The sequence below is a fragment of the Schistocerca serialis genome, chromosome 1 (genome assembly GCF_023864345.2).
Source record: "Schistocerca serialis cubense isolate TAMUIC-IGC-003099 chromosome 1, iqSchSeri2.2, whole genome shotgun sequence".
NCBI classification, from domain to species: domain Eukaryota; kingdom Metazoa; phylum Arthropoda; class Insecta; order Orthoptera; family Acrididae; genus Schistocerca; species Schistocerca serialis.
In genome coordinates, this window is record NC_064638.1 from 547,531,007 (window position 1) to 547,675,185 (window position 144,179).

At 42.0% G+C, this 144,179-nt stretch overlaps 1 protein-coding gene and 1 long non-coding RNA gene across 2 annotated transcripts; both read left to right on the forward strand.

Moving 5' to 3' along the window:
* The first annotated feature begins 33,895 nt into the window (after positions 1–33,895).
* LOC126413004 (uncharacterized) lies at positions 33,896–53,783 on the forward strand. Its single transcript, XM_050082932.1, has 3 exons — positions 33,896–33,943; positions 49,564–49,829; positions 53,580–53,783. Exons 2-3 carry the CDS (start codon positions 49,575–49,577, stop codon positions 53,781–53,783), a joined length of 459 nt encoding a protein of 152 aa, XP_049938889.1. The 5' UTR covers positions 33,896–33,943; positions 49,564–49,574.
* Positions 53,784–62,395: 8,612 nt separating this feature from the next.
* Positions 62,396–98,907, forward strand: LOC126459977 (uncharacterized). Its single transcript, XR_007585934.1, has 3 exons — positions 62,396–62,429; positions 94,033–94,132; positions 98,838–98,907. It is a non-coding gene; the product is annotated as an uncharacterized LOC126459977 (long non-coding RNA).
* Positions 98,908–144,179: the final 45,272 nt, after the last annotated feature.

Consider the following 144,179-nt stretch of genomic DNA (forward strand, 5'->3'; position numbering starts at 1 on the left):
CTCCAAACGACACCCAGAGCCATTGCTCAGACGCTGGCAGAGCATTTTGCACAAAGTACTGCCACTGCAAATCAGGATCCAGCGTTTCGTCGCTACCGTGCAACTGTCGAAAGAGCGACCTTGAACTTTCGGTCGAACAGTTCTGAGGCCTACAATTCCCCTTTCTCCATGTGGGAACTTGAATCGGCACTTACTGAGACTTCTGACACTGCACCAAGTTACGACCGCATCCGGTACTCCATGCTTCGACATCTGCCAGCGGCGTCAAAGGAAATCCTCCTCGAATGTTTTAATCTCATATGGCAGACAGGAGTGTTCCCCATCTCGTGGAGGGAGGCAATTCTCATCCCTCTCCTCAAACCAGGAAAGGACAGCAAATGTCCCGGTAGTTATCGTAGTATCGCCTTGACAAGCTGTATCGGAAAGACCCTGGAACGGATGGTTAACCGGCGTCTGGTCTGGCTGTTAGAGACCAGACAGCTCTTTAGCCGCTTTCAGTGTGGATTCCAAAAATTTGGGTCCACGGCCGACAGCCTGACCCTCCTAGAGGCGGATATTCAGCAGGCTTTCCTCCGTCAGCATCACTGTATCGGTATCTTCTTTGATATCAGTAAGGCATATGATACTACTTGGAGACACTGTATTCTTGCACAAATGCATCAATGGGGCTTTCGTGGCCGCCTCCAGATTTTCATTCGGTCTTTCCTGTCTCAGCGGTTTTTTCGGACCCGCGATGGTAACACACTGTCTGATAGTGCCCTTCACTCATTGCAACGTTTGTATCCGGCCGACAAAATAGTCCAGACCATCCAGGATGCCCTCCTCCGACTACAGCGACTGGGGAAGGTTGTAGCTTTCTGCTGGGTTCCGGGGCATGTTGGCATTGCTGGGAATGAAAGGGCAGATCTCGCAGCCAAGGAGGCGTGTCTCGCCCCACAAGTATCTCAGTGTGCTATCCCCTTGCACGCACTCACCTCGCTGTTGAGCTCACGGGTCATGCGTCAGTGGGAGGATGAGTGGCTGGAAGTGACTGACAATAAGCTCCGTATAGTCAAGCCCACAACGCGTGTGTGGTGTACTTCCTTTCAGCCCCATCGACGGGACGAGGTTCTCCTCACTCGGCTTCGAATAGGCCACAGCCCTATGACGCACGGCTTCCTGCTCCGGCGAGAGGACCCTCCAATTTGTGGTGCTTGCGGCGTCCAGGTCACTGTGCGCCACGTTTTATTGGATTGCGTTTTATTTTCTGACCAGCGGGTCGCGGATGACTTGCCAGCGGACATGCCATCTCTTTTAGGCAACACTCGGACGAATGTGGTTAAAGTTTTAAAGTTCTGTGCCCTGTCAAATGTTTTTACAAAGATTTTAGGGAGAGGATTTCAATTTGCTCGCTGTGTGACAACCTCACCCATATTTTATGTAAGTGGCCAGCCAATAACAATTTCCTGTGACATTCTTGTTTCTATGTTTCCCCGTTCCTTAGGTTTTACTTTCTTATGTAGCATTTTCCTTCTTTTACTGCTTTCTTTGAGTGTGTGCTTTAGTTTTCTTAGGTCTGTCCACATTCGTTCCTTTTAATGTGTGTCAGGGCGCTGATGACCTCGATGTTGAGCGCCCATAGACCCCAACACACCACCACCACCATCGTGTTTTCCAAACCCTGCCTTGTCCAGCAAGGTCTCCGAGTCTCTCCTCAACTGAGAACGTTTGAAGTACTATGGGTAGGGCCTACAACCAGCTGGAGATTTTTACTATCAGGCATGCCTGTTGGACAGAATTAGGCACGGCATGTCTCTGGAGGACGTCAAACAACAGTAACAATCTGTGCCAAGACCAATAACTGTTTGCATAAAGGCCAGAGGTGGAACAACGCGTTAGTGACTTGTCCAGGTTGTAAAGCTCTTTCTCTTCAATAATTCATCCAATATTCCTGAAATTGTAATCATTTGTCTGCATACATACATCATATCTACCGATTTCCAACCTATTCTGATAATTCGCTTGTGCTGGGTCTTTTTTTTGTGTGACTAATACAGCCATAAGAAACTTTTTGATAATACACTTGTAAAATGTTATTATTACTTCAGCAGAATCTACGCTTTGAAATTGAAGACAGCACACCGTCATATTGAAATCCGAAAAAGCCCTGGAAGAATTGTTTTTATATAGACAAATCATACTATAGCTATGATCGTTGAAGGTAGTAGAGAAAATTATAAAACACAGGATACAGTAGAGTTATAAGATGCACAGAAGATATTTGCTTTGCAGATAGGAAACAAGTTTGCTAGATATGACCATTCTGCATCTTTAGTGATAATCAACAACTATCGAAGACATGTTCCAGTGGGTTTTTATGCGTCCTTTCTGCACAGTGCATGGCGTTACACCTCAGCCATCGGCTGATGCAAACAAATGAAGATTTCAAATTTTGTTAGATATGCCCTTCCATCTTCCACTTCAGTTACAGTACGAACATAAAAGGCTGTTATCTTCTAGTCAAACGGGATTCAGAAGAATATGTGGAACCAAAAAGCACTGGTACAATTCATTAATGATACCCAGCTCTGTCTCACAACAATAAAGAGTTCATGAGAACAGTCTGTACAAATAATGAGAGCAGCTACAATGCATTTAACCTCTATATACTGACCAAGAAGATGAATTGGTATAACATTTTTTCTAATTTTATTGAAGACTGCTTTATCCTCTCAACGAGAGATTTGTATAATAGTTACAAAGTAGTAAACCTAGGGCTTTTAGGTACAAATAAGTGACAAAAAAGACAAAATATTCAGACGCAGAGACTGCTGAAAAGTCCCAATTGCAGATACAGAAACTCATTGTCAGAATCATATATGTGCCATTTAATTACAACCCATCCCCCAGCACCCCCCCCCCAAAAAAAAAGAACTCCCTCAGCCGGTGAAACATATAACTGAACACAATGACCTACTTCATTCACTAATTCAGAAAACTCTGGTCGCTAATAGTATTCAACTTTTCACTGGATGTGATCCATTTTTAGTGAGGCTGCATCTACGATTATTCAGAAAATAATTTTGAATAGAATAGTAACATTCTCAACCAGTAGGCGCAAGACGTGTCTGTTTTATTTTTTTATGGTAATAAAGATCGTTCCACGCTCGGGTTCCCGGGTTCAATTACCGGCGGGGTCAGGGATTTTCTCTGCCTCGTGATGACTGGGTGTTGAGTGATGTCCTTAGGTTAGTCAGGTTTAAGTAGTTCTAAGTTCTAGGGGACTGATGACCATAGATGTGAAGTCCCATAGTGCTCAGAGCCATTTGAACCACAAAGATCGTCGTTCGCCGCCACGTCATACACATCAGAGATTTTTGCTAAGCTTTGCTGGAGCTTACGTTTTCCAATATTTTCAAGCATATTCTTAACGAGTACTACAGGCAATGGGGTTTCTGTCGAACGGCTAAAAACTTTAATAACGAACCGTCCATATTGCTACGGCCAGACTTTGCACATCTGAGTTGCCCATATACAGGAACAGGGCTGCAGCGCGAAAAGCGTTGGAACGGGAGTTTATACATGGATCCATGAACGCACACGCACAAACAAACAAACAAACACACAAACAAACAAACAAACAAACAAACATAGCCACGCATACATTGTTCTTCTAATCAGAAACTAGTATTTTACTGCCCTTAAAAAAGAAGCAACCTATCACTATGTACCCTAGACCCGCCGTCTTGATTTCGTAGTTCGTTCTCTGTACCCCCATTTGACGCCAAAATCGTGAAAGTTCGATCATCGACCCACTGACAAAGGCTCGATGTATGCGGCAAAAGCAATACAGCGCATTAAAGAAATCAAAACCTCTATCTTTTATTTGTCAAAACAAGTAACGATTTGTTCTATATCACTGCAAAAGACGCATGGCTCACTTATTGGCACTACTGGTGTAACTTAAACTTGAAAGCACACTTGTGAAAAAACACTACATTAGTCCAATGATTCGGACCTAAATTAAAATAGAAATTTATAGAAATAAAAGATTTTGTCAAATTATGTAAAAATTTGCTTTACAACAGTATAAAACACATGCTCCTATATTAGTAGTACTATTGGTGAAAATTATGGGTTGAGGTAAACTTGTCGCAAGAGAGCGACTGGCGTTTGATCAATGGAACCACTTGGTGCAAGTCACAGTAGACCCTCAAATGCAACGACACTGTTTCACGTCTCACACACAGACAAACTGTCAATCATAATCTCCAAGACCAGAGACTACTTTAATGTCGTACATCACGTAAACTGTATCTTTTTGTAATAAGCAAATACACTCCTGGAAATTGAAATAAGAACACCGTGAATTCATTGTTCCAGGAAGGGGAAACTTTATTGACACATTCCTGGGGTCAGATACATCACATGATCACACTGACAGAACCACAGGCACATAGACACAGGCAACAGAGCATGCACAATGTCGGCACTAGTACAGTGTATATCCACCTTTCGCAGCAATGCAGGCTGCTATTCTCCCATGGAGACGATCGTAGAGATGCTGGATGTAGTCCTGTGGAACGGCTTGCCATGCCATTTCCACCTGGCGCCTCAGTTGGACCAGCGTTCGTGCTGGACGTGCAGCCCGCGTGAGACGACGCTTCATCCAGTCCCAAACATGCTCAATGGGGGACAGATCCGGAGATCTTGCTGACCAGGGTAGTTGACTTACACCTTCTAGAGCACGTTGGGTGGCACGGGATACATGCGGATGTGCATTGTCCTGTTGGAACAGCAAGTTCCCTTGCCGGTCTAGGAATGGTAGAACGATGGGTTCGATGACGGTTTGGATGTACCGTGCACTATTCAGTGTCCCCTCGACGATCACCAGTGGTGTACGGCCAGTGTAGGAGATCGCTCCTCACACCATGATGCCGGGTGTTGGCCCTGTGTGCCTCGGTCGTATGCAGTCCTGATTGTGGCGCTCACCTGCACGGCGCCAAACACGCATACGACCATCATTGGCACCAAGGCAGAAGCGACTCTCATTGCTGAAGACGACACGTTCCATGCGTCCCTCCATTCACGCCTGTCGCGACACCACTGGAGGCGGGCTGCACGATGTTGGGGCGTGAGCGGAAGACGGCCTAACGGTGTGCGGGACCGTAGCCCAGCTTCATGGAGACGGTTGCGAATGGTCCTCGCCGATACCCCAGGAGCAACAGTGTCCCTAATTTGCTGGGAAGTGGCGGTGCGGTCCCCTACGGCACTGCGTAGGATCCTACGGTCTTGGCGTGCATCCGTGCGTCGCTGCGGTCCGGTCCCAGGCCGACGGGCACGTGCACCTTCCGCCGACCACTGGCGACAACATCGATGTACTGTGGAGACCACACGCCCCACGTGTTGAGCAATTCGGCGGTACGTCCACCCGGCCTCCCGCATGCCCACTATACGCCCTCGCTCAAAGTCCGTCAACTGCACATACGGTTCACGTCCACGCTGTCGCGGCATGCTACCAGTGTTAAAGACTGCGATGGAGCTCCGTATGCCACGGCAAACTGGCTGACACTGACGGCGGCGGTGCACAAATGCTGCACAGCTAGCGCCATTCGACGGCCAACACCGCGGTTCCTGGTGTGTCCGCTGTGCCGTGCGTGTGATCATTGCTTGTACAGCCCTCTCGCAGTGTCCGGAGCAAGTATGGTGGGTCTGACACACCGGTGTCAATGTGTTCTTTTTTCCATTTCCAGGAGTGTATTCGATAACAAAAGCAATGCTTGCTCTTATCAACTGTAGCAGGAATTAAATTACGATAGGAGAAGAGCAGAGTGGATTCGGTGCAGATAATACATTTCCTGTAAAAGAGACAATTGAATAAAGAAGAGTCAGGGAAGAGACCCAAAGTCATATGATATTCACAGATCTACAACAAGCATGTGACACCATATCAATAAAGAATGTATAATTTTAGTCTGATAACTACATAAAAATGAGTTGTAAGTTGTTTCAATTTAAAAGGGTTACTTTTAATTGAAGACAATAATTAAAATTGAAAAAGTAATGTCCTGAGTAATACTACCAGTCAAAGGTATTAGACAAAGGTGCTGTATAACACCTATTCTGCTTAAATATTGTCTAAACGAAGTTCTTAAAGGATGAATTAAACAGTGTAGAGGAGTAGGTCTAGGCACAGATGAAGATAATCACTTGACTTTGCTATTTTCCAATAAGTAATGTTGACTGCAGATGTCTGATGTAGAGCACATGATGAAGAAAAGCTTCTAAACATACAATAATGTCAGACAAACAACAAACATTTCAAAAACAAAATATTTCTCGAAGTAATCAACATGACAGTGTCACAGATGGGAATACTATCGAGGTACGACAAAACTACAAATACCTGCAATTACAGTAATCGGACCAGGTTCCAGCATCAAGAAACACGGCAGGGATCAACATAGGCTACACGAGGTATGAAGAAGCTGAATTCCAACCTTTGATCCTACAAAATGAAGAAAAAACAGAAAAGGTTATATGAATAAATAATAAAAACGTATCTTCACTTAAAACTTCCGGGCTGATAGGCCGTAGTCGACGTATAAAACTCTCCCCTGACGTTTCGTCTTCGACTGCAGGAGACATCTTCCGAGGTAAAGCGGCGAACTGCAAAGAGAATTCGAGGAAGAGCTGTTAATAAAGGCAGTGCAGAGGGCGCCACTGTTCATTACGTGGCGTCGGCTATGAGACTGTCTCTGGTAGTGCCAACATTCTCAATTGAAAGTAATCGATCGCCACGCTTCCAGTGCAACGCAGACATCCAAATTTTATACAGTTTAACACCTTCGTCTTCCCTGTTAAAATTATTACGGTGTTTATCAATCTCGATAGTCTCTCTATACATGCGGGCATAATAATGCGAGGGTTTAGGTATGACGCTCGTCTCGCAGAACTTTATTTCATGATTACCTTCTTGGTAAACATGATCTGCTACGGCCGATTTATCCGTGTGTCCCAGTCGGCAATTCCTCTTACGTTCAACAAGACGGGTGTTAACACTTCTCTTTGTGGTACCGATATAAACCTGTCCTCAACTACAAGGAATTTCATATACCCCCGGTGTAGCAAAAGGATGTCGTACATCTTTTGAGATCTTAAATATTCTTTTATTTTCCTGGTGGGTCTGAAAATAGTTTCCACCCTATACTTGCTTAACACTTTCTCATTGCGATCTGTGGCCTTCCTAATGAACGGAAGAAAAACCTTGCCGTTGGGCGGCTGCTGTTCCTCGTTGTTCCTGATTCTCTATCTAGAGTGAAGTGCTTGATCTACCTCCTTGCTAGAATAGCCATTCTTTACGAAAGTCGACCGCAAATGTTCAGTCTCATCTTTTAAATAAACAGTTGCACAAATTTTGTACGGCCTATCAACCAAGGTCTTTACCACACGTCTTTTTTGTTTAGGTTAGTGGTTTGAATCTTTATGCAGATAACGATCAGTATGTGTGCCCTTTCTATACACATTATGGTCCAACTTTCCGTCTCGTCGTTTAATCATAGGCACATCCAGAAAATTCAGGCGCCCATTACTCTCCGTCTCCATAGTAAACTGAATTTTCGGATTAATGCTGATCCGATGTGTCAGGAAGGCATCCAACTTCTCTGCTTCGTGTGTCCATACCACGAGAGTGTCATCAACATATCGACACCATCTGCCTGGTCTCTTTTTGGCAGTCTTCAAAGCCTGTTGTTCAAGTCTCCATAAACAAGTTAGCCACAGCAGGACTAATGTGTTCATAAAAGTCACTATTGTATTGAAAATAGGTTATGGTGAGGCAGCCTCTGAATAATGCTACAATATCGGTAGGAAAAGTATCCACTATGCATAAGATAGACTTGTTTACCGGAATCATGGTAAATAACGATACAATATCAAAACTAACGAGGATATCATCCGGGCCCACGCTCATTTCCTTTAACTTGTCAATGAAATGAGCTGAATTTTTAATATGACTGCCAGTCCTACCAACATAAGTTTGCAGCAATGAGTTAAGGTGTCAAGCCTACAGTGCTGACAATTTGCCTCAAAGGAACCTCAGGTTTATGGGGAATCCATAGAGTGTAGATGGGTATGCTTCTGTTTTACAATGCAGCTTCTTATCGTCGGAGGAAAATGAAGACTCTTTCACCAGCCGATCGGTCATTTTTAAAATCTTCATAGTCCTTCTGAAGTTTTTTGTAATTGGAGGGAACCAAAATAGCATTGATATTTCCATGATAGTCCTTACTCTTCAATATAACGTTGACATTACCCTTATCTCCAGTAAGAACAATAATGTTTTTATCTGCGTTGATATCCCTGAGCACCTTTCTTTGTGCCTGCGACAAATTACTGTTACATGGCATACATGTACGTAAAATCCTACCTGTTTCCATCCTAATTATATCAGCGGGCTGCTGTGGAAATTGAGCGATACCTGCCTCAACATTTTCTTAATATCCTCCTTGGGTGCGTTTCGGAGCGTCACAGCAAAATTGCCTCCTTTGACTACTACAGAAATCTCAACATCTGATAAATTTTTATCAGACAGGTTAATAACAGTTTGAGAATAGTCCTCAACCTCCCGAAATGTTCTTCTGTAAGTTAGCGAAATTCTTCTTCTGTCCAATTACTGATATTTCTGCGCTAACTTCGGTAGTTTTGAATGTTAGACCGTCAATCTTATTCCAGTCACTACACTGTGTAGCATTACTAATAACCAGGTGGAGATGAAGAAGCTTACTGTTGGTTTGCGCCAGTTCTCGCCGCGTCTGATGAATCCTCTCCCGTAATACTGCAGATTCCCTATGGTTGTAAATACGATGAGCCTGAGCCGAGCGAAACATCCCCTTCACCTTAGAGATTTCGGAAGAGCAACTCGAAGGAGCCGTGGAGCTGTATGTGACGGGCTCCAGTAGAGTAGGGTTTTAATACAATAATTATTTTTGTTTTACATAGGTCTCCTCGAAGGAAATTTGGCACAGTCTTTTAAAAGACATATTCCAATTAATCGAATACAGCTTACACAAATCACTCTGAACCAACTATCAGTTGAAATTGAATACCGTATCAATGATCTTGGCCATTAAGGTTACAGCTTGAAATAATCAATTACAAATACGAACAGTGTTTTAAGACCAACAAAAATTATAAAGTAATCCACTGTGATCACAGTTGTAAATAGTTGCCGCGCAGAGTAGCCGTGCGGTCAGAGGTGGCATATCATGGACTGCGCGGCCCCTCGTGGCGGAGGTTCGAGTCCTCCCTTGGGCATGGGCGTTTGTGTTGTTCTTAGCATAAATTAGTTTAAGTAGTGTGTAAGTTTAGAGACCGATGACGTCAGCAGTTTGGTCCCTTAGGAACTCACACACATTTGGACATTTGTAAACAGTTGGTTACTAACAAGATTGATGAACAGACGGGTTTGAAACGAAATAGCAATTCATATTTACTTCCTCTGCAGCAGGGGCACCCAATGAGCTCACCAAATAAGCTAGGCTCTGTGCAGGTGGTGTGTGTGACTTGCAGGTTACGAATACGACTACCACCATTGGGCCACTTGAACTACAACATACAGAAAGGAAAGCTACACAGATGGCATGTATTTGAATACATAAGTAATGTAACCACTCAATGGGTACTGAAACATGAAATGCATACAGAGAATAATTACTCGTTAAGCTGTACTTGGTGGTACACTGGACTCAACAGTACCAATGTCTTCGGCTCATGTAACATCAATGCCTAGTTGGCTCGTATTTTACGTTAACAGACTTCTGGAAAATAACCAGAATGTGGACTGGTTTCACGACAAGAAAAGTCAATTAAAACAGTGTTCAAATGCAATATTTCAAATATTTCCAAAGTCCAGCCATGGACAGTACAATCAAAATCGGTTTCCACAGAATAAGACACCCTGGCTGAGTATAAAAAGTGAAACCCCGCCAGATCGAACACAGTCGTGCTGCACAGATCAGACGGCCATTAATCAGCAGTGAAAACGCCACAGCAACCTGAAGCCTAGTTGGATCCTAGCTTGGCAGAATTCTTCAATGCAAGTGATGCGGCACACTGCCGGACGAGACCGTTTGATAACACCATTCTCCAGAGTGCACCACAGCCCTACTAAAAAGTAGGAACAACCTTTTCCTATGTAACGCATGAGGCCTCTTCACTCTTCCACGTCAAGTGACATATATTAAAATAGCTCTAGCGCTAGACCTAGATAGCAACTTGTTACGTGCGAACTGTCACTAGGTTACAGTACGCTTGTTCGCCCACTGCTTGAATACTGCTCAGCAGTGTGGGATCCGTACCAGATAGGGTTGATATAGAGAAGATCCAACGGAGAGCAGCGCGCTTCGTTAAACGATCATTTAGTAATCGCGAAAGCGTTACGGAGATGATAGATAAACTCCAGTGGAAGACTCTGCAAGAGAGACGCTCAGTAGCTCTGTACGGGCTTTTGTTAAAGTTTCGAGAACATACCTTTACCAAAGAGTCAAGCAGTATATTGCTCCCTCCTACGTATATCTCGCGAAGAGACCATGAGGATAAAATAAGAGAGATCAGAGCCCACACAGAAGCATACCGACAATCCTTCTTTCCACGAACAATACGAGACTGGAATAGAAGGGAGAACCGATAGAGGTACTCAGGGTACCCGCCGCCACACACCTTCAGGTGGCTTGCGGAGTATGGATGTAGATGTAGACCTATTTGATAATGTAATGTGCATAGCCCAATAGTGCATTCCATTCTTTAACGCTGCACGAAATCTGCAATGTTCACTACTGCCAATGAATGTGCAGCCTTCGGTGGCCAGAGAAGTTAGCGACCATGCCTTCTGACGATCCGCCGTGTGAGAGCATAGACAGCTTGAGTGGGGTGACGTGTCGGCGCTGCCCTTCTCCCCCCACGGGGCTCGGTGGATGCAAGTCGTGATCACGACTCGCTGACCCGCGAGTTTTTCAGTCTCTCGGCGTCGCTCTCTTCCTGCATTTGTTTCGCTCAATGTCTTAGTCGGCGGTCCTCTCTCATTTGTCATTTGACGCATTTGAAACAAAATCACCAGTATGTTGACGGACAATCTAGGATATAACATAAAATTGACCATTTGGTATCATCTTGTGACAGTCAGCAAGCCACAGGGCGGTAGTTGGAGATTCCAATTGTTTTTCCATGGACTCAGACGCTGTCCCTGACGCCCCACAAGCGTCGCCACAGCGTATTGTGCTAACGTTATGTCGTGAATGGACAACCGATTTAGTTTCAGGCAGACATGTGGGCAACGCTCAACCTCATTCACTTGGGCAGGTAGAGGCTCTTGGGCTGCTCTGCAATGCACCTCCCTTTAGCGTGTGTCTTATGTTTAACTTTGAGTTGCAGAATTGGCAGGCACTTGACGTCATTTCCACTATTTCGCCTACCGAGTCAGCCAACTCTTTCGTGGTGATTTAGAAGCAGATTTTAAACAGACGTTTTCAATACGTATTGGCTGGGGGACGCGTGTCCCATTCCGTGTTATGTCAAGTTGTTGGAAAAGATGTTAGGGGGGCATTTTTCTCGCACATCTACATTTGCCATTGGAAGCCACTTCTGAGCGTTGCTTAGTGCTCAACACGTCCTTTGGACTCTTACACTTTAACTGCTTGCCTTTTGGAATTTTGTCTGCCCAGGAATTTACCAAAATTGTTTGGGACATTTTATTAAGGACACTCTCTGTGGTTTCAGCTATCGCGATGACATCTAGTTCAGGGGTTTCACATGAGAGGAGCATTAACGAAACCTGCAGGTGCTTTCACAACGCATTCTGAAAATGGCCTTCATTGCAAATATGAAAAATGAAGCTCTTTGCCACAAAAGTGCATTTTTCTGAGATGTGCTTAGCAAAGACGGCCTCATCCCAACGGAAGAATATGCCAAAGCCATTATCAACGCGTCAGTGTGCAAGAACCTAAAGAAACTCCAGTCTGTTTTGGGCAGTGTTTCTTATCACGCCAAATTTATTTACCAAGCTGTGCTCATCTGCCATCCTTCTAAACAGTATCACCAAAACGGTGTGGAATTCGTGTGGTCTGATAGCTGTCAACGAGATTTTCAGTCTTCCAAGCAGTGTTTGTTCCCTTTTTCGCTTATTTTATTCTGGGTAAATCATTAATTTGGCCACCAGCACGTCCCAGTATAGGACTGGTGCGGCCCTGTCTCATCGGAAACCAGATGACACTAAGCAAACCATTGCTTATGTATGGAAGATGATTTCAGTGGCACATAGCAACTATTCGCAGGTAGAAAAGGAGGCACTGGCTGTCAGTTTCGACATAAAAACTTCATGTCGGCAAGAAGCCACTGATTTCATAATTCAACTTTCATTCTTGGTTACTGGACAGTCGCAATGGTGGGCTTTCTGTTTCAGTAATTATTCTTATAACATTCGTTACCAGGCCTCGGGACAGCATGCTAATGCAGATGCGCCATCACGTTCGGGATTTCAATCGACAAGAGTCTCGTTTTCGCCTTGGATGCTACCTTGTTGCAGTCACTGGTGGGTTTCCTATCACAATGATGGAAATCACAGCTGCCATGGCCATCTACCCATTTTTACAGAAAATAATATCCAGAGTCCCACCAGCAAGGCCCGAGTGTGTTCCTTTGGGAGCGGCTTCACCGTGGTACATGCTTTTCGAGCAACGAATTCGACTCAGTGTTGTCCATGGGGCCTTCATGTCTGCCACGGTGCAGCTATGCTGTCGACTGGTCCCTCCAGCGTTGCATCCAAAAATACTCTAGGTGTCGCATGTGTTGCTCTGGAGTATTTCCTGAACGAAGGCTTTGGCATGGGAATACATCTACAGGCCGGTGATCGGTCGTGACAGTGGATGGTGGGTGCATTGTCCAATTTACCTATGTAATTCGATAGTCTGCAACGACGTTGACATCAACTATTTGTTTATTGTCAGTCGTTTTTGCTGTTAAGGGCTGCTCCCAGTGCCTTATGGAGTGATTTATGAGAACGAGACCCATCAGACTGTACACATATTTGGCATTGCATCAATCGTTGGGGACTATCTGAAAGTTATATTACCCCTGAAGAATCAAGTTTCCCAAGACCGCTAGCAATTCTTTATATTACAATGACCGTTGACGACAGATCTACGCTGTCGCCATCGGATGTTGTTAACATTATTGCACATAGTGAATTAACGCAACATCTGTATGTGACTTTCAATGTTGTAACAAGAGTGTACATCTAGTAATGTCAAGTGATTCGATGATGACAGTGTAGATCTGCCGAAACTGATCAATATAATAGAAATAATTTTCTAGAGATTTAGGGAAATTCGATTCTTCACGAATAACATTAAGTAGCTTGTGTCTGCCTTGTCCGGTGACGATGCACCCACTGGCGTTCTAATCATATACTGGGCAATGCTGGTTGACTTCTGCAGTCCAGTGGAACATTTGCATGTACGCCAGCCACGGAACCTGTTGGATTTGTTGCACCCAGAGTTACATGCTGCGGTATGTTGCAGCCAACCACATTTCTCTCACGTTTCAGCCAGCAGCACAGGTAGGTGCCACGTGCAGTGGTGAGCCACAAGTGTTGGCATTTGTTTGTGTTGGATGATGGTTGGAAGCTGGCATTCAAATCAGTTGCGCTGCGAGCCACTGGAGTCTGAAACACAGCCGTCTCCAAGCCAGTCACATCGTTTTCCCAGTATGAGGTTTCCAATTGCGACATCATGCAACCTGTCGTCACCCCTACTGTACTTTCGATTGTGCTACTTTCTATCATGGAATAGGGTGCTGTCAGAGATTGCTCCCACAACTCCTGATACTGAGCCTTTGGAGTTGGAACCTGCACCCTCCTTTCCCCACTTTGCCGCAGATGAGTTCTCCCCCTGTCAACCGCGTTGGACCAGCCACAAATGGAACTCCAGTTTGCGTCTTCTTATAGACTCGTTTAGCCAGTTTCTTTTCCAAGTGCCCCTGCACTTCATCACAATAGCTGGCATTATCAAGACAATGACGTCAATCTTTGGCATCGAAGATTTAGCTGAAGTTCTAGTTTCAGGCAATGGATCACAGTTCACAACGGCGAATTTTGAGAAATTTTGTGATTCCAATAGCATCAAACATGTTACGACTACATAGTTCCACCTGCAATCCAGTGGTGAGGCGGAGGACTCATTAGCAACTTTCAAGCAACAGATGAACAAGTTAAGCGATTCCCGCACAGTGGAGAATGTTTCAGTGATCTCTCTCTGACTCGTCCTACTTTTCCTAGCCACACAAAGGCAAATAACCAGCGGAACTCTTACATAGCCGCTGACACAGGATGCTGCTTCAGCTGCTGCATCATCCACTGTGGCCTGCCCTTCCTCGGTAACGCTATAAATTTAATGTGTATGATTTGTTATTTGACGCAGTTTTTGATAAACACTGGCGCTTGGAATGGGGCATTATCACCAATCATGGGGCACTCACTACAAGTTCACCAGAATCTTGGGCCACTCACTACAAGTAGTAGAGTGTCCCACCAGGTCACAAAAGAGCCATAGAAACCAACTTCGTTCATGTGAGCTGCCTGATTTTGTCACAGGCAAAGTCGACACCCACGAGGAATCTGCAGTCTCAGCCACCTTCACTTCCCTTGGGTTCAAAGCCGCCAGCTGCGTACATGGAGGCCACGACATCGACACAGCGCCGTTACCGTCGCCGCCACCGCAGCACCAGCAGCCCCAGCAGCAGTGGGTGGGCCCGCTCCGCAGTGTCACCTTCTGATGGGCCACCGTTGACCTTCTAGTCGCCGTTGCGCTTCAACCAGTGGGGAAAGATGCTCCTCTTCTGGGCGTGAATGGGCACCCTGTGGCTGGTTTTTCAGCCGGTGTTTCCAGCTGTTTGCAAGACGGCAGCACACAACGACGGCGAGGAGCTATGCGGGGAGGGGAGGGGGATGGGGGGAGGAGGAATGACATATCATTCGCCATCGATACCACGCCGAGCCAATGTAGATTCCAAAATTGTCAGCGACTATATGATTGCGCCGCCAGTCTGCGGCCGTCTCCAAAACACGCTCTCATCAGCTCGCGGCCAGCGCCGGCTCAAGGACGCCGCAAGTCGCTCGTCGCACCAACATAGTCCTGTCTCATGGTAGTGCCTCAACACTGACGTATGACAGAAACCTGACAGCGCTCACCAGCCAGCAGTTCAGGAACCCGAGCTACATCGAACTCCCCATGAGATGCTTCACATGTGGTACAACCCAGGAGGCACAGGAGGGTTATAGAACGCCAAGTATAACTGAAATTGGAAAATTAGATTATTTCTCATATTCTCCTGTGACAAACAAGGGTGAAACTGAACAGGAATAAAAAAAAAAAAAAAAAACGAGTCGACTCTGAGATTAAAGTTTGTTTTGCCAGAATTGAGAGCCTTACCTCATTCAGAGGGTAATCCGTAGTCAGGAGTTAAATTTATACTACCAACGCTATCATTAATTCATAAATTCCTCCACCCTTTTATTAAAAAAGAGAAACACATGCATTGTAGGGGCAGCAATGAACCTCGCAACACTTTTCACGCTTTCTTTTCTAGCTAGCGCTGTAACTGAAGGTAAATACAATGATGGGAATAAAACGCAACACCAAAAAGATAATTAACGTAGCGCAAAGAAATTTCGGGAATACATTTGTCTGGGTAATATATTTAAGTGATTAACATTACAAGATCACAAGTTAATGTAAGGGCGAGACAAGCCATTGCAAATCTGAAATGCTCCCACATTAATAACAGTGCAACCGCCAGAAAGTTGAACGCAAGCATGTAAACGTAAACAATTTATGGTGCACAGGAGTCGGATGTCAGTTTGTGGAATGTAGCTCCATGCGTGTTGCACCTGGTCCGTCAATACAGGGATGGTTAATGCTGTTTATGGATGACGCTGGAGTTTTCGTCTGATGACGTCTCATATGTGCTCGATTGGAGACAGATCTGGTGACCTAGCAGGACAAGTCAACATGACGACACTGTGTAGAGCATGTTGGGTTACAATAGGGCTATATGAACGAGCGTTATCCTGTTGTAAAACGGCCCTTTGAATGCTGTTCACGAATCACAGTTCAGATATAACAAGCAGCACAGACCATAACTTCGGGTATGGGTCTAGTGTATCTAGCACGCAGACAAGTTTGTTGCAGGCGCTCAACTGGCCTCCTTCTGACCAACTTACAGGCATGACTGGCACCGAGGCGTAACCGGCTTTCATCAAAAAACACAACCGGCCTCCACCGTGCCTTCCAATGAGCTCTCGCTTCACAACACTGAGGTCACAAATGCGGTTCTTTGGGATCACTGGAACGAGCGCTACTGGGTGTCCTTATAATAACCGATCTGAAACAATTATGTGTGCCACTGTGGTGCCACCTGCTGCTTAAATTCCTGCTTCAGATGCAGTACAATGCGAGAGATTCATACGCCGAACACGATGGACTCCGCTCTTGAGGAAGTTGATCTAGAAGAAGGTATTAGCGACCATAATGTCGTTGTGGCTTGTATGTCAGTGAAAAAAAAAAAAAAAAGCAGCGTACAGTTTTCTTGTTTGGGGAAGCGCGAATAAAAGTGTCATTAATGAATATCTTCATAGTCAGCTCCAAGCATTCACCGCGGGACACAAACATATTGAGTATCTTTGGTCAGAAATTGAAGGTATTGCCCACCTGCCCACCACGTGCCTAGCAGCCACATAGGGGAGGGAAAGGAACCACCTTGGTACAACAAACACATTAGAAGGTTGCTGAGAAAGCAGAGAATTTTGCACAGTCGTTATAAACGTAGTCACTGACAAACAGAAATTATGCGAAATGAAAGCAGCTGTCAGTGAGAGATTCTTTTAACGAATCTGAAAGTAATATTTAATCTGCAGATTCTAAAAATAGCCCCCCAAAATTTTGGTCGTACGTAAAATCTATGAACGCTACTAATAATTCAATACCTTCTCTAGCTGACAGTAAGGGTAATGTAACGGATGATGATAAACAGAAGGCCGAAATTCTAAACCTAGCTTTCAAAAACTCGTTTACGGTAGAGGACTGCAGCACCATTCCCCCTTCCATTTATCGAACAAACGCAAGGATGGCTGACATAGTGGCTAATGTACCTGGGATTGTAAAACAGGTAAGATCCTTAGACGCCAGGAAGGCATCTGGCCCAGACGGTATCCCCGTAAGATTATATGTTGACTATGCTACAAATACAGCACCACTCTTAACCATCATCTATCAGAGATCACTGGAACAGCGAAAAGTTCCACGGGACTGGAAGAAGGCCCAAGTCATAGCAATCTATAAAAAGGGGAGAAAATCGGATGCACGTAATTACCGACCAAATTCACTGATATCCATTTCTTGTAGAACCATGGAAAATATTTCGTCTTCAGACATAATGACCTTTCTAGACTCTGAGAAGCTCATCTGCAGAAACCAGCATGGTTGTAGGAAACAGATGCCATGCGACATACTCAGCTGTCCCCCTTTGTGCATGATTACAAGAGGCTCTAGATACCGGCTCCCAGGTTGATGTCATATTTCCCGACTTTGAAAGGCGTGCGACTCAGTTCTTCACTGTCGCCTGCTCCAAAAAGTGCTCGCTTACGGTCTATCTGATGACATATGCGGTCGGATAGAAAGTTTTCTAACAGACAGAGAACAGTATGTCGTCCTGAATGGTGTGACTTCAACAGAAATAAGCATAACTTCAGGTGTGCCCCAGGGCAGCGTAATAGGTCCGCTGCTTTTTACGATTTACATAAACGATCTGGTCGATGGTATTGAGAGCGGCATTGGACTGTTTGCCGATGATGCTGTAGTCTACAGGAAAGTAGTATCACACGAAAGTTGTGAACAAATCAGTGAGAATTTGCAGATAATAAATACGTGGTGTAATGACTGGTAGTTATCTCTCAATATTACTAAATGTAACCTACTGTGTATAATAAGGCGAAAATCCCCATTAATGTACGAGTACAAAATAAATGCCAGGTCTTCGGAAGCAGTAACATCCGTCAAGTATCTGGGTGTGACTATTCGAAATGATCTCAAATGGAATGATCAGATTACACAAGTAACGGGAATGGCGAACTCTAGATTGCGGTTTATTGGTAGAATCCTGAAGCGATGCAGTCCTTCAACAAAGGAAATTGCTTACAATACGTTAGTTCGTCCAGTCTTAGAGTATTGTTCGTCTGTATTATGGGACCCTTACCAGTCCCGCGAATGGAACAGAGGGGGAGGATATGACTTTGGCGAGAATTCTACCCTCCGCCACACACCGCTTGGTGGCTAGTGGAGTATTGATCTAAGTGTAGATGTAGCGCCATATGGCCGTCCGGAGCCCAGTCTATTCGCGACTGTGCACGCTCGTGACCACCGCTTCCCGTCAGTCACGTACAACGGCTACATTCTTGCGAAGTCTTCCGCAGTATCGCAGAAGGAACATCCAGCTACTCATAGCCCTCACTGAAACTCAATGAGGTGCTAATAACGACATCATTGTCGCCTTAAAATCATTCTTGACTAATATCAACTCACCAAACCCAATCTCAATGGCAACTAACGCTCACGACCGTTACAGTGTGTGTTTAAGGGAAACATGATTTGCAGCCTCATAGTGTCATCACTAGCGCCATTCTTATGCGACTTGAGTGAAACAGGAATTGACACCACCTTCCAGATGCAGAAACACGCCCATCAACTTTAGTTTATGTCGCTTAGCTCCTTCTTGGTGAGATTCCTTCCGTCAGTATATATTTTCTTATTCAATTTCAAAATGATAGCATTCACATTAGCTTGCTGCAGTCTGTTTCTGCACGTGCAAAAAATACTCCGGAAAAGTAAGGTCTCAGCAAATATGAGAAATTATTCGAAGGGACAACATAGTTCTGTATTTAGGAACAAATATTCTACTTAAATTTAAAAGCTTTATAATCAAGAAATTATTGAATTTAATAGTCTATGTGTTACGCTAGCATTCTGCTACTCATCAACAATCAGTAAGTGAAATGAAATCAAGAAGTGATGTCAAAAATCAGTTACAAGATTTATTAAAAAAACTCAGTTCATCTGAAAATATCACGTGTTCCGTGGTACAAGATTTTCTTCCGTTTCACGGTAGAAGATGGTGCATGAGTGACGAAGAACGGCGTAACTGTCTGCACATTATGTAACTAGTTTTGAAAACATACGGTATTTTACCCACCGTAAAATTCTGTAACTGAAGAATTATCGGTATCTCCAAATAGCTTTAATATCTTATACATCTGATCAATATGTAAAACTCGTAATATTTACAAATTCTGCATGAAACACAGCGTCATATCTCACAACAATAAAAACAGTAGAAAATGCCGGAAATTGCTTATTGTGGTTTTTAATGCGAACTCCCTCATGTCGTCCTAAAACAGGTCACTAGATTCACAAAACAACCAGAAATATCGCGTGTCCCTGGTACACCATCCCCTAGGTACAACACACTCCCGTATTCAACCACTAGATTCACAAAACAACCAGAAACATCGCGTGTCCCTGGTACACCATCCCCTAGGTACAACACACTCCCGTATTCAGAGAATAAAACACTATATGAATAAGGTTTAAAATGGTTCAAATGGCTCTGAGCACTATGGGACTTAACATCTATGGTCATCACTCCCCTAGAACTTAGAACTACTTAAACCTAACTAACCTAAGGACAGCACACAACACCTAGTCATCACGAGGCAGAGAAAATCCCTGACCCCGCCAGGAATCGAACCCGGGAACCCGGGCGTGGGAAGCAAGAACGCTACCGCACGACCACGAGCTGCGGACTATGAATAAGGCAAAAAAACAATTTGAATCATTCTAGAACAAACAAAAATAATGATAGAAATGAATTCGAGATCTCAGAAAATAGCTCTGGCAGAAATTGTGACAATATTAAGATATTGGTCACTGCCCTGGTGCAAACAATAACGTAATTCAGGTACGGTTCGTGTATTTATTATTATCAAAGTCATGTCGAGCACTCAAAATATTGATCTTGAGTACTGTTACAAAGGATACTCGTACAGTTTTAATTACAAAGAAAAGAAAGTTACGTAATTAATTTCTTGTTTGTTACTATTTACAACGTCTGCAGTCCTGATTCATACCCAAATCCAAGTCCCAAAGTAACATGGCGTGCTGCTGGCTGCAAATAAGCATAAAATAAATTACCTTACTTTACTTTTTGAGTGGAGAATTGAAATATCTTTATAATCACTCGTTATACGAACAGTGCTGCACAATGAATCTGATATAGACACACTGCTGATCCGGCCCGTGTTATTAAACATTTCATGTTTTCCTGCAGACCTTTTGTTTTAATTTTCTCGTATAGATAAAGGTCAAGAGGTTTTATGTCCGGTAAGTGTGCGGTTTTCCGAAAGACAGAGCCAAGAATCTCCAAACATTCTGTTGAAAACGTCTGTGTTTATGTATGTGGAATGGATGGGACATCCATCATAATAATTGGCACCACATAGTTTGCCTTATGTCCAGTGGGATGTCTTCCAATTATTGCAGCAATATTTCTGTTATGAACCGTGGAAAGTTGTGCCTATTCAGAGTCACATCACTGAAACAAGAGCTAAATTTATGCAATTTTTGACAGGTCTGAGTTGAAACCATATTAAATTGCATAGCTTCATAATTCTTCTTTGTTCTATTTATTGCGAATACACAATTGCTGCACAATAATTAGTTAACTGGTTTGCTTTATGTGTCTACTCAAGCTGCCACATTTAAATAATACTTGGGTATGGAGCAAGACGTCATGTAGACACAGATCGTATGGAAGTCCAAAGGAAGTAACGTCTCGCTTGAAGATTTAGGAACGCAGAAGTTAGTGGTACTTGTTTTATTAAGACAGACATTGGTCCTGAAGTTAGCATGCTAATTTGTAAGTCATTTGTATTAGAGTAGTGCAATTTTTATATCCTTCTTCCATGAGGTTCTTTTACACTACGGTAAACGCAAGAGAGAAATTAAATGTAAAAGACATTGTATTTATTACACTTTTTAAATCTGACCGTATTCAGGTAGTTTACAAATTCCACGCTTGTAGAAATAGATTGGTTCGGCACTAATGACGTCCTCAAGCCACGTTAGAAGTGCATTTTCATCCAGAAAGGAATTTTTGTGATAGCTTGTTCTGTGAAAGCAAACGTGTGCGGTGCAGTAGCAACAGTCGATGTAGTTTTCTTGATCGTTTTTCTTACTGCGCCACCAAAATTCTTAGTATTTGTTAGCAAAAAGTCGCAGCGGTGATCCACACGCCATTGGTGAGCAGTTAGTAGCACACACCTCCCATTTCGTGCCACCAGAAGCAAAATATTCTCTGTTCACCTCACCCCTGGCTCGAGGAAATACCTTTTGTTAGGGCTCAGCCGTTAATTTTCTTCTTAAGGGGAGCCGGAGGTGGTCAAATCCAAAAAATTAGGATTTTTTTGCTACCGAAAATTAATTGGAACATTCCTCTTTACTGTAAACTTTGAATTATTGTTCTACTCGCCCTAGAAGTGGAGTTATTACCATTTTCCCCCACGCCTGCAGAGGAAATGGGGGGCCGCTGAATGCATCTAACATCCTCTCGTGACTTCCTGGCGAACTGCTTGGGATTTTCTCGGCCTGTTACGCATACAGCGCCTTATGTTACGCATACAGTGAGTGTGCAAGGGTTGGCTACATTGTTTTCTGTGACAAATATTACCCGTATTTCCTTACAGCTTACTCTTATTTTCCTCATAATTTCGAACATCTTGCTCCATTTAATATTGTCATACACTTTTGTTCTGGTTACGATGCCACGTTTTAGTAACCGTGTATATAAGAAGAGGAAGAACGTAGGGAAAAGAAAATTAACACTAATACCAAGTTGCGATACTACAATGAATAAGATCGCGGAACATCGTCTCTTTGCTGTTTACCGTTTCGAATTAGTTCAGTGTTGCGCCTGTTGTTGGTAGTATTATACTTCTTGTGTAAAGCGGGTAATATGCAGTATGTACAAGAATCAGAAGGGAACAATAAAACCAATTTTTCATGACTTAACACAGCCAGAATTGTTACACAAATGTCTCCACGAAAAGACGCAGAATCCTAATGAGAGCGTAAACAATTTGATTTGGAAAGTGATTCCTAAAAGGGTGTTTGTAATCATAAAAACACTACACTTTGGCATTTATGATGCAATAGCAACCTACAACCAAGGGAACAGTGTGAAGTGTGAAGTTCTGAAGGCATTTGGATTTAAAGCTGGGGTGAACACTTTACGAGCACTAAGAAATATTGTCAGAGAAAGGATAAGAGGAGCAGAAAGAAGAGAAAGGCATATGACGTATGATGGAACAACAGGCCAGAAAAGAAGACAGAAGAGGAAGCTTTTGGAGGATGAAGAAGAAGACCCTGATAATCCATCCTATAGTGCAGGAATGTATTGAGAAACTTTGATAGCCATTTCCCGTAAATTAGAATTTTCCGAATATAAGAAACATTTTCTCAAAATCCACTCAAGCTAGAGAGATGAAATTTTTATACAGCACTCCTAGTGGTCAAACGTACATTGTAACACAACCATTTGGCAATATGATCAGTAGTTTCATTTCAGTTTAAGTATAAAGCAATTATTTGTAAAAAAAATTGGGTCATTAATAAAAAAAAATAAATGGAAGGAAACTAGAAAAGATACTCCAAAATCCCTCTATCATAACTGCAATAGTAAACCACTCTATATGTAAAAAAAAAATTCAAATTTTTCTATTTGGTAGATTATTCATAAATGTTCCTCAAACTTAGTGTTTTTAACATGGGCAGCATAAGCACCTCCGGCTCCCCTTAAGAAGTTAACAAAAATGAATTATTACACGTCACTAGTAACAATTTTAGATATAAATGCTACACGAACGAACTGAGGACTGTAAAATTCATGTACAGATACCTCTATGAAGATTTTTGCTTTGAATTTGAGCATGCGCTACTCCTGTCTTGACTTCTTAACTTCACACATCGAATAAAAATGTCGCGCGAAGGTTAACTGGCAGCAGTTAATCGCACTGATTAATTATTGGCACTTCCTGAATGTGGAACATCATTCATGCCAGAATGATCCTTCCCAAATCGAGAAAACCATTTTCTGACGTAGTTTCTCCGATTGCATCGGGCCCATACACGGCACAAATGTTTTGAGCAGCGTCTGATCCCTTCAATCCTCCATTAAACCCAAAACAAGCTATAAGTGGCACATATCATTGTGTAGACTCAGTTCTGTACTGCATAAACAACATTTTCAAGATCCAAATTTGCAACATACAGTACGCAAGGCAATATTAAAAATTCAACTAAAAAGCGAAAATTGATAGAAACGCTCACAGTAATTCATTAGCCAACACACCAAACACAAGCGTTTCGAACTCATATACAACATAATTTTGTTTTAGGTAACTTACACATTTTCGTATTCCTCAGCACGTATGCTGCGTGAATAATGACAGAACAAGTGTACTTCTGCACGATGGACTCTGGTCTTATCGAAGTTATTTCATGCGGAAAATGAAACAACAATAGTAAATAATTTGATATTACTGACGCATTACAGATTCAGACTCGCGTCTTTGCGCATACAGAGAGCGATGATTGGCACTAGACCACGAGCAGGTACAACACAATAACATTTCGAGTGCAAGGCCATTGGCATCTTGAAGTATTGCCATGTCCTGCAGGTACCCGGACTTTGATTTATGAGGAGCAGCTAGTTTTATTGGCGCCTTAAGTTAACGACTCTGGTTTAGCCACTACGACTGTTGGCCAACAGCAGGGTTTTGTGTCGAAGACTGTACATGTCTGACATACGACATTCTGGCTGAATATGTAAATTTCGTAATTCAATTCGTGTTGTAGCCCTTGAACTGCTTAATGTATCGCCGAAATACTTCGTGTAGCCGTTGACAATACCTACCATTGACATACTGATTATCTTTGTAGCTACACTCATGTAGGAGTAATTGAAGTTTTATTGAGTATTGTGGTAATATATATTGTTTGAACGTAACATGCAGCACTACTGCGGATTAATAATTACCAAAAATGGTTTAAACCTGCGCTGTGTAGTGTTACGCTCTAGGAGGATTTTTGAATTTGACAGTGTTTTACCTAACAGAAAGACGGTATAGAAAATGAAATTCGTAAGGGTGGCAGTTGTTAGACAACAGAAAGACTAAAATTTGGTAAGAAAGTACAGTGACAGATTTAATATAAATGAAATAATAAAACGGTTGCTGGCCTAATTAGGCATAATAGTTTGAAAACATTATTTTCAATGGATTTGTATATACTCTTGCCAAAGTGATTTTCGTAGATTCTTTCTCAGAAAAGTGCAATGAATACCCACAAGAACCAGTCGAAACTACAGAGCGGGTAGCAGTAGCACTCAATTGCAAACACTAGCATTCACAGAAAAAAATAGACTTTATCCCTGCTGACTACAATCACTACTCCAGTCTTTAAATAATTCAGCACAATAAATGTTTTCAAAGACTAAAACGAGACTAACTAGCATATGACCAGAGTTCAATTTAGGCTAAAACACTTATACATATCACAAATGAACTAAAATTCACAATACTCACGTCTCATATGCATTTCACTTTGTCAATGATTCAGGTTCATTTACAAAACCCTACTCTCATTTTGACGTATTCTATTATTAAATATTATAGTGGGATCCTACTAACTGACCACTCATTTATCCACAAATAAGCACACTTTACATAAAATCCTCGCATTATAATAAATGCTGAACTACAACTCCACTTAAGATTATTTAGCCCTCAAAGCTTGTAAACAATATACACTAGGAATATTTTTACCTGGATTGGTAAGTAAGTTCAAATTAACGCAAATATTCAAAAAGTTTCAAAATTTTCTGTCTCTTTCATCACTTCTGAAGCAAGTGATTTTAACCAGTCACATTTATATTCATTACTACTAACCACTTGGCACTTTCCTAATGAAATATATCATAGTAAATTAAAAACTTTTCATATGATAAATATTATGCGCCCCTTATATTACTGGTGAAGCGAGTAGTTTTCACTGACAATCTTAATGTTCCTACACATTGAACAATGACACTTGTAAATCAGAAGCTATTCAAAGTACATTGGAGCTTTTCATAAATTCAACGTAAAATAAAATAGATTAATATCAGTCTTTCAGAAACAGGATACTCGGACTTAAATACTTTAAGGAAAGGACCCTGCTTGGTTGACTGAAGGGGAAAATTTCATGGATCAAATGCCAGTTTTTGCAAGACTTGGATTGTTATTACAAAATTAAACACACACAAACACAATGGTTCATACTGATATACAGTTCTAACCTCCTGAAGTTTTTGGAGCAGTGGTGCAATAGCGGTGGCGAGCACGTGGCCGCTGCCTGGTCTCTCATCTGGCGGATTATTGCTCTATTACATTTCTTCTTGGCGACGTAAATATTAATTTTACAGCCATTCCCAATGCGAGATCACCCTTTTATAGCAGTAACCAAATCTGAGGCCGTTCCATCATAGAAGAGGAAACCGAACGCCTCACTCGACACCTGCGGTGTTGACTCTACAACTACTGGCTACTGACTGCCTATTGTGCTCTCTCGCTTCCCGCTCAGCCTGACCGCTACTTCCACCTTTTCTTAGCGCGCCAAACTATTTCCTCAGCGGAGGGGAATCACTATGTCTTTTATATCATACAATACAAAATCCCTAAGTATGCACCAGTTTTTACATTGCGGTTTCTCATACATAAACAAACATATTTAATAAAGTTCCATTATCTAATCACACAGTTATAATTCCACAAAACATATTTCGCTAAACTCCACTTACTTATAGTAATGCAAAGACATTAAGCAGAAAAGAGTATACACTTTACACTTCACATAATAAATTACTCACTATCGATTATGGTGTTACATACAGCCTTGCCAGTTATGATCTTACCTACCGTTGTGAAAAGTAACTTTGCAATTTCGATTTTACAGATGGTTGCGAAGTGTCGATCTGCTCGTCTCACTAATGCGAATAAAAATATGAGCTCGGATTTGTCTTTACGTTAATATATCATACATAACGTGATTCTCGCTGAGCACATTGACAATCCTTACACAAACTATACCACCAGTGATTGGAGTTACCAAAGAACTCGTTTATAGAATTCAGCCACCTCATTTCAGATAGCCCAGCTTGGCACGTTTATGTCCAACTCGGACTCGAGTAAGTGCCTTCGCTCGCACTTTGCCCTGCCTTTTGCAGCATGTGCATGATGGTTCTTCTTCCGGCATGACAAAAGTCTCGGTAGTTATTTTATGCCTATCTTGAACTGTCTCTTCATCTGCTGCCTCTGCCTGTTACGTCGGAAGGTTTCTACACATTTTTACTCTTTGACGTCCTATTCAGGGGCTCTCTCAACGCCAAAGAAAAATGTATGCACTGCACAGCTGAACTTAAGGCAGAGATAGAAGAAAACGTAACATATTTACCACTCTCTGGAGGGAAATGAAAGTGTGGCACCATGTTGCAAGAGGTCTTCCAGTTGTGCACAGGAAGTTGGACATCACGTGGCGTGAGATCACTGCGACTACAGAGCAAGACGGGGCTGACCCCCAGACATGGTGCGGCGTGTCTCAAACAGTGAGCAGGTACGCTGCACTGCGGTAGATTTCTTCATTACAGCGTGGCTCGGAAACATTTGGATGAGTTCACAAGGGCAAGAGTCATCGGGAAATTGGAAGAAGGACGCAGCGTAACGTGTAGCCAGCCGGCCGGTGTGGCCGAGCAGTTTTAGGCGCTACAGTTTGGAACCGCGCGACCGCTACGGTCGCAGGTTCGAATCCTGCCTCGGGCATGGATGTGTGTGATGTCCTTAGATTAGTTAGGTTTAAGTAGTTCTAAGTTCTAGGGGACTGATGACCTTAGAGGTTAAGTCCCATAGTGCTCAGAGCCATTTGAACCATTTTTTGTAGCCAGGAGTTCGGTTTCGCCGGCACTTGGACTCAAACTCGAATTTACCAGGCCTCCAAGAGCGATCCAAACTTTCACATGTCGTAGTAGCTACGTCCCACAGTGCTCGCATATCATTCGTGTCATTTCCGCATAGGAACAGACAATGCTTTTCTTGTCAGTTTGCCTTAGTTTGGCATGAAATACCGATAGCGGAGTATTGTATTTGACAATGTCTGTATAGTTCGGTGAATATGTGTCTGAAGGACATTTTCATCGAACTACACAGACACTGTCAAATACAGACACTGAACTAACTGTTCTGTATTTCAGTTTTTCCAATTCGCAAGGAAATGATCTTGGAGATATGTAAGCTTCGAGACACACATAATCAGGAAACTCGATCTAGAACATGGGTGCTATATTTCTATATTTCAAATCAACGGAAAAATACATGCACGTTCAAATGCCTTCCTACATCTCTGTGCTGTCGCTGATGAAAATTTTTTTGCATAAATTTTTTCACCCACCTCGGGTTACGTCATGCGTCATAATCCAAGCTACTTTGTCTTATGTGCAAAAAACAGATGTCTGTGATCCTCGAACCCTCAGAGACAACACAGACGTCCAACAATGTACTGCCTTACTGCTCTCTTTTAAGCGTCTGGGCTGGACACATAATATATTTTCTGTTCTCCTCTGAAACTAAGTACGGTACCTCGTGATTTGTTCCCAAGATCCGACCTATGCTTCAAAATCCCACGCACTTACATGAGCTGTTACAAATCTACCAACACTTTTTGTGGGAGTCTTTCATCGAAAGGAATATCGAAGGAAACTGTAACAAATTTATCCATTCGTTACCATTACTGCCCTGTTACGGCAACTTCTTACAGATTACTGCAGTGTAGCGGCAGCCGCCGAGCAGAGTGGACGCGCAGCTGCAGCAGCAGCACTTGTGTGATAAACTGTAAATTAAGTGAATTTAGTCTTTGTTCTTTGTTCACGTGCTTCTGCAGAGAAGTGAACTGTACGTGTGTATTTTATTGTGGGGGCTAGTGGTGGTTAGAAAATTAATTACAATTTTGTTTGCGCCTAAGTCTTCTGAATATCATTGTGTAGGGCGGCTACCTGGTGTAAATTTTCCCGTCGCCAGAAACTCCGTCACGCCACTAAGTTTTAATTTTGTGCTAGTAGACGGCACACAGCTTAGATCAGTGCATTCCACTTTGAATATTTCTCTCGTATAGTAACATATTGGCAAACAGGATTTCTAATAACGGGTATCTGTAAATAAATCAACTTCATAGAGAAATTTATTTATGTTTAATAGCTTGCGACCTCAGAGTACAGTGAGAAATCTGCACAGCAACTTTTAGTGTTTCTTTATTCTCCTTTGGTATATTTTCAAAGTCAGTAGCGCCATTTGAGACCTTATACCAATTTCATACACAGTATGATATGGCTAGGGACTGAGCTTATTGTGAGCGGATACAAGGAGAGTTGGCTGCTGTCCGTAAACAGCTGGACGCTGCGTTGGCTACCGTCGACAGGCTCCTAGCTAATGCTCAAAGTTACGGTGACGTCGGGGCGCCAGTGATGAGACCTACGACACCTTTGGTGCCACTGGAATCCCCTGGTGGCCTGGACGTCGCTGCGGCTTCTGATACGCAACATCTGACCGGTCCGTTCTCACTCCAGAGTGGGTGGCAGACAGTGGTGGGTTCGCAGGTCACTGGGCGGAAGGCGAAAGAGGGAGCAGGCCGTGCGGCTAGCTCCCTACGTCTTAGCAAAAGATACCACGTGCTACTCAGTGCTGACGATAGCTCTGAGCCAGCACGGGATGCCTCTCCTGTTGGGCCGTGATCGATTTTCCTGCCCAGTCAGGACAAGTACAGAGGGTGGGTCAGCTAATCATTGGGAACTTATTGTTAGGTGGGTGATGGAGCCCCTCAGGGAGAGAGGAGGCAAGGCGGGAAGTCTCATCCGTGATGTGAAGGAGGTCCTGCCGGCTGCTATCGAGCACACTGGGTACAAGCGGCCGCACGTAGTGTCACATGTCAGCACGAATGACGTGTGACGCTTGAATTCTAAGGCCATTCTCGGCTCCTTTCGGCGGCTGGCTGATTTGGTGAAGGCAACTAGCAACGCAGGCTAGGCTGTCTGTTTGTACCATCGTACCCAGGGTTGATCGCGGTCGTCTGATTTGGAACAGAGTGGAAGGTCTTAACCAGAGGCTCAGACTACTCTGCGACGGTATCGGATGCGAATTTCTCGACCTCCACTATGGGGTGCAGAATTGTAGGGTTCGCCTTAGGCCTGCACTACACGCAGGATGCGGTTGCTTTGGTAACAGAGTACGCGTGGCGTGCACATGGGGCTTTTTTAGATTAGTGAACCCCTCCCTTGGGAGCACAGACGATTTGCCTGTTAAATCAGCTACAGCGATCACAGAGAATCTTGGCCCTCACAGATCAGAGACAAAAAAAGATTAATACTGTACGATTTTAGTAAGCTACAGGAGCATCCAAGGAAAGGTCTCAGAATTACTGTCGCTTACTGAAGGTTATAATGCACAGATAATATTAGGAACAGAAATGTGTTTCAAATCAGACGTCAATGACAACGAAATCCTAGGTTCAGATTGGAATGTTTATCGTCAGGATAGGTTAGCCGCCAATGGTGGCGGCCTGTTTATTGCAGTAAAAATTTCGATAAAATCTACCGTGTCTGTCACTGATTCCGAATGTGAATTAATCTGGGTGAAATTGTGTATCAAAGAACTGTCAAAATTGGTGATCGGATGCTTTTATAGACCACCTGGGTGAGGATCTGTAGTTGTAGACCACCTCAGATAGAAATTGCAGAATATCATTAGTAATTTTCCTGATCATGCCGTTGTAATAGGGGGTGACTTCAACTTGCCAGGTAGAGACTGAGACTGTTATGCCACCAAAACTGGTGCCAGAGACAGGGAAACGTGTGGCAATGTTCTGGATATCTTGTCCGAAAGCTACCTTCAGCACATAGAGAACGAACCAAGGAAAGTATCAGTGATCATAAGGTTGTGACAGCATCTATGACGACGAGTAATACAAGGAACGTTAAGAAAGGTAGGAAGATATATTTGTTCAGCAAGGTTGACAGGAAACAAATTTCAGAATATCTCAGCAGTCGGCATCAAATATTCGGTGATGACGACGAAGATGTGGAGATCAAATGGAAAAAATTCAAAGTAATCGTTCAATTTGCCCTAGACAAGTATGTTCCGTTTACGATTTTAAGGAATGGGAAAGATCCACCATGGTTTAATAGCCGTGTTAGAACAGCGTTACGTAAACAAACAGCACTTCATCCCACATTCAAGAGGAGTAAGAATATAGCTGACAAACAAAAGCTGAAAGAAGCGAAAAGGAGCGTAAAGAGAACAATGAGAATAGCATTCAGTGATTTTGAATGTAAGACGTTGTCAACCGACCTGAGTAAAAACCCTAAGAAATTTTGGTCTTACGTAAAATCAGAAAGTGGGTCAAAATCATCTATCATTCTCTCAGCGGTCACACCGGCATCTAAACGGGGGATAACAGAGAGAAGTCCGAAGCACTGAATTCGTTCATCCGAAGTTGTTCCACCGCGGAAGATCGTAACACTGTCCCTCCTTTCAATCGTCGTACGAACATAGAAATGGCAGATATTGAGATAACCGATCGCTGAATTGAAAAGCAGCTAAAATCGCTTAGTGGTGGAATGGCATTAGTACGAGATGAGGTACCTGTAAGACTCTATAAAGATTATGCGAAATAACTTGCTGCCCTTCTAACACTAATTTATCGTAGATCACTTGAGCAACGAAAGGGGTACCTAACGACTGGAAAAAAATCGCGGGTCACTCGCGTTTTTAAGAAAGGCCGTAAGGCAAAAAAAAAAAAAAAAAAAAAAAGACTCTAAGCACTATGGGACTTAACATCTGAGGTCATCAGTCCCCTAGACTTAGAACTACTTAAACCTAACCAACCTTAAGACATCACACACATCCATGCCCCAGACAGGATTCGAACCTGCGACCATAGCAGTAGCGCGGCTCCGAACTGAAGCGCCTAGAACCGCTCGGTCACAGCGGCCGGCGTTAGAACCTTATGAATTACCTCAAGGAAAACATTCTTTCGACACGTAACATGGATTCATAAAATGTCGTTCTTGTACAACAAAATAGCTTCTTATTCTCATGACGTAATGAGTGCTTCCGACAAGAGATCTCAAATTGTTTCCTTATTTCCAGATTTCCAGAAGGTTTTTGATGCCTATCCTCACAAGCGGCTTCTAATCAAATTGCGTGTCTGTGGAATATGTTCTAAGTTGTGAGAAAGGTGACAGTTCGTAGTAATTGACGAAAAGGCATAGAGTAAAACGGAAACAATATATGACGTTTCCAGTGAAGTCTAATAGGAGACAACCGAAGCATTCCTTTTAGATCGTTTGCAAATGATGGCGTTATTTATCTTCTAATAAAACCTTCAGGAGACCTAATCCAATTGCAAAATACATCTATACTGTGTGAAAAGTGGAAGTTGACCTTAAATAATTAGAAGTGAAACTTCATCCAGATGTGTTTGAAATGGAATCCGTTAAACTTCGGTTATTCGGCAAATCACAAAAATCTAACAGCTGTCTGTTCAACTAAATCCCAAGGGATAACAAATACGAAGAACGTAAGCTGAAACTATCGTATAGATAACGTCGTGGGAAAGGCGAACCAAAGACGGCAGTTCATTGGCAGAACATCTAGGAGATGCAGCACACACACACTAAAGAGACTATCAACGCTACGCTTGTCCGTTCTCTCTTAGCAGTGTCTCCATGTCAGTGTGTCGCGAGATTTTTAATGCCTACTAATCTTCCGCTGATAAAATAACTGGAACATAAAAAGTTTATCGTGAAATCATTTTTGACAGCAATAAATTTATAAAATTTGCATCTTGCAGTCGTACAACAATTAAAAAACCGTAATGTATGTACTTCATGAGTATGTGTTTGCCTTTTGGCACCTAGTAAAAAAATCACATTTAGGGGTGTCGTGAAAGTTTGAAACGTTCTTTGATGTGCACAGAAGAAAAAATAAAGATTGCAATACACGCTGCTCGAGTTATGCAGTGCGGTATTGGACACTCACCTGGTACAATTCAAGGAGGACACCGGCGTTTTATGTTAACGCGAAATAGGCAGGAGAGAGTGTCACGTGTATGATACGCAAGATGGAGTACGAATCATTAAAACAAACGCGTTTTTCTTTGCCGCGAAATATTTCACAGAATTTCAGTCACCAACGTTCTCCTTCGACTGCGAAAACATTACATTGACACCCGTCTACATGAGGCGAAATGAGAGCTTCTACAGAAAGATTTGGGTGTTCATTTTTTTCACGTGTTATTCGAGAGAGAACTGTGGACAAACAGTCTGAAATTTATTCTATGTACAATCTGGCAAGCACTTAAGTGTGAACTACAGAATGGTGCTACAGATGTAGGTGAACGTTGTAAACATTAGAGTTCTTCTCCATTAAGTTTGCGGTCGCTGAGATGTAGAATCTCCATTAGTGTGAGAAACTTGCGTAACCAATTCCACAAGAAAGGGAACGCTACCGAAAATCTTGGAAGAAACAAATTGCCAGCGACAAACAGATCAATTTCTGGCGTCTCGTAATGACACACGTAGAGGTTCGACAGACCTCTAGGATTGCGGAGAGGACGTGGTATGTGGGCCCCACTATGCACCGTTGCAGCTCATTACTACGTTTCTAATCATTGAGTACTTTTCCTCGCAGGTTTCTGGGAACCTTCTAGCCCGATTCTTCCTGCAGACTTATGTTTTCTTTTTATAATTCTATAACGTGACTGCAAAAGTGTGGATGTGTGAAAAAGGTTTTTTTTTAAAATATATACTTGACGTGAACTGTGAAGCTGTTTTAAAATGGACTCCTCATTAACCTGATCCATTACGAACCATATAATTTATGAAATGACGGGAGCCAAATATTTTACATTGTTATTAACAATCATACATTCAAAGCTACTTTGTGGCGGGCGAAGTTCTTCTACCGCGTCATAAAATGGGGAATCTCACGCACCATCGAGAGATTTTATTTTGCACCGTGCCCTATGGTCGACATATCATTTGTCCTTTTTATATGAAATCCAATTTTATTTGAAGTATTTTTGCCGCTCTACAGCTCTTGGTTTTGTGGACACTGAAAAGAGCAAATTAAATGTTAATGAACGTACAGCTTGGACACTGGCACACGTCGGATTTGTTCTTCCCGAAGACAAGTAAACGTCGCATGTACGGTGAAGGCGTTGTGTTGGCTGCTGAGTTTTTTACGGACGGCCTTATTCTTGTTCGTTACCGAAGACCTCTCTGGCTAAGTGGCCTATCAACGACAATAACAGGCCACCTCACAAAACTAATATCGGCCTGCGTCTGAAATGCCTAATGTGTTCTCCATCGGACAACAGCGTATTATTAGGTGAATATTGCTCCGAAAGCGGGAAAGAGAAATGATGGCGATACTAGAGTTCTGTTTGCAGGTGCTGTACTAGTATGAATAATTGATTTGTCTCGGAAATTTTCCAGCAAGCGATACAGCTGCGGGAAAGCTGAGGGTATATTTGTCAGCCTCAAATGAAACATTTGCCTTTGCTCTAAAAGTGTACCGGTCGTTTCTTTGAATCACCTGCGGTCCACGTGACTGGGAACAACACCTTAAATAACGGAAGGGGCGGACAGTCTCTCTATAGCGGCGGCGTGTCAGGACCGGAGCCAGCCGACGCAGAAGCAGAAGGGTGCCCACCGAACAGCAGAGGTACGTCACGAGTCTGGGCGCCTCAGAGTCGCCGCTTTCTGACCGAACCGAACCGAACAGGTCCCTGGGAGGTGTAGCGTAAACTGCGCCGATCGTCGTTGCGGATTTAGCTTTAGTAAGGTACACGAGTAACGTTGGTGTCTTTCAATGTTGTAGCTACACTTACATTTCTGAGATCAAATGTCAGTTTCTATGTCCATTGCAGAGATATCTGAGGCCTAACCAGCCATACCTCACCGAATCAGCCACCGACAAAAGTAATGTTTGGTGCTATAAACTAAATTTTCATACATAAAGAGGAAACCAGTACTCGTGTTAAAAGGGATGGCAAATGTCTGTAACTATTATTTGCTTCTTGGGACCAATAAAGGTTCAGATCTCTACACTTAACAAAATTCGGCAACGTTCTTCATTGTTTTTTCAATTTTGCCATACACTAAAAATTCGGCAACGTTCTTCATTGATTGTTCTTTGAATTTTGCCATAGTCTAACTTTACTTTCGTATTCTTCCAACAGATAAAGAGCAGGAGTAAAGACTTGTGTACACTTCTCTGTTTATTGTTGATAAATTAAGCTTATTTTCGAAGTTGCTGTGGTGTCGGGGAGTAAGAAGTAGCAGCATATTTTCAGTCTTGAAATACTAGCTATAGGGTATTGGAATTTATTTAACCTTTCCCTATTTAGGTTTACATCATTTTCGTGGTATTAATCAAGGACCAAACAAAACCTGTAACTATCGGTGCTGTTTATGTTTGTACGTGTTCCATATTTCCTGTCAGTACAATTCGACTCGCAACAAGTACACGAGAGAATATTAATTTCTGATTGGTGCAAGAATTCTGCGAATATAGACATATTATTGCTGACATATTATAATTCAATAACGCAACTTACTAGAAAGCCTCATATGCTTGTTTCGCTGTTTTGTGTATGGATCTTATAATAGATTTTGTAGCCCATTACTTTGCTTAAAAGTGCAGTTGCAATGTTTAAAGGATGTTATAATTCTTCCGGTCGATTTAAGTGAGTACTTGCGATTTTCGCAACTAAGTGAAATTTGCGAATACATAATATCTCTTTTTCCAGCCTGATCTTGTTGGTCTCGAGAACCTATATCGAGTATTTGATTATCACAGTAACGAACAGGCTTCCCATTCCCGATGCGAATTGGTTCTTACTGGCAGTTTCCGGGAATACAATGAGTGCAGCCGTTGGTCGGAAAAGTTTTCGGGTACGTATTCGTCTTCGTTCGGCTCTTACTGGTCTATGCTACGGGAATCCTCAAAACGGCTTTCCCTAGTTGTACGAAATGGATCGTTGCATTGGAAGTAATGTTTAAAACAATTTAAATTGGATAATGAGCAATTTATATTTACACTAGCACAATTCTAAAAAATGTAGTTACGAATTGTTCCATCAAGTTTAAAAACAGATTATGACAACACAAGATGTCAAAATATTGAAATGAAGTCTTCATGAAATTACTGAAATGTTTAGTTTTCCATTTCGTTCAACAGTCTAATTTTCAAAAATTCTTTAACCAGTCTGTTAATTCTATTAATTTTACTACAAGAAATGTGAATAAAATTATACATTCGAAATTAACGTTAACTGCAATTTGAACATTTACAAATAACATTAAAGCTCAGGGATGTGGTAAGACTTGACAGGGGGAAGCGGCGGTGAGGGCGAGCCTGGCCATGAGTAACGAACACGAGCCATCACAAAGTACCCAGAAAAATTCGTCTACAATGAGACCTCTTATTTGCGGAAGCACACACACAAACGTATTTGCATAGCAGGAAACAAAAATTATTTGTTCCTTGAGATTTACTTTCATCTATTAAAGAGACTGCCTGCCTACACTTGTTCATCCTCTTTTGGAGTACTGCTGCGCGCTCTGGGATCCTTACCAGATAGGATTAACCGAGTATATTCAGAAAGTTGAAAGAAGAGCAGCACGTTTTCTATTATCGGGAGATGGGGAAGAAAGTGTCACTGACATGATAGAGGATTTGGGATGGACATCACTAAAGCAAAGGCGTTTTTCGTTGCAGCAGAATCTTCTCACAAAATTTCAATCACAAACTTTCTCTTCCGAATGCGAATATGTTTTGTTGATGCCCATTTACACAGAGAGAAACGATCATCATTATAAAATAAGGGAAATGAGAGATCGCACGGAAAGAAATAGGTGTTGGTTTGTTTTCTTCGCGCTGTTCGTGATTGGAATAGTAGAGAATTATTATGAAGGTGGTTCGATGAAACCACTTCCAGGCATTTAAGTGTGATTTTCAGAGTACGAGTGTGGACGTAGATGTAGACTGATGTTCATCTCATTATGTACATTTTCCGTAATGCACGGCTTTTGGGGACGCGTATAGTCGCTAATACAGGGTTGTTTGTAAATTATAGCCCTGTTTTGTAGATTGGTACGCGTACAACCACTCATCGTTAATCAATGGAACTGTTATTGCTTAAGCAGCCAACGAATGTAATTAAAGAAACTGGTGTTAACAGTCATTGGTAGCGCTCGCATATGCCTGTGCAAATTATGTGTTTTTAGTACTTAACTTTTTTGCAAGAAACTTTGTAACACGTACAGCCTGACTCGTAATATTATCCTTTTCTAAAAGAAGAGGAAGGTTTTTCATTATTTTTCGATCTCCTGAAAAACTTGTCGTGGGAGTTAATTCGTCAAATTTTCCGGACTGTAGTTTGCAACATTCTACAGCACTTACTTAAGAATCACTACCAAGAAATATATCTCATGCTATATGCATCCAAAACGATGTAGTGTGTATAATACATGTATAGAAACGTATTCTGCTTTTAATGCCAGAAATATAACTTATTAAGGATGCACATAATAATTGTATGGCTTATCCACGCATTCGGCTGAACCCGTAGATGATGTCTCTGTTGTATTTGGTCCCTTTTGGTACTCAGGAATACAGTTTACGATATCTTGGAGTTCTCATTTCTGTGCATCACCAGTCCACCAAACACACGAGTCGGTACCTTGTTAGTCCTGAACCTTCGAGAAAGAGTATGTTTGTTTATTAAGAGTTCATTTAATAAGTATACATCTTCAGTACATCACTGAAGCAAAAACACAAGAAGTAGCTTTCTCTGAGGTCTTTTACAACAAACATTAGTGCCATAAATCAAAACTACAATATGCATCGGCAAAATGGTTCAAAATGGCTCTGAGCACTATGCGACTTAACTTCTGAGGTCATCAGTCGCTTAGAACTTGGAACTAATTAAACCTAACTAACCTAAGGACATCACACACATCCATGCCCGAGGCAGGATTCGAACCAGCGACCGTAGCGGTCGCGCGGTTCCAGACTGTAGCGCCTAGAACCGCTCGGCCACTCCGGCCGGCACACTGCACAATTATTATGCATTTATGAGAATGATTGTCTCTGGTTTTACTATACTGGAATCCTGAAAAAGCATGACACCATCTAGGGATGTTTCAAAGTTTGCCAGAGCACATGTTTAGGCGAGTGCAAGGAGACTTCATTAAGGTCATGTACTCGTAGTTCTCTGCACTGAGAACTTCCAAAAATGTTTGCTCCCTATATCTCAAGAATGTCCGTTTTGTGGTGTTAGCTATATTGAAAATAAGCAAATACAGACATATAGCGTGTGATTCAATTCGAATATGACTTAGGGTCTCTTGGAACCATGCAGGTACTTAATATCTCATGTAAACAAAGGTATCTAAGTCGATTTTAAAACTTTTTGGAAACAACAAAAGTTAATTTACCAAGAACGCCTTTCAAAACCCTGCAGTCACACTAGCGTATTATCCTATGCTTGCAAGAATGTATCATTTTCCATTTAACACTAGCAAATAACTTTGAAACAATAGAAGTACTTTGATTGCCGGAAAGGTATGTGTAAACTGTGAAGGCGTTTGCGATCAGGATAAAATGACTTAAATTTCTAAGATTAGTCACCCTCATAAATTTACCAGACAGTACCTTTTATTTTAAGTAGGCTTTACGTCCTCATTCATGACTTTCTGTCTTACGGTAATTCTGTTATCTCTGAAGCATAGAATTTACCCGATAACTGTTTTACAAAGCATACCATTAGCATTTTACCATTTATAATTCCGCAAATGTTGTCGCACTGAGGAGTACCTTTTTTGTTAATGATTTTGATCATACTTCAGTACTATTTTCTCCTCTTTCACTTCTTCAGATTACTTTCTACAGGCCCACTACAGCAAATGGAAACGAGAGTACAGACAGCGTATACAGGGTGGTCCACTAATAGTGACCGGGTCAAATATCTCACGAAACAAGCATAAAACGAAAAAACTACAAAGAACGAAACTCGTATAGCTTGAAGGGGGAATCCAGATGGCGCTATGGTTGGCCCGCTGGATGGCGCTGCCATAGGTCAAACGGACATCAACTGCGTTTTTTTAAAAATAGGAACCCCCATTTTATTACACATTTCTGTAGTATGTAAAGAAATATGAATGTTTTAGTTGGACCACTTCTTTCGATTTGTGACAGATGGCACTGTAGTAGTTACAAAGGTATAAGTACGTGATATCACGTAAAATTCCGCCAGTGCGGACGGTATTTGTTTCGTGATACGTTACCCGTGTTAAAATGGACCGTTTACCAATTGCGGAAAAGGTCGATATCGTGTTGATGTATGGCTAGTGTGATCAAAATGCCCAATGGACGTGTGCTACGGATGCTGCTCGGTAACCTGGACGACATCATCCAAGTGTCCGGGCCGTTCGCCGGCTAGTTACTTTAAGGAAACAGGAAGTGTTCAGCCACATGTGAAGCGTCAACCACGACCTACAACAAATGATGATGCCCAAGTAGGTGTTTTAGCTGCTGTCGCGGCTAATTCGCACATCAGTAGCAGACAAATTGCGTGAGAATCGGGAATCTCAAAAACGTCGGTGTTGAGAATGCTACATCAGCATCGATTGCACCCGTACCATATTCTATGCACCAGGAATTGCATGACGACGACTTTGAACGTCGTGTACAGTTCTGTCACTGGGCACAAGAGAATTTACGGGACGATGACAAATTTTTTGCGCGCGTTCTATTTAGCGACGAAGCGTCATTCACCAGCAGCGGTAACGTAAACAGGCATAATACGCACTATTGGACAACGGAAAATCCACGATGGCTGCGACAAGTGGAACATCAGCGACTTTGACAGGTTAATGTATGGTGCGGCATTATGGAAGGAAGCATAATTGGCCCCCATTTTATCGATGGTAATCTAAATGGAGCAATGTATGCTGATTTCCTACGTAATATTCTACCAATGTCACTACAAGGTGTTTCACTGCATGACAGAATGGCGATGTACTTCCAACATGATGGGTGTCCGCCACATATCTCGAAAGCGGTTGAAGCGGAATTGAATGGCATATTTCATGACAGGTGGATTGGTCGTCGAAGCACCATACCAAGGCCCGCACGTTCACCAGTTCTGACTTCCCGGATTTCTTTCTGTGGGGAAAGTTGAAAGATATTTGCTATCGTGATCTACCGACAACGCATGACAACATGCGTCAGCGCATTGTCAATGCATGTGCGAACATTGCGGAAGGAGAACTACTCACTGTTGAGAGGAATGTCGTTACACGTATTGCCAAATGCATTGAGGTTGACGGACATCATTTCGAGCAATTATTGCATTAATGTGGTATTTACAGGTAATCACACTTAACACCATTCGTTCTCAGAAATGATAAGTTCACAAAGGTACATGTATCACGTTGGAACAACCGAAATAAAATGCTCAAACGTACCTACTTTCTGTATTTTAATTTAAAAGAAAAAACCTACCTGTTACCAACTGTTCGTCTAAAATTGTGAGCCATATGTTTGTGACTACTACAGCGCCATCTATCACAAAGCGAAAAAAGTGGTCCAACTAAAACATTCATATTTCTTTACGTACTACACGAATATGTAATAAAAAATAGGGCTCCTATTTTAAAAAACGCAGTTGACATCCGTTTGACCTATGGTAGCGCCATCTAGCGGGAAAACCATAGCGCCATCTGGTTTCCCCCTTCAAGCTAGACAAGTTTCGTTCTTTGTAGTTTTTTCGTTTGACGCTTGTTTGGCCTGGTCACGATCAATGGACCACCGTGTATTAGCAAGGCGCAAGATCAATATATCTGCTACAATTATGAAACCACACTGTTTGATTGGCCAACAAGATCTTGTTGCACTACATGTTTATGGGTTATTTACTACGACAAACTACTTCATGTGTTGCCTGCACTGTAGAACAGTACAGAAATCACATCAAAAAGAATATATAGAATCATAGTTCATTCTATAATTGTGATTTTATAGTTCTGTTTGCCGTGGTTTATGAACAGTGGTGATATATCTGAGAAGAAAAATAAAGAAGAGTGAAAGGAAAGTCTTGTAGAGCGTCCAGCCACCGACGCAGGAACGTCAAGCTCTGTATCCCTGGACGGCATGTGTTACGTATAGACGATACACACGTAACGCCTCATGCAGGGCGGCTACAGAATCTCACAACTAATGGAGTCCCTGTTTCGAGCAGAGACACGCTTCTAGGTTACCACGGGTTTACGTGTCCTTTTCGTATACATTCATCGAGCACGATCTTAAGCTAATTATTGTTGTGCACACGTTTTACACATTATTTATATCTACAACACCCAGACATGAATTTTATTTTTAATTTTCCTTCGTATACAGTGAGATCCTTGTGTTAGTTCGCGCCAAATAGCAAGGGAATCTTACATGAGACAGAGTAGTGTTGTTCGTGTTCTGCATCGCCATAAATATTATCCTTACCATATCAATTTCCACCAAGACTAACTGGCACGGATCGTATGCGTCACATTGAATTCTGCCGAAGGGCTCAACTTCAGATTTAGAGCGACGGCACATTTATTAATTTGATGTTATTTGCTGACGAGGCTACATTCACGAACCATGGAAATGTTAATTTGGATAACATGCACTGTTGGGCAACTGAAAATCCATGCTGGCTGCGGCAAGTGGCACACCAAAAACCGTTGTCGGTAAATGTATGGTGTGGGATTCTGGAGGCCAGAATCATAGTTCAAGAATTTCATCGAAGGAAATTTTAATGGTAGGAAGTACAACCACATTCCTGCAAGATACTGTTATTGGAAGAAATACCATTAGGGACAAGTAACAGAATTTGGTATCAACACGATGGGTGTTCGGCACATTTTTCGCTGATGGCTAGAAATAAGTTAAAGAGGCAATACCCAGATCGTTGAATTGGACCTGGAGGAGATGAGTCGCGGCCGGCTCGTTCGCCAGACGTAACGCCTCTGGATTTTTTCTTGTGGGGATTCGTAAAAGACATTGTTTATAAAGACGTTCCAACTACACCTTATGATATGCGAGAGAGAATTATCAGAGCATGTGCTTCGATAAATGCCGATATGATAAGGAATACCACCCAATCCCTGATAAGAAGATTGCAGCACTGCATTGATACCAATGGTAATCACCTCGAACACCTTCTGTAAATGGACGTTCATACCACATTTGTGACCTTCGTTGACCTACAAAGACCTTACTGTTGCACATCATTGGATTCGCTTCGATAACCGGTATCAGAAAATAAGTACCAAACTATAGTATCCCATTTAAAAATCAAAGTTGAATTTCATATCTCTGCAGCGACAAAAAACCAACGTCATATTATGGTCACCGTTGTCCCACGCAACTTTTGTCCCACAAACGTTTCAGCTCCTGTCATACTTTCGGAGTTCTTCTTGGTGGCAATAGTTAGTTACTCACCCTGTATATTGTAAGTGTAGTATTCCTTGTCTTCAAGGATTCCTGTGCGTGCGTTTGATATACTACAGTTGCCTGAGTAGTCTATGCACGGCGATGTGCAAAACTTGGAGACCAAAGTAACTTTCACACGGCGTGTCACTGTCAAATAACGTAGCTCGATGAACAACTACTACGGCACAGAACAGAAAAAAGTGGAAGAAATGCGCAGTTATACGACCAAAAATGTCACTTTTATTCAAAGTCAATAATTACAATGAAGCCACCGCATTTTAAGATGGTCCCCTGGACGTTACAAACGGCGGGCTATGGTTCGTAATTGGTTGTGTAATCGCCACGGGCGTCAATGTGCACTCTTCAACGTGCCGCCACGCTGGTCACAAAGTTGGTAATGAGATTTTGTGATAGAGTTTTCCATTCTTTCACCAGTGCGGTTGACAACTTCTGGATGTCCGTTTGTGAATTTGGACGTGTTGCAGTGCGTCTCTCCAATCCCAGAACGCGATACGCTCGCCGTCAGCGTTATTGTGACAGTGTACTCCTTCACCACGTGCACATTTTGAGGTGTGCATCTGGCGGTGATGCCATTTTCATGGATGGCAGTGTGCGACCGTATGGCACAGCGCAGGTGGAGAAGCTCTTGGAACGAGATGATATTTGGGGAACAGATTAGCCTGCTGTTTCCCCTAACTTAAATACCGTCCACCACGGGTGGGATGTGTTGGGGAGAATCGTAACGCAGCACGTCCGCAAACGTTATTGTTAGATTTAAGTGTTTTCGTCAAGTTTATTTAAAGTCTTTAATTGCTTCTTCCTCTGTCTCTCATATAAGAATGGTTATTGGTGGCTTAATAACCATGAAATGATGAGGTTGTAACGACCAGCCATAAGCTGTGAACCACGCCTGTGGAAGAATGGAACAGCCTATCACGAGAACTGCTTGACAACCTTGCGACCAGCATGGAACGCGTTACAGAGTGTTGACTGCAGACTGTTGTGGTCACACACACCATTAAGAACAGTTTCCCGCCTTTTGTAATGTCCAGGGGACCATCATAAAGCGCTGTGGCCTCATAGCAATTATTGTCTTTGAATAAAAACGCCATTTCTGTCCGTCTCATTGCGTATTTCTTCCAGCACTGCACTATACTGTAACAGTTGTTTCTGTGTATGGTCCAAATTCCATCAAGGGAAGTTATTTAGTAGTGAAACATCATGCGAAAGTTACTTTAGTCCTTAAGTTGTACACACGAGTCTATATTTTTGTTGGCACGACAGCTTTTGCTATTAGTGTGGTCGACAAGAGAATGTAACCTTTTTATCATTATTGGTCGTTCTTTCCAAAATCTGTTCCCTTTTTCTATACCAGCGGAATACTCACTTGAAGTGCCTACACTGAATTCAAGTGGAGTTACGAGTCTTGTTTTCTCTGTATCATCGTTTCCTTCTCTACTTTTCGTACTATATTCCTAATATATAATCTGGACTAGTATTTAGTTCCATTCAATCGATGCTGTCTCGTACTGTCTTCCATGGTCTGGGATGTGACAGTCGAAAAGTGTGTGTTCTAGAGACCAGTTTTCTCTGCATGAGCAATCATATTTTCAACAGAGGTTCGTGGAGTACACATTCGCCATGCATATTGTATAAGTTAAAACGTTCTGCTATTTGGGGAAAGGGCCATCATTGCTTCACTTCATATCTGTACAATAGGGAGCTAGAGTTTGTTCTCCAGTATCAACAGGCAAGGAAGAGATTCCAATACGAACGAGGTCAAGTGAAGTGAGAAGCTCCACGGGTTCCTGTTCCGTGACGACTGCTTTTCTCGATATATATATATATATATATATATATATATATATATATATATATATATATATATATATATATATATATATATATATAGGGTGAGTAACCTAACATTACCGCTGGATATATTTCGTAAACCACATCAAATACTGACGAATCGATTCCACAGACCCAACGTGAGGAGTTGGGCTAGTGTAATTGGTTAATACAAACCATAAAAAAATGCACGGAAGTATGTTTTTTAACACAAACCTACGTTTTTTTAAATGGAACCCCGTTAGTTATGTTAGCACATCTGAACATACAAACAAATACGTAATCTGTGCCGTTTGTTGCATTGTAAAATGTTAATTACATCCGGAGATATTGTAACCTAAAGTTGACGCTTGAAACCTCAGACGTCCAGTTGCGTGTTCAAAAATGGTTCAAATGGCTCTGAGCACTATGCGACTGTCTTCTGAGGTCATCAGTTGCCTAGAACTTAGAACTAATTAAACCTAACTAACCTAAGGACATCACACATATCCATGCCCGAGGCAGGATTCGAACCTGCGACAGTAGCGGTCGCTCGGCTCCAGACTGTAGCGCCTAGAACCGCACGGCCACTCCGGCCAGCTAGTTGCGTGTTGTAACAGCTGTAACATACATTGCGCTTCTACAGAATGATCTGCCAACATTTATCGAAAATGTCCCACTGGAAACGCGTCGACGTATGTGGTATCAGCATGATGGTGCACCTGCACATTCCGCAATTAACACTAGGCTGACCCTTGACAGGATGTTCGACGGGCGTTTCATAGGACGTGGAGGACGCATAAATTGGCCAGCCAGTTCTCCTGATCTTACACCTCTGGACTTCTTTCTGTGGGGTATGTTAAAGGAGAATGTGTACCGTGATGTGCTTACAACCCCAGAGGATATGAAACAACGTATTGTGGCAGCCTGCGGCGACATTACACCAGATGTACTGCGGCGTGTACGACATTCATTACGCCAGAGATTGCAATTGTGTGCAGCAAAAGAATGGCCACCACATTGAACATCTATTGGCCTGACAAGTCGGGACACACTCTATTCCACTCCGTAACTGAAAACGGAAACCACGTGTGTACGTGTACCTCACCGCTCATGGTAATGTACATGTGCGTCAGTGAAAAAGACCAATAAAAAGGTGTTAGCATGTGGACGTAATGTGCTGTTCCAGTCTCTTCTGTACCTAAGGTCCATCACCGTTCCTTTTGGATCCCTACGTAATTCGGTGCTCTCCGATACACACGATCGAACAGCGGAGGAGTGGTACTCAAGCGTCTATTTTAGGTTACAATATCTCCGGATGTAATTAACATTTTAGAATGCAACAAACGGCACTGATTACGTATTTGTTTATATATTCAGATGTGCTAGCAAAACTAACGGGGTTCCATTTAAAAAAACGTAGGTTTGTGTTAAAAAACATACTTCCGTGCATATTTTTTATGGTTTGTATTAACCAATTACACTAGCCCCACTCCTCACGTTGGGTCTGTGGAATCGATTCGTCAGTATTTGATGTGGTTTACGAAATATATCCAGCGTTAATGTTAGGTGACTCACCCTGTATATATATATATATATATATATATATATATATATATATATATATATATATATATATATATCACTGGCCATTAACCATTGAAATTGCTACAACACGAAGATGACGTGCTACAGAAGCGAAATTTAACCGACAGGAAGAAGATGCTGTGATATGCAAATGATTAGCTTTTCAGAGCATTCACACAGGGTTGGCACAGGTGGCGAAACCTACAACGTGCTGACATGACGAAAGCTTCCAACCGATTTCTCATATACAAACAGCAGTTGACCGGCGTTGCCTGGTGAAACGTTATTGCGATGCCTCGTGTAAGGAGGAGAAATGCGTACCATCACGTTTCCGACTTTGATAAACATTGGATTGTAGCCTATCGCGATTGCGGTTTATCGTATCGCGACGTTGCTGCTCGCGTTGGTCGAGATCCAATGACTGTTAGCAGAATATGGAATCGGTGGGTTCAGGAGGGTAATACGGAACGCCGTGCTGGATCCCAACGGCCTCGTATCACTAGCAGTCGACATGACAGACATCGTATCCGCATGACTGAAACGGATCGTGCAGCCACGTCTCGATCCCTGAGTCAACAGACGGTGACGTTTGCAAGACAACAACCATCTGCACGAACAGTTCGACGACGTTTGCAGCAGCATGGACTATCAGCTCGGAGACCATGGCTGCAGCTACCCATGACACTGCATCACAGACAGGAGCGCCTGCGATGTTGTACTCAACAACGAACCTGCGTGCACGAATGGCAAAACGTCATTTTTTCGGATGAATCCAGGTTCTGTTTACAGCATCATGATGACCGCATCCGTGTTTGGCGACATCTCGGTGAACGCACATTCGAAGCGTGTATTCGTCATCACCATACTGGCGTATCACCTGGCGTGATGGTATGGGGTGCCATTGGTTACACATCTCGGTCACCTCTTGTTCGCATTGACAGTGGACAGTGGACAGTGGACGTTACATTTCAGATGTGTTACGACCCGTGGCTCTACCCTTCATTCGATCCTTGCGAAACCTTACATTTCAGCAGGATAATGCACGACCGCATGTTGCAGGTCCTGTACGGGCCTTTCTGGATACAGAAAATGTTCGACTGCTGCCCTGGCCAGCACATTCTCCAGATCTCTCACCAATTGAAATGTCTGGTCGATGGTGGCCGAGTAACTGTCTCGTCACAGTACGCCAGTCACTACTCTTGATGAATTGTGGAATCGTGTTGAAGCTGCATGGGCAGCTGTACGTGTACACGCCATCCGAGCTCTGTTTGACTCAATGCTCAGGCGTAACAAGGCCGTTATTACGGCCAGAGGTGGTTGTCCTGGGGACTGATTTCTCAGGATTTATGCACCCAAACTGCGTGAAAATGTAATCACATGCCAGTTCTAGTATAATATATTCGTCCTGTGAATACCCGTTTATCATCTGAATTTCTTCTTGGTATAGCAATTTTAATGGCCAGTAGTATATATGACACAAAAATGGTTCACTTTGTGGACGACATAGATTTTATTGTGAAAGATGGCTGGCTCTGAGCACTATGGGACTTAACATCTATGGCCATCAGTCCCCTAGAACTTAGAACTACTTAAACCTAACTAAGGACATCACACAACACCCAGTCATCACGAGGCAGAGAAAATCCCTGACCCCGCCGGGAATATTGTGAAAGATGTGGAAGGTACTGTAAATGATGTAATTAATAGTGCAATTAGCAGCATCAATAAGTAGCTGTCAGAGAAGGAATTAAAACCTAATTGTAATCAAAAGCAATGGAAACATTTTCTGAAACTGAACTCTTGTTAAATATAAATTTTACTGTGTGTAGCTGCTGAAGCAGTGAGTATAATCTATCTTCATAAATTCTTAGGATTGAGGCTAACTGGAAGGCTTTCATAGAAGTTTCACTTTCAACATCAAGCGCAGAAAGATAATGCTGATACCTTCTCAATGATGCCGATCTCCAATGTTTCTGATAATGAATCAGGAAGGCTTGTTCACTTTGCTTATGATCACCCTATTACCTCGTACGGTATTATATTCTGCGACATTTCTTGGCACACACCAAGAATATTCTCAGTCCAGACACGAGCGGTCAGACTGATCTCCGGTATAAGTTCACGAACTTCGCGTACGTCGTTTTTCAGGTGTCTACCTTCGTCGACCTTTACATACACTCCATCGAGGGATTTGTTGTTGATAATATTGATTCAGTGAGAATAAACATTCAAAATGTGAACACCAGACGAAAAAAGACTGTGCACTTGAATAAGACTTTGTACAGAAATAACACATTGTACAGAAATGTGAGCACAGTTCACCAATTTTTCGGTTTCTGTATACTTTCAGCAGGACTCAAAAACTGAGTGATATGCTCAAATCCAAGATAAAAATCAGTGCTCTTTAAACTAGACTGCTTGACAGCTGTTACGAAACAGCGATGTTGTTGGACAAGAATCGTCACAGGCTTTCATGATCGACATGTTGGGCAGTACATACGTAAAAGAGGTGGAATGGTATATTTATAATGAGAAATGGTACAAATTTCACCACACGGGGAAGCAGGATAACAGACATAAATAATATCGGAATCTCAGTAAGGAATACGCCCTCCTTGGGCGCTATGGTACATTTCCCACATACGAAATGGTTCAAATGGCTCTGAGCGCTATGGCACTTAACATCTATGGTCATCAGTCCCCTAGAACTCAGAACTACTTAAACCTAAGTAACCTAAGGATATCACACAACACCCAGTGATCACGAGGCAGAGAAAATCCCTGACCCCGCCGGGAATCGAACCCGGGAACCCGGGCGTGGGAAGCGAGAGCGCTACCGCACGACTACGAGCTGCGGACTCCACATACGACATTGTTGAGGGGTCCTTGGGTGATATTGCGCCACTCGTCTCTCAAGGCGATTTTCGGTACTAGAACTGTACGGGGAGAGTCACACGTTCAGTACCTTTACTTTCCCGTGTGTGCCATACCTGAGCGGCCTGTATGGGAAAGGTATTGTCATACATAAATATGAAGTCAGGACCTGCCGCACCCCTAAACAGACGGACGTGATCCAGAATAATCGCCGGTCGGGGTGGCCGAGCGGTCCTAGGCGCTACAGTCTGGAACCGCGCGACCGCTACGGTCGCAGTTTCGAATCCTGCCTCGGGCATGGATGTGTGTGATGTCCTTAGGTTAGTTAGGTTTAAGTATTTCTAACTCAGAAGTTAAGTCCCATAGTGCTCAGAGCCACTTGAACCATCTTTTTGGCGCCTTGCGCAAAGGTATGCAGTTGTGTTCGGCGGTTGTGCAAAATACCTGCCCACACCATAGCTACCAAGTTACACGGATGACGTTCAGAAACATTCTGTGATGTATAACGTGAACCCCCTCTTTCTCCACACTAACTGGTAGCCAGAATTACCTGTCACAGTGGAGCGGAATTCATCGGAGAACACTACTCTGGACCACTGTTGTTGTCCCAAAGCAACATTCTCCCTTCACCAATGAACTCTTTCTTCATGATATCATAATTGAACTGGCATCCATTTAACAGACCACCAAGTGTACATACCAGCCTGATTCAATCGTCGCGAAATGGTTCTGGAAGCGACACTTGTACTGGTACAGGTTTCAGGGTCTGCAGCGATCTGCCTAGGAGTGAGATGTCTGTTTCTTCTCCCGTTATGGATGTGTATCGATCCTCTTGCGGTATGGCGGTCGGTCTACGACCACCGGTGTGGTTTCGCTTAGCATTTCCATCTTCGCGAGATGATACGTTTGGACGCACTCATTACTATGGCCGCAGAAGTGTGACCTCGACCGGCTTCGACCCGTCGAACTGGTCGTCCAGGTTACTAAGCACTGAAATGATGCCTTATAGGCATGTTATCACACCAGATGGAATGTCGCAGTAATCGGTTCCACATCAACCTTCGACAAGCACGGTACTGCACATACAGCCTTCATGCACAGGCTCCGCTGCAGTTAATGCATCACGCGTTCAACATTTCCTTTTACTATCCTTGGTCGGTTGTTCCGTAGCAGCTATGAGTTTTTATCTATCAATTAGCAGGTGTTTCTTAGCAGTAACAGTTGTTATTTGGCAATTGTCAATCAGTATATGTACCGACACGCTTCGCGACCCTGTAGCATGGTCTCCAGAACCTGATAAACAAGTAAATAACTACATAAGTAAAGAGTCGTGGACGATCCGTAAATGGATCATGCCCTGACTGTGCTCAATATGTCTCTTTGAAGCCTAACAATCCTGTTGATAAAGAAGAAGAGACTTTACAAACTGTTGTAAAATTGCTTATTGCATATAATCTCTCCACCGCTGCCACTGCGGAGACATTCTTTGTACTTGACGTCTGGGCCTCCCACAGCAGGAACCAGAATGGAGCCCCCCTCGGCGGACAGCGACCCGCTGGTGGTCCCTGGAGCCACTCTGCGCCGTCTGATGGGTCTGTGGCGGCCACAAGGCCGGGTCGCACGCCACCTCAACGGACTGCTCGCCGGCTTCGTTATTGCCACCCTCGCTTTTCTGCCCGCCTGTGTGGCTCTCAAGCTGTACGTGGACCCTCCGGAAGAGCTTGAGCGGATCACACTCTGCAGCCTGGCCACTTCTATCTGCATCGGATTTCTCTTCAAGGTAACCCTTACAAGCCACTCCTCATTTTTGAGAGCGACAAGATGACTTTTTCCATTTAGTTAAAATGTTACCGGTGGTCTCGAAGTTAAGCCTATTTTATAATTTTGTTGGAGTTTCTAAAACAGCTCATCTATGAATCAAGTAAAATTTCATTTACTTCCTGCATCAGACACGCACACACATACACATACACACACACACACACACACACACACACAGACACTCACACACACACACACACACAATCACATACATACACCTACATACCGACATACAGAGAGAGGTAGAGAGGGAGAGAGCATAGGACACCTCTAAATTACTGTTTTTGTCACGTTTTAAACTATGATTAACCTAACTTCGTATAGCGAAGAAAACTGTCTGGCTGATCATTGGTATAAAAAAGAACGAGTCAGTCAAAAGATATCTGCTTATCTTTTTGCAACTGAGACATGATGAATCTTTGTCAGAAACAAAGGCTCAAGCATACAGCACTTTGGAACATAACTTAAAGTAGACGTATATCTATACTAAACAATGTAGTACCAAGATAAAAACAAATAAAAGACATATTCCGGAAGTAGAACGAGCGTTTAATTTAGTAACTATTTTGTCAGCTTATCTTAGGCCTAAGGTGCCCGAAACAAGGAAACACACACATCAACAAAATTCTCGCATCCCGTTTAAGTGAGACACATTTAAACGTGAGTCTGAAGTGGGAAAGATGTAAGGGTTGCAAATAAAGAGCAAGGTAAATAACCAATAACAGTGGGGACTATGGTTATGAGATGTGCAGGCAGACAACAAATCCCCATGTAATGAAGAGGCAGCCGAGGAAACAATACAAGGACATGAATGAACAATTTTTGTATCTTCAAGAGAACTAAACTGTAAACTGTTAGTGTAAATGTTTTAAGTGATCAAAAAAGAGAATCTTTAACAAAAACCAATTAGTAATCACATTTTACAGTACCTGTATGAATCATGTAAATCATAGATTTTTCTATTTGTTCTTGAGTCTTTCCAGATTCTATTTAGACAGATTAAAATTGACTGACAGAGGAACGTAAGACTATTCCCAAATATATTTTTGTAAATAGTATACTAATTGTGAAACACTCTTTCGGAGAATATAATATAAATAGCTTAAATACTATACGAAAAGAATGTTACAGACACAACGAGTTCCTTGTTTGAGTGTAACGTTGACTGGAGAGCACCAAAATTAGACTTATTTGTTATGATGGTAAGATCGCCTAGGGAAATCGATGGCTGGGAAGCTAGTGATAAGTACTTTCGTCAAGGTGTCCGGCAACAATCTACGTCTTCATCTACGTCTGGACTCCGTAAGCCACCGTACGATAAGTGGCATGGGGTGCATTCCAATAGAACGTGCCTTCCTCCAACACCCTTCCTGTCCTATTCGGGGATGGTACGCGAGAAGAAAGACTTTTTGCATCTTTCTGTATGAGCCAGAATTTCTCTTATTTTAGCATAGTGGTCAGTACACGTGGTGTATATTCTAAGGAGTTATATTTTTCTTGACTCGTGTTAGAACGCTCTCTGCGTCGCACAACGACTTTTACACTAACGTGTTCCAACTGCACTTCGTTCTTGCGCTGTCCAAATAAACCCATGACGAGTTGTGCAGTTTTTTTGACTGCTTTCTGTATCTGACGTTAATCCAATCTGGTGACTTTCCCAGACCACGAAAGAATATTCAAGAATTGATCGAACGACGTTGGGCAAGCGGCCTCTATTATGCTTGAGCTATATTTACTTAGAATTCTTCTAACAAATCTATTCTGGCATCTGCCTGCTCCAACTTTACGTTTATATGGTCCCTCCGTCTAAAGCCGCGACGGTCGGATAGTTTAAAATACTTGGAGACTTTCACTGATACCAGTGACGATTGAGTAGTCAAACGTTTTCGGACCTTTTCGCCTATTTACAAGCACAGCAATAACATTCAATCGTGTTACAGGTGTCACACCTTGCACTAGACCGTGAACTTCTGTACGCGTTTCTTAATTGATATTGGCCTCACCACTATTTGGCTATCTACAACTACACCTATAGTCCACAAGACTACTTACAGTGTGTGGCAGAGGGAATTTCGTGCACCACAGGCAGTGATGCGATAACATACTGGTTTTTACGGTCGAATAGGCAATCGATAGTTTTTTCCTTCAGTTGGCTTTTTCAGTCGAATGAAACAAGCCTCTGCGGTCAAGGCAACTACTATTTCCTCTATCAGTTCTGTTTGGTGCGGATCCCAGACTGATCAGCGACATTCAAGAATTGGTGGAATGAGGACCTTGTAATCTACATCCTTCGTTAGTGGACTGCATTTTCTGAGAATTCTACCAATGAATCTCAGTTTGGCATCTGCCTTCCCTATGATTAGTTTTATGTGATTGTTATACTTTAAACTGATTCGCACGCATATTGCTGCTTCCAGTGATTCTTCAGTAATCGTGTAATTATTCAATAATGGGTCATCATGTATGTACAGTACTTTACATTTGTTTATGTTGGGGATCAGCAGCTTATCGTTGCATCAAGCTTCCAGATCTTCCTGCTAAAATTTTCTGTCGTTGCGGCTACTCTGCCTATAACAGCATCATTCTCCAAAAGCCTGATGGAAATTACGACACTACGTTGTCTGTGAAGAGTAATGGTACCGTAAAATTCCTTCAGTACACCCAAACTTTTACGCCTAATGATTTTTGTCGGTTAAGAATGAGATGCTGCGTTGTGTTTGCTAGAAGTTCTTCAACCCAATCACTATAGGCGGTTGTAGGAGGAGAGGTAGTAGTGTCCAGTTACTGTGAATACGCCAGTGCTCTGGGTTAAATCTTAAATGGCTTTGCAGTATTTCTGATGAAGTAAGAACGTCCGGCACTTTTGATGGTGATTCTCCCGTCCTATGAAGACGTCATTATCGATGGCCGCCGTTGGTACTACTTCTGCCCCCGGATACCACCTACATTCTCCTTGCCCCCAACACCCCAGCCCACTTGATTCACATCGTCAAAGTTCATTTCAACCCCACTCCCTCCCCTCCATCCCCATCCCCCCAGTTCTCCAAAGTTCCGAACTCATTCCTAGCGTTTCTATGACGAATGACGACCGCCCTCCACTTACTAGTTGGATAGATTACCACTAATTACTTTATTTGGTGGCAGGTTGAGAAAGTCTCTATTAGCCAGCCATTTACAAATCAGAGCCAGACTCTGTAGGCGTTTCTCAATCTGTCTTGCCCGTTCTGCCCACTGTACCGAGTTAGGTGGCACATTGGTTAGCATACTGGACTCGCATGTGGGAGGACGGCGATTCAAACCCGCGTCCGGCCATCCATATTTAGGTTTTTCGTGATTTCCCTAAATCGCTTCTGGGAAGTTCTGGGACGGTTCCTATGAAAGGGCATGGCCGATTTTCTACCCCTTCCTTCCCTTTGCTCCGTCTCTAATGACCTCGTTGTCGACGGGACGTTAAACACAAATCTCCTCCTCCCACCCACCGTGTCACGCTCTTTGACCCAACCTTCGTGAAGATTAACGTCTGAAGCCAAGTTCCGGTGCTCAACAGTTAACAACATCCGGTGACCAGAGACAGTCTGGTGTCAATGTCACTTTCTGCTCCAGACTCGGCACTAAATCTACCGGCCTTAGGCACGGCGATCTTCACAAGTGACTGAACTCGGCTGCTATTTCTTGTAATCAGGGGTAATGGCATGTTGCCTGCTTACAGGCTGCGCTGTTCGTGGCACAAGGAGCAACTCTGCGGCAGACGGTGCGACAGATGGAGGACATCAGGAGGCGGTTCGGCAGCGGAGAAGAGAATCAGCGGACGCGGCGCCGGTACCAGAAGCTGTCAAACAGCGTCTACCTGCACTACCAGGTTCGATCAGGACACGCAGCTGCAGCCTCGGCGGTAGCTAACTGTCGTTTTTGACACGTAATGACAACATTGTATTTACCGGGTGATCAAAAAGTCAGTATAAATTTGAAAAGTGAATAAATCACGGAATAATGTAGATAGAGACGTACAAATTGATACACATGCTTGGAATGACATGGACTTTTATTAGAACCAAAAAAATACAAACGTTTAAAAAGTTTCCGACAGATGGCGCTTCATCTGACAGAATAGCAATATTTAGCATAACAAAGTAAGACAAAGCAAAGATGATGATCTTTACAGGAAATGCTGAATAAGTCCACCATCATTCCTCAAAAATAGCTGTAGTCGAGGAATAATGTTGTGAACAGCACTGTAAAGCATGTCCGGAGTTATGGTGAGGCATTGGTTTCGGATGTTGTCTTTCAGCATCCATAGAGATGTCGGTCGATCACGATACACTTGCGACTTCAGGTAACCCCAAAGGCAATAATCGCACGGACTGAGGTCTGGGGACCTGGGAGGCCAAGCATGATGATAGTGGCGGCTGAGCACACGATCATCACCAAACGACGCGCGCAAGAGATCTTTCACGCGTCTAGCAATATGGAGTGTTTCTTTTTTTTGTTCTAATAAAACCCCATGTCATTCCAAACATGTGTGTCAATTTTTACCTCTCTATCTACATTATTCCGTGGTTTATTAAGTGTTCAAATTTATACTGACTTTTTGATCACCCGGTACTATCACTGATAGCGTAGTGGCTGTGTTAGTAACATGGTAAATCCACTCTAGGTACGTTGCTGCCCCTAGAAAAACTGTATTCTAGACCTGTCCATCTTTAAGATGCTATGTTATGACATATGCTTGAGATGTCTTTTGCAGTAGACATTAGACAGGGTGGAATAAGAACTGTCGTATCATCAGCTAAGTGCTGGAAACGACATTTAACTCAAGTTTGCCGCAGAACATCCAACAAAAATGTGTCGAACTCTCACTCCAACTATACAGCATGTTCTAACTAACTTCACCACCTCACATATTTTCGACATGAAGCAAAGTTTGTAAAACGCAATTGGCCGGATATGCCGTATGTGAGTGGCTTACTCAGTGGACAGGAGTTCATACTACTTACAGGTAAACAAACACCACTTTCACCCCAATGGCATATGTATATTTAATTCTGCCGAAATGAGAACTAGAGGTGGAATTAGTGATGACAGACTTGGTTTCACTGCTCAGAGCCTTATCACTTAGACTTTAAATAATGGAAACGGCGCAACAGTTTCTACCGTAATGCTGTAATGCCGTAATGAGGATTTCCTGAATTGTCCTGAAATCTGTTGTTGACAAGCCTTACTCTATGCGTGTCGGCAGAAACATTGGGGCCGTTACCCTCCGTTATAGTCAACGTATTTCAGAAGGCATGAGAATTAGAGCAGTGAAAATAAGTCTGCCTCACTGACTGTACATCTAGTTTTCATTTCCGTAGAAAAAGGATAGGTGGGTCATTTAAAATAACTGGTCAAGTGAGACTAGGTCTCGCGCACTGAGGTTTCCGTACAAATTAAGTTATGTGTTTAGACAGCTCATCCAGTCCGGGAATCCTGGATATTCACAATTTTTGCCTGTTATCGACAATGATAGCGGCAATACAAAGGTACCAGGGATTTCAAGACTTTCCAGTGCGTTTTAAGTTTTAAGTCGGATAAATGAAAAATGGTATATTTTTTCATGTGATTTAGTCACAGATTAACTATTTCTCAATTTTCTCATTACCTGCACTGTGAAAACTTGGTTTTAGCCAAATTTCATGATTCTGGGCCAAGGGAATTCTATGACTGAGTTTTTGAGTGTCAAAATATGTGACATAATCGCCGTACCTTTTGATTTATTTGACTTAGAAGATTAATACTTTTACACCGCCAAGGAACGATGGACCTTAATTCGTGACATAAATTTAATTTTGATACATGAAGTTGTTCCAGAGAAAAAGAGTCTTAACCGATGGACACACAAATACAAAGACGGATAAAAATGTCAAAGAAAATACTTTTTCTTGTTACGTAATTGTAAATTACCAATTTTAGGATTTTTTCCCTTACTTGTATTGTGAAACCTTGCTTCTTGCCAAATTTCATGATCCTATGTCAAGGGGAAATACCGTATACGTTATGGCGAGTGAGTTGTTGAGTATAAAAATTGTGTCATAAATAAATCTTTTGACTGAGGTGACTTAGAAGCTCAACATTTTTACGTCGCCAAGGAAGAGAGACATTAATTTGTGACATAAATTTGAACTTGATACGTCTACTAGCTCCTGAGAAAATGTTTCTTAACAGCCGGACCGCGTGTCACATACTGTGTTACTGTATGTCGAGAAAGATGGAGTATGCAATATAACACAGACAATGTCATGCCACGTCTCGACGTTGTGATCCATTGCCTTCCTCCGTGGAACTTACTGAAGAACTGAGATAGTGTACCGTTTACTTCCTTAGCTAGTGCGTCAAGTTTGGGTCCGTGCCGTATTGGAGACTACGGCAAGTATTGGAGAGTGATGTATCTTGGAACTCTTTTCAGACTTACACTTCTAGCCAGCCCTCTATAATACATTTTTATATTTCATTTTGCAATGATAAGTATTCACTTTGTATGCTGCAATCTTTTACTGAAATTATGGAAACTGCTCCGGAAAAGTAACGTTTATCCAAAAGTGATAAACTGTTCCAAGGTAAAACATGACGACGTACCTACCAACAAATATGCTGTTCAACTCTGCAGTAGAGAAAATCTTGTCAACACATTATTTAACAGTTCATGTGCTACATTACGACCGGTAACGTAAGAAGAAGAAAGAAGTTTATCAAGAACTCGTTATAAGTTAAAAAGATTTTGAAATAGAACCTATTAGCAACTAAGACAAATTTTCATTTTCAAGACAGAGAAAATTCTCCATCGTAAAACGACCCGTCTCATCTATGAGATGAACCACATAATGAAGTATGGCTTAACTGAAACATTACGTAAACATTATTTAACTAGTTTTTAACCTTCAGAATCAAATTTTCACTCCGCAGCGGAGTGTGCGCTGATAAGAAATTTCCTTGTGTAGCTCAGGTGGTAGAGCACTTTCCGCGAAAGACAAAGGTTCCGAGTTCGAGTTTCCGAAAATTTTCCATTTGAGGGCGTTGCTGCAGCGTGTATTCAACGTAGCGCGTCTCCAGTGGTGGTATATAAGCACCAGAATCAGGGTGGGGATATATATGGAAGTCATTATAGCATTCGTGTCTTTCCGACGTGCGTGCGGCAAATGCGGAAACGTGAACTATGGCGACGTTATTAACAAATGCGTCCAAACAGGATCACCGCGCTGTTGTTCTTTTCGTGTCCGCCGAAGGATAAACACCGGCAGACATCTACTGGAGAATGAATAATATGTATGGGGAAACATGTTTGTCGAGAACCACCGTTGCGAAATGTTGCGCTATGTTCCGTGCTGGTCGCAATTCATCACAAGACGACTGTCGATCGGGGAGGGCAGTCTCATCCATTACGGACAAGGGGAAACACTCGAGTGCCCGCCCTGTAGTCCTGAGATCTCCCCATGCGGTTATCAGACCTTCGGTAGCTTACAACAGGCCTTGATGTGGCGACGATTCCTTTTGGACGAAGATGCACAGCAGGCAATTGGGGACTTCTTCACACAGCAGGATACGATGTTTTACCAGAGGGGTATCTTCAACCTGGTGCATCAGTGGGATGACTCCTTCAATGCTCATAGAGATTTTGCCTGATTGGCATACAGAGTTAGGACTGCAGGGACCTCGAACGGAAACTTTTTGGTGTGTCCTTACGTTACATAGCACTTACTCGTAAATATGTAGATCCCTAATATTTGAAACCGCCGCACAGTACATAACCTCAGGTCTTTTTTTTTTTTTGTCATCAGTCTACTGACTGGTTTGATGCGGCCCGCCACGAATTCCTTTCCTGTGCTAATCTCTTCATCTCAGAGGAGCACTTGCAACCTACGTCCTCAATTATTTGCTTGACGTATTCCAATCTCTGTCTTCCTCTACAGTTTTTGTCCTCTACAGCTCCCTCTAGTACCATGGAAGTCATTCCCTCATGTCTTAGCAGATGTCCTATCATCCTGTCCCTTCTCCTTATCAGTGTTTTCCACATATTCCTTTCCTCTCCGATTCTGCGTGGAACCTCCTCATTCCTTACCTTATCAGTCCACCTAATTTTCAACATTCGTCTGTAGCACCACGTCTCAAATGCTTCGATTCTCTTCTGTTCCGGTTTTCCCACAGTCCATGTTTCACTACCATTCAATGCTGTACTCCAGACGTACATCCTCAGAAATTTCTTCCTCAAATTAAGGCCGGTATCTGATATTAGTAGACTTCTCTTGGCCAGAAATGCCTTTTTTGCCATAGCGAGTCTGCTTTTGATGTCCTCCTTGCTCCGTCCGTCATTGGTTATTTTACTGCCTAGGTAGCAGAATTCCTTAACTTCATTGACTCCGTGACCATCAATCCTGATGTTAAGTTTCTCGCTGTTCTCATTTCTACTACTTCTCATTACCTTCGTCTTTCTCCGATTTGCTCTCAAACCATACTGTGTATTCATTAGACTGTTCATTCCGTTCAGCAGATCATTTAATTCTTCTTCACTTTCACTCAGGATAGCAATGTCATCAGCGAATCGTATCATTTATATCCTTTCACCTTGTATTTTAATTCCACTCCTGAACCTTTCATTTATTTCCATCATTGCTTCCTCGATGTACAGATTGAAGAGTAGGGGCGAAAGGCTACAGCCTTGTCTTACATCGTTCTTAATACGAGCACTTCGTTCTTGATCGTCCACTCTTATTATTCCCTCTTGATTGTTGTACATATTGTATATGACCCGTCTCTCCCTATAGCTTATCCCCACTTTTTTCAGAATCTCGAACAGCTTGCACCATTTTATATTGTCGAACGCTTTTTCCAGGTCGACAAATCCTAAGAAAGTGTCTTGATTTTTCTTTAGCCTTGATTTCATTATTAGCCGTAACGTCAGAATTGCCTCTCTCGTCCCTTTACTTTTCCTAAAGCCAAACTGATCGTCACCTAGCGCATTCTCAATTTTCTTTTCCATTCTTCTGCATATTAATCTTGTAAGCAGCTTCGATGCATGAACTGTTAAGTTGATTGTGCAATAGTTCTCGCACTTGTCAGCTCTAGCCGTCTTAGTCCAACATAATGTAGAATATGCCTGGAACAGCTTATGGCCGTATCTAGTGTGCCTTCGTTGATGTGGTCGTAAACTCGGTCACTAGATTCAAACACCGACCAGGAGACACTGTGTATCCGAGCTACACCATACTGCAGGTCAACACTCTCCCCCACTTGCGAAGTAACGTGTTGCTTTTGGTTTCTTGATTGGAGAGAGCAGAGAGAGGGTGAAATTCTATCTCTGTATATATACACCTATCGAATTATGCCAACGGCTACTCTATTTATTGCCATCCGACTTGTGTTTCACACACCCTCACTCAACTCGGGACAAACTTGGAATGTAAACAAAAACATAGCACGCATTCACGATTATACAGAATTAGTATGCCCTGATATCTGTCTCCATCGCCGAGTAAATTCTGGTGATGATACTTGCTCACAACCGCAACAAAGTAAGATTTTTTTGTGAGACGTGTGTAATGTTGCAAGAAACCGAGTTAAAGAGTAAACGACGGACTACTCTTCCAGAAGCCGGTATTTCCCGTATGAACATATTCGTGGAGGATCAGATAACTGCAAGGACGGTGTCGCTGAGTTTCGGAATAATGGCCCAATGATAGTCTCAGTCAGCTTAATCAGACACGTTGGTCGTATGTGGACAACAATGCGACGAAAACGAGCTGGTTTTATCACCAGTGCGGTCGTCAAACTGACAGTCGTTGTTGTGTAATGGGCTGCCATTCCATGTCCCAAAATAAAACGTGTAAAATCAATAATTCGAAAAATATTCGCATTAACAAATGGAAGTGATTTTTTTAAAAGTGAAGATCATTTATAGTTCTAAGAGTATTACTGTTTGGTGAACAGGTGCCAGGAATGACATGTCATTATTGTAAGAGATTGGCAGTAAGGTTCAAATGAAAAATAGTGCTGACTCACAGATGCTCTGTCCTTAGATCAAGCACACGTTCTACTTTAGGTACATTCTGACAAATGCATTCCGTCATTACGATCATAGCACATTCATTTAGCTCAGACGAGGCATTTTTCTGAAGACAGTAAATTATCAGTTAAGTGACTGTTTATAAATTTCGTTCCCAATGACGTGCACTTGTGATTATGTTCCCTGTAGTAAAACAAACACCGCATATCCTCATCAAGTCTGCAGTTCACAGAAGTGGTGCACTGACTCATAAACTAAAGATTGGGGCCCCATACAATAAAGGATAATAAGGTGTGGCGGGTTCGTTTCGGAGACACTCACGCCTATTTCTAATAGCAACACATTGCTGTGTTGGACGCCCACTTAGATTAAGCTTTAGTTTCGAAGTCACAGAAGAACTCTGTGCTGTCTGCCAGTTTCGGAGAACAACTCCATCGAAAGGTGTTGATTTTAGTGTTGTTATAATTAATATCTATATGTCACTGGTAGCACAATTACCAATAAATGCCCATTCAATAGATGACTCGATGGTTACATTTACCAAAGTAGCCAAAGATAAAAATATATACGTTCTGTTAACTTTTTTTGTTAATAAAAAGTATTTCCGCTACGACGGTATCACACTACCGTGAATACTTTTGGATTTAGTGATCTAACTTTTGGATTGATCTATAAATTTGTTGTCTATTCGTTACAGAAACTGACAGATACCCTATGGCGTTGTGTCCTGTGTCAGCAATGAGATGATGATAGAGTACATTTCTCAAAGGAGTGACTTTAACTAAGAGTTCTGTAAATGATGCTATTCAGTACTACACAACAGTCGCGAAATGGAGGCAACTCACATTGAGGATAGGTTCGTTTGCGTAAATTGCTCGCTGCAGTACAGCGTATTTAATTTTCTATGATATTTACTTCTCAGATTATCTTGTGGAGCCCATCCGTATTCGCTCAGTCATTTTCAGTTATATTAGTCCAGTGACTAGGTTTCCGGGCGTCCTTGTTTGGAAACAGAAACCAGCCAGAATCATGATTTTGCTGTACTAAAATGATCGGCTAAAATACCTCATGGGGTTCTGCTCCCGAACAGAAAAGCATTTAACGAAAGAACACCAACGACGTCCGACCCCCAGCCTCACCTATTTTATTTATTTTTTATTTTTCCCTGCAACGTATGTAACTCACAACAAACGGAATAAATGCTTAGGAGACAATGTGGTGGCTAGAATCAGTGATGGAGCCGACAGAGTAAATATATTTAAATAACCTTCAACGATACAAAGCATTACAACTACAGAGCCTACATTTGCTCTGCTTGAGATTCTCAGAACAAGAAGCGACATAACAGGAAGAACAAGAGTGAAGTAAACAGTTTCACATTTATCAGTTCCTATTCACTACTTACATTTGCTGGATGTATCGACGTTTTAAACAGAATCTCTGTCAAATGAGTTAATATTATCTTTCACCGGAGGGCATAATTTTCTTGTAAATGAAAATACCTTCTCTCACTAAACATAATTAACTCAGTAATTAATTAAGAAGATATTAGAGAAAAGTGCCAAGTAATGTGTAATGCTTCAATACATTGTCGTGAATGAAACCTTCTAACAGATGCAAGCTGTAGGCCGCACCAGCTCTCGAAAAGCATTATGCGCCTTTCGTCGCCAACGCTGCATAATTAATTAACCTGTTAACCTGACCACACATCACGGAATGTTCAAAGCTGCCAATATCCAATGATGTATTGTTGCCCACATAAGTGAAGAAACCGTATCTGACTCTCATCTGGCATCACAGTGTATATTCCGCTATGTAGTGGAAAGCCCATTTTGATCATCAAGAACGGTTTAAAACTGCAGCTACCCATCTCCAGGATTTGCCCGTTTTGAGATGGGTGCAAGTTGTAATAATGCCAGGCGCGTCCGTTTGCGAACTAGTAAATGGTTCAAAGGTTTCGTAATTTCTGGCAACCCTTATGTACACGTCTTCCTCGTGGAAACCAGCACAGAAAGGCGTTGAAGTGGTTGTTTTGTTTGTGCAGATGGTGGCGGTGCCGGCGGTGATCGGCTGGGTCCTCTGCCCGCTACTGTCCCGCACCGTCATGAGGTCCGACGAGGGCCACCAGGAGGTTCCTCGACAGCTCCCTGTTCCCGTATGGCTCCCAGTCGATGTCTATGCGTCGCCAACATACGAGCTCCTGTATGTTGTCCATTCCTTCTGTGCTCTGGTCGCAGCCGAGTCCAGCGTCTGCACGGACATCTTCTTCATTCATATGATGCTAATGGTTGCAGCCGAGTTGGAGGTTCTGAACGATAACATTTCTGCCATGCGACACTTTAATATGCGTATGACGAGCACCAGGAGACAGGAATATGTTTCTAGAAATGAAAGTGACGTCGGGCGATCGGCGATACGTAACAGTGACCAGCCCCTTGGTCGACAGACAATGACAGAGAATGTTGAACACGAGTGGATTCATCAACAACTAGTGAAGAACGTGCTTCACCACCAGGCCATTTTAAGGTGAGCATTGCGTAGATTGTGCACAACAGAATCCACTTAACTTCGTCTTGTTCTCGATATTACTGTATGAAAATAATTAAATTTGATTTTAGTATGCAGAATATATCTCTGAGACTGCTTAGTAACATTCCAAACTATTTGACACAGAGAGGACATCCACCTCCACGACAATTACAGGTACAGTAAAACCGATTGTACAGAAGTTCTCGTCAAGAAACAAACAAAACGCAGAAGAAAATACGAACATAGGAACGGATATATATATATATATATATACATATATATAAGTTGATGTTGTTGTGGTCTTCACTCCAGAGACTGGTTTGTTGCAGCCCTCCGTGCTACTCTATCTTGTGCAAGCTTCCTCGTCTCTGAGTAACTATTGCAACCTACATCCTTCTGAATCTGCTTAGCGTATTCATTTCTTGGTCTCCCCCTACGATTTTTACACTCCACGCTTCCCTCCAGTACAAATTTGGTGATCCTTTGATGCCTCAGAACGTGTCCTACCAACCGATCCCTTCTTCTAGTCAAGTTGTACCACAAATATCTCTTCTCCCAAGTTCTTTCAGTACCTCCTCGCTAGTTACATGATCTACCTATGTAATCTGCAGCACCACATTTCGCAAGCTTCTATTCTCTTTTTGTCTAAACTATTGATCGTCCATGTTCCACTTCCATACATGGCTACACTCCATACAAATACTTTCAGAAAAGACTTTCTGACACTTAAATCTACATTCGATGTTAACAAATTTCTCTTCTTCAGAAACGCTTTCCTGGCCATAGCCAGTCTACATTTTATACCCTCTCTACTTCAACCATCATCAGTTATTTTGATGCCCAAATAGCAAAGCCCATCTACTACTTTAAGTGTCTCATTTCCTAAACTAATTCCGTCAGAATCACCTGATTTAATTCGATTACATTTCATTATCCTCGTTTTACTTTTGCCGATGTTCATCTTATATCTTCCTTTAAAGGCACTCTCCATTCCATTCAACTGTTCTTCCAAGTTTTTTGCTTTCTCTGACAGAATTACAATGTCATCGGCGAACCTCAAAGATTTTGTTTCCTATCCGTGGATTTTAATTCCTACTCCATATTTTTTTTTTCCTTTACTGTTTTCTCGATATACAGATTGAATATCGTCGGGGGATAGGCTACAACCCTGTCTCACTCCCTTGTCAACCACTGCTTCTCTTTCATGCTCCTCCACTCTTACGACTACCATCTTGTTTCTGTACAAATTGTAAATAGCCTTTCACTCCCTGTATTTTATCCCTGCCACGTTCAGAATTTGAAAGAGAGTATTCCAATCAACATAGTCAAACGATTTCTCTAAGTCCACAAATACTAGAAACGTTGGTTTGCCTTTCCTTAATCTATCTTCTAAGACAAGTCGTAGGGTCAGTATTGCCTCGCGTGTTCCCCGCATTTCGGGGGAATCCAAACTGATCTTCTCCAAGGTTGGCTTCTACCAGCTTTTTCATTTGTCTATAAAGAATTCGTGTTAGTATTTAGCAGCCGTGACTAATTAAACTGATAGTACGATAATTTTCACACCTGTCAATGTGTGCTTGCTTTGGGATTGGAATTATTATATTCTTCTTGAAGTCTGAAGGTATTTCACCTGTCGCATACATGTTGCTCACTAGATGGCAGGGTTTTGTCATGGCTCGCTCTACCAAGGCTATCAGTAGTTATGCAATGTTGTCTACTCCCAGGGCCTTGTTTCGACTTAGTTCTTTCAGTTCCCTGTCAAATTCTTCATGCAGTATCATTTCTCCCAATTCATCTTCATCTACGTCATCTTCAGTTTCCGTAATATTGCCCTCAAGTACATCTTCCTTGTATGATTCTCTGCATACTGCTTCCACCTTTCTGCTTTCCCTTCTTTGTTTAGGACTGGTTTTCCATCTTGATATTCTTATAGGGGGTGCTCTTTTCTCCAAATGTATCTTTAAATTTCTTGTAGGCAGTCTCTATCTTACCCCTAGTGATATAGGCCTATACATCCTTGCATTTGTCCTCTAGCTATCCCTGCTTAGCCATTTTGCACTTCCTGTCGATCTCATTTTTGAGACATTTGTATTCATTTTCGTCTGCTTCAAGTACTGCATATTCTCTCCTTTCATCAAATAAATTCAATATCTCTTCTGTTATCCGAAGATTTCTACTAGCGCTCGTCTTTTTTTCTACTTCATCCTCTGCTACATTCACTATTATGTCTCTCGAAGCTACACATTCTTCAACTACTGTATTTCTTTCCCCTTTTCTTGTCAATAGTTCCCTAACACTCTCTATAAAACTCTCTACAACCTCTGCTTCTTTCAGTTTATCCAGGTCCCAGCTCCTTAAATTACTTCCTTTTTGCAGTTTTTTCAACTTTAATCTACAGTTAATAACCACTAAATTGTGGTCAGAGTCCTCATCTGCCCTAGAAGTGTGTTACAATTTAAAACCTGGCTCCTAAATCTCTTTCTTGACATTATATAATTTACCTGAAACTTTTCAGTGTCTCCAGGCCTCTTCCATGTATACTATTGTCTTTCATGCTTCTTAAAAAATTGTTAGCTATGATTAGGTTATGTTCTATGCAAAATTCTACCAGGCAGCTTCCCCTTTCACTTCTTACCCCCAGTCCATATCCACCTATTAATTTTCCTTCTCTTCCTTTTCCTACTACCGAATTCCATTACCCCATGAGTATTAAATTTTGGTCTCCCTTAACTATCTGAATAGTTTCTTTTATTGCACCATACATATATGCAATCTCTTCATCATCTGCGGAGCTAGTTGGCATAAAGTTGTCCTACTGTGGGAGACGTAGGCTTCATGTCTATCTTCGCTACAATAATGTGTTTACTTTGGTGTTCATAGTAGCTGATCCGCACTCCTCTATTTTTTAAATTCATTGTTAAACCAACTCCTGCATTACCCCTATCCGATTTTGTATTTATAACCCGGTATTCACCTGACCAGAATTCTTGTTCCTCCTGCCACCAAACATAACTGATTCCCACTATATCTAATTTTAACCTATCCATTTCCCTTTTAAAATTTTCTAACCTACCTACTCGATTAAGGGATCTGTTATTCCACACTCCGATCTGGAGAACGCCAGTTTTCTTTCTCCTGATAACGATACCTTCCTGAGTAGTTGCCACCCAGAGATCAGAATGGGGGACTACTTTTTTTTTGGTCATCAGTCTACTGACTGGTTTGATGCGGCCCGCCACGAATTGCTTTCCTGTGCTAACCTCTTCATCTCAGAGTAGCACTTGCAACCTACGTCCTCAATTATTTGCTTGACGTATTCCAATCTCTGTCTTCCTCTACAGTTTTTGCCCTCCACAGCTCCCTCTAGTACCATGGAAGTCATTCCCTCATGTCTTAGCAGATGTCCTATCATCCTGTCCCTTCTCCTTAGCAGTGTTTTCCACATATTCCTTTCCTCTCCGATTCTGCGTAGAACCTCCTCATTCCTTACCTTATCAGTCCACCTAATTTTCAACATTCGTCTATAGCACCACATCTCAAATGCTTCGATTCTCTTCTGTTCCGGTTTTCCCACAGTCCATGTTTCACTACCATTCAATGCTGTACTCCAGACGTACATCCTCAGAAATTTCTTCCTCAAATTAAGGCCGGTATTTGATATTAGTAGACTTCTCTTGGCCAGAAATACCTTTTTTGCCATAGGGAGTCTGATTTGATGTCCTCCTTGCTCCGTCCGTCATTGGTTATTTTACTGCCTAGGTAGCAGAATTCCTTAACTTCATTGACTTCGTGACCATCAATCCTGATGTTAAGTTTCTCGCTGTTCTCATTTCTACTATTTCTCATTACCTTCGTCTTTCTCCGATTTACTCTCAAACCATACTGTGTATTCATTACTCTGTTTATTCCGTTCAGCAGATCATTTAATTCTTCTTTACTTTCACTCAGGATAGCAATGTCATCAGCGAATCGAATCATTTATATCCTTTCACCTTGCATTTTAATTCCACTCCTGAACCTTTCTTTTATTTCCATCATTGCTTCCTCGATGTACAGATTGAAGAATAGGGGCGAAAGGCTACAGCCTTGTCTTACACCGTTCTTAATACGAGCACTTCGTTCTTGATCATCCACTCTTATTATTCCCTCTTGGTTGTTGTACGTATTGTATATGACCCGTCTCTCCCTATAGCTTACCCCTACTTTTTTCAGAATCTCGAACAGCTTGCACCATTTTATATTGTCGAACGCTTTTTCCAGGTCGACAAATCCTATGAAAGTGTCTTGATTTTTCTTTAGCCTTCATTCCATTATTAGCCGTAACGTCAGAATTGCCTCTCTCGTCCCTTTACTTTTCCTAAATCCAAACTGATCGTCACCTAGCGCATTCTCAATTTTCTTTTCCATTCTTCTGTATATTATTATTGTAAGCAGCTTCGATGTATGAGCTGTTAAGCTGATCGTGCGATAATTCTCGCATTTGTCAGCTCTTGCCGTCTTCGGAATTGTGTGGATGATGCTTTTCCGAAAGTCAGATGGTATATCGCCAGACTCATATATTCTACAGACCAACGTGAATAGTCGTTTTGTTGCCACTTCCCCCAATGATTTTAGAAATTCTGATGGAATGTTATCTATCCCTTGTGCCTTATTTGACCGTAAGTCCTCCAAAGCTCTTTTAAATTCCGATTCTAATACTGGATCCCCTGTCTCTTCTAAACCGACTCCTGTTTCTTCTTCTATCACATCAGGCAAATCTTCACCCTCATAGAGGCTTTCAATGTATTCTTTCCACCTATCTGCTCTCTCCTCTGCATTTAACAGTGGAATTCCCGTTGCTCTCTTAATGTTACTACCGTTGCTTTTAATGTCACCAAAGGCTGTTTTGACTTTCCTGTATGCTGAGTCTGTCCTTGCGACAATCATATCTTTTTCGATGTCTTCACATTTTTCCTGCAGCCATTTCGTCTTAGCTTCCCTGCACTTCCTATTTATTTCATTCCTCAGCGACTTGTATTTCTGTATTCCTGATTTTCCCGGAACATGTTTGTACTTCCTCCTTTCATCAATCAACTGAAGTATTTCTTCTGTTACCCATGGTTTCTTCGCAGCTACCTTCTTTGTACCTATGTTTTCCTTGCCAACTTGTGTGATGGCCCTTTTTAGAGATGTCCATTCCTCTTCAACCGTACTGCCTACTGCGCTATTCCTTATTGCTGTATCTATAGCGTTAGAGATTTTCGTCCCCCTTTACATACTGCATTACCCTTTCAATATCCTCATACACTTTCTCTATCTGTTCATCTTCAGCTTGCGACGTCGGCATGTATACCTGAACTATAGTTGTCGGTGTTGGTCTGCTGTCGATTCTGATTAGAACAACCCGGTCACTGAACTGTTCACAGTAACACACCCCCTGCTCTACCTTCCTATTCATAACGAATCCTACACCTGTTATACCATTTTCTGCTGCTGTTTATATTAACCGATACACATCTGACCAGAAATCCTTGTCTTTCTTCCACTTCACTTCACTGACCCCTACTATATCTAGATTGAGCCTTTTCATTTCCCTTTTCAGATTTTCTAGTTTCCCTACCACGTTCAAGCTTCTGACGTTCCACGCCCCGACTCGTAGAACGTTATCCTTTCGTAGATTATTCAATCTTTTTCTCATGGTAACCTCCCCCTTGGCAGTCCCCTCCCAGAGATCCGAATGGGGGACTATTCCGAAATCTTTTGCCAATGGAGAGATCATCATGACACTTCTTCAAATACAGAACACGTGTCCTGTGGATACACGTTACTATTTTACCTCCAGAATATTTTACCCAAGAGGACGCCATCATCATTTAACCATACCGTATACGTAAGACAGTAACTAAAAATTACCATGTGGTGAGCATGATGTTGGCTGTCTGCAACAGTAGCGAAAATGTCGGGAATTGATATCACCTCACAAAATGTTTTTAAAACAATTAAGACAATGTTAAACATACTAAAATACGTTACAGACCAAAAATAAAAACTTCAGGAAGAATATTACATGTAAAATGTGAAATTAACATTTGGCCCTAGCGCTGAAAAAGTTGAAGTGATAGCTGTGGTGATTACTTTTATTCGCCTGAAGGTAAATCAAGGACAGCATCTGAACTGCGGGTGTGTAGGTGAAGGGAAACTGTGGATACCAGTCATATGCTTACTCCTGTCAACCTAAACAACTACTATTTTAAGATGGTGGTATAATTTGGCCCCTTAATATACTATTTTAAATATATAAATGTAATCGACTCATCAAGCCGAGGAGTTTGATACGATGTGTGCTCTAATTCAAGTAAAGTGATACTAATTTGCATAGTATGGAGAGTAATCATTCATATGTGCCTAACATGAACTCGATACTAACAAAAATTCCGTACTTTGCTTGTTTATAGTCACGTAGTAACGCAATCTCTTAGAACTGAAGTGGCCGTAGGGATTTCCCACCCGTCGAGACAAGCAGAACACGGAAAGCACCTTTGACCCTTCGTAGCGAGGACGCAGGCACCATTAGCCAACAATAAGCCAGTAAGCGAAATTCGCTGACTCACACCTGCGTGGAATGGAAAGAAACATCTTAGCATATCAGTGCCCCACGTAGCGGCTTTTAGAGGACCAATGCACAGAATCTGCATTTACGAAAATGTTGAGTAGCACAAAATAAAGTTAACAATGGGGCAGAGACGACGGGACAGAAAACGCGTAGAAAGACCACACCTGATGGCTGGGAAAGCTTCTGGGAAAGAAATGCTTTCAGAATGACAATGGTAAGTCTTTGAAAAGCACGAAAAACATTGTCGCTATGTTTCTTTTTTGAAAACAGAAAACAGGCCACAGTGAAAAGCACCACTATTTTTAGCAATTACTCGCCTATCACGTGATGAAGACGTGAAGAACATAAGGTTGCACGCGAATAGTTCGCGTACGGGTGGAGATTGGAGATGGGAGTTGTGTTACATATTTTCTTCTCATTCACTTGTGTCCATGCAAGCCACGTATCGCAAGTATGTTCATAGGGCTTAAAAGTCGAAAAAGGTATCGGAAACCATACGTTATTGTCCAGCTACAGTAGCATAGGCAATATGACATATTGAAGTGTTGTGAATGTAATATTTTGGGGGGTAAATTGTTTTGTGATCATTGTATTGTAAATTAAGCTAGGGGTTCTTTTCTCATGTAGGAATGCTTCTGAAAGGCTGTTATGCATTCATGTTTATCATGATTATTTTCATTTAGTTTGTGAATTGATTGTCAGGATCTTGCTAATTAAGGAGGATTTTCGAATTTTACGAACTACACACTTGAACCCAATGTGTAAGGTGATTCAGTAATAAAAAGATTTAGTACAGATAACAGTTGTTCATGTATCTAGAGTAAAGTCTACTCCTTCCTCACTGAAATGTTTTAGGGCGTATATGACGGCTGTTATCCTGATGCCTAATCGTGACTTCAACTGAGATCTCCTTACCTTGCAAGGGCTGGGCACTTTACTTCTGTCAGATGTTGTTGTTGTTGTTGTGGTGGTCTTCAGTCCTGAGACTGGTTTCATGCTGCTCTCCATGCTACTCTATCCTGTGCAAGCTTCTTCATCTCCCAGTACCTGCTGCAGCCTACATACTTCTAAATCTCCTTAGTGTATTCATCTCTTGGTCTCCCTCTACGATTTTTTCCCTCCACACTGACCTCCAATACTAAATTGGTGATCCCTCGATGACTCAGAACATGTCCTACCAACCGATCCCTTCTTCTAGTCAAGTTGTGCCACAAGCTCCTCTTCTCCCCTATTATATTCAATATCTCCTCATTAGTTATGTGATCTACCCATCTAATCTTCAGCATTCTTCTGTAGCACCACATTTCGAAAGCTTCTATTCTCTTCTTGTCTATACTATTTATCGTCCACGTTTCACTTCCATACATGGCTACACTCCATACGAATACTTTCAGATACGACTTCCTGACATTTAAATCTATACTCGATGTTAACAAATTTCTCTTCTTCAGACCCACTTTCCTTGCCATTGCCAGTCTACATTTTATATCCTCTCTACTTCGACCGTCGTCAGTTATTTTGCTCCCCAAATAGCAAAACTCCTTTACTACTTTAAGTGTCTCATTTCCTCATCTAATTCCCTCAGCATCACCCGACTTAATTCGACTACATTCCATTATCCTCGTTTTGCTATTGTTGATGTTCATCTTATACCCTCCTTTCAAGCCACTGTCCATTCCGTTCAGCTGCTCTTCCAAGTCCTTTGCTGTCTCTGACGGAATTACTATGTCATCGGCGATCCTCAAAGTTTTTATTTCTTCTCCATGGATTTTAATACCTACTCCGATCTTTTCTTTTGTTACCTTTATTGCTTGCTCAATATACAGATTGAATATCATCGGGGATACAACCCTGTCTCACTCCCTTCCCAACCACTGCTTCCCTTTCATACCCCTCGACTCTTATAACTGCCATCTGCTTTCTGTAAAAATTGCAAATAGCCTTTCGCTCCCTGGATTTTAACCCTGCCACATTCATAATTTGAAAGAGAGTATTCCAATCAACATTGTCAAAAGCTTACTCTAAGTATGCAAATGCTAGAAACGTAGGCTTGCTTTTCCTTAATCTTTCTTCTAAGATAAGTCGTAGGGTCAGTATTGCCTCAGGTGTTCCAACATTTCTACGTAATCCAAACTGATCTTCCCTGAGGTCGGCTTCTATCAGTTTTTTCCATTCGTCTGTAAAGAATTCGCGTTATTTTTTTTGCAGCTGTGACTTATTAAACTGATAGTTCGGTAATTTTCACATCTGTCAACACCTGCTTTCTTTGGGATTGGAATTATTATATTCTTCTTGAAGTCTGAGGGTATTTCGCCTGTCTCATACATTTTGCTCACCAGATGGTACAGTTCTGTCAAGACTGGCTCTCCCAAGGCTGTCAGTAGTTCTAATGGAATGTTGTCTACTCTGGGGGCCTTGTTTCGACTCAGGTCTTTCAGTGCTCTGTCAAACTCTTCACGCAGTATCATATCTCCCATTTCATCTTCATCTACAGCCTCTTCCATTTCCGTAATATTTTCCTCAAATATGTTGCCCTTGTATAGACTCTCTATATACTCCTTCCACCTTTCTGCTTTCCCTTCTTCGCTTAGAACTGGGTTTCCATCAAAACTCTTGATATACATGCAAGTGGTTCTCCTTTCTCCAAAGGTCTCTTTAATTTTCCTGTAAGCAGTATCTATTTTACCCCTAGTGAGATAAGCCTCTACATCCTTACATTTGTCCTCTAGCCATCCCAGCTTAGCCATTTTTCACTTCCTGTCGACCTCATTTTTGAGACGTTTGTATTCCTTTTTGCCTGCTGCATTTACTGCATTTTTATATTTTCTCCTTTCATCAATTAAATTCAATATTTCTTCTGTTACCCAAGGGTTTCTACTAGCCCTCGTCTTTTTACCTATTTGAGCCTCTGCTGCCTTCACTATTTCATCCCTCAAAGCTACCCATTCTTCTTCTACTGTATTTCTTTACCCCAATCCTGTCAATTGTTCCCTTATGCCCTCCCTGAAACTCTGTACAACCTCTGGTTCTTTCAGTTTATCCAGGTCCCATCTCCTTAAATTCTCACCTTTTTGCAGTTTCTTCAGTTTTAATCTACAGTTCATAACCAATAGATTGTGGTCAGATTCCACATCTGCCCCTGGAAATGTCTTGCAATTTAAAACCTGGTTCCTAAATCTTTGTCTTACCATTATATAATCTATCTGATACCTTTTAGTATCTCCATGGTTCTTCCATGTATACAACCTTCTTTCATGATTCTTGAACCAAGTGTTAGCTATGATTAAGTTATGCTCTGCCCAAAATTCTACCAGACGGCTTCCTCTTTCATATCTTAGCCCCAATCCATATTCACCTACTATGTTTCCTTCTCTCCCTTTTCCTACTGACGAATTCCAGTCACCCATGACTATTAAATTTTCGTCTCCCTTCACTACCTGAATAATTTCTTTTATCTCATCATAGATTTCATCACTTTCTTCGTCATCTGCAGAGATAGTTGGCATATAAACTTGTACTACTGTAGTAGGTGTGGGCTTTGTGTCTATCTTGGCTACAATAATGCGTTCACTTTGCTGTTTGTGGTAGCTTACCCGTACTCCTATTTTTTTATTCATTATTAAACCTACACCTGCATTACCCCTATTTGCTTTTGTATTTATAACCCCGTATTCACCTGACCAAAAGTCTTGTTCCTCCTGCCACCGAACTTCACTAATTCCCACTATATCTAACTTTAACCTATCCATTTCCCTTTTTAAATTTTCTAACCTACCTGTCCAATTAAGGGATCTGACATTCCACGCTCCGATCCGTAGAACGCCAGTTTAATTTCTCCTGATAACGACGTCCTCTTGAGTAGTCCACGCCAGGAGATCCGAATGGGGGACTATTTTACCTCCAGAATATTTTACCCAAGAGGACGCCATCATCATTTAATCATACAGTAAAGCTGCATGCCCTCGGGAAAAATTACGGCTGTAGTTTCCCCTTGCTTTCAGCTGTTCGCAGTACCAGAACAGCAAGGCCATTTTGGTTAGTGTTACAAGGCCAGATCAGTCAATCATCCAGACTATTGCCCCTGCAACTACTGAAAAGGCTGCTGCCCCTCTTCAGGAACCACACGTTTGTCTGGCCTCTCAGCAGATTCCCCTTTGTTGTGGTTGCACCTACGGTACGGCTATCTGTATCGTTGAGGCACGCAAGCCTCCCCACCAACGGCAAGGTCCATGGTTCATGGGGGATATTTCTGTGCATTTCAAGTGGTGAGGACGGGTCATAACGACTGCGGGAGTACGTTAGATTATGTGGTATTGGTTGAACCAATAAGAGTCACCTCAGGGTCTAGGAATTGCCCATCTCTTACCACTGGCAGCTTCAATGTCAGGTGGATGATGGATCCTGAGATCTAAGTACTCATACATTTTAATATTTAGTTGTAATATTTAGTCAGTACAATAGTGTCTTTTTGTATCCCACCTGGAAGTCGGCGCATGGGTCTCCTCCTGAAAACTGAAAGGTTGGCCGAAAGAAGGAAGTGAGTAGGAGCAGGAAAAGGTAATACACGTCGGTACTGCAAGAAAGTAAAAGTGGTTTACTGGTGCATGAATATATACAGGGCATACATAACTTTGTAATGATGAGCAATCCCTAAACCCGTCGTAAGTAGAGCAGAGTATATGAAGTGAAGCTGAAGCGAAGTGTCCGGGCCATCTGATCAAATGGGGAGAATCTCCAGCGGTGCTCGTAGAGCTGAACAGCGCCTACTAGAGGGCACTGTCTTTGTTGTCTGTCGTAGTGCCAACTTAACTGGCAGCTACGCCGTGGCATCCTATCTGTCGATACCACATGTCTCATGTCCACAGTTCCTGTCGTTGAGCTTACCTTGTGGTCGTTGATCTGAGATAATAATGAATTGTCCCATGTCGAGGTGGTGGTCGTTAGCATTGCCACCAGGCTACTGACGGGAATCGTAGATGCATAGTATCGTCTGAAACTGCAACCGTGTAAATTACCGAAAAATCCTTTCGTATCTACCCACTATCGGCTGGGCAACGTCTTTATTTGTGTACATGTGACGTCATTCTTGTGGTGTGAAACAGTCCCTGTATCAGAATTATCAAGAGTCATATAAATCAAATTATCTTTAGTACATTTTCACATCACAATAAAGGTTAATTTCCAGTATGATTGATATTGAAACTGGAGACCCTCACAGACTGTCTGTTCTATTCCATCCAAATAACTTGTACAATACGTGAATTTAACCACACTGATATAAGTTATGGATGCATTTGTTTTAATTACCTAATGTAAAGTAAAACATAATCATCTACTTGAAAGAGATTATATGTATCGAAGTATTTTAATTACATACATAAAATGCGGTAATCAAATTACTTCAGAACGCTTTTCAAAGAAAACGACGAAAAGTAAGACTTCATGGGACTAGTTCATGGAAGCTAATTACCACTTAACCAGTCATGTCACTGGGTTATGGGAGCTGATTTTGACTTCAAACAAATATAAGTACTACTGAGGACAATTTCTGAGCCGGCCAGGGTGACCGAGAAGTTCTAGGCGCTACAGTCTGGAACCGAGCGACTGCTACGGTCGCAGGTTCGAATCCTGCCTCGGGCATGGCTGTGTGTGATGACCGTAGGTTAGTTAGGTTTAAGTAGTTCTGAGTTCTAGGGGACTGATGACCTCAAAAGTTAAGTCCCATGTGCTCAGAGCCATTTGAACCATTTTTTGAACAATTTCAGAAAGGGAAAGAAAATAAAAAAAACTTACATAATATAAAGAAATCTGTCAAAGTAGATATAAGTGCAAGGTCAATATGAAAAGAGACGGATAATTTGAAGCAATTTTATGATATAGGGAAAAATGACTGTTATATCAGAGCTAGCTATTAGTGTTAAAGAATTCGTTAGGCTAAACAAAGACCCTTTTTCCTGAAGCAGTAGATTACACAAAGATCGCGTAGCTGCGATTGACCTTCGACTTACAAAAAGGGCAGAGAATTAAGTGGAATTGTATATTACGAACCAGTCAGACAAATAACAGCCAAGTTTGTAAGTAATTCAGTGTAGACTTAGTGTGATTGCCGGAGGAGTCACCACCTGAAACTACTGAACTGACTAGGGGCAGCCAGCTCTAGCTCAGAGCTCATGTTAAAACACCTCTCAAATGCCATCCTCACATCCTCTCGGAAGCTGCACGAAGTAATGAAGACTGCTAATCTTTCTAGCTGGGTGAAAGTACATTTCGTGATTTGTAGCATCGTCTCCAGGAGCGACTGCAGACCTCAGAAATGGGGCCAGCTGTATGGCCCCATCCAGTCTGCAACGATATCAGCTACAGATATCTCGACCTACACCTTAGGTTCTTCAGTGTTGTCACGGTCGATGTTTTTTCTTTTTGAGTCATTAGTCTTCTGATTGGTTTGATGTAGCCCGCCAAGAATTTCTCTGTACCCAACACATCTACTTCTAGTACAAAGGAAGTTATTACCTGATGTCTTAACAGATGTCGTACCGCTCTATCCCTTCTTCTTGTCAGGTTTTCCATATATTCCTTTCCTCGACGATTGTGTGCAGAACCACCCCATTCCTTATCAGTCAACAAAATTTTCAATATTCATCTGTAGTACCATATCTCAAATGCTGTTCCGGTTTTCCCACAGTCCATGTTCCACTACCTTATAATTATGTGCTCCAAGTGTACATTCTCAGAAATTTCATCCATAAAATAAGGCCTATGTTTGATACTAGTAAACTTCTGTTGTCCAGGAAAGCCCTTTTCGCCAGTGCTAGTCTGCTTTTCATATCCTCCTTGCCTCATCCATCATAGGCTTTTTTGCTACCTACGCAGCGCAATGACTTCATCTACTTCATGATCACCAATCCTGACTTTAAGTTACTCACTGTTCTCATCTCTGCTAGTTCTCATTGCTTCCGTCTTTCTTCCACTTACTATCAACCTACGTTCTATACTCAATAGACTGTTCATCGTATTCAGCGGATGCCGTAATTCTTCTTCATTTTCTCTGAGGATCGCAATGTCATCAGCGAATCTTATCATTGGTGACCTTCCTTTCATATCTCTCATTGCTTCTTCGACTAGAGATTGAACAGTAGGGGCAAGAGACTACGTCCCTATCTTAAGCCCTTTTTAATCCAAGCACTTCGTCCTAGGTCTTCCATTCTTATTATTCCTTCTTGGCTGTCTCTGCCTACAGCTTACTCTTATATTCCTCAGAATTTCGAACATCTTGCACTATTTGACAGTGTCGAACGCTTTTTCCACGTAAACAAATCCTCTGAACATGTCATTATTTTCATTTAGTCTTGCTTTCAGTATCTACATCTACATCCATACTCCACAAGCCACCTGACGGTGTGTGGCGGAGGGTACCCTGTGTACCTCTATCTGTTCTCCCTTCTATTCCAGTCTCGTATTGTTCGTGGAAAGAAGGATTATCGGTATGCTTCTGTGTGGGCTCTAATCTCTCTGATTTTATCCTCATGGTCTCTTCGCGAGATATACGTAGGAGGGAGCAATATATTGCTTGACTCTTCGGTGAAAGTATGTTCTCGAAACTTTAACAAAAGACCGTACCGAGCTACTGAGCGTCTCTCCTGCAGAGTCTTCCACTGGGGTTTATCTATCATCTCCGTAACGCTTTCGCGATTACTAAATGATCCTGTAATGAAGCTCGCTGCTCTCCGTTGGATCTTCTCTATATCAACCCTATCTGGTACGGATCCCACACTGCTGAGCAGTATTCAAGCAGTGGGCGAACAAGCGCACTGTAACCTACTCCCTTTGTTTTCGGATTGCATTTCCTTAGGATTCTTCCCATGAATCTCAGTCTGGCATCTGCTTTACCGATGATCAACTTTATATGATCATTCCATTTTAAATCACTCCTAATGCGTACTCCCAGATAATTTATGGAATTAACTGCTTCCAGTTGCTGACCTGCTATATTGTAGCTAAATGATAAGGGATCTTTCTTTCTATGTATTCGCAGCACATTACACTTGTCTACATTGAGATTCAATTGCCATTCCCTGCACCATGCGTCAATTCGCTGCAGATCCTCCTGCATTTCAGTACAATTTTCCATTGTTACAACCTCTCGATATACCACATCGTCATCCGCAAAAAGCCTCAGTGAACTACCGATGTCATCCACAAGGTCATTTATGTATATTGTGAATACCAACGGTCCTACGACACTACCCTGCGGCACACCTGAAATCACTCTTACTTCGGAAGACTTCTCTCCATTGAGAATGACATGCTGCGTTCTGTTATCTAGGAACTCTTCAATCCCATCACAAAATTGGTCTGATAGTCCATATGCTCTTACTTTGTTCATTAAACGACTGTGGGGAACTCTATCGAACACCGTGCGGAAGTCAAGAAACACGGCATCTACCTGTGAACCCGTGTCTATGGCCCTCTGAGTCTCGTGGACGAATAGCTCGAGCTGGGTTTCACACGACCGTCTTTTTGGTAACCCATGCTGATTCCTACAGAGTAGATTTCTAGTCTCCATAAAAGTCATTAAACTCGAACATAATACGTGTTCCAAAATTCTACAACTGATCGACGTTAGAGATATAGGTCTAGAATTCTGCACATCTGTTCGACGTCGCTTCTTGAAAACAGGAATGACCTGTGGCCTTTTCCAATCCTTTGGAACTCTTCGCTCTTCTAGAGACCTACGGTACATCGCTGCAAGAAGGGGGCAAGTTCCTTCGCGTACTCTGTGTAAAATCGAACTGGTATCCCATCAGGTCCAGCGGCCTTTCCTCTTTTGAGCGATTTTAATTGTTTCTCTATCCCTCTGTCGTCTATTTCGATATCTACCATTTTGTCATCTGTGCGACAATCTAGAGAAGGAACTACAGTGCAGTCTTCCTCTGTGAAACAGCTTTGGAAAAAGACATTTAGTATTTCGGCCTTTAGTCTGTTATCCTCTCTTTCAGTACCATTTTGGTCACAGAGTGTCTAGACATTTTGTTTTGATCCACCTACCGCTTTGACATAAGACCCAAATTTCTTAGTATTTTCTGCCAAGTCAGTACATAGAACTTTACTTTCGAATTCATTGAACGCCTCTCGCATAGCCCTCCTCACACTACATTTCGCTTCGCGTAATTTTTGTTTGTCTGCAAGGCCTTGGCTATGTTTATGTTTGCTGTGAAGTTCCCTTTGCTTCAGCAGCAGTTTTCTAACTCGGTTGTTGTACCACGGTGGCTCTTTTCCACCTCTTACGGTCTTGCTTGGCACATACTCATCTAACGCATATTGTACGATGGTTTTGAACTTTGTCCACTGATCCTCAACACTATCTGTACTTGCGACAAAACTTTTGTGTTGAGCCGTCAGGTACTCTACAATCTGCTTTTTGTCACTTTTGCTAAACAGAAAAATCTTCCTACCTTTTTTAATATTTCTGTTTACAGCTGAAATCATCGAAGCAGTAACCGCTTTATAATCGCTGATTCCCTGTTCTGCGTTAACTGTTTCAAATAGTTCGGGTCTGTTTGTCACCAGAAGGTCTAATATGTTATCGCCACGAGTCGGTTCTCTGTTTAACTGCTCAAGGTAGTTTTCAGATAAAGCACTTAAAAAAATTTCACTGGATTCTTTGTCCCTGCCACCCGTTATGAACGTTTGAGTCTCCCAGTCTATATCCGGCAAATTAAAATCTCCACCCAGAACTATAACATGGTGGGGAAATCTACTCGAAATGTTTTCCAAATTATCCCTCAGGCGCTCAGCCACAACAGCTGCTGAGCCAGGGGGCCTATAGAGACATCCAATTACCATGTCTGAGCCTGCTTTAACCGTGACGTTCACCCAAATTATTTCACATTTTGGATCTCCGTCAATTTCCTTCGATGCTATTGCACTTCTTATCGCTATAAACACGCCTCCCCATTCACTGTCCAGCCTGTCTCTGCGGTATACATTCCAATCCGAGTTTAGGATTTCATTACTGTTTACGTCTGGTTTCAACCAACTTTCTGTCCCTAGTACTATATAGTCGTTATGCCCGTTTATTAATGAGAGCAGTTCTGGGACCTTTCTATAGACGCTCCTGCAGTTTACTATTAGCACATTAATATTGTTATTCCCTGTTGCATTTTGCCTACTCCTACCTCGCCACGTCTCAGGAGGCGTCTTGTCGGGAGGGAATTCTCTAACCTAAAAAACCCCCATGTGCACTCCACATGTACTCCACTACCCTTGTAGCTGCTTCCGGCGTGTAGTGCACGCCTGACCTATTCAAGGGGACCCTACATTTCTCCACCCGATAGCGGAGGTCGAGAAATTTGCACCCCAGATCTCCGCAGAATCGTCTGAGCCTCTGGTTTAAGCCTTCCACTCGGCTCCAAACCAGAGGACCGCGATCGGTTCTGGGAACGATACTACAAATAGTTAGCTCTGATTCCACCCCTCGAACGAGGATTTCCACCTTCACCAATTCCGTCAACCACCTGTACGAACTGAGGATGAGCTCAGAACCCAGACGGCAGGAGTCATAGGTGCCGACATGAGCAACAATTTGCAGTCGGGTGCACCCATTGCTCTCTATCGCCGCCGGCAGGGCCTCCTCCACATCTCGGATGAGACCCCCTGGCAAGCAGACAGAGTGAACACTGGCCTTCTTCCCCGACCTTTCCGCTATTTCCCTAAGGGGCTCCATCACCCACCTAACGTTGGAGCTCCCAATAACTAATAAGCCCCTCCCCCCGTGTGCCTGGTCGGATCTTGCTGAAGGAGCGGCCACATGTCCACTCACAGGCAGAGCGGGCGATGCCACACGGCCAGCCTTCACATTTACCCTCCGCCTCGTGCGCCGCGAACGCCGCTGAACCCGCCGCTGCCCTTGGGGAGAGAGTGGCCCAACTGCGCCCGGTACCCGCGAAGATGTCTCGACAGCAGGGACAGTGGGTGAAGCATGTAACACCTGGGGTGTACCATGCGACGCACCAGACTCCCCACTGCCGCTACACTCCGAGGCAGCAGCCTGAAGACGGCAGACCGCGGCCATCAACACGCTCAGGTGTTCGCGAACAGTGGCCAGCGCCTCCTGCGTCCGTACACAGCAGTCACACATCCTATCCATCCTAAGAAATCAATTTACTGTAGAGAGTTAATCAACTTTTAACTAGACTGCTAATTCACTAAGGTGGCGGATTGTTGACTAAACTGTGGTTGCTAGCCACTTCTTGTAGAAAACAATGTGAGAATGGTCCCACTGGAGCCTTTAGCTTTCCTAAATCCAAAGTGATCGTCATGTAACACATCCTCAAAAATGGTTCAAATGGCTCTAAGCACTATGGGACTTATATCTGAGGTCATCAGTCCCCTAGATTTAGAGCTACTTAAACCTAACTAACCTAAGGACATCACACACATCCACACCTGAGGCAAGATTTGAACCTGCGATAGTAGCAACCGCAAGGTTCCGGACTGAAGCTCTTAGAACCGGTCGACCACAGTGGCAGGCAACACATCCTCAATTTTCTTTCAGTTGTTCTGTACATTATTCTTGTCATAAACTTGGATCATAAACTATTAAGCTGATTGTGCCATAATTTTCGCACTTGTCAGCTCTTGCAGTCTTCGGAATTGTATGGATGATGTTTTTCTGAAAGTGAAATGGTATATCACTAGGCTCATACATTCTACTCACCAACGTGAATAATCTTCTTTTTTTTTTTTTGCCACTCCTCCCAATTATTACAGAAATTCTAACAGAATGTTATCTATCCCTCCAGCTTTATTTGATCACAAATCTTACAAAGTTCTTTTAAATTCTGTGTCTAACACTACTTTCTCTATTTCTTCTAAATCTACTCCTGTTTTTTCTTCTCTCAGGGCAGATAAATCTTCCGCCTCATATAGGCCAATCTGCTCTCTCCTCTGCCTTTAACAGAGTAAAACTGGTTGCATTCTTATTGTTTCCACGATTGGTTTTAATGTCATCAAAGGCTGCTTTGACTTTTATATATGCTGCTTCAATTCTTCTGACAATCATTTCCTTTTAGATGTCTTCATTTCCATTTATTTCATTTCTAAGTGACTTGTATTGCTGTATTCCTAAATTTTACTGAACATTTTTGTACTTCCATCTTTCATCGATCAGCTGAAGTATTTCTTCTGTTACCCAAGGTTTATTCGCAGTTACCTTCTTTATACTAATGTTTTCCGTTCCAACTTCAGTGATTGCCCTTTTCATATATGTCCACGCCTCTTCTACTAAGCTCTATACTGAGTTATTCCTCGTCGCAACATCTACACCCTTAAAGAACTTCAAGCATATCTCCTCGTTCTTTAGTACTTCCACATCACACATCTTTGAAAACTAATTCTTCTTGTGTAGTCTCTTAAACTTTGCCTTACTCTTCATCATTATTAAATAGTGATCTGAGTCTATATCTGCTCTTTGGTATGGCCTTACAATCCAGTATCTGATTTTGGAATGTCTGTCTGACTATGATGTAATATAACCGAAATCTTTCCATATTTCCCAGCCGTTGCCAAGTGTGCTTCTTCCTCTTGTGATTCTTGAACAGGGTATTCACTATTACTAGCTGAAATTTGTTGCAGAACTCAATTAGTCTTAATCCTCTCCCATTCACAATATCAAGGCCATATTCTCCCACAACTCTTTCTTCTATTCCTTCCCTTACAATAGCATTCAAATCCCCAACGACTATTTGATTTTCGTCTTACTTTACGTACTGAATTATCCATTCAAAATACTCATATACATTCTCTGTCTCTTTGTGACGTTGGCGCGTATACCTAAACTAACGTTGTTGGTGTAGTTTGTCTATTCTGAGGAGAAAAGCCCTGTCACTGATCTGTACACAGTGACTCATTCTCTGCTCTGTCTTCCTATTTATAACGAATACTACGCCTGTTATGCCATTTTCTGCTGCTGTTGATATTACGCTGTACTCAACCATACAAAAATTATTGTCTTCTTTCTCTTTCACTTCACTGATCCCCACTATATCTAGTCTGAGACTTAAACTTTCTGTTTCCCGATTTTCTAGCTTCCTTACCAAATTTAGACTTCTGACATTACACCCCCCCGACTCGTATAACGTTATTTTTTCGTTGGTCATTCAGTCTTTTCCTCACGGTCACCTTCCAGTTTGCAGTTCCATCCCGGAGATCCAAATGGGGAGTAATCTTGGATCTCTGGCTAATGGAGAGATCATTACACTTTTTCAATTACAAGCCACATGTCCTGTGTGTACACTTTATGTATCTTTACTGCAATGGTTTCCATTGCTTTCTGCATCCTCATGCCATTGATCACTGCTGATTCTTCTACATTTACGGACAGTTTGCCACCGCAAGGACAAAGGAGTGCCCTGAACTTCTCTCCACCCATACATCCTCTTTGATGAGGTCTATGGCTGCTGAACGAGGGTGACCTTTTATGCCAAAAGCCTTCGGCTGCCATTGATGATTTTTTTTTCAAAATTTATGTGGTGGCTCGGTTCGAAATAGGGTTGATGGTGCTTTGATTACTAATTACCTCTAGACCATGGGTTAACAGATACGAGAGGTTTGCCAGAAGAGATGGAAGCCATCTGAGTTTTAAGCAGTCCCTTGTCATCAGTGTCACCACAGTCACCACTACTTGTAGAGGGCAGAAACTCTGGAAGGTATCTGTCAGTGACAGTGGGCAGAACCTCTGGGAGACATCTGCCACCTACACTGGGTAGTGTGGGGTCTTGTCCACTTGTCTCGTATAGGGTGTCAAAAGCGTGTTGCATTCCTTGAATGATGTACAAGAATTCAAGCAAAATCACATTAATAGTTTTTATTAGAATCAAGAAGACCGACAATACTTAACTTTAAAGTTACAATGGTGTCGCAAGCAATGGGCGACATGCAAACAATCAAAGTAATCAAAGTCCTTTGCTGTATACAAGTTGCATGTAAGCAGTTGATATGGATCACATGTCACTACTGTTGTAGTGCTCTGCTAGTACTGTGCGAATACCATCCGCCAAGACTGGCAGCAGCAGCGCTTATATGCTCTTTGGCTAGAGACCGCTCCTGTCATTGTGCAGTCCTTGTCAGTGGGCCATTGCCTGACGTCATCTCACCACCTTCTTTGCTCTTGCGATCTTAGTTTTCGTGCTGAAGCCATGATGCAGGGACATCAAGGTTCTGGCCGTATCCCACCATCCAGCTTGCGCTCTGGCGGAAACGTACCCCAGAAGACAAACCAGAAGCGTACGCGTCCACGAGGTGTCGTGCAGACACCCTCTAGCAGCTGTTACGGCCGCGCTATCCTCTGGACCCATGATTCTGGTGGAAGAGACACTGCAAGATCATCATGCACGTGAGAGAGGCCAAGTTGATTTTGAAAGCCATCTGTACCTGAAATAAGATTCATGCAAGCGCCCAGTCGACAGACGATCTAACCTTACGCCCATCGTCTGCTGCTGCTTAAAACCATGTAAAAGACACTGTCATGCGGCGCCAAGTGATACTTGCCCGCCTTCCTTGGGTGCCTGATGCTGAGGAGGGTGGAGCATGTGCAGCAGTGTTGCATGGCGGCGGCCGTGACGTAATTCCCGGGACGGTCCATCTCCTGGGTGCGAGCGGTATGAGGGGAGAAACAGCTGCAATGCTTGATTCTTTGTGTGTACAAAGCGAAGTTTGGCCATCTGCTGCTTGAATGTCCTGGCAAAACGTTCCTCTTTGCGGATTGACTGAAAATGGAACGGTTCACTAGTTAGATAATGTATACCATTGCATTCAAAAAATGTATCAAATTCATTTGACGTGAACTGAGGGCCGTTGTCTGACACTATTACTTCAGGTAAACCTTCTAGGCAATCAACCAGCCCCGGTCGGTGTGGCCGTGCGGTTCTAGGCGCTTCATTTTGGAACCGCATGAACGCTACGGTCGCAGGTTCGAATCCTGCCTCGAGCATGGATGTGTGTGATGTCCTTAGGTTAGTTAGGTTTAAGTGGTTCTAAGTTCTAGGGGACTGATAACCACAGAAGTTAAGTCCCATAGTGCTCAGAGCCATTTGAACCAATCAAACAGCGAGTGTTCCAAAAAATGTTTTGCAAAGTCTACGTGCACACGTTGCCGTGGTGATTGCGACTTAGGCCAAGCAGAGACTTTTAGTGGTGGAGCAGACTGATTTTCCACACATGCGTGACACTGGCTTCATCTCTTCTATTTGGGCGTCATACACTGCCAAGTACAGTGTCGGCGCACCAACTCTTTCGTACGAACAATCCTCCATTGTCCTTGGTGAAGTAATTGCAATACTTCTCTTTGCAAAGCTTTAGGGAATAACACACGTGACTGTCTATTGTAATTCTAAACAAGAGTCACACCTTCCTGTACAGCGAGACTATGCCGATGTGCAAAGCATCGACGCACTACAGAGATCTTTATGCTAGAACAAGGCCAAGACGTGCGAATGTACTTGAGCAAAATGTTGAAATCTGAATCAGCTTCCGTGGCCTGTGCAATCTTCTTATGTTCAGCAGAAAAGACTGAAGCAATTCAGAATCTTGAGCATCGATGTCACATGAAGATGCAGCAGAAGTGTCAAAGTGTATCCGGACCAATCGGAAGACATGAAAGCGCATCTGCATTACCATGTTGAGCTGTGAGACGGTACACACTCTCGTACTGGCACTGAGGCAACAACAAAGCCCATCTTTGTAATTTTTGGACAGCCATCACTAAGTACAATTTTCTGCCATACAAATAGTGGTGGAATTTGGTGACACCATACACAATAGCCAAAGCATAATTCTCAATTTGTGAATAGTTACACTGACCTTTTGACAATACTTTTGATGTGAAGGCGATAGACCTGTCTTTATCACGAATTCTGTGTGAAAGCACTGCACGGATTCCGTAAGAGGAAGCGTCAACTTGCCATACCACTGGTTTGTCAGGATCAAAGTGAACTAAGCATCGGCCACTGATCAATGCATCTTTAATCTTTTTGAAAATCTATGTAGCACTCATCTGTCCAAACAAAGGGGACATTCTTGCAACGCAAGCGAAGCAATGGAACCGCTATTTGCGCAGCATTCGGTATGAACCGAATATAATAGTTCATTTTCCCTAAAACTGATTCAATTCTGTCGTATTGCGAGGCACTGGCAAATCCCGTATGGCTATCAAATGCGTCTGAAAAGGATGTATAACTTGACTGTGCAAATGGCTCTGAGCACTATGGGACTTAACATCTGAGGTCATCAGTCCCCTAGAACTGAGAACTACTTAAACCTAACTAACCTAAGGACATCACACACATACATGCCCGAAGCAGGATTCTAACCTGCGACCGTAGCGGTCACGAGGTTCCAGACTGAAGCGCCGAGAACCGCACGGCCACACCGGCCCGCTACAACTTGACTGTTTGTGACATGACCACGATACTGCAACTCAGGTTTAAAAAAAATCACGCTTTACCAGTCTACGTTTCAGTCCTGCATCAGATAACAAACGAAACAAAGTACGAAAATTTGCAATATATTCTTCAGGTGTACGACCTCCTATGACAATAGCGTCCATATAGTTTGAATAGCTTAGCGCTTGTGCAGTTACCTGTTCCAAATACTGTTGAAAAATGGCAGATGCGGAAGCACTGCCAAAAAGCAAATGCAAATATTTAAACAAGCCCAAATGAATATTTACTACACACACTTTTTGAGATTCTTCGACGAGCAGTATTTGACGTTATACATCGCGCATATCTTTGAAAAATAGCGTGCAGCGCCTAATTTGTCCATTAGATCCTCTGGGCGTGGTAATGGATAAGCATCAATTATAGTTTGTGGGTTGACTGTAGAATTAAAGCCAACACAGAGGCAAATGCGATCTGAAGGTTTGGGGAGCAAAACCAGTGGACTTACCCATCGGCTAGCTGATATGGGCGAAATAGCTCCGCTATCTTGCAGTTCTTTAAGTTCAGCAGCGACCTTGTCCTGTAATGCAATCAGAACAGTTCTGGGCCAGGATAGTTTCGGCAAAGCATTGCCTTTGAGAGTAATATGTGCAACCACACTTTTAGCCTTGACTAAACTTTCGGGAAAGAGCTCCAGGAATTCTTTTAGCAAGCTAGGAACATTGTCTTTTGCATTGAATGTGGTCACTGATAACGCATTGTCCTGAATGTTAGACCAAACAAATCAAAAGAATCAAGACCAAATATGTTCTCACAGTCGCATAATTGTAGCACTGTAATATTCACTATTCGCATACGTTAGCGATACATGGCAGGCAAAGTACATGTTCTGAGAATGGGAACGTCTTGTCCATTTTAAGCTGTCAGTTACATGCTAGTTTTAGACAGGCATGAGGTGCCTAACAGTTGACATGTGTGACGACTGAGCATTGTTACAGGGGCACCAGTGTCCAACTGACATTTCACACGTTTGCTACAAATAACTAAACGAACAAAAAATTTGTTCGACTTGTGTATCACTGAAGAAAAGGCAAGCTTGCTAGTTTAGCTAATGCTTGTTGCAGACTTTGAATATACTGCATTAATGAGATGGGTAATGTGACGAGGCTCTTGTGAGAAGGCCAAATTCTTGTGTGTGTTCCTTTTGAAACATACGGATTGTACATTCCTTTCCTACCACAAGCATAACATTGAGCTTGGCAGGAGGGCAGTCTAGGCGTTTGTGCCATTAATAACACCGAGGGCAAGACTTAATTCTGTTCACCTGTCTAGCCGCCTGTTGAGCGAACTGCTTACGTGGCGTGCAGCGTTGTTTACATGGCGCGGTTAGCACAAGCCACCGTTGCAGAATGGGGCGATCACAAACAAGGGATTCAACCTGACAAAAAATTGGCTGCTCAACTGTATGAACTGACAAGGCACCAGAATCATACTGATCGAGTATTTGCACTACTAGGTGAAATGATGGATCGGACTGTTTCAAACTCTGGCCTCTGAGTTTGACTTCAGGCACATTGTACACGATCACATCACGCAACATAACAAATGGTTCAAATGGCTCAGAGCACTATGGGACTTACTATCTGAGGTCATCAGTCCCCTAGAACTTAGAACTACTTAAACCTAACTAACCTAAGGACATTACACACACCCATGCTCGATGCAGGATTTTTTATTTTTAATAAATAATTACAAAATTATGTGGATATTTAGTTCAAATATTCACATTACAGATTAAATAAAATGGAAACCCACTGATTATGGCACAGTAGTGCTGAAACATGTTTGTGTGCTTGAATAAACGGTGTTTCGCATAACTGGCCGACCTCACATCCTAGAATTTTAACTGCAGACACGGGAAACACAAGTAGCTGCAAATCCAAATGACGAATTTGTGGTCTTTAGATTTGAGCGATTTATCGTAAGACCGAAGTTTAACGAATACCTTTTAGCACTCATGTGGATGATATCACACTTCTCGTTATTTAGGGTCAATTGCCAATTTTCGCACCATTCGGGTATCTTTCTTAAATTGTTTTGCAATTTATTTTGGTCTTTTGATGACTTTAGTAGTCCATAAATGACAGCGTCATCTGCAAACAATCTAAGACGGCTGATCAGATTGTCTGAAGAATCGTTTATATAGATAAGGAACAACAAAGGGTCTATAAAACTACCTTGGAGAACGCCAGAAATGACTTCTCTTTTACTTGATGACTTTCCGTCAATAGCTACGAAATGTTACCTCCCTGACAGATGTATAGGACAGCGTCAAAAGCCTTCCGGAAATCCAGAAACACGGAATCAATTTGAAATACCTCGTCAAAAGCCCTCAACACTTTGTGCGAGTAAAGAGCTACTTGTGTTTCACAAGAACGATGTTTTCAAAATCCATATTGACTGTGTGTCAATAGGCCGTTTTCGTCGACGTAATTCATAATATTCGAACACAATATGTGCTCCAAAATCCTCCTGCATATCGAAGTTAATGATATGGACGTGTAATTTAGTGGATCGCTCGTATTACCTTTCTTGAATATTGGTGTGACCTGTGCAACTTTCCAGTCTTCGGGTACGGATCTTTCATCAAGCGAATGGTTGTATATGATTGTTAAGTATGGCGCTATTGTGTCAGCATACTCTGAAAGGAACCTAACTGGTATACAGTCTGGACCAGAAGACTTGGTTTTCTTAAGCAAATTAAGTTGCTTCACTACTCCGAGGATATTTACTTCTACGTTACTCACATTGTCAGCTGTTCTTGATTCGAATTCTGGAATATTTACATTGTCATCTTTTGTAAAGGCGTTTCGGAAGGCTGTGTTTAGTAACTCTGCTTTGACAGCCCTGTCTTGGATAGTATCTCCATTGCTATCGCCCAGAGAAGGCATTGATTGTGTCTTGCCGCTAGGATACTTCTCACACGATCAGAATCTCTTTGGAGTGTCTGCCAGGTTTCGAGACAAAGCTTCGTTGTGAAATGCATCTCGCATTGAAATCTGCGCTAAATTTCGAGCTTCTGTAAAATACTGCTAATCCTGGGGATTTTGTGTGTTTAAATTTGGCATGTTTGTTTCGTTCTTTCTGCAACAATGTTCAGACCCGTTTTGTGTACGAAGGACGATCAGCTCCATCCTTAGTTAATTTATTTGGTACAGATCTCTCAATTACAGCCGATAGTATTTCCTAGAATTGAAGCTACGTTTGGTCTATTGGTAGGAGTGGATATTGTCTCCCAGCAAGGAGTCAAGGGAATTTTTATCAGATTTTTTGAATAGGTATATTTTTCGCTTATTTTTCGAGGATTTGGGGATTACAATATTCATTCTCGCTACGACAACCCTGTGTTCACTAATCCCTATATCGGTTTAGATGCTCGTTATTAACTCGGATTATTTGTTGCTAAGAGGTCAAGTGTGTTTTCACAACCGTTTACTATTCACACGGGCTCATGAACTAACTGCATGAAATAATTTCCGGAGAATGCGTTTAGCACAATTTCGAATGACGTTTTATGTACCTCCAGAATTAAACATGCATTTTTGCAAACATATCGAGGATAATTTAAAATCACCACCGACTACAATCGTATGTCGGATACGTGTTTGAAATGAAACTATATTTTCCTTTGAATCTTTCAGCAATTGCATCATCTGAATTGGAAGGTCGGTAAAAGGATTCAATTATTATTTTATTCCGGTTGCAAACAATGACCTCTGTCCTTAATAACTCACAGGAACTAGGTACTTGAATTTTGCGACTACTAAACCACTTATAACAGCAACAAACACGCCACTGCCAACTGTGTTTTGCCCAACCTTTCGGAACACCGTTAGGTTCTTCGCAAAAATTTTGGTTGAGCTTATCTCTAGCTTTAGCCAGCTTTCAGTGCCTATAACGAATTGAGCATCAATGATTCCTATTAGTGCTTGGAGCTCTGGTACTCTCCCCACATAGCTATGACAGTTTACCGATGGCTCCAGTATCTACGTTCTTCCTGTGTTTAGCCTTCACCCTTTGTGAATTTAGCCCTTTTTGTGCTTTCCCGAGATCCTCTAACCTAATAAACAACCCAGTCCACGTCACACAGCCCTGCTACCGGTGTAGCCGCCCCCTGAGTGTAGTGGACTTCTGACCTATTCTGCAGAACCCGAAACCCAACCACCCTATGCCGCAAGTCGTGGAATCTGCAGACAACACTGTCTTAGAACCGTCTGAGCCTCTGATTCAGACCCTCCACTTTGCTCTTTACAAGAAGTCCGCAATCGGTCCTGTCTACTAAGCTGCAAATGGTCAGCTCTACTTTCATCTCGCAAGCAAGACTGGCAGCCTTTACGACTTCTGTTAGCCACTTGAAACCAGAGAGAATCTCTCTTGTTACGAAGTGATGCACGTCATTGGTGCCAACAAGAGCTACCACCTGCAGTTGGATGCACCCTGTGCTCATCATGCCATCTGGGAGGATCCGTTCCACCTCTGGTGTGACTGCACCCAGTATGCAAACGAAGCGCACAGTGCCTCTCTTCCCCTACTTGCCAGCCATATCCATAATGGGCCCCGTAACACATCTAACATTGGAGCTTCCAACTATAAATAATACCAACCTCTGTAATTGTCCAGATCGTGCAGGCTGAGAGGTTTCCACTGAAACAGGACAGGCGACGGCATCTGGCTCAACGACAGGGTGAGCCACAGACAGCACCAGGAACCTGTTTGTAAGACTAAATGGAGAGGCCTTGCGTGGGCCACCTAGGAAGTCTTTCACCTCTTACTACGGCCCAGTCCACCTTCCACTAGCAGACAGCTAAGGGTTCAACCTCAGTGCGAGCAGTAACTGGGCTGGCCATTGGTGAGGACCGATTGGAGTACTCGGACGTGCAAGATATCTGTTGGACACCCACGGCAGTCCCAAAACAGTGGTGCCCATTCAGCCTTATGCTGTGTAACCGAAGCCATCACAACCTGGAGTGGAGATCGAAGTGTCACCAACTTGTCTGGGATCTGCACATAACTTTCACAGTTCCTATCCATACTAAAGACCGTGGAAAACTAAACCACCCACACAAACGGACTATTGGCTCATACTGCGGAACCCTACTGTAGACACTTACGAAAACGCAGGAGTTGTGTCCAATAAATTGGATTAATACGCAAAGATTCAAAAACTTAACTACCGTAGCACATAGGTGAAACTAAATAATTCGAACCTGATTAGGAACTTGTAATATGTCACAAAATTGGTTTAGCTTCCGTCGAAAACGAAACGCGAGAACTGTGGCTATTAGATATTACATTAACACTCAGAGACTCAATAAACTAAACTATTAAAGCACGCAGAAGATATTATAGAATTCACTCCTGGTTAGGAACTCATAAAAGTCACGAAATCGGTTACTGCGTATGTCTCGGCCAGACAAATACGTTAAGAAAAGTCTTCCTAGATCTGAAATCTACATTCGACGTTAACCAATTTATCTTTTTCAGAAACGCTTTTCTTGGCATTGCCAGTTTACATTTGATATCGTGTCTATTTCGGCCATTATCAGTTATTTTCAGTAGCAAAACTCATCTACTACTTTCAAAGTATCGTTTCTTAGTATAATACTCTCAACATCATCTGCTTTAATTCGATTACATTCCATTAGTCTTGTCATACTTTTGTTAATGCCCCTTTCAATACACTGTCAACTCCATTTAAGTGCTGTTCCAAGTCCTTTGCTATCTCTGACAGAATTAAAATATAACTCTAAAATCTCGAAGTTTTCAGTTCATCTCCCTGAACTTTAATTCCTTCTCCAAATTTTTCTTTGGTTTCCTTTGCTGCTTGCTCTGTGTACAGCTTCACAACCCGGTCTCACTCCCTCCTCGACCACTGCTTCCCTTTCTTGTCCCTCGACTCTTATAATCACCGTCTGGTTTCTATGTAAGTTGTAATTAGCCATTCACTCGCTGTGTTTTACCCCTGGTACATTCAGAATTCGAAATACAGTATTCCAGTTAACATTTTCAAAAGCTTTCTCTGAGTCTACTGACGCTATAAACGTAGGTCTGCCTGTCCTTAACCTATCTTCTAAGATGAGTGTTAGTGTCAGTATTGCCTTGTGTGTTCTTACATTTCTCTGGAATACAAACTGATATTTTCCGGCATTCTTTGCAAAGAATTAGTGTTAGAATTTTGCGACCATGAGTTAGTAAACTGATATTTCGGTAATTTTCACACTCGTCAGCAAATTATTTATTTGGACATGGAATTATTACATTAGTTTTGAAGTCTGAGCGTATTTAGTCTGTCTTGTATATCTTGCACACCTGATGGGAGAGTTTTCTCAACATCGTCTACTCCCGGGCTTGTTTCGACTTAGGTCTCTCAGTGCTCTGTCAAATTCTTCTCGCAGTAGCTTAACCCCCACCTCATCTTCGTCTACGTCCTCTTCAGTTATCAAATGTCATGTACAATTCTATAATCCTAATTATTTGTGTTGTGTCTTGTTCTTAACATATGCTATGTACTCCATTTAATTCACAAAATTGTTAATGGTTTAGTATCTTTCCTTGCCAGATTAAGATCCGCAACTTAAAAAAGAAAATTTGTTTAAAGGGAAACAATAGTCTCACACCAATTAAAATTATGTAGGGAATGGTTGTTTGTGTAACTATGTACCACAAAAATTTGTGTGCAAAGCAAGAAAGTACGTACTTAATACTCCAGAATATTGTAAAACATTTTCGTGTAATACCGTTATGAGTTAGTTTAGTTGGAAGATGCATTTTTCAAGGCCGAAATTTTCGACTTTGAAAGCATTAAAAGTGTATGCCAGATGTCCAGAATTATATCTTATTATCAACAGAACATCAAGTTGTTTTCCTCATCATTTGTATATACTCTAGATTGTTGTTTGTTGTTGTGGTCTTCAGTCCTGAGACTGGTTTGATGCAGCTCTCCATGCTACTCTATCCTGTGCAAGCTTCTTCATCTCCCAGTACCTACTGCAACCTACATCCTTCTGAATCTGCTTAGTGTATTCATCTCTTGGTCTCTCTCTACGATTTTTACCCTCCACGCTGCCCTCCAATGCTAAATTGTGATCCCTTGATGCCTCAAAACATGTCCTACCAACCGATCCCTTCTTCTAGTCAAGTTGTGCCACAAACTTCTCTTCTCCCCAATCCTATTCAATACCTCCTCTTTAGTTACGTGATCTACCCACCTTATCTTCAGCATTCTTCTGCAGCACCACATTTCGAAAGCTTCTATTCTCTTCTTGTCCAAACTAGTTATCGTCCATGTTTCACTTCCATACATGGCTACACTCCATACAAATACTTTCAGATACGACTTCCTGACACTTAAATCTATACTCGACGTTAACAAATTTCTCTTCTTGAGAAACGATTTCCTTGCCATTTCCAGCCTACATTTTATATCCTCTCTACTTCGACCATCATCAGTTATTTTACTCCCTAAATAGCAAAACTCCTTTACTACTTTAAGTGTCTCATTTCCTAATCTAATTCCCTCAGCGTCACCCGATTTCATTTGACTACATTCCATTATCCTCGTTTTGCTTTTGTTGATGTTCATCTTATATCCTCCTTTCAAGACACTGTCCATCCGTTCAACTGCTCTTCCAAGTCCTTTGCTATCTCTGACAGAATTACAATGCCATCGGCGAACCTCAAAGTTTTTACTTCTTCTCCATGAATTTTAATACTTCTCCGAATTTTTCTTTTGTTTCCTTTACTGCTTGCTCAATATACAGATTGAATAACATCGGGGAGAGGCTACAACCCTGTCTCACTCCTTTCCCAACCACTGCTTCCCTTTCATACCCCTCGACTCTTATAACTGCCATCTGGTTTCTGTACAAATTGTAAATAGCCTTTCGCTCCCTGTATTTTACCCCTGCCACCTTCAGAATTTGAAAGAGAGTATTCCAGTTAACATTGTCAAAAGCTTTCTCTAAGTCTACAAATGCTAGAAACGTAGGTTTGCCTTTTCTTAATCTTTCTTCTAAGATAAGTCGTAAGGTTAGTATTGCCTCACGTGTTCCAACCTTTCTACGGAATCCAAACTGATCTTCCCCGAGGTCCGCTTCTACCAGTTTTTCCATTCGTCTGTAAAGAATTCGCGTTAGTATTTTGCAGCTGTGACTTATTAAACTGATAGTTCGGTAATTTACACATCTGTCAACACCTGCTTTTTTTGGGATTGGAATTATTATATTCTTCTCGAAGTCTGAGGGTATTTCGCCTGTCTCATACATCTTGCTCACCAGATGGTAGAGTTTTGTCATGACTGGCTCTCCCAAGGCCATCAGTAGATCTGATATAACATAAAACATAGATATAGATATAACATAACATAGATATAACATAACATATAGATATAACATATATATATAACATAACATAGATATAACATAAAAAAATCTCGCATAATGTATAATAGGCGACAATGACTTTAATTTAAGAAGATTGTCATCTGAACCTGTTGGTAAATTTGTTACAGATCTGTCTCGCTCTTGCAGTCAGCAATGAATGTGTCCATATTCAGTCTTTTGTTCTTCAATATGGCAAATCTATGTTCCAGTTTATTTGTCGCCGCCGTGGTAAGTAAAATCTTCTGTTATGTTAGTCATAAAACAGTTAATATAAAGCATTTCTCCTCTCTCTTGTCATAGCACCTTTTAAAGTACTTACCGAAGTGGTTAATAGACTGCAATTGAAGGGAGAAGGCTAGCTCTGCTAACCCCTCAAACCGACTTATTTACGCCATAATGGAGAGATATTGCACTAAATATCTCCGAAATTAAACATTACATGGTAAATCCAAACAAAGGAACTCTAAACAGAAAAATAAAACCAGAGGAGCAAGTAAAGACAAAAACAATACAGAGATTTATGTATGAGTCTAACCTGGAAGAACTTGCACAAGTTACCGCTTTGCAAACACAGCAGTATTGTCACTAATGACATAATCATGAATAATCAAGTTACCTAGTTATGATTGTAGCTGAATGCAAATATACAGTGTAAAGCTGATTATAGACTTGAAATTATATTGTTTCAGAACGTGCACTGTGTTAGAATACTCATAACATAACGAAAGCGATCAAGCATGGAAGTCAGCTACATACCTCGGTAATATTAAAACGGGGCTTCGCTGTTGCCTACTTTAAGTGAAATACTCGCCCGAACGACAACACCTGCAGCAAACTGTGAGCAGACAATTGCCTTTGCTACTGGTCGTCTTTTTTTCTGATAAATCAGATACAACAGAGAGCATATCGAACCACATTTCAATAGTGGAATGATACAAGATGTTCGCAGCTGAGGGATATTGGCATTTGCAGTTCATATGTCTAAGAGCATAGATGAAAATGCCTTAACATTCGTATTTGCTCGAAAATGGAAATGCAAGTGGTGGCATTTCATAACGTTAAATAACAAACAAATGGGCAATCCTGACTATATGGACAAATTACAGAAAGAGAACGGATGAAAAGAATAAGTGGGGAACTAAATAGACAGTGAGGTTACAGAAACCAGGAAAAATACTGACATATCTAATATCGCATAAAACACTGCAGCACACAAATTGAACAACAGAAATTACTAGTTAATGGCAGTTTGGTACAATGTAGACACCTTCTTATAGCAAATGTTCTCATATCCAGGTAGTTGTTGCTGTGGTCTTTAGTCCTGAGACTGGTTTGATGCAGCTCTCCATGCTACTCTATCCTGTGCAAGCTTCTTCATCTCCCAGTACCTACTGCAGCCTACATACTTCTGAATCTGCTTAGTGTATTCATCTCTTGGTCTCCCTCTACGATTTTTACCCTCCACGCTGCCCTCCAATACTAAACTGGTGATCCCTCGATGTCTCAGAACATGTCCTACCAACCGATCCCTTCTTCTAGTCAAGTTGTGCCACAAGCTTCTCTTCTCGTTAATTCTATTCAATACCTCCTCATTAGTTATATGACCTACCCATCTAATCTTCAGCATTCTTCTGTAGCACCACATTTCGAAAGCTTCTATTCTCTTCTTGTCTAAACTATTTATCGTCCACGTTTCACTTCCATACATGGCTACACTCCATACGAATACTTTCAGATACGACTTCCTGACATTTAAATCTATACTCGATGTTAACAAATTTCTCTTATTCAGAAACGCTTTCCTTACCATTGCCAGTCTACATTTTATATCCTCTCTACTTCGATCATCATCTGTTATTTTGCTCCCCAAATAGCAAAACTCCTTTACTACTTTAAGTGTCTCATTTCCTCATGTAATTCCCTCAGCATCACCCGACTTAATTCGACTACATTGCATTAACCTCGTTTTGCTTTTGTTCATGTTCATCTTGTACCCTCCTTTCGAGACACTGTCCATTCCGTTCAACTGCTCTTTCAAGTCCTTTGGTGTCTCTGACAGAATTACAATGTCATCGGCGATCCTCAAAGTTTTTATTTCTTCTCCTTGGATTTTAATACCTACTCCGAACTTTTCTTTTGTTTCCTTTATTGCTTGCTCAATATACAGATTGAATAACATCGGGGATAGCCTACAACTCTGTCTCACTCCCTTCCCAACCACAGCATCCCTTTCATACCCCTCGACTCGTATGACTGCCATCTGCTTACTGTAAAAATTGTAAATAGCCTTTCGCTCCCTGTATTTTACCCCTGCCACCTTCAGAATGTGAAGGAGAGTATTCCAATCAACATTGTCAAAAGCTTTCTCTAAGTCTACAAATGCTAGAAACGTAGGTTTGCATTTCCTTAGTCTTTCTTCTAAGATAAGTCGTAGGGTCAGTATTGCCTCAGGTGTTCCAAATTTCTTCGGAATCCAAATTGATCTTCCCCGAGGTCGGCTTCTATCAGTTTTTCCATTCGTCTGTAAAGAATTCGTGTTAGTATTTTGCAGCTGTGACTTATTAAACGGATTGTTCGGTAATTTTGACGTCTGTCAACACCTGCTTTCTTTGGGATTGGAATTATTATACTCTTCTTGAAGTCTGAGGGAATTTCGGCTGTCTCATACATCTTTCCCAACAGGTGGTAGAGTTTTGTCAGGACTGGCTCTCCCAAGGCCGTCAGTAGTTCTAATGGAATGTTGTCTACTCCGGGGGCCTTGTTTCGACTCAGGTCTTTCAGTGCTCTGTCAAACTCTTCACGCAACATCATATCTCCCATTTCATTTTCATCTACATCCTCTTCCATTTCCATAACATTGTCCTCAAGTACATCGCCCTTGTATAGACTCTCTATATACTCCTTACACTTTTCTGCTTTCCCTTCTTTGCTTAGAACTGCCTTTTCATCAAAGCTCTTGATATTCATGCAAGTGGTTCTCCTTTCTCCAAAGGTCTCTCTAATTTTCCTGTGGGCAGTATCTATTTTACCCTTGTGAAATAAGCCTCTACATCCTTACATTTGTCCTCTAGCCATCCCTGCTTAGCCATTTTGCACTTCCTGTCGTACTCATTTTTGAGACGTTTGTATTCTTTTTTGCCTGCTTCATTTACTGCATTTTTATATTTTCTCCTTTCATCAATTACATTCAATATTTCTTCTGTTACCCAAGGGTTTCTACTAGCCCTCGTCTTTTTACCTATTTGATCCTCTGCTGCCTTCACTATTTCATCCCTCAAAGCTACCCACTCTTCTTCTACTGTATTTCTTTCCCCATTTCCTGTCAATTGTTCCCTTATGCTCTCCCTGAAACTCTGTACAACCTCTGGTTCTTTCAGTTTATCCAGGTCCCATCTCCTTAAATTCCCACCTTTTTGCAGTTTCTTCAGTTTTATTCTACAGTTCATAACCAATAGATTGTGGTCAGGGTCCACATCTGCCCCTGGAAATGTCTTGCAGTTTAAAACCTGGTTCCTAAATCTCTGTCTTACCATTATGTAATCTATCTGATACCTTTTAGTATCTCCAGGGTTCTTCCATGTATACAACTTTCTTTCATCATTCTTGAACCAAGTGTTAGCTATGATTAGGTCATGCTCTGCGCAAAATTTTACCAGTCGGCTTCCTCTTTCATTTCTTAGCCCCAATCCATATTCACCTACTATGTTTCCTTCTCTCCCTTTTCCTACTGACGAATTCCAGTCACCCATGACCATTAAATATTCGTCTCCCTTCACTACCTGAATAATTTCTTTTATCTCATCATAGATTTCATCAATTTCTTCGTCATCTGCAGAGCTAGTTGGCATATAAACTTGTACTACTGTAGTACGCGTGGGCTTTGTGTCTATCTTGGCTACAATAATTCGTTCACTTTGCTGTTTGTGGTAGCTTACCCGAACTCCTATTTTCTTATTCATTATTAAACCTACTCCTGCATTACCCCTATTTGATTTGTTATTTATAACCCCGTATTCACCTGACCAAAAGTCTTGTTCTTCCTGCCACCGAACTTCACTAATTCGCGTCCTCTTGAGTAGTCCCCGACCGGAGATCCGAATCGGGGACTATTTTACCTCCGGAATATTTTACCCAAGAGGAAGCCATCATCATTTAATCATACAGTAAAGCTGCATGTCCTCGGGAAAAATTACGGCTGTATTTTCCCCTTGCTTTCAGCCGTTCGCAGTACCAGAACAGCAAGGCCAGGTACCAAGTAGTAAATTGCTCCACATTTCGTAATAACGTTTGGTGGTGTTACCGATCGTCTTTACCTCCATATTATGGCAAATTGTATCGTGTTTCAGAAAGCAGCAACATTTGCTTGGCTGAAGAAATGTTTCGTTCGGCTCATTAAATAACGCAGTCTGATGGTAAAAACGTAAATGTCGTGTGACTACGGCCTCCCGTCGGGTAGACCGTTCGCCGAGTGCAAGTCTTTCTATTTGACGCCATTTCGGCAACTTGCGTATCGATTGGGATCAAATTGTAATGATTCGGACTACGCAACACCCAGTCCCTGAGCGGAGAAAATATCCGACCCAGCCGGGAATCGAACACGGGCCCTTTGGGTTGAAATTCTGTCGCGCTGACGACTTCTTTTTTTTTTTATCTGATTTTGTTCGCTTTTGTTCGTTGAATCTGCTCGGGGCGGACGCCGTAAGACATCCCTTTAAGTTCGTTGTTAATCGATTAACTCAGTTTTTTTTTTTTGTTTCTTTTTACGGAGGGCAGCTAACTCTCTGACCGAACACTCTGAGTTCATGGTTCTCCTACGGAAATGAACCTACTTTAAATCGCATAAGCCTTTTTCTCCTAAGGTAAACTATAGTAAATGCTTTCGGTCTTTGTTGAAATGTATGTTCTCATACTGTTGATATTTTTCTTCCTACAGCTGGTGCAGAGAGATGGAAATGTAGGAAAGGCGCTGAATGCACTTTTCTCGATACCCGCTCTCCTGTATGAAACTAGGATGTACTGTATTTATGGGCACATCATGACCGACCAGGTAAGTGACTAAGTACACGCAGAATAACATCTTGTGATTTACCGCTACTGAGTGAACGAGTCTGAGCTCCTCTACGATCAGCACAATGTGCGGAGGTACGGGGCAGATCGGTGACTTACTTTCCTTATTGTTTCTCAGTTACGAGGGGCATTCAATAAGTAATGAAACACATTTTTTTCTCTGCCTGGTTCTGTTGCAAAAATAACTAATTTGTTGTGGGACATCGTGGAAAATTTCCGCCTCAGCCCCTATAGTGTCTATGAAGTACTGATTAGTGGCTGCGTTATCGTAGCCGTCACTATGGCCTCTGTAACGGAGGTGCATTCCCAACAGGGAGCTGTAATAGAGTTTCTTTTGGCGGAAAATCATAACATCGTACATATTTATAGGCGCTTGCAGAATATCGAAGGAGACTTTGCTGTGAAAAGAACCACGGGGAGTCGCTGGGCGACGTGTCTGTCATAATTGGAACAATGTCATGCAGACCTGTCCGATATCCCGTGCGCTGGCAGGCCTCACATATTGTGACTCTTGTAATGAAACGACTTAGCGTATTCACAACAGAAATACAAACACACTCCTCATTCTCCATGACAAGGCAAGGCCTCACACAGCTCTGTGCATCCTAGAGGAGATCACCAAATTTCACTGGACTGCTCCCCCTCATCCACCCTACATCCCGAATGTCGCGTCTTCCGGCTTCCATCGGTACTGCACAATGAAGGATGCACTTCGTGGGAAGCAGTTCAGGGCTGATGGGACGGTTGTTGACGCAGCAAGACGTCGACCAGTGGAGTGGTACCACGCGGGCATACAGGCCCTTCCAGTAATGTGGCGTAAAACATCGTAATGAACGGAGATTACGCTGAAAAAATAGGATTTTATAGCCATAAGAGTGGGAAATAAAAAGGCGTACCGGAATCCTGTATAAAACGAATCAACTTTCAGAAAAAAAATTTGTTTTGAATTCTTTATTGAACGTCCCTCCTATTTAGTTGTCTACATTTTTCGGCTGTAACCCATCGAACTGATGCTGTTCACTGAGCATATTTATTTTACAGTGTATTTATGATTACTTTAAAATTACTGACATCTCAACTGTAAGCTGCTTCTGCCTTCTTTGTTGAATTATTTCTGAAACAGCTGCGGTGGGAAGTCATGGAATATTATGTTGGATGATAACTACAGTGAATCAGAATAGTCACTACAGAAGTATGTTCATTATATCCTAAGATTACATAACAGCGAAGATAAAGCCTTTTGTATATTGTACTTGCTGGCCGTTGTGGCCGAGCGGTTCTAGGCGCTTCAGTGCGGAACCGTGCCACTGATACTGCCGCAGGTTCGAATCCTACCTCGGGCATGAATGTGTGTGATGTCCTTAGGTTAGTTAGGTTTAAGTAGTTCTAAGTTGTAGGGGACTGATGACCTCAGATGTTAAGTCCCATAGTGCTCAGAGCCATTTGACCCATTTTTATATTGTTCTTACTAGTTCCACACGTTCAACGTAGTGTCTTCCCTCAGAGTATTCCCGTCGTTATGATAATAGTAGAGTGCTAGGAAATGTAAAATTTCTTCCCTACTTGCCTGCCTCATGGTTGGCACACACAAAAAACGAAAATTCACATTATCTTCAAGAAACAAATTTAACTAGAAAAATGAAGCAGAGTCTAAAACGTCCGTAAACTGTAAAAATGACAGTTACAGTTGATTTTCTGTTATGAAGAAGAATTTAGCTTCAAAATGGCGATCCACTAGCCAAAATCAGAATGGATGTCTCACCCTTACCAGAAAATCTTCTGAATACTACTATACTGTATCCGAAGGAAAACGCAGAGCGACACTGTCTCTCCCTCCAATTATTGCGAGACTGGCAACTACGTTTTCCTTTCTTTTTATGTTTTATCACTGATATCCTGTCCATAGATGAGTCCGGTTGTTTTCAGCCAAGAAGCAGAGAAATTGCCAATTGAGAATACCTGGGAGGTGATTACTATCTATCTAGCTTGTGCTCTACGCTCAGGACTAAACTTCTGCAAGGTACGATCGGAACCTAGAGATGGGAAATATTTGTATATAGTTTATGTGTAAATACAGTTCAGAGTAAAATATGAAGAACTAGTCAATGTTTATGGGTATTTCTTAGTATGTTCAAGGGAGTAGATTCAGTTCCTTTCCCGACTCGTGCTTCAGTCTGTCTCACCTGTATGATACTGCACCACCATTGAGCTCCGTAAGCAATTTCTTAGATGTGTGCATCAAAAGATGCAATTGCCAGCTCCTTCGCTTGTATTACGCCACAGTTCCGAAGTCCACAAATCAATTTATGCCGAATAGGAACTGTCTCTGCTACTTCTGATCCCACTCAGATTCTACCAAGCGATTGAAAAACCCTATAAACTCAGTTTTAAATTTCCTTCGGTTATTCCTTGTAATGTGACAACTATTTCTACATTAACGTCACATTCCCGTCGAGATGAAAAATAAATACGCAGTGTAGACTACAAGAAAGGGCAGAATAATTTTAAAAACCTTGTATTGCAACATAAGTTCCAGAGTGTCATTTTTGCACATATTCAGACTGGCGCAGATCGTCATAATTGCTACTATACGCTGAATTGGAGGGTGGGCTTTGTACCCTAGTTCTTTTCTGGTATTAAATCTGGGTAGATTTTTGCAAAGGGAAACGTGCAATTTACAATACTCTCTAAAATAACCATAAGGACAAATTTTGCACCAATGGCGTTTTCCTCTTATGGAATTGTGGGTAACAGCAAAGTTTCACATTTGTGTTTATTTTTGCAGCACCTGTAGGAGTTGTACAAAAAATATTCAAAGAAAGAGGAGGCTCTATGTCAAGGACTCTTTTCTGTTGGTGCCATTTGAATGTACCATACTAGACCTCGTAACGAACTCGGCTGGTTCGTGGAAGTTCACGGCACGAAGCCCTTTGTTCGAATGCGAAGAGAAGTTAGCAAGTAAAGGGACTTCTGCAATTTCTCGCCGTAGGGCTTAGTAAAAATGCTGGTAGCCATGGCTGAACTACTGTCTTCTGTAACAAAAAAATGGTTCAAATGGGTCTGAGCACTATGGGACATAACTGGCGAGGTCATCAGTCCCCTAGAACTTAGAACTACTTAAACCTAACTAAGACATCACACACATCCATGCCCAAAGCAGGATTCGAACCTGCGACCGTAGTGGTCGCGCAGTTCCAGACTGTAGCGTCTAGAACCGCTCGGCCACCCAGGCCGGCTTCTTCTGTAACAATTCTATACAACTTGTCACACTTAGTCCCGCGTTAGTTGTATTGTAGCAGACCGTGAAACATGGCAGTTCCATTGTCACTCTGCACCAAGGAGGAAATGAGGGCAGTGATTAGCTTTTTGTTTGCGGAAGGTGTTACACCTGTGGGAGTTATTCGTCGAATGCAAGCGCAGAATGGTGTCTGCTGTTTATCGCGAAGCGAGATCTGCAAATGGACAGAGCGCTTCAAACAGAAAAGAAGTTATCTGTGTGACGAGGAAACATTGGGCAGGCCAATTTACGTCAACAACTGACAACAATTTGGAAGTTGTTGACGGTATAGTGATGGAAACAAGAAGAATCACAATTAACGTATACTTTGTACGTCGTTCTTGAGTTTCTCCCGGCGTATTTGATAATCAAAATATCCACGGGTGTACTGCCAGTCTACAGTGTCCAACGGGCACAGAGTAAACGGAATATTACTATAAACAAAACTAGGTCTACTCTGCGTCTTCGGGTCGATCCCACAGTGCCAGGTCTTGTAGGCGATGGCATCTCGGTCGGCAAAAGATTCAACTCCAGGTATCGATGCATCCACACAGCGAACAATTGCGAGTGTAAACCACCCACTGCCAGCTGCTCCAGTACTGACATCCAGTGAAAAATTAACTCGACACCCACGGAAAAAATTGGTCCATTAAGAATGACTGATTGTGCAGTGCCATTCGCTCCAAGTTTATTCTCGAGACTGATTATGTGTTTATAAACTGGCATGCGGTGGCAACGATGACGATACACACGTCGACGAGGCATAGTGCTTCAGTGCTCTTGCAGATAGACCTAATTTTGTTTATAGTAATATGCCGTTTATTCTGCATACCCGATCATGTAGGAAAGTTTCTAATGATGAGTAAATTCATGTATGGATGAAAGGACTTGGTGTACTTGCTGAGAATGTAGCTGTAACTGGTGATATTACTTTGTGTTATAATTATTAATAAAGTGTTTTCCTTGACTCCTGTAGCCGGTGGCGATAGCCGAGAACCGCTAGACGTACATCTGGTAATCGGGGGCTCAAGGAGTACACCAAGTCCTTTCATCCATACACGAATTTTGTCATCATTAGAAACTTTGCTATATGATCGGGTATACAGAGTAAACGGCATATTACTATAAATAAAACTAGGTCTACTCTGCGTCTTCCCGCCTGGCTCGGCGCTAGGCTGGCGCACCAGCAGACGCGCGCTCGTAGTACAGCTAGAGCGCGCGTACGCTATAATTCTCTCCCGCTGGTGCGCGCAGAGTCTAAGTCCGTTATCAGCTCGTTCAGCGTATTCCATATTAAACCACAGGCAAACATTTTCGTAACGTGTGAGCAAGGGGGATACCAAAACAATGGTCAGTTCAGCATAGTGTGCAAAGAATGGCCAACTCTCGTAAAAAAATGGCTCTAAGCACTATGGGACTTGACATCAGAGGTCATCATTCCCCTAGAACTACCTAAACCTAGCTAAACTAAGGACATTACACACATCCATGCCCCAGGCCGGATTAGAACCTGTGACCGTAGCAGCAGCGTGGTTTCGAACTGAAGCGCCAAGAACCTCTCGGGCACAGCGGCCGGCTCTCTCGTAAACATCTGGCTCATTATCATCGCGAAGGAGATGTATTTTTACAGCAAATCGTTGCTGTAGACGAAACGTGGGTGTGTATTCACGAACCTGGAAGTAAGGATGGGAGAACGGTTTGGAAACACCTATCGTAACCAGAAGTTAAGAAATTTAAACGTAAATCATCAGCTGGTAAGATTATACTAACGCTATTCTGGACATGGAAGGTGTAGTAGCCGCTCATTTCACCCCAAGATGCGAAACTGTGAACAGTGAGAAATATTGTCATTCGTTGCGAACTACATAAAACCTGCAATCACGTCCATACGTCGCGTGAAAACTTTGAGAAGGTGTCGTATTCTGCCTCGAAACAACTCTCGGCCACAGTCTGCCAATCGGACGGCCGGAACAATAAAGGAGTTGGGATTCGAATCGCTGGAACTCGTATCACATAGTGTAGACGTGGCTCCAAGCGATTTCCATATGTTCGGACCATTGAAGGAAGCGCTCAGGGGAAGAAGATTTGCAACCGATGCAACAGTCATTGATGCGATGTAAAATTGGTTACAGGTTCAACAAAAAAACTTTCTTCGTGAATTTATGTCCGAAAGAACAGATGCCATTGGTGATCTTGCAGTTCTTGAAGAACGAAATTACAATGAAATCTAGACCATTAGCTGCTTACAGGCGTTGATAAATATCATCGGGGTTAGTTGAAAATGTGCGTCACAACCGGGACTCGGACTCGTAATTTCCTGTTTACATGGCAGACGCTCTATCTGACTGAGCCACCGAGGACACAGAGGATACAGTGAATGCAAGGACTTATCTCTTGCACTCTCCCCGCGATAACCACATTTCCAACCTACTGTCCGCACACTACATTTGTAGTGCCCTGCCCACCGTACTCATTACTCGTGCAGTCAGTCTACCGGTTCCCGTAAGAGTTTGAGCAATGTGAGTTCATCAGCACACATTTTCAGCTGGCCCCGATGATATTTATCAACGCCTATAAGCAGCTAATGGTCTGGATTTCATTGTAATTTCATTCTTCAAGAGCTGCAAGATCACCAATGGTATCTGTTCTTTCGGACATGTCCCATAAAACAGATACCATCTTTATATAGGTAAGGCTTACCGGCCAATGATCTTCTTCACTGCGGATGCACTCAAATTATTCAAACTCTTGCAGGAATCGGTAGATTGACTGCTGCGAGTAATGAGTATAGTGGACAGGGGCACTACAAATGTAATTTATGGGCAGTAAGTTGGAAATGTGGATCCCACCGGGAGCGTGCCAGAGATAGGTCCGTGCAGTCGCGCTACTCCCTGAATCCTCGACGGCTCTTTCAGATAGAGCGTCTACAAATAGGCAGAAGATCCCGGGTCCGAGTCCCAGTCGGAGCACACATTTTCAACTGTACCCGATGATATTTAGCAACGCCTGTGAGCAGCTAATGGTCCCGATTTCATTGTAATTTCCAAAACTTTTTTTCCGGCGGAATTAAAAACTTGTGAAACGTTGGACAAAGTACGTTGAAGTGCAGAGAGCTTATGTGGAAAAATAATGTATGTTTCAGTTTTCTATTATTGGGGTAAATAGTCCTTTTATCAGAAATTCAGTTACTCTTTCATTTCCCTTCATATATCTGTAATTAGAACAAGGAAACTCATTTACGTAATAAAATGCAAACGCCTGTATGAGAAACTGTAGTTATCAGTAACAGAGTTTTTACATAGTTACAATTACCCGTGGGTGCAGGAACAATACAAACAAAATCTTCTGACTAGGTTTCGTGAAACATGAGCAGTAGCCAGAGAAAGCGTTGAGGAACCGAAGTCCAACATTTTGAGTCTTTCTCTTTCTTATTTATCTTTTTTTGTTTTAAGAATGATTGCAGAACATTCGATGTCATTCTATTTACATTTACAGATGTTTATATGAGAAACTGTAGTCGGTACTATCGGATACAGCACAGGGTTTCTCCGCAATCGGCTGGTGTGTGACAAGTCTTTCCAGCATCCGTATTCGATTTAGGATACATGAAACATTGATTTTTTCAGCTTTACAATAGTAATAAGAAAATACTGGAAATTTTTGGCTTTCAAAATTAATAAAGGTGTAAGAGAAGAGTGCGCATGTTCACTTTAATTATTCACCCTATCTGAGGAAGAAAATGTAGTGAATACGAATAGCAAGACATTAACAATGAGGGCTAAAGCGTACATTGCGTAAATTTCGGAGCCTATGTCGTAATTCTAACAAACTCGCCTTCGGATATAACTAGCACGTTCAAGATAACCTTCCAATTCCTCGAAAACCAGAAATAAACCTGAAGTTAGAAAGAATAAATTCCTCATAATCTCAAAAAACACTATTGACCATAGTGCGTACAAAGTTTAAGTACCTCCTGAGCCGTCAGCTGTCGCCGAGAGGTTCTAGGCGCTTCAGTCCGGAACCGCGCTGCTGCTACGGTCGCAGGTTCTAATCCTGCCTCGGGCATGGATGTGTGCCATGTCCTTATGTTAGTTAGGTTCAAGTAGTTCTATGCCTAGGGGACTGATGACCTCAGATGTTAAGTCCCATAGTGCTTAGAGCCATTTGAACCATTTGTACGTCCTGAATTAGCAAGTAAAACGGATCTGCTGTGCAGGTAACGTCATTATAGAAGACAACAGATACTTTCAAGCAGCCAAAAAGATAAGTGTTTTTGCCAGTAAAGCACCAGGAAGGAGAAAAACCCAGTAATAAATGACCCTGTACAAACAGAAATTGATACATTGTTTCTTGACAGTTATACGCAACGAATTGTTGTATGCTAGAGAATAATTCTCAATGGCAATGTTGTGAAGGTAACTTCTGGAGACATGAAAGAAGTAACATTACAGTAATGGAAGAAAGCATTAAAAAGAAATAACTATATGAGAAGATGTGGAAGAAAAACTTTATGTGGTCACTCTTAGCTAATTAGAAAATGTAAGAGAGGGAAGTTAACAAATTTCAAGGAGAAAAGCGACACCCATACAACTTTCCTTGGTGATCTCCAGAGTATCACGGCCTCATTTACATCAGCATATACATCTACTCTCTGCAAACCACCTTATGGCGTTTGGTTGGGGGTACTTTGTGTGCCACTGTTACTTAGTGATGAGACAACCGGCTACTTTTAATGAAGGACTGGTCAGTAGTGAGCCGGTTTCTTCAGTCGGATGAAACAACGAATGAAACTAGTCTCTGCAACTACTACAACTATGTGACTGTTTTTTCCCTCACTTTCCTAGTTTCAGTCATTAAATTTTATGTCAGACAAGCGAATGAGAAATATCTCTAACAGTTACATCAGTTGTATAAGTTTTTCCACCCAGTCTCCGGCTTTGAGTGATTTCACTTAAGTAATTCTTTAGCCTTTTCGGTTATGTATGAACCATGACTAGGGTTCCCGGCATTTCTAGATAGAAATAACGTATCCCATACCAAGGAGAGGTAAATAAAATCGTGTTTGGAAATACGAAGTACTTTAAAAATTTATGTAATTACTTGCTTCCATCGAATTTTTCGTACTTCCGGCATTAAAAATCTTCTCTATTTATTATATATTATACTACGTATTTCTTAATTATTTCTCACGTGTTTGTGCAAGGTGTGTCTACAGAGGTTTAGTCCATTAAAATCTCGGTAATGGCGTAAATGAAACAGGCAGGGTTCCTAACTTATAATCTCACTACAAATATCTAAAGATTTCAGATGTTAGCGTCAATAATATTCTGTGAGTCGATCATTAGCATGAAACCGAATTGACTTTTAGTAGCCAAATCAGTGAAATGACATTCTTTTGTTTTGTCGATGGAAATGGTGAGAAATGACAGTAAGTGTTTTGATTACATGTATAGATAAAACAAATAATTGGTATCTGGACGCCTCAAAATTCAGAAACGATATGTAAAGCTCACTTATACTTTGTGTAATAAGACATGCTCTGCTTTGTATGGTATGGTCATCATAAAACTCTGACACAAACTTCTTATTATCACACGTTTGTGCATGCACTACGCTCGTTGTGTCACGCGTCTGCACATGCTGCTCCTATAACGTACCTCTTCTTGCTCAACTCCAATTTTTCCTCGTACCTTGCCTCACTCTGGCCCGTTTTTATGGAAATGCAATTTATCGGACTATTATTTGCCTCTCTGTCCACATTATAGCCACTGTATTACGGAGGCAACCTCACTATACGTTCAAAACGCTGTGACAAAAGGACTATCAACTTCAAAGTCTTTCTTATCCTAAGAAAACATGAATAGAAATAGAACTACAAAATAAATGTTATTCTGTTATAGTTAATTGTGTTTCGTGTCCGCCGGCCGCGGTGGCCGTGCGGTTCTAGGCGCTGCTGTCCGGAACCGCGGGACTGCTACGGTCGCAGGTTCGAATCCTGCCTCGGGCATGGATGTGTGTGATGTCCTTAGGTTAGTTAGGTTTAAGTAGTTCCAAGTTCTAGGAGACTGATGATCTAAGATGTTAAGTCCCATAGTGCACAGAGCCATTTGAACCATTTCGTGTCCGCTTGGTAAAGTAGAGTTAATAAACTGTATACCATGCCTACGAACGGTGTCTCAGCGCTGGAAACATGTAAACGACACTATGCCCTTGTACTGCCTATTATCGCAAGCTCAGTAGGCTATTTCCATTAACGTCTGCTATTCAGTTTGATAATACCACATCTATCCGTATGACAAACTAGCTCGCGTTTCATCCACTCACGCTTATCTGATTCAGATGAAATGGTCCAACGTCGTATCGTTTCGTCAATCGCACAGCCGATCGCTCCTCAAGCTGCTGTAGAAGTGTTGTCTCTCGTTCTGTCGCCAGCCACTTACTACCCACTCTGTTTTCACTCTCTCTCGCATATATATGTCATCTCTCCATAATCCACGTCCCTCCATTTCTTCAATGTTAAAGTGCTTATTGTTCCTTACGGGAAGTCCTCTTGGTTTGTTGTCTTGATGTTGTCACTAATCTTCACCAGCGCTTGGCCACACCCTGGCTATCTCCTTGCTTAGGAGCTCTCGAGGGTGCGTTTGTTGAAATAAACACCGTATTTGCTATCGTTACTGCATTTTAGTTCCCTCGACTCTTGAAACCACTACACACTGTCGACTAGGAAATGAGAAAACTCTCCAGGCAAGTTTACCTGTGACTTCTTGCAGATGTACTAGCAGCAGGGCCTTAAATACCATTCCCACATTCTGTCCACTTCCTGCAGATCGTTCTCCTTTGAATATCAGAAGCGCAGACTACTTCGTCTCTCAGTAATATGAGGTATCAAGCTCGTACACTCAGATACATCTGTTCCAATTTTTATTAGCTTTTTTTATGCTTACATAAAATTGTCTCAAAATATCAGGAATTGTTCCCAGACCACTTTTATTTTGCCAGCCCTGTGTTACTATTGTGCATGCCAGTGATTAACCAAACTGCGTTTGGTCACGTCAACAAAAATATATCACTGTGTAATAGTTTTTGTATGGTTGTTGATGTGCGTAACAGGCGTAATGAACACGTTTCAGAGCGAGAAGCTGACGAACTCTGCCTTCAGCTGCGGCTGGGTTCACACTGACGGTCGTTTCACACGCAGCCTCGTCATCTTCATGACGGCGTCTGTGCGTCCGATCGTGATCACGGTGGGCAAGACGTGCAAGCTGTCGAAACAGATGTTGCTCCAGGTGAGTGACACCGATGTAAAGTATTATCAAAGATACTGATAAAGTTGTCAGTTATAGGTGATCATATACAAAGTACACTTTTGTTTGATGGTCATCTTCCTTGCAGTGGAGTGTGATATGGACCATACGTGGAAGAAGAAAAGCTGTCTGTGATGTGATATTTGATTTGCACTGAAAATTGATTCCACGTTAAATAAGTAATCGGCTGTAAACGTAGTACCCACATAACAAGCCCTGTACCGTAGAACAAATTGCTTTACGTGCTTCGTTCTATAACACGGAAACGAACCGTCTACCTACATGGTTTCCTACTCAAATATCAAATAGGCAATCTCTACGCGATTCGTAAGTTTGTAAAAGGAATTCAGGAACTTCCTGTGAATGAGCTCTCACAAACGAGGATCGAGAACATGCAGATGATTTTTTGATTATTTGATCTATTCCAGAAAATTTTACTGAATTGGAACGATTTACACAGACTAACCTCCCAAAAACGCTTCGGGTAATTCAAGTGCACTTATCAGTTGCCATCTATTTCTTACTTGAGGCATCTTAAAATTACCATAGTTTCAGAGATGTGAACGGCTGACGTATCTTTTCTTTCCTAGAGTCCTTTGTAATGGTGAAAACGTCTATGACTTTCAAGTTCTTGTTGCGTATATGATGAAATGATTTCAAAAATACTTTTTTCTTCTTTCTTCACAGGTTTTAAACGGAACGTACGGCTTACTGAATATGCTCTACTATCTACAAAGCAGCAAATGAAACGGCACCTAAGTGACAGACCTGAATGAAACTCGAATGTAATGCACATTTTAATAAAGTTGACGAAATTTACTTGTTGACTGTGAAGCCTTTGTTGCAAGTATACCGCTCAACCGTTATCTTACGTGGTCTGCTGGAGGACCACTTAACTTAAGTTTTGTTGACTAAACATGAAAGCGAAGTATAACTATTCATGTATTAAACATGGATCTGTAATTTTCAAATGTTCCACAAAAAATGATGGGTCCTTGGAACGAAATATATATCTAAGCTAATCTGCTCTTCGCGAAGTTGTTCAAAATAAAGATTTTTCGTACTGGTAAGACTGGAAAATTGTTAACTTTACAGTATATGTGCTCCTACGATTTATAAATAAACACATAGATATCAACATAAGACGACGAAGTGAAAAACTGCACTAACTATTCAACGCATCTGCCCGTTTCGATCATTAAGTTCCACAGAATGACTTGTAAGCGTCTTGACTTAAGATTTGAAGTACTCAGATATTTTAATTCTTTCTAATATTGTAGAGAAATTGATCGTCTTCAATATGAAAAACTATTTTCAAGTGCGATATATAGTCTTTTACGGTAATCATGGTACAAACACTGTTGACATTTAACGGAGCCATAGTTGTATTGCAGTTCGGTGTGAATGTAAACAACCAAACTTGTTTTTACTGCAGCTCGGAAAAGAAAAAGTTCCAGGAAACGGAGCACATCAGTGCCAGTCCGGCTCTATAGTACGCTACGTGTATTCTGCGTTGTGAGTGTGCCACGCGCAATGCCGCAGACAAGAACACTACACAATGTGATCGAAAGTATTCAGACATCTATTAGTGGATGTGTTGATGTCCACCCTTCGCCTTCATGAGAATATGAACTCCACTGGGGACACTTTCGAAGAAGGGTCTTGGGGAAAAAAACCCTGTCTGGATCGGAATGCCTTTCATTGCCGACTACCGTTTCCATCTGACCTGTGGATCAGCGTCAGGTGTGGAGTCATAACGTGCAGTTTGTCAACAATGGTACGAATGACCACTGAAACCGGCAGCCGTCAATAAAAGACCCTGCGATTCAGACTGTGTTTTCTTTTTTATTAATGCAGCTGAAATCGCTGATGCTACGACAAAGTGTCAGTCGTGAAAGAAGGTTATGTCTGCTTGTCTGCAGATTTATGGCAGTCCATTCCTCATCAGGAGCAGAAACCAAAGAAGGCAGTGATGATGGACGCTGGGGTCTGGAGTGAATTCGACATTCTAACTCATTCCAAACCTATTCCAATGGGTTCAAGTCGGGATTCTGGACAGATCAGTCCCTTCCAGGAATGTTCTCATCCACAAACTACTTCCTCACAGTTGCTGCTTTGTGATAGTTCACGTTCTGATGCTGGTATAATCTCTCTAGTGTACGGAGTAAATAATTTTGTAAAATGTCTTTTATCCTTCTGCATTTAGCGTTTTCTTAAGTTAAATAAGGGGACTACACGCTAATAAGAAGGGCACGCCCTACCACGTCCTCCGTACTTCACTGTTGGCACTACATATGGTGGCAGGTAACGTTCGTCAGGCATTCGCCAAACCCAGGCTCTTCCACGGGATTGCCACAGAGAATAGCGTCATTCATCCCTGTAAATCACTCGTTCACTCGTTTCCAGTCATCCGCTGTCCGGCCGCGTCGCTCTCAAGCGTCGCTTAGCGTTGACTACAGAAACGCGGGGCTTGTGAGAAGCTGCTGAATCACTGTACCACGTTCTTTTTAACTCCCTTCGCTCAGTCACTGCGCCAGCCGGACTTCTGGTAGCTCCTTGGAACTCATGAGTGATTCCTCCGCTGAGTTGATGCTGTTTCTTACAAGCACCCTCCTCAATTCTCGATGGTCCCTGTCCGTCAAGACAATGAGGTCTGGCTGGTCTTGGTTTACCTGTGGCTGTTTACTGCTTTTTACACTTCACAGTCATATCGCTAATGGTCGACTTGGGCAGCTTTATAAGGGGTGAAACGTCTCTGAAGAATTTGCTAATAAGGTGACGTCCAATGCCTAGAAAATCTATGAAGTTACTGAATTTTACTGATCGACTCACCCTGTAGTTACTGCTTCTCTGCTGACAAAACATTATAACCCCGCTCACATTTACACTGACAAGTTCGCCTGGCATGACATCTTGCAGGTCAGTTCCGCATTACGTGTGTCCGGATACTTTTGATCTGACTGTGTACGTTACGTGCAATAAATATCGTAGGTACATCACTGTAGCTAACATGAAAACTAATACATAAACATAATGGAATGTTCTGGGACCAGTGGTGTGGTAGGTACAAGTTGTATTACATAACTTTTAATGAATGTCAGTTTTCTAGCTCTTAAATGTTAATAATTATGATGGGTATGAAAACTGCTTGAAATGTTTGTAATAAAGTGAATTTACGTCTCCAGAGGAGTGCTATGAAGCTTTTTTACTTAGTTAATTTCACTGTTAGTGAAAACATGCATTTTAGGAGATGTGTACCAAAAAATAGGTGCTGGTTTGATGGAATTTATTATAATAAAACGGCACCAAATAACATACTATGAAGTTTTAAATCTGTGTAAACTAGTTTTCACCATTTTCACAAACACACATTCATTTGAGTGAACCTCTTCATGCTTGAAATGTAACTTCATAAATGATAGACGAAGCCAAAAGCAGATCATCTGCAGCAGCTGGAGCAGGAATCGGAGTTTCCTGAACTGCTCCCCAACGACCCCAGTAAAGAGTACAAGAGAATCAGAATTCATTAAATCTAAGGCGAAGTCTCATTTGAAATCACTGTCAGATAAATGACAAAGACGAATTACAAGCAGTGTATGCCATTTGGAATGCCTAGAAAGACTTAAGTAAACCAGTCACACAGATATCAGCTGTATCGTCACGGCTACCAGCATGCATCAAAGTCTTCTTTGGATGCCCTAAATTGGTAAGTTTCCTACAAAATTTTGTGAAATATTGACAAAGCAAACCTAGAGGTGTAGTCCAAATATTAAAATACCAAAAACACATTTACCTGCCTAAAACAGTGTAAGAAACCTGGTGGCATTCAAAACAACAACCATGTCTCGGAACGGATAAATATATGACTGGTACGATTTTCAAAGAAGTCTTATACGATAATTCCTGCGAAAATGTTGCAAGTTCATGTAAAGACGATGGTGGATAGCGATCAAGTGCGCTTCCCTCCGTAATGGACCATACAGGCTCAACAGTACTGCGATCTGTTAACATTGGCGGCCATGATCCTCCCTCCGCGCACGAGACCAGTCCTGGACGATGCTAGATGTGTGAACAGGGGGCCTGTCGTCTTGGAATACAACACCAACCTTTGGTAACTAACATTGTATCATCGAATGGACCTGATCAGCCATATTGGTCACATAATACTTGCGACCTTAAGGAGTACTTATGGGGCCCTTGGGATACAACGATATGGCTGCCCAAATCGTCACCGTGTTTCGCTCTTACGACGTAAAATCGGCCGAAATTTTACAACAGCTCCCAGCTGAGGGAGCTCCAATCGTGAATTTTTGCTGCTGGTAGGATTCGCGAGTTGGACATTCGGTTATTCAGCGATTTTCCCAGCTGTTGTCCTCTTATTTTTCGTCACAATACCCTTCAATGGCTGTCTGTCACGATAACTCAACACACACTTTCGTCCGAGTAGTGACTTAGCGGATACTGTTAGTCTTCTTTCTCTGTATGTGATACACAGGGTGAATCACCTAAAACACGAACCGCAAATATTGCTGAAATGGAAATTGCTACTGATGTGCAGTTTTAACAGGGGCTGGTGTTGTTAGCCTAATACGAATTGGGCTCGTGCTGTTATTGAATTAAGCGAGTGTATAATACTTAGAAAGTATTTTTTTTGTGCAAACATACACTTCTTTTAACGAAACAATGCCTAACGACGTTAGCAAACTAAAATTAGGAGAAATTAGAATGCCAATTGCTGGATTCTAGTGGAAGTCGTGTACGAGATACCGTATTTGGAAACGTTTGCACACCAACACTTCTTTGTGCTATTCAACCTGCGTAGTTGCTAAGTACTACGGCGTTATTTTTGCTTACATTGTGCTTGTGTGTTCATTGAGAGCTTTACGACTTGCTGGTCAGTTAGTGTGTGACAGCCCAACAGTAGGTCATGAGTGAATGATGGTATTAACCAAAGAAAGGAAAAAGCGGACATGCTCATTGTACACGTTAGCTGCTGCGCAAACGCACGAGGAAATAGCACGACTGAGGCAAGTGTCTATGCATTCTCCATCGACATAAGGTGCCGGCCCTATCGCATCTCTTTCCATCAAGAGCTGCATGAAATCGATTATGAGAATCTTTTTGACTTCTGTACATGGGCACTAAGACAGTATACTCCAGATATATCATGTATCTTGTACAGTGATTCCACATATAGGACTCATGGCCAGGTAAACCGACGAAACATGTAGTATTGTCCCGTTGACAATCCTCATTGGCCTCGTCAGGTGGAACATCTGCGTCCATGGAATGTGAAGTGTGGTGTGGGATAGTGAAGCGTCAGCTCATAGGTGCGCTTGTCATAGACGGAACACTGAACGATTACAAGTATCACAGCCTCCTAGCAGACCATTTTCCACGGATGCTAGAGAACGTTTCTCTGCAGACTAGTAGAAACCAGCGGTACCAAAATGTTGGTTGTACAACCCACAGTGCACGAAGTACTAGAGCATGTCTTCATGAATTGTTCCAAGTTGTTGGCTCGGGAACAGAGGACCTGTGCCTTAGGCGGCCCATTCCCTGGATTTGGCGCCTGTGGGGAATGCCGAAAGACGCTGTCTGCAAGGAAATACCAACTATACCCGATGATATGCAAAGAAGTATTACTGCAGCCAACTTAGACCTCTCTTCTGGAATGCTAGCACGTGTCCACGTGTGCAGCAGTCATTCCATAGCTGACTGGAAGAGCATATTGCCACTGCTGTTGATCATTTTGAACACAGCCTGTGATGGTGAATTGTCTCATTACTGGTCAGAATCCCTGTAACTATCGTACGCACTTTCGTTGTTTTTTATTGTATTCTACCACAGGGATTGAACAACAGTGTGGGAACTTTTCTAAATACCATATCTTGTAAACAACTTGCACTATAATCCTCCAACAAACACAGTTGACATTCTAATTTATTCTACTTTTAGTTTGTTAATAATAGTAGGCACTGTTCCATTTAAAAAAGTCTGTGTTTGCACAAAATATACTTTATTATTACAGTCTGTTGATTGGCTAACAACACAAGCTGCTGTGAGAACCACACTTCAACAGTAGTTTCTATTCCCGCAATATTTTAGGTGATTCATACTGTACATCTTCGATACGGTGCCTCCTGAAATAACAAACACAGCAGCTACTGCGGTATGAAAGCACCCACCACACGAGCACCAACAATTTGCCCAGGTTCGAATTCACTTAGTTCCGACACAATGCTCTCACAACTACGCAGAACACTGTTGTGGCCACTACTGACACATACAGTGTTTTGAGGACATTGCACAGGTGCCGTATGTTGTCAAATACAACAACTCAACCTGAAGGAATGGCTAGCATCTGCATTTATGTTTAAGCATAAATTTCTGACACTGTTTCCATACTTTTATCCTATCCCTGTACTTCAACAATTAAATGCGATGAACTTCTAGTGTGCTATGTTTTGGTCACTGAATTTTCTTATTATAATATAAAAGCAGGTAAACCAAAACAAGATTAACGCTGGGTTGTAATGGAGCCACCAATTTTTTTGTGATTACAATAATCGCAACGAAAAATCATCTTAAGTTTCACAGGAAGAACATTTATTTGTTGATGATTAGTTTCGGACTATTTGTCCATTACCAAAAAGGCCTGAGGTATAAAATACGATAGATTTTACTGACATGTTGCGGCGTTCCACCTGTACGGCCGGCAACCCGCCTGGCTCAAAGACATCGCGGGTTGCCTACGTGTCACGCAATCTCTCTGCACCATGGAAGTTTTGCAGCAGTTCCAGTAGACGCCCCTAGCGGCGCCCACAGGTATTGTGGCCTTAGAGGAGGGGGGGGGGGGACCTATTTTGCGACGTACTTAGGCCCTTGCAGCGAGCGTGCAGACTGAGTTCAAGTCGAGCCAGATGGGAATCCTTTCCACTACGACGCAACTTCCTGCTGCCGACCAGCTCCTTCCACGACGGAAACTGCCTAGTCTCCGCATCTCCATCGACGGTCCCCTCTTGTAGTTGAATGTTGTACCTGGTTCACACTACTTTGGTAGAAGATTGACTATATTATTTTTTTCCAATGATCTATATCGTTGTGCCCGTACCGCAAGTAAACTCTTGTGGAAACCGGTTTTCGTGTGCAGCAGTAGAAAACTCGAAAAATACGAGATTATGAGTTGGTGAACAAAGGCCTTCAGCTTTTCACTCATTTTTTAGTGTTAATTTGGTTTGGTTCGTTGGATTAGATGTTTTTTTCCAGTAAAATATATTTGTGAAAAATTAGTTCCATCTACGGCGGTTCTTTAGTCACAGTATATAGCAATAAGATTTAAAAATGCATTAAATCGCTACTTATTCTCTACAGCTCTACTGTTCAAAACATATCACATACCATTAATGTAAGTCTTGCATTACAGCAGTCAAACAAATGGAAAATTGGCCATGAAATCAATAAAAAGATAACGTGGCCTCCGCGTGCACACATCACTGTCAGAGCCAGAAATTCCTGTAAGAGATGCCTACAGCGTCCATATGACATACGAGGTCGGTAGTGGCAGCGTGTGTCCGACGATTTTGACATTTTATTATAAGACAAACAAGGTTTAAGGAATTGTGCATGAAACACATTCTTAACAAGTGGTTCGTGGAATACACGAAGAATCGCAAAAATCACTAAGTGAAAAATACAAACCTCAGGTACAAAGAAGCCATACACGGCATATTTTCGGACATTAGGCAGTAACACTACATAACAGGTTTTGTAAATAGTAGATTATGAAATTATTAACATTAATAAAGTTCGTTCTGAAATTAAGTGGAATATGCAGACGTAAAATTCATTTTATCACTCAGCCATACCTCACACCTCTCCCAAAATCTCCCCTTCCCATAACCCCCCTACCACACCCCTCTCCCATCAAACCCCTCTCCTCTTATGCTAACAGATCTATACAGTTTGTAAGCGTTAGAATATATTTACCAGCCAACAAAGACAATGGTCGAATATAGCTCTTACAATAATAGATGTACATATTTATATCGACTAGGTGCGCAAGTAATATCCGCAGCTCGTTGTCTAGTGACTAGCGTTGCTGCCTCTGGATCAGAGGGTCCCGGGTTCGATTCCCAGCCGGGTTGGGGAATTTTACCATCCGTGGACTGGGTGTTTGTGTTGTCATCATTTCATCATCATCATCATACAAGAAATTGGCCAGATTGGACTGCATATAGATTGGGGATTTGTACAGGCGCTGATAACCGCGCAGTTGAACTCCCCACAAACCGAACATCATCATCAACAAGTAATGCACTTAACGCAACATATTTTCTTTCTGAAAGTAGGTTAGTTATATTCAGGATTACAATACACCATATCATTCCTTACTCTTTCGGCTACAAAAACCTATTTTTAAACACAATCTACGTTGAGTGCAACGGCGTTACGCCACCTTGGTCTACGTCGAAACCAACGTCCTGCAGCAGAAATAATCTCGGAATCAGCCTCGTAACGCACGACCAGTTCTGCGCATATGGTCCTTCGTTACTTATTACGTTCTTCTACATCTACATGGATAATTGCAAATCACATTTAAGGGCCAGGCAGAGGGTTCATCGAACCACCATCACAATTCTCTATTCTTCCAGTCTTGAATATGGCGCGGAAAAAATGAAGACCTGTATTTTCCGTGCGAGCTCTGATTTCCCTTATTTTATTATGGTGATCGTTTCTCCCTATGCAGGTCGGTGTCAACAAAATATTTTCGCATTCGGAGGAGAAACTTGATGATTGGAAATTCATGAGAAGATTCCGCCGCAGCGAAAAACGCCTACGTTTTAATGAAGTCCACCCTCTCTCACCTATTTCGCGAAAATACAAAACGTGCTGCCCTTCTTTGAATCTTTCTGAGGTACTCTGTCTATCCTATCTGGTAAGTATCCCACAGCGCACAGCAGTATTCTAAAAGAGCACTGACAAGCGTAGTGTAGGCAGTCTCTTTAGTAGATCTTTTACATTTTCTAAGTGTCCTGCCAATAAAACGCAGCCTTTGGTCAGCCTTACCCACAAAATTTCCTATGTGTTCCTTCAATTTTAAGTTGATCGTAATTTTAATTACTAAGTAATTAGGTGAATTTATGGTCTTTAGGTTTGACCGATTTATCGTATAACCGAAGTTTAACGGATTCCTTTTAGCACTAATGTGGATGACATCACACTTCTCGTTATTTAGGGTCAATTGTCACTTTCGAAAGATTCAGATATTTTTTCATAATCGATTTGCAATTTGTTTTGATCATCTGATGACTTTATTAGTCGATAAACGACAGCGTCATCTGCAAAGAATCTAAGGCGGCTGCTCAGATTGTCTTCCAAATAGTTTGTATAGATAAGGAACAACAAAGGGCCTGTAACACTACCTTGGGGAAAGCCAGAAATGACTTCTTTTTTAACTCGCTGACTTTCCGTCAATTACTACGAACTGTGACCATTCTCACGGGAAGTCACGAATCCAGTCACATAACTGAGACGATATTACATAATCACGCAATTTCACTACAAGCCACTTGTGTGGTACAGTGTCAAACGTTTTCCGGAAGTCCAGAAGCGCGGAATCAATTTGAAATCCCCTGTCAACAGCAGTCAACACTATGTGCGAGTTAGGAGCTAGTTATGTATCACGAGGTAGTTGTGTTTCACAAGACCGATTTTTTCTAAATCTGTGTTGACTGTGTGTCAATACACCGCTTTCTTCGACGTAATTCATAATATTCGAACGCAATATATGTTCCAAAATCCTCCTGCGTATCGACGTAAGTGATATGGGCCTGTAATTTAGTGGAATGCTGCTACTACCTTTCTTGAATATTGGTGTGACCTGTGCAACTTTCCAATCTTTGGGTACGGATCTTTCGTCGAGTGAACGGTTGTATATGATTGTTGAGTATGGAGCTACTGTATAAACACACTCTGAAACGAACCTACCTGGTATACAATCTAGACCAGAAGACTTGTTTTTGTTAAGTGATTTATGTTGCTTCACTACTCCGAAGATATATACTTCTACGTTACTCATGTTGTCAGCTGTTCTTGATTCGAATTCTGGAAAATTTACTTCGTCTTCTTTGGCGAAGGAATTTCGGAAGGATCTGTTTAAAAACTCTGCTTTCGCACCACTGTCTTCGATAGTACTTCCATTGCTAACGCACAGAGAAGACATTTATTGTGTCTTGCCGCTTCCATACTTCACATACGACCAGAATCTCTTTTGATTTTCTGCGAGGTTTCGAGACAAAACATCGCCGTGGAAACTATTATAGACATTTCCCATTGAAGTCTGTGCTAAATTTCGAGCTTCTGTAAAAAATCGACAACCTTGGAAATTTTGCTTCTATTTAAATTTGGAATGTCTGTTTCGTTGTTTCTGCAACAGTGTTCTTACCTACTTTGTGTGCCAAAGAGGATCATTTCCGCCCTTTTTATTGATCATGAAAACCACACATTGCATGCTGTATCACAAGACAGCGAGACCTTCAGAGGTGGTGGCCCAGACTGCTGTACAGATCGGTACCTCTAATACCCAGTAGCACGTCCTCTTGCATTGATGCTTGCCTTTATTCGTCATGGCATACTATCCACAAGTTCATGAAGGCACTTTTGGTCCGGATTCTCCCACACCTCAATGGCGATCCGGCGTAGATCCCTCAGAGCGGTTGGTGGGTCTCGTCGTCCATAAACAGCCCTTTTCAATCTATCCCAGGTATTTTCGATAGGATTCATGTTCTGGAGAAAATGCTGGCCACTCTATTCGAGCGATGTCGTTATCCTGAAGCAAGTCATTCACAAGACATGCAGCATGGGGGCGCCAATTGTCGTCCATGAAGACAAATGCCTCGCCAATATGCTGCCGATACGGTTGCACTATCGGTCGGAGGATGACATTCACGTATCATACAGCCGTTACGGCGCCTCCAATGACCACCAGCCCCAAATAATGCCACCCCAAAACAGTAGGTAACCTCCACCTTTCTGCACTCGCTGGACAGTGTGTGTAACGCGTTCAGCCTGACCGGATTGCCTCCAAACACGTCTCCGACGATTGTCTGGTGGAACGCTTATGCGACACTCATCAGTGAAGAGAACGTGATGCCAATCCTGGACGGTCGATTTGGCATGTTGCTGGGCCCAAATGTACCGCGCTGCATGGTGTAGTAGTTGCAAAGATGGACCTCGCCATGGACGTTGGGAGTGAATTTGGGCATCATGCAGCCTGTTTCGCACAGTTTGAGTCGTAACACGATGTCCTGTGGCTGCAATAAAAGCATTATTCGAAATTGTGGCGTTGCTTTCAGGGTGCCTCCGAGCCATAATCAATAGGGAGAGATCATCCACTGAAGCAGTAGCCCTTGGGCGGCCTGAGCGAGGCATGTCGTCGATAGTTCCTGTCTGTCTGTATCTCCTCTATGTCCGAACAACATTGCTTTCTTTCAATCCGAGATGCCTGGACGCTTCCCTTGTTAAAATCACTTCCTGTCACAAAGCAACAATGCGGACGCAATAGAACCGAGGTGTTGACCGTTCACCTCCTTCCTGGTGGAATGACTGGAACTCATAGGTTGTCGGAGCACCTCCGTCTAACAAGCGCAGCTCATGCATGGTTGTTTATATCTTTGCGCTGGTTTAGCGGCATCCTTGAACAGCCAAAGGAATCGTGTCTGTTATACAATATCCACAGTCAACATCTATCTTGAGGAGTTCTGGGATCCTGGGTGATGCAAAACTTTTTTGGTGTGTGTATGTGAAAAGCAAACAAAATAGTGGTGAAGAAATGCGTTATAACTGAACAATCCATGCTGGTTATTTAAAATGGTTTTACAGAAGAGAGATTCATGTCTTTGGTCCACTTTCCCGTACCTCTCTGTAAGTCACCTAAAACAGATGCTCATTTCTCCTTCCCAATGACAGTGGTAGACAGGACATTGTACACACCCTGAGTAACCTAACAATTAGTTATTTTCTGTTGCAAAGCCGTCATTTTGTCCTCTTCAGCAAATAATTAATCTCACTCTGTAATGAAAAAATGTCTGTATGAAAATACAAACATTTTCCTTACATACTGCGAGAATCCTGCCGTCTGGAGTTATCAGAAATACTGACTTTAACTGTTTCAGATTATTCGATGATTATCCACAGTCCTGGGGAACTGCTACAAACAAGAAAACCTACCAAATTTAGCATAGGCGAACACAAAGCTTTCAAGTGAAAAAAGCAGTTTATTCTGTACTTCAGATCAAGCCTACAATTGTTGGCGGCTTGTATCATCGGCATAAGAGCTCAGAACTCGTGAAACCGTTGTATAATAGTAAAGGGTAAATTGCTAGAGACTAGAACATTTGAAAGTGGAAGGGGGAGAAAGAAAAGGAAAGGAAAGGGAAGGGATTACTGATATCGGCCACTTCGGAACTTTAAGTGACGCTCGAGAATCTGTATCGGACTTGGAATCCAATCAGGGATCTCTTGCTTACCAGCAACCTGTGTTAACCACTGCACCACCTGCATACTGTGTTTATCGAAATTGCGCGGACTATCTCGGCACGTCACTCGGTAGCCCCATATTCCCACCTAACGCCGCCCGTCCGCAGTCCCTGGGCATGTTTTCCATGCTCGCTACTTTGGGATTCAACAGACACTAATCATACATGTGACTGGAACATTGGCGTAAATCCTTAAGTCCGCTTATATCAATTCACACCCGCTGTACGAGATTAAGTTTTCCAACCTAAAGCTGAGATTTCGCCGCTCACCTGATTCTTCACCTTCCTCCGTCATTGCTGGTCATACAATGCTCCCATCCTGCAAGAAGGTACTTAAGCAATGTTTTCTTGTCTACCTGGAAACGTCGCCCGTTCCAGCCGCTGTCTACATTTCTCACGTTTGCATAAGACAAGGCTTAGAGTCTGTAATGTCACAACACTTTCACTTTGAGCTCAACAAAACGAAGTGACAGTGGAGTTACAAGTAGCACAAAATGAAATGGTTAGTTACAAATGTCCACTCAAAAGCATAATCCACTTAAGTACATAAAACGAAGCAGGAAAATTGAAAACTAAGAAAAATGTTTCGTAATCCTAATATAAATGAATCATGTTTAAATCCTGTCCCACTGTTAATTTGTCATAATGTTGGTGCTGTCTTTCTTGACATCTGTGAACCTCGCTTACGAAATACATTGTCATTAGAACTTTCGCAAACTTGATACCAAGTGAAATTGAGTTTCCAAAATTAAACATAAGAGTAGAATGTGAAATTCCATTAGAAGTTTGATGCATCAGCACACAGCTCAAACAAACGATCAGTCTATATGACAATATATATGTTACTGACCAAAAAAAAAAAAAAATCCGAGACCTTATTCTGACTTTTGCACAAATACTCACTTCTCCTTCTACGTAAAATAGTTTTTAATCTCTTAACATGTGAATCAAAAACCCAGATTTCTTAAACTGTACTGATTATCGTGACATGTAAAGAAATATAATTTTTAACCTTGTTAACACAGTTGGATATATTGAAGCCTATTAACGCTTTTCAAGATGTCTAATTTATCCACCAAATGTTTTACCAGGATTATACTAAGAATTCACTTCCTCATATGTATACTATACAAGCAAACCAAAAATTCAAATTTTATTTCCGCCCTATAAGGACGTTTGAAAACTGTTCGGCTATTTACATGTAATGGATAATCTCAGGCACTACTGCAGGGATTTTGATACGATTTTCACTAATAGATGGACTGATGCCGAGGAAGTTTTATTTAGTTATGTAGTAATAGTAGTAGTAGCTTTTTCGTCTGTTGATTACTTTTACATGGATATTGGACATGTCATGGTATTAAAATTTAAGAGCAATAAGAAGAACCTTATTCATATATATATATATATATATATATATATATATATATATATATATATATATATAAATCGACTGCCGAGGCGTTATAGTAGGAACCATCCCGGCATTTGCATGAAATAAGTTAGGAGAACCACGAAAAACCAAAATCAGAATGGTCGGATGGAGACTGGAGTCTCCGCCCTCCAGAATACAAGGCTTTTCTGTTTACAGAAAGTGATTCATCAACCGAGGGTAGAGTAATGTTTTTCAAATAGGTTTCTTAATAATGTAGAAAGGTAGTGGTACACTGTTCACTTATTTCTCACTGCCAGTCACTCCACATCCTATAAACATTGATTAGTAATGTAACGCTCCACTATCAGCTGACGTCAGGCCCTAGCAAAGATGTTTGGTTTCCATTACGTGTGCCGGAACTTCACATTTGCTGCCATAAAGGGCTGAGAAAGCATACTTCTGTAAAGGGTGATTTGTTGAACTCAGAAAGAGGATAAGGTGTTAGTATTATGCACAGCGTTGCTTTGCAGTAACTTTTTGCAGAAAACAGGAGAAGAAAAAAAATAGTTTCAGCGTGTTTTTGTACAAGTAGTAAATAAAATACGTTACATTAATTAATAATTATGAGTCACTATTTGTTAACTAACGTTTATATTTTTTATTAAACTGAAATCAAAATAAAAGTACACACTGGTCTAGCATTAGGGAGGACGACGGTTCAAACGCGCCTTCGGCCATCCTGATTTAGGTTTTCTGTGATTTCTGTAACTCGCTTCAGTCAAATGCCGGGATGTTTCCTTTGAAAGGGCACGGCTGACTTCCTCCTTCCCTAACCCGATCGGAATGATGACTTCGCTGTTTGATCCCCTCCATCGAATCAACCAAACAACCAAACAAAATTAAGGAAAGTCAGATTAATACCTGGAACTTCACGATTACCTGACTTTCACGCTACTCGTATGGACTACGTAAGTAAACAAATAATCATTTTTTTGTGCATAACAGGTATTGGAACTTTTCTAATCTTTTAAAGCGAGTTTTTCAAGTTTAGTTTGTGAAATGAGTCGTACACTTTTCGATGTTGATGTCTGAACACTGAGCTTCAAATCCTATGAACATCATCGAAGGCGTCGAGTCCTTACGCCACCCTCATTAGTCTCAACGGTTGGTATCGTGAATGTTTAGCTGTTGGCAGCGGAGTAGACATTTGTCAGTCATGCTGCTTGTGAAAGACTTAAAAGTGCCAAGCGAAGATCCAAGCACAGGGGAGGGGGTGACATGATTCTCGTCCCAATTTTTTTAGCAGAAATGTTTATATTGTGACATACAACAATTTACAAGTGTCATATCTGACTTTGGGAGGACAAAGTGATCTATAATTTGAATCTCACAAACAGCAAAGAGCTGCAGAAGCTACAACGCCGTTTAGGAGAGGATAATTTTCAATTGCTTGCAAGAGGGTTGTCACTGTGGAAAGGACTGTATCCTGAGCAGCACCATTCCATCCTGGTAAAAGCGTCCATCCATAGGCTGACCGTACCTGCTGTCAACAAAAAGTACAACACGTTTCGAGAGGGCACAGGTAGAACCCGTAAACCACAGCAAGCTGCGTAAGGGAAGTCAAAAGGAAAAGACCGATCACTGAGGAAAAAAGAAGCAACATAAATACAGATTTCCTGGACATAATTGGAAACGCTTTGAAAGCAGAATTTTCCTACATTACACATTCGCATAGCCAAAATAGTTTATAATCAACAAGCTTTGTGACATACTTGTAATGGCTGGTGCACATTTTATATTACGAAAATTTTGATACTCTGAATGTCGACAGAGTTTTGTGCTATTGTAATCCTTAAATCATTTGCGTGACATACTTAATCTCAAGTTTTTGGAGAGAATGTTTGCAAATTGTTATTATTGTTATTATTATTATTAGGTTGGCGCATAATTTCGTAGCGTTTTTCTATAAGTTTATAAAAACAATAGACAGACGTTACAGAGGCTTTAGTCATCAATAATATATACTCCTCCACTATTTACAACAGTCTGCTAACGCTGGTGTAACATTTAGATACCGTGACTGTAGAAATGACGTGGTTTTGAGGCGGAGAAATCGTTTAGCCATGTTCGGAGCGTATTTTCATCCGGAAAGGAAGTTCCTTGAAGGCTCTTGGAAAGAGAGCAATAAAGGTGAAACTATTAGGCAGCAAGATCAGGTGAGTCAGGCGGGTGCTGGAAGATTTCCAAAACCCACTCGTGTACAGTCTTTTTGTCAATCCAGCATAATGCGGGCTAGCGTTATTGTGGAACAGCATCACTTCAGAAGGCTTCCTAGTCGTTGTTCTTGGATTGGGTCTGCAAGACATCTCAGCTGTTGACAATAAATGTGAGCAGTGATGGTTACATTGTGGGAATGCAGTTCTTAGTACACCATACGGCTTGTATAAAGACACCATTTTTTCTCACCCCTAATGATACAGAAGAGGAATGGTCGGTGTTGTTCACGAGCAAGTTGACGAGCAAGCAGACAGAGATGCACATATGACCAACCGCTGATAATTGTGATTTTGGGTTAGAAGATGCGATACACACACCCGATTTTTGAACCTTCCCCATTGCATTCAAATGTGTCGCGTTGGTGGAACGATCACAGTTCATCACATTTACTAGTTATCGACTACACTAACGTGGATTATTGTGGATTGACACGTTTAAATGATCTTCATCAAACCCCGAAGTTCTTCCTGAACGTGGAGAGTTATTAACGTAAAAACGATCCTCCTTGAAACGAGAAAACCATTTTCTGGCCATGCTCTGTCAAATGGCATTGTAGCCATACATGGTGCAAATATTTCTGGCTACCTTCGCTGCTGTCACGTCTCTATTTAATGTCAGAATATGTCAAATATGTCAGAAATATTCTGATATCTCGATGTGGCAGTCCATTTTCTAGTGTCCACAGCTCCACTCACTACCTCCAAACGACGAAATGACAATATGTAAATTCAAATAACAACAGTGAACTACAGTATAAAAATAACAATTTGTAAATAAGCCCATAGCACCCGGAATACCAATATGCAGAACAAAAGCGCTATGAACTCATGCACCAACCTAATATATTACAATACTCCGTATGTATTATTGCTATTATTATTAATATTGTAGGCATCTATGGTACTTTAAAAGTGAGGGTGACGCAAGTTAGATTTGGGATGTGGGGAGACAACATTAAACTGTAACCCTCCCAGAATCGAACCCTGAATCTGCTACTGTTTTAAACTGTGTGAGATGTGTTAGGCTGCACTATTCGCAGATTGCGAGAACTCTAACTTTCGGTGGATTTAGACTCCGAAGGGAGCTGAAACACTATGTTACATGGGGTGCCGCAGTGGGCTAGAGATAACTAAACGCAGTTTAATTTGTGTCTCTAGAACTATTACAGCTATTGAGTAACCAAATAAATGCTATTGGACAGCTTTATGACTACTATCTAATGAATATAGTATCACAAATTCAACTTTAAATTTCCATTTTATAATGTTAAAGCGCTTTCAGACGTTCAAATTGAGTGCCAAGATGTTATGTTAACTTAGTATGGAAGGTCACTGGGCTCAGATTTGATATACTGTTAGTTCCACTGTGCCCATTTAGGAACTCCGCTGATGAACTGTTTATGTGCAAGCCGATACTATCTCATTTCTTCTATTATGAGGCCACCATTCACAAGTGAAATCGTTTATATTTATTAAAAGTAATTTTGTTTACTTTTAAATCATAAACGGTTCTCTTCTTCATTTACTTAACATTCGTGTTTTGTTAATTTGATTATCAAGTGCTGTCATAGTTCGCAGTTCACTTCATTTTCTGGGACACTCAGTGAGAAATCGACTACTCTACTGCCAACTTAGCCAAAGGGTGGTTACTGGAGCGATTTGTAATCGCCCATTACACATGTTTTCGAGGACGATTTTGCACTAGGTTGCACATTTAACCAATCCTAAGTTATTTTCTCAACAACTACCAAATTTAATTTCATCACACTAAACAGAACGACAGGAGCTCACGATTACTCAATTAAAACCATTGGAACATGAATCCATCAGCCTGTGTACATTATAATAATTCTACTCCACTACTTTGTTCATATCCACATGACCCACAACCTTAACAACAAAATTCATATGTTTCTACAACCTCCAACTAATCTTAAGTTTGTTGTTATCACCATTCATCGTCAACTGCCACATTTATTCCATGAAAACTCCCAGCAGACAGCGACTCTGACACAATATACGACTGCTTGATAACTAACCCATACAACATTTTAATTTTCGTTTCATTCTATTCGGATCACTTTTTTCATGTCACTCCCATCTTCACAAGCATCTTCCCCGTTTTCCTTCTACGTTTGTTATTCTAGTTCTGTTGAACCTTTTCAATGCTACCGATAACACATAATTTCCTAAAATTGAATTCGTTGCACAGATTCGCTTTTCATTGCTTTCCTTACTACTGTCTTTACAGAACAACTTCCCTTTGATTCTCTTTTTGTAGTTCCATTTAGTAGTCCTCATTAAATTACCATTAGTTTTCTAGTCTTGGGCCACATCTAAAACACAGTTTAGATCCTCGACTTTACCTTGGTTGCTCTCTTCTGTCAGACATGCCACGCTGCCTCTTCAGCCCTGCACACTCTATTTCGGTGGCAGTTCCCTCTCTGAAAGTTGTTGGCTCCTTCAGATCTATCCTGATTCTTCCTCCAGTATTCCTTTTCATTCCACTAAATACCCAGTGAGGCCTGTGTGGATTCTGTTTGCCATATAGCCGCTTTTCGTTCACCCAGTCGACTTGTGCATCGCTGACTCATCCAGCTTTGCTACGAAGTACCTGTGGGACTACGAATTAAGACCACTGTATATTTTCATGTCTTCAAGGTGGAAACGTTGTTGAATACATGTAGGGGTCTACCGATATGAATTAGCTTTATAAGTTCCTCACTATAGAATTTCTACGAAGAAAACCATGTCCTTTGTACTAGAACATTTAATGATTCGTTCTGCAAACATACCTGCTTTGCTTCACTGCAGCATTCAATGGAAATTAAACGCTCAATCACATCATATGGTATGTAATCGACTGGGTCCTGGTTCGCCTACGTGTGAACCGGACCATCCAGCAGCCGTTTTATAAACGTAAGCTCCATCGCTCATACGAATAAAAAACTGTCTCTGGAAGACTCAAGGAAATCTTAGCCTCGGACTCTGCATTGCAGGATTATTTCTACTAGCTGCAGTACTGCAGAATTCTAAGTTACTTATCCTAGTGCTGCACTTTTCAATATCACTGCTTTTATCTTCGATTTTTCATCGAGGTTCGTTCTGCAGAGCTCACGAACTCCACTCATGCAACAGCCTTTGTCTCGTCTTTGGATGTCCACATTTATCAGTTTTCTTGCTGTTCAGTTTTCACTGAATTTGTTTTTGTATTTAATTTCTTTTCTTCTTGCCCAAATTTAGTTCTTACAAGGGTATGCTGAAAGGTAGTGCCTCCTGAATTTTTTATGCGATAAACGCTTAAAGCTTTATAAATGAAACAAATCTTACTTTACAGCAAATCGTCGTAGTTCTAATTTTATTTTATGTCCTTGCACTTTTTCGTTCAAAGTAATTAGTCAACCTCGCCGATTTTACCGTCGAAACTAGTTTTAATATCCTTGATATTTTCTTCAAGTGTATTATTTAGATTGTCTGTTTCAATTTCGAAATTTGTTTGCAGGTACACATAGATGCACTTTTCTACAATTTATCAGAACACTAACGTAAGTGCAACTTCTTCACTTTGAAACTCCGACCTAGATGACCTACCAGGCTCTCTGCTGATCACTGAGTCGTTATCGCTTAGATTCCTCTTGATTCAGTAATTCATTCTGGCTAACGAAATAACTGACAATAGAACAGAAAAATAAATGCATCTGCTTCGTTTTCTTAACTTTGGTATTCCGCAACCGGTGTGCTGCCTCCGCCATCGTCTGCTCCGTGGTCAAAGTGTTGTTGCTGCTCCGCTTACCACTGCCACATGTATCGAAACAGCCGCTGCGGTCGCTGTCACATGTTGTGTGAAAGAGCAGAAGGTGGCCGATGCCACAGGTGCTCCGCTGCCGCCGTTCCCCTGCTGCTACGAGTGCCGTTTAGGGGCCCACTACTCTTTTCAGGGCCATCAAAATTGCCCTATCCCAATGCACCCACACTATTTAAATCGTCCATTCCGGGTGAGCTTCTGCAAAAAAACTGATCCTGTCTTAGTTCCCACCTGCAATAATTCTACCGTCTACGGATTAGCACAAATCCTTGCACGAAGTTCATCAATTAATTCGACGACTATCCACAATCCACAATACCGTACTGGTAAGTTATTTCATCAGGACACAGCTGCCGAAGTTAATTCAAGTGAACCAAAGTAAACAATTAAAACAACGGCTAATTCTATACTTCAAATCAGTCCTAAATTGTTGGGCTGTTGTCGATGGAATAGTGACCTTAGTGCTCAGAACTCGTGTGACTATTACACAATAACAGACGCTTAACACCACACAAGAACCACCTTTGGCTGAATCAAGTTAAAAGTCCTAGGAACACGTGTGGGAATTTCGCCGCTAATCCCGCACGTCCCTTTCTCAGCCCCTGCTAAACATGTAGTGTCCACGTCCCGCATAGGTACCTGAGCAAATGTCACCTATTCCAACCGCCAACCACACTGAAGTGAATAAAGTCATGGGACAGTCGTAACATCCTGTTGACCTCAAGCTGCTCTTTTTAATACAGCATTTCGACGTGGCATGGACTCAACTAGTCGTCGGAAGCCCCCGCAGAAATACTGAGGTTTGCTGCCTCTCTAGCCGTCCACAACTGAGAAAGTGTTGCCACTCCAGGTCTTTGTGCACGAACTGACCCGTCGATTATGTCCCATAAATGTTCAGTATGATTCATGTCGGGCTCGCGAATTGTCCAGAATGATCTTAAAAACGATCACAAACAATTGTTGTTCGGTGACATGTGAAAGGTCATCCATAAAAATTCCATCGTGATTTGGGAACATTGAGTCCATGAATGGTTGCAAATGTCTCCAAGTAGCCGAACACAACCATATCCAGCCAATGTTCGGCAGAGTCGGACCAGAGCACCCAGTCCATCCCATGTAAACACAGCCCACACGTTACAGAGCCCCCATCAGCTAGCACAGTGCTTTGTTAACAGCTTGGGTCCATGGCTTCTGGAGATCAGCCCCACACTCGGGCCCTACCATCAGCTCTTACCAACTCATATCGGGACTCATCCGATCAGACCACCGTGATCGATCTTGTCACGACCCCAGGACAGGGGCCGCAGGCGATGTCGTACGGTTACAAAGGCACTCTCGTCGGTCGTCTGCTGCCATAGCCCATTAACGCCAAAATTTGCTACACCGTCATAACGGATACGTTCATCGTACATTACCCGTTGATTTCTGTGTTGCAGTGTTGCTTGTCTGTTAGCACTGACAACCCTTCACCAACGCAGCTGCTCTCGGTCGTTAAGTGAAGGCTGCCGACCCCTGAGTTGTCCATGGTGACATGCAACGACTGAAATGTGATATTCTCGGCACGCTCTTGACACTGTGGGTCTTCCGTGCGTCTAGCTCCTCTTGCCATCCTTCGTTCAGAGTCTGTTAATTCCTGTCGTACAGCCATGATCACATCGAAAACCTTTTCACATGAATCACCTGAATAAGTACAAACGACAGCGAGGCCAATACACTGCCCTTTCCTATCCTCTGTTAGTGACAATACCACCATCTGTATACAGGGTGTCCCAATTATCTTGACCACCCTAAACAACTGTTTGTCCAGATGTAAATTACAAAATGTTTCAATCAAATGTTCTTTAGCCGTCAGGTGACCCTGGACGCCGATACAGTGGTGCACTTGTTGAATGAAAGAATTATTTACTACTTCCAGTGTTGCCCGCTGAAGAGAATTACAAGAAAGCACGATACATTCCTGCATATTCTCCGGAGTTGTTGTAATATCGCGACAGACAACGTCATTAATGCATCCCCAAAAAAAAAAATGTCCTGAGGATTTAAATCAGGAGACCTGGCAGGCCAAGTAACTGTTCCTCCTCGACCAATCCATCTGGCAGGATACCTCCGGTTCAGAACACGGCGTGCACGCAAGGCATTATGTGTTGGACATCCATCTTGTTGATACACATAAGCAGTCTGGTTCTTAGCAGCTCTTCATCCAGAAGAGGAGGAAGAATTCGTCTGAGGAAATTGGCCTGCGCTGTGCCGTTTAGGCTACCATTGATGAAATAAGGGCCAATAATTATAGTACAAAGCATCCCACACCAGACGTTAACTCTCCACTGACGCTGATGTTCCACCTGTCTAAGCCATCGTGGGTTGTCGCTGGACCAATAATGCATGTTCCTTGTACTTACCTGTCCTTTATTTGAGAAGGAACATTCATCGGTAAATAGAACATTGGAGAAGAAGTTCAGGTTGGCGATGATTTTCTGCTGTGCCCACTGACGGACCAGTAAACGATTATGGAAATCATTCCCATGCAATTCTTGATGTAGGTGTACATGGTAAGGATGGAACCGGTGACGTGTAAGAATAGATGAGTAACATTTCTACCGCCGGCCAGAGTGGCCGAGCAGTTCTAGGCGCTACAGTCTGGAACCGTGCGACCGCTACGGTCGCAGGTTCGAATCCTGCCCCGGGCATGGAATTGTGTCATGTCCTTAGGTTAGTTAGGTTTAAGTAGTTCTAAGTTCTAGGGGACTGATGACCTCAGAAGTTAAGTTCCATAGTGCTCAGAGCCATTTTTGAACATTTCTACCTTCTCTCCTTTGGATGTACATTCTTCTCACACAACTCTTCAACTCACGATGGTTGACGGAATGACGGGTGCGCATTCTAAATATGCTTACATTTGTTCTCTGTCAACGTTAGCACGTGGATGTGTTTCATTAAACCGAGTACCTGCACTAAGCGCTGGGAGCGTCAACGTCAGTGTTGTGTTATGTAGTTAATAACGTTGTGTTTCAGTGAATGGTTCACTGTGATGCATTTTTGAATAGGCCTTTAGGAGAGGAAATGAATTACCGAATAAAAAATGCAGGGCGCCATTTCAAAAAGTCATACCACTGCTCATTTTTTGTAAAAAACAAATCCACAACGGAGGAAATCATGCTGATTGATGTCTCCCATGAGGGCTAAAGAACATTTGCTTGAAACATTTTGCAATTTGCATCTGGACAAACAGTTATTTAGGGTGATCAAAATAAATGGGATACCCTGTATACGGATATGAAATCCCTTGACTTTTGTCACCTCAGTGTAAGTTCCACTCGTTCATCTCTGACAAGACTTGGAGCCTGTAACGTCACGCTATAACAACTGATCTTATGACTGAAACGTATAATAATTTAATCGGAATATCAAGAAATAGTTTTCAACGCTTCGCATTGTAGAAAATCGAAGGAAACGACAACCTGAGAATATATAACTTCTATGCTACACAGCCTGTTGCGTACAGTAGCTCCATAAACTAATGCAAGCTCGCATTGTCGATCGACAGTGCAAAGTCACGTGAATCAACAACATTCCTATATTATTTCTGGTTCTGATCGTTTAAGCTCTTGAAGATTTCTTGTAATACGGACCTCTCACTCTCTCTTTCTCTTCATCTCTCTCTCTAAAACACATTGCATTACGTACTTTGTAGGAAACTACTGGATATTACTTCACACAATTCGTTTCATACGTACGATAACATTTCGTTGGGATATAAATATAAGAATCAGTTTTATTGGTAACTTGCGCCCTTGTAAACTACGGTAGTACTTGTCCTAATAACTAATGTTTTATAATTCGAGAACAGTCCCTTTGCTAACCATGTTTACGACGCATTAACAATCCAGTAGCTGACTTTTTGTCACACACACACCTCAACACCATTACGCGATATGTCTCTCTGGTCACAACAGAATCGCTAGATTCATACAGCACACCAAGTTCGTCAACGCAGAACACTACGCAATATCAATAAAATTCTCCGTGTGCGATAATTGCGGGCATTATCTACGACCATTCTCCATTAACAGCTTGGAGAAAACGGAAGACACCTCCGTACACATCCCCTGGATGTCGATGTAGTTCGGCTTCTATTGGTAGCTGACGTCTAACACTGCTTGTCACAACATGGTACTTTATGTTCTAGATTTTATTGTGGCATCGACGGATTAAAACGTAAGTTATTTTGCGAATTCTTTCTCTATCAGTAGACTATAAATCTTAGTAGCTGTCTGTCATCCAAACAACTTAAATAGATATTGATATGAATATTGATTTTTTGATAAGTAACACATTGCTGTTAAATAGTGACAATGGTCACTAAAGTTAATATGAGTAAATCCAAGAAGTACGCTAGGAGAGCTTTAATGTTAAATGTTGCTGTTAAATAGTGACAATGGTCACTAAAGTTAATATGAGTAAATCCAAGAAGTACGCTAGGAGAGCTTTAATGTTTGAAAGATCGGATAAGCAGTGATTAGCATCCAACCTGGACAATGAATGGACGTAATCTAGTTCCCACATGGTGGCCGTACAGGAATTAGAGTAAAGTCTTATAGGAAATGGACCTGTATAGATGTCTGCAAGGAGTAGACGGAGTAAGGATGCACAAAATTCATCATGGTTTCATATTGAAATTCAGAAAAGTTGAGAAAACAGTTTCTTGCACTCTTGACTCAGTTTGACCCACGTCCTCTTAGATCTTGGAAGTTTCTCAGCGGAGTTAAACCACCCCAAAGCCATATTACGCCAGAATAGCGAAAGACAGACGAGGCTCGCGTTGCACTATTGATCAACCGTGAATCATGAGAATAATACAAATAATGAGGTGGCAGCTAAGTTTACGGCTTATTTGCCTTAAGCACGCTATAATTAGGGTTCTTTGGGTTTCTTTTAGGGTCTGTAAAGAGTAATCTCGGTTTGCATAAGGCGTATGTCTTCTGAATCGCTTGAAGCTGTATCATGTCATCAAACCATCAGGTCATCAAGACCATGGAGGACCAGAGTATACAGCATAACCGTTACACACGCGTCAACAGTCGAGAAAATTAGATGTTGTTAATTGTTGTCTTCGTGTGGGTCATCCTATTTAACACAACACTACAGAGAGTGTGGCACGTTCGTCCACCTACTGAAAGAGGTGGAAGTCTAGAGATGTAGCCTTTCAGCTTCTCATTTGTTTTTAGTGCGACTGTGCCATAATATTTTTGTAAGAAACCAGTTGAGGTTAAATTAGCAAGTAATTATCTAAATAGAGTCGCAGATTTTTGCTTATATTATGCTTGGAATCCTGCTCCCCCTATGGCCAAAGAAAAGAGGGGCAGATTTAATGGTTAATTAAGTCTATTCACTATCGATGGTCGTTTTTGTTGGGCTGTGCTCGTTGTTTATGGTGTCTGTGTTTTGTGCTTTCGCATATGCCGTGTTGTTATTTCCTTCTTAGGCCTAGCCCTGTATATCGACGTTTTAAATTTCGTTGCACACCGCTGGACCTATCGAAATATTAGCGGTTGTCGATGGCGTCAAATAGTTCAAAATGGCTCTGAGCACTATGGGACTTAACATCTGAGGTCATCAGTTCCCTAGCCCTTAGAACTACATAAACCTAACTAACCTAAGGAGATCACACACATCCATGCCCGAGGCAGGATTCGAACCTGCGACCGTAGCGGTCGCGCGGTGACGGACCGAAGTGCCTAGAACCGCTCGGCCACAACAGCCGGCAATGACGTCACCTGGCAGTATTCTTGTAAGATGAATGATTTTATGTATCAAGTGAAACTCAGGTTTCACCTATGAATTAGATGACTCCACAGTACCTGAATGGAATAAGTCGTATTCGTCGTCGTCGTTGTTTCCTCCAGTGCAAAGAGCGAGTGACGTAGCTCTTCACGCTAGTCTCATAATATCCGCAAAACTACTACAAGATACGCCTATTCGAATCTACGAGGGTTGGAACTTTAACAGTGGCAACTATTTATTTACAGCTCGTACAAAACAGATAAGTGTTTCAAAGGTTTACTGACGTTCAAAGTAATTACCATCATTGTGTATAACCCGTTGCTAGCGATGTGGAAGTCGTAGGATACTCTGAGCAGTGCCAGTCGTGTTGACAGTGCAAGCGGCGCGGTCTATTGCCCGACGAATTTGTAGCAGTTCTGAAGCGAATGCCGTGAAATGTTTCCTTCAGTTTAGAAATCGAGTTGAACTTACGAGGGCTTAAGTCAGGGGAGGGTAGTAGGTGGTATATCACTTAGCAGCCCCATCTGTCAAACAAACCAGTTACAGTTTGCACTGTACGTGCTTGTGCATTGTCCTGCAAAATGATGATCTGGTCCCGCAGACAGTGTCATCTTTTCTGTCTCTATGAGGTTCATTTTTGTAACATAACCTACGACCAGCCTAGAGTCGGAAGTGATGACACTTTCTGCAGGACCTGACTGTCATTTTGCAGGACAACGGACAAGCACGTACAGTGCACGCTGTTACTGATTCCTTATCTCAGCAGTGCACGTAATTTTAAACATTCCCCATAGTACCACATCTGAAATGGTTCGATTGCCTTCTTTCCGGTTTTCCCACTGTCCATGATTCATTTCAGTAATATCCTGTGCTAAAATATGCATTCTCAGAAATTCTTGCCTAAATATTTGATACTAAGAGTCTTCTTGCAGCCACGAATCCCCAATTTTCCTAATGTATTCTGCTTTTTATGAGTACATGGCTTGTTCGTTATTTGTTACTTTGCTTCCAAGGTGGCAGAATTCCTTCCTTTCGTTTATTTTGTGGTAGCTAGTTTCTATGTTAAATTTATCAATAATCTCATTTCTGGTGCCCGTCTTTACTTTCGTCTTTTTTTTGGGTTTTTTTTTTTGTTTCCCCTCAACATAGAGTGAATGATGGTTACAATATTCACTCAGGTCCTCTTATTCTTCCTCACTGCCATTGAAGGTGGCAGTGTCTTTAGTGAATCTTTTCACTGACAGCCTTTCACCTTTAATTGTAATATCACTCTCGAACCTGTCTTTTATTTCCGTGAAGAATCCTTCGGTGTGTATCTTGAACTGTAGGGGTGAAAGAGTCCTTCTCTGCCCTACACCCTCCTTAAGCTGAGCACATAGATATTGGTTTCTCATTCACATTTATCCCTCGTGAGACTTGTACACATTGCATATGATCCGTCTTTTCCTATAGCTTCTATATATTTCCGTGCGAATTTCGCCATTTTACACTGTAGAACGCTTTTGTGCGTTAAAAATTCCATGAACGTGTCTTCATTTCATTATCAAGTGCAAAGTCTTAACTGCTTCTCGATGCCTTTACCTTTCCTAAAGGCTAACTTTTCATCACCTATGAGGTCCTCAATTTTCTTTTCCATTCTTCTGTTCGCTATTCTTTCAACAACTTCAATGCATGCAGTGGAAAGTTGATTAATCTGCGATAGTTCTCGCACAGCCATTTTCATCTTTGGGATTGTGTGAATAATATATTTTTCTGACGGTGTGTCTCCAGATTCATAGATTCTACAAACCAATTAGAATAATTGTTTCGTTGTCTCTAACTCCACTGATTTCGGTAATTCTTAAAGAGTGCTATCTGTGCTTTCTGCCTTATTTGATCAGTCTTCCAAAAGCTCTGTTAAACTCTAATACTATGTCTTCTATAACGACTTCCATTTCTTCTCCTACCAAAAATTCCTAACCCTAGTAAGGTCCTTTAATGAACGACTTTCCATTTACCCACTCTCTCCAATCAGTTTCACAATGAATTTTCTCTTGCACTGTTAATTTTAACGCCTTTACTATTAATTTTCCCGTATGTTACCTTGAATTATTCCCTGTGACCAATATAACATTCTACCTTTCTTCTCACTTTTCCTGCTGTTATTTCGTCTTGGCTTCTCTTGGCGTCTCATTACCTTCCCTAACACCCACACGGCTCTACTCAAAAATCTTCCGCTTACCCGAGGTAATGCGGAATGGAGACCTTGGATAACCGAAATGCATGAGTACTCCAAAATACATTCGTTTTTACTGGAAACTGACATTTACTGTATGTACAAACCATGCTACACATCACATCTGAAGGACCATTGCATTACTTACGCTTTATTTGCCTTACATAATGCGTTGAAAAATGTCGCATTTGAAGCCCCAGAGAAAGGATTAGGCAACATACAGATAGGAATTCGCCGTCAAACTTGCTAAAATTACAGAGTTCTCGCATATATCGCTATGTAAAATCTTATACAACGAAAAATACTACAGGGAACTGCGGGTGCTTCTTGGGCATGAAATACTACTCATAAACACAACAGAGATCTGTAAACAAAAGTATTATTATAGAATTATTCAAGCTTGTTTCTTGTTATCTTATTTTTTAACGAATCGCCGCATTATGCGTCAATGATCCTCAAACCGAGTAATTAATCGAGAACTTGCTGTAGAACCAATATACAGCTCAGGATTCTCATTTCGAGCTTAGAAGTCGATGTTTAAGCAAACCGCACTGCGTAAGACATATCAAAACGCCATCTGTCTACTGTTTCTGAACGTCAAATGAAAAGAGCGAAAATATAACTATGTACACAATAATTCAGTTTCTTCAAAATGATTTTAACGTATTGGCATTACTACACAATTCAGGTTACAGAAGAATTTCAGTTTTGGGTGAATACGAGTTTTTAAATAAAGTTATAACAACTTAGCCATTGATAAAAAAAAAGAAGGTAATATTTATACTCTGCATTGTACAGTCTCGCATAGACAATTCTAAATTGGCTCAAAGATTTCGTATAAGCAGATATTCCTCTAATTTCTAATCTTGTCTACGAACTGCATTCGACTATGGGAAATCGCAATGATTCAAAGAATAGTTGCACAATGTTTTACGAAATTAAGATCAATGTTTAACGTGCTGTTGACGGAGACTTCACTAGAAGCCGAGCACAGTCTGGGATGGTGGAAGATGAGAAGGGAAATGTTCCGGGTTCTCAATGTCCCGTGTTATCTTCAAACGAATCATCCCGCCCACTGCCTTAATCTGTTTAGGAAAACCACAGAAGCACTAAAGTGGGATGTCAGGACGTGGATTTGGTCCGTCGTTCCCCCGAAGGCGAATCCATTGTTTTACGACAGTGCTACCTCGTTCTGTGATTCGCTATGAGGTTCTTTATTCTGAAGATGGGCGACGCAAAACGTTACAATATCGTTAGGAGACGCTACAGGAATTGAAAGTAATACTAACGGAACATCAGCCACAGACGAATGCAACGAATTTATTTTAGTTGCATATTCAAATGAAAAGCATTTGACACGGTGCCCCATTGCCGGCTTTTATCGAAGGTACGAACGTGTGGAATAAGTTCACAGATATGCGTGTGCCTCGAAGACTACTTAAGTAATAGAACGCAGTATGTTCACGACGGCGAGTGTTCATCTGAGACACAGGTATCGTCAGGAGTGCCCCAGGGAAGTGTGATAGGGACGGTGTTGAACTCTATATACATAAATGATTTGGCGGACCAGGTGGACAGCAAACTGCGGTTGTTTGCTGATGATGCTGTGGTGTAAGGTAAGATATCGAAGTTGAGTGATTGTAGGAAGATACAAGACGATTTAGACAAAATTTCCGGTTGGTGTGATGAACGGCAGCTGGCCCTAAATGTAGAGAAATGTAAGCTGATACGGATGAGTAGGAAGATCAAAACGGTAATGCTCGGATACAGTATTACTAGTGTCCTGCTTGACACATTCACAACGTTTAAACATCTACGCGTAACGTTGCAAAGCAATATGAGATGGAACGGGTACTTAAGACGTCCGGTAGGGAAGGCGAATGCCCGGCTTCATCTACATCTACATCTACGTGATTACTCTGCTATTCACAATTAAGTGCCTGGCAGAGGGTTCAATGAAGCACCTTCAAGCTCACTCTCTACCGTTCCACTGTCGAACGGCGCTCGGGAAAAATGAGCGCTTAAATTTTTCTATGCGAGCCCTGATTTCTCTTATTTTATCGTGATGATCATTTATCCCTATGGAGGTGGGTGCCAACAGAATGTTTTCGCATTCGGAGGAGAAAACTGGATATTGAAATTTCGCGATAAGATCCCGTCTCAACGAAAAACGCCTTTTTTTTAAGGATTGTCACTGCAATTCACGTATCATGTCTGTGCTACTATCTCCCCTATTTCACGATAATACAATACGAGGCGCCCTTCTTCGAACTTTTTCGACGCTATCCGTCAGTTCCACCTGATGCGAATCCCACACCGCACAGCAGTACTCCAGAATAGTGCGGACAAGCGTGGTGTAAGTAGTCTCTTTAGTAGATCTATTGCAACTTCTAAGTGTTCTGCCAATGAATCGTGGTCTTTGATTTGCTCTACTCAAAACGTTATCTATGTGAGCATTCCAGTTTATTTTATTTGTAATTGTAATCCCTAAGTATTTAGTTGAATTTACAGCCTTCAGATTTGTGTGACGTATCGTGTAATCGAAATTCAGAGGATTTGTTTTAGAGCCCATGAGAATAACTTCACACTTTTTATTCGGGGTCAATTGACACTTTTCACCACCACACAGATATCTTATCTAAATTATTTTTCGATTCCTTTTGGTCATCTCATGACTACAAGATGGTAAATGACCGCATCATCTGCAAATAATCTAAGAGGGCTACCCAGATTGTCTCCTATGTCGTTAATATAGATCTGTAACAATAGAGGGCCTATAACACTTCCTTGGGAAACGCCGGATACTACTTCTGTTTTACTCTATGACTTTCCATCTACAACTACGAACTGTGACCTTTCTGACAGGAAATCACGATTCCAGTCACACAACTGACTCGATATTCCATAGCCATGCAGTTTGGTTAGAAGCCTTCTGGAAATCTAAAAATATGGACTCAAATTGACATTCCCTGTCGATATCACTAGTTACCTCATGAGTATAAAGAGCTAGATGTGTTTCACAACAACGATATTTCCTGAATCCGTGATGATTATGTGTCAACAAATCGTTTTCTTCGAGGTAATTCATAATGTTCGAACGCAGTATATGTTCCAAAATCCTACTGCAAATGGACGTTAGTGATTCAACGGATTATTCCTATTTCCCTTAGTGGGTTGGTGTGACTCTAGCAATTTTCCAGTCTTTTGGTACTGAACTTTCTGTGAGCGAGCGGTTGTATATAATTGCTAAATATGGAGTTATTGCATCAGCATACTCTGAATGGATCTGACTGGTACACAATCTGGACCGGTGGCCTTGCCTTTATTAAGTGATTTAAGCTGCTTTACTACACCGAGGATATCTGTTCCTATGTTTCTCATCTTCGCTGTTGCTCTTGACTGAAATTCAGAAATATTTACTTCGCCTTCTTTGGTGAAGGATTTTCGGAAAACCAAATTTAATAACTCTGCTTTAGTGACACTGCCATTATTAACTTCACCGTTGTTATCGTGCAGTGAAGGTATTGATTGCGTCTTGCCACTGGTGTGCTATATATATGACCAGAATCTCTTTGGGTTTTCGGTCAGATTCCGAAACAGAGTTCCGTTATGGAAATTATTACAAGCATCTTGCATTGAAGCATGCGCTATATTTAGAACTTCTGCAGAACTTCGCCAATCTTTGTGATTTTGCCTTTTTTAAAATTTGGCATGCTTTTATCGTTTCTTTTGCAACACATATCTGACCCGTTCTGTGTACCATGGGGCATCAGTGCCATCACATATTAATTTATGCGGTATATATCTCTCATTAGCCGTCAATACTATCTCTTTGAAAGCATTCCACAGCTTATCGACGATTACATGATCAGATCGGAAGGGGTGGAGACTGTCTCTTAAAAAGGCGTCAAGAGCTTTTTGTACTTTTTCATGGTTGTGGGTGTTACGGTATTCAGCCTAGCAGCAACTGCCTTGTGGTCGCTAATCCCTGTATTCGTCAAGATATTCCCAATTTGTCCAGGGTTATTTGCTGCCAAGAGGGCAAGTATGCTTTCGATACCATTAACGCTTCGAGTGGGCTCATGAAATAATTGCTCAAAATAATTTTCTGAGAAAGCATTAAGTACAATATCGAATGACGCTTTATGCCTGCTGCCGGCTTTAAACGTATAATTTTTCCAGCATATCGAGGGTAAAACGAAGTCGCCACTGACTATAATTGTATGAGTGAGGTATCTATTTGAAATGAGACTCAAGTTTTCTTTGAACTGTTCAGCATATATCATCTGAGTCGGGGGATCGGTATAACGATCCAAATAATAGTTAAGTCCGATTGTCAGGTGTAATCTCTACCCATACTATTTCGCAGGAACCATCTAATTAAATTTCACTACAACGTAAACTACTTCTGACAGCAGCAAGTACTCCACCACCAACTGTATTTAATCTATCCTTTCTGAACACTGTTAGGTCCTTTGAAAAAATTTCGGCTGAACTTATTTCCGGCTTTAGCCAGCTTTCCGTACCTATGACTATTTGTGCTTCAGTGCTTTCTATTAGGGCTTGGAGCTTTCTACAACTACCTTACCGTATTTTACCTGCCCCTTTTATACGGACGCCCTTCCTGTGGCTTCCTGAGACCCTCTAACCTAAAAAACCTCCCAGTCTCATCCACACAGCCCCCGCTACCCGTGTAGCCGCTTTCTGTGTGTAATGGACTCCTGAATTATTAAGCGGAACCTCGAAACCCACCACCCGAAGGCGCAAATCAAAGAACCTGCACCTTAACGGTCACGGAACCGCCTGAGACTCTGATTCAGACCCTCCACTCGGCTCTGCAGCAAAGGGCCACAGTCGGTTCTGTCGACGATGCTGCAGATGGTGAGCTCCGCCATAATCCGATGGCAGCCTTACCTTTTCCGCTAGGTGCCCGAAACCAGAGAGAATCTCCTCCGATCCAAAGCGACACACGTCATTGGTACCGTCATGGGCCACCACCTGCAGTTGACTGCATCCTGTACTCTTTATGGCATCCGGAAGCACCCTTTCCGCATCCGGAATGACTCCCCCCGGTATGCACAGGGATTCGGTTTATTGGCAGAATTTTAGGAAAGAGTGGTTCACCTGTAAAGGATACCCCCTACAGGACGCTGGTGCGACCTCTTCTTGAGTACTGCTCGAGTGTTTGGGATGTGCACCATGCCGGATAGAAGGATGACAACGAAGCTGGCTGCTAGATTTGTTACTAATAGGTTCGAACAACACTTAAGTGTTGCGGAGATGCTTTGGAACTCATATAGGAATCCCTGGAAGGAATGTGACGTTCTTTCAGAGGAACACTACAAACAAAATTCAGAGAACCGGCATTTGAAGCTGATTGCTGAACGATTCTCCTGTCACCATACATTGAGCGTAAAGACCACGACGATAAGATACGAGAAAGTAGGGCTCATACTGAGGCAGCATATAGACAGCCGTTTTTCCCTCATTCTATTAGCGAATGGTAGAGGAAAGGAAATGACTAGGAGTGTTACAGGGTACCCTCCGCCACGCATCGTACGGTGGCTTGGAGATTAGTTACGTAGATGCAGATGTAGAATCAGTTATTTTTCTGTTACCATAGACGGACATCGTAGTCAATTCCAAGGCGCTGAACATTTCTCAGGATCTCCCCATGTAGGACAAACAGCATTACAGGCTCCACGAGAGTGTACCGCTGCAATTGGAAAAGAAAAACTACAACGATTCCATAGTAGGAAACGGGGGTGTATTATGAGACTGTTAACAGAATGCTGAACGACGGGAGTTAAATGAGAAAGAGAGAATCCCATTTACTACATTTATAAAATGACAAGTCAAATAGTTTACAGAAGTGGTACTTGTTATTTAAATGGACCGGAAGTGAGAAAAATTTTTTTCCACGACGACTTACGATGTTTGAAAACTGAGTTTACTGGAGGGTAAACCTCTCAGTTTCTTTTACGTCCCCTGCGAATTATTTCAGCCTACGAACATCTGCGAAAAGTACAGTATTAGCAGATACTGAATCGCAATTGGTGATCAAAGATGCAAGAGAAGCATTTTAAAATAGGCGCGTAGCCCTGCAGCGACTAATAAACGTACAGCACAAATGAGAAAGGGTTATATAACGATCTCATCTCCATTCCGAGCAGTGTTATTCTGTAATATTAACAGTTGTGCTTCCTGAAATCACTGTGTTTTTCTCTAGTTAACAACTGGGCATTAGCCGAACAATAATGACTCAAGAGATGAAACAATTGACGGTTTACATCTTAAAAGCTTCGAAATGGCGTAATACGTGTTATGATGCTGAGTAGTATGATAATAGGCAGATGTTTTCACGGAGGACAGAAACTGGTGATAGATACTTTACTGCAAATGACGCTATTTACTATACACATGCCGCGAGTATTATTCAAGTAGTGATGCAGAGACGACTTCGTGAAAATATAGGGTATAAGTCACGAACTAAAATGAGGCGTCGCCAAAGGAACTGAATTTCTTCGTGGTTTCGTTAAATTATTGCCGTCCACGTGATCCTGGAGAAATGGTTTAAATTACGGAAGAAGATGCTCAGCTCCTGCGTTGCTGGGAGAGGTCCGCACACAGCAGGTA

Excerpts from the sequence above, each read along its gene's own strand:
- LOC126413004 (XM_050082932.1), top strand. The coding sequence starts at position 49,575 with ATGGAGCCCCCCTCGGCGGACAGCGACCCGCTGGTGGTCCCTGGAGCC. Across the intron at positions 49,830-53,579 it reads GCATCGGATTTCTCTTCAAG|GCTGCGCTGTTCGTGGCACA; the intron begins GTAACCCTTACA and ends GCCTGCTTACAG.